Source organism: Petromyzon marinus, chromosome 59, assembly GCF_048934315.1.
Source record: "Petromyzon marinus isolate PM22_M1 ecotype Great Lakes invasive population chromosome 59, UKy_Petmar_22M1.pri1.0, whole genome shotgun sequence".
Taxonomy (NCBI): Eukaryota; Metazoa; Chordata; class Hyperoartia; order Petromyzontiformes; family Petromyzontidae; genus Petromyzon; species Petromyzon marinus.
Window position 1 is genome coordinate 9,459,682 of NC_133725.1, and position 144,179 is coordinate 9,603,860.

Sequence of the window (144,179 nt, forward strand, 5' to 3'; positions counted from 1 at the left end):
CCGTACCACCCGCAGACTGACGGGATGGTCGAGCGGCTGCATAGGACGCTGACGTCCATGCTTTGTCACCAAGTAAACACCGCTCAAGATGATTGGGATCTGCATGTTGCAGCGACGCTGGCCACGTATAGATTGGCCCCGCATGCCTCAACGGGGTACTCGACATTTTTTCTGATGTATGGACGGGAACTGGAAGCACCGGCTATTGTTAAATTGGGGATTCGAAAACGGGAGAAATCTACGACGGTGCCTGCTCCGATGCAGGTGGCTTTGGACCGTCTAAGGGAAGCCCGAGAGGCTGCATTGCAAAATACGGCACGACGACAAGCCGCTAACAAAAGATTGTTCGGCAGGCAGCGGCCACGAGAGCCGTGGAGTGTTGGAGATAAAGTCTGGTTACACTGCCCCATGGTGCCGGTGGGAACATCCCCGAAGTTTCACCGCCCCTGGCAGGGGCCCGTTGATATTTTGGAGGTTTTACGGGATCAGAGTGTGCGAATAAAATTCGGTCGTCGTACATGGTTTGTTCACCCGTCGCGCCTGAAGAAATTTGTGTTACCATATGACGCGTCATCCCCCATCCGAGAGCGGCCTGTATTGGATGTGTCCGACGAACCTGTGGGGAGGTCACAAGTGCGCGTGTTCCAGAGATCTGCCCCCCGTGTGCCTGCAGGATCGCCCTTTTTGGGCAGGGTTACCGACCGGACGCCGATTGAACGGCCACAGATCCAGACCAATGGCCGTCCCGACCGTGAACGACGGACAGCCCCGCCAGCTGAGTGTCGCTGGGACAGGGATGGGCGCAGGGTTCGTTGGCAAGATGAGCGAGACCCTCCCTTACCGCAGGGTATCCCGTGCAGGGGAGATGGACCGGCATCGGGAACCCGTTCCGGGAGGAATACAATACGTTGACTTTGGGGGTTGGGAATTCTGTATAAAGGTGTTGTGTGCGTGTCGTTGTGTGGTTGTACAAAATGGTTGTGTATTGCAAATGCGTTATGTATATATGTTGTCATCGTTCCGTCCGCTTCACTCCACTACTCCAATTCGAGTATATCGTAGCCGGGGACAGCTAGGTTCTTTCATCACGGGGGGGGGGGGGGGGGGTAATGTAGTGGAGTAAACGATACGCATAGGAATTGGCCACATACAGTACATACAGACATACAAGGAGAGTGGGTCACATGAGGTCGAACAGGTGGTCGAGTCACGGGTGGCGTAAACAACCCGAAGTAATTAAGGGAGTCGTGGCACGAGGGCTGTGATTGGTCGAGAGGCTGTTAGCGTTAAGTGGCGAGGTCTCGAAGTCTGACCGAGGGGACAGGTGCGAGCTGGCGGGAAAATGCCAGCGAGCCACGTGGCAATTAATTAAGGCTAATTGGAAAGGGGATAAAACGCTAGGTGATTTGAACGGAGAGGGAGTTGTTGCTGGGCAGTTGTTGGCGAGACGTGGAGAGATACGAAGAGGACAGCTGGCAGTGTTAGGGAAGAATAGATTGAGAGCCGAACCCAAAGGACAGTAAATAGCGATAGGGAGAGTTAGCGTTAGCGGAGAGGTAGTTACGGGGGAGATAGGTACAGGGAGAGTTACAGATAGAGTCACTGTGTGTGAATAGACAGGCAAGTCACTGTGTGTGCGGAGATAGAGGAAGTCACTGCATGTGAAGAGATAGCGGAGATACTGTGTGTGAGGAGATAGAGAAAGAACCACTGTGTGTGGAAGAAGATGCGCGGACGATGCTGAGGTGAATCGGAGTGTCCGAGTTGGCGGAGAGCGAAGAGGAGAATTACTGTGTGTACGGAACGATGGAACAAAAGTGACGGTGGAAGAAAGACGGTTGTCGTCCGAGTGAATTCACAGCACTACACATATAACAACAACCCTATGTGTCCTGACTTTTGGGCCACCCTGTATAACAATAACCCTATGTGTCCTGACTTTTGGGCCACCCTGTATAACAATAACCCTATGTGTCCTGACTTTTGGGCCATCCTGTATAACAATAACCCTATGTGTCCTGACTTTTGGGCCACCCCGTATAACAATAACCCTATGTGTCCTGACTTTTGGGCCACCCTGTATAACAATAAGCCTATGTGTCCCGACTTTTGGGCCACCCCGTATAACAATAACCCTATGTGTCCTGACTTTTGGGCCACCCTGTATAACAATAACCCTATGTGTTCTGAGTTTTGGGCCACCCTGTATAACAATAACCCTATGTGTCCTGACTTTTGGGCCACCCTATATAACAATAACCCTATGTGTCCTGACTTTTGGGCCACCCTGTATAACAATAACCCTATGTGTTCTGAGTTTTGGGCCACCCTGTATAACAATAACCCTATGTGTCCTGACTTTTGGGCCACCCTATATAACAATAACCCTATGTGTCCTGACTTTTGGGCCACCCTGTATAACAATAACCCTATGTGTCCTAACTTTTGGGCCACTCTATATAACAATAACCCTGTGTGTCCTGACTTTTGGGCCACCCCATATAACAATAACCCTATGTGTCCTAACTTTTGGGCCACCCTGTATAACAATAACCCTGTGTCCTAACTTTTGGGCCACCCTATATAACAATAACCCTATGTGTCCTGACTTTTGGGCCACCCCATATAACAATAACCCTATGTGTCCTGACTTTTGGGCCACCCTGTATAACAATAACCCTGTGTCCTAACTTTTGGGGCACCCTATAAAACAATAACCCTATGTGTCCTAACTTTTGGGCCCCCCTGTATAACAATAACCCTATGTGTCCTGACTTTTGGGCCACCCTGTATAACAATAACCCTGTGTCCTAACTTTTGGGCCACCGTATATAACAATAACCCTATGTGTCCTGACTTTTGGGCCACCCCATATAACAATAACCCTATGTGTCCTAACTTTTGGGCCACCCTGTATAACAATAACCCTGTGCCCTAACTTTTGGGCCACCCTATATAACAATAACCCTATATGTCCTGACTTTGGGCCACCCCATATAACAATAACCCTATGTGTCCTGACTTTTGGGCCACCCTATATAACAATAACCCTGTGTCCTAACTTTTGGGCCACCCTATACTGTATAACAATAACCCTATGTGTCCTGACTTTTGGGCCACCCTATATAACAATAACCCTGTGTCCTGACTTTTGGGCCACCCTATATAACAATAACCCTATGTGTCCTGACTTTTGGGCCACCCTATACTGTATAACAATAACCCTGTGTGTCCTAACTTTTGGGCCACCCCATATAACAATAACCCTGTGTCCTAACTTTTGGGCCACCCTATACTGTATAACAATAGCCCTATGTGTCCTAACTTTTGGGCCACCCTGTATAACAATAACCCTGTGTCCTAACTTTTGGGCCACCCTATATAACAATAACCCTATGTGTCCTGACTTTTGGGCCACCCTATATAACAATAACCCTATGTGTCCTGACTTTTGGGCCACCCTATATAACAATAACCCTATGTGTCCTGACTTTTGGGCCATCCTGTATAACAATAACCCTATGTGTCCTAACTTTTGGGCCACCCTGTATCTCACCCTACCCCCTATTTTAGAGCGCTTCCTCCCAGCCCCAACCCACCCTGATTCGGCTCTTTATACCTCTTCCTCAACTTTCGATTTCATCACGAACTGTTTCTTATTGGCTCATTCGAAGTCGCGCTTTGCCATTGGCCGGTTCAAAATGTAATGCGATCGTGATGAGCATTGTATTAGGTCGGTTACTCGCTCTGCCACGGTTGTTGAACAGAGATGTAGCCACTGCCCTTAGGGGGCTTGGGACGGTAATGGCGTTGATAATGAAGGGAGAGCAAAGCTTCGTGTGAGGTGAGTTGTAATTTGTAGCATCATTAGCATAATCACCAGCCGTGCTCGATCCGCTGTCTGTTCTGCGCTATGTTCGTGACCCGGTCAATGCATAGATGAGTTGTTTTTTGTGAAAGCAGAAAAGTCCCCCCCCCTCCCACTTTCTCTTTCACAGCCGTGTAGTTAACCGTGGGTTTGCATCCATTCAGCTCTGTCCGTGACATTTACTACATGAGTTGTCGCGTGGATTTTTCTCCATGTTTAGAGTATTTGCCTGCTGCTAGATATTTCCACGCGATGATGATGACGATCAGCGACTTGGCTGAACTAATTTGGGATATCCAGGTCGCTTCTGAACAAGAGTTACAGAGCTTAGCGGCATTACCTGGTGACACAAATCGTAGTTAAACATCTCGCACGGGGACACTGATGCCTGGGTTCAAAGCCACCTTATTCCAGATATTTTTTTTGTTTAATTTTCTTTGGATGTCATTGACGCCATGGAGAAAATGTCACGTACGGTAAAATAAAATTGGTGACCGATTTCACACCAAAGGAAATGGAAGTTTTCTTTTTAGTGCAGAGTTCACTTAACATCAAAGCGCAATACAGCAAAACATTTCTCTCAAGAAAGAGTAACGCAAATGGTAAACAATATACAGTACATCGTCACCCTGATGGGCAATGTTAGTGCCTTAGGGGGAGAGGCGGGAGAAGGGGGACCAGAGCGGAGGGCCGGGTCCGACGTTTCGGCGCTACTGACGCTATGATTCTTGTAAACCACTACAATAGATGGCAGATGATTAATTACACTATCTAACACGATTTGTGTCCCTGGGTAGTGTTATTTTTTAATTGCTTATGCCTAAAAAGTATAGAAAATGGCTATTATTCCCCACAAACTTTGCTTTCCTTACCAGGACTTTATGTGAACGAAAAGACACAAAAATTCACCAGCTTTCCCATTGAAAATAGGTAAATTTTAAAATATCACTGTCCTCGTCACAAAAGCAAAGTTTGTGGGGAATAATATCCACTTTCTGCACGTTTGAGGCATAAGCAATTAGGAAATAACACTTAGTACTCAGTAACAATTATTTTGTTACACTTATTGTTCGAGCGAAGTTGACATCGTCCCGCTGATGTTAAGGGCCAGGGGATTGTTTACTCCTCATTGTTGTTGCAACATGGAGAGATTTTATCGCCAAGGTTGTCACCAAGTGAACGTTTGGCGCCAGAAACCACCAAAGTGAAAGTTGAACTTCCCCAAACACCGCAGTGCAGGGTTTGGGGGAAGCGAGTGAGAGACTGGGTGAATGGGTGAGCGATTAATTTCATTATTCAGTTAGCGAGTCAGAGAATGAGCAAGGGAACGAGTGAATGAGTAAATTATTAAGAGAATGCATGATGACGAGACTTGGTAAATTGGTGAATGATTACGAGCATGAACGAGTGAATGCTTAAGAGACCGAGTGAATAATCGAAGTAATGAATGAGCAAATCGGAGAATGAATGAGACACTGAGTGCATGGGTGAATGATTAAGATAATGAATGAATGTGCGAGTCAGAATGATTGAGACTGAGTGAAAGATTAAGAGATTAGTGACTGAGTGAATGATCAAGACAATGAGTGAGCGAGTTGGATAATGAGTAAGCGACCGAGTGCATGGGTGAATGATTAAGAGAATGAGTGGACGATTCAGAGATTGAGTGAATGAGTGCGGGTCCTGGTGAGTGAGTGGCTAAATGACCGAGTTAAACGGAGTGAGAGACTCCAGCGTCGTTCAGTATTGGACGACGCAAGCCTCACCCACACACTCCCAGGAATTGTTCTTTAAGGGAAGTTTTTTTTTTACCACGGGATGTTGAGGTCAATTCTATTTTTATTATTACACGCTCTTTATTAACTCACTCTGCTGTTGTTGTTGTCGTTGTTGTATCCTCAAATCTTGTCACTCAATTTTAACCCACTTCCCAATGTGGTATCGACTGCAAACTTGGTATACTCATGTCACACTGATGTCAATACTATATTCTATCATAAAAAAATAAAAAAAACATTTTTAAACATTATTTTTTATATGTTATGTTTCGGCTTGGGTCTCATTGTCCACAGTAAACTCACATTGGCTGTAAGTGAACACGGTCCCTTACGTTATGGCAAGCTTCGGGGCCACTTCCTGGAGTCGTGGAGTTCTGCCATTACGAGTACATTTCATAAAAGCGTGTTTAAAAAATGTTTTTTTGAAATATTGCTTATTAGAGGGAGATGTTACGCAAGAAAGCACTATGTATATTTAACTTCTTTCGCACCGTATGTTGCCAACCGTGCTACTCGGAGGTGCGGGGGAAGGAGAACAAACGAAACGTAAAAATCAGTTCTAAAGAAATTAGTTTTCTGTTTAGAAATAAAAGTGCAGAGCTCCATTGGCTTCCTAATATCGGAAGGAAGAGCGTTCCAGACGGTCACAGAAGCGCATCTGAAAGCGAGCGATGCAGTGACTGTTTTTGTGTGTGGCTGAGTGGGGTGTGTAGCGGTTAGCGAGCTGCCCTACGAAACCGGCAACCGTAGTTAAATTCCCGCTCACGGTCAACAGCAGTGACGATTTTCACCGAGATTGACTCAGCCTCAAATGAGTACCTGGTGAATATCGCCACTAAGGAGACAAAGGCGGCCGGGCGTGGTGCTGGCCACCCACCCCCTCGTGTGCCGTGTCGGCCTTCCTTGCCCTAACAGTCTGTAACGGCTATACGGGGGATCTTTGTCTTTTATGGCTGAGTGGACGTGTAGGTGAGTGTATGGGTGAGCGAGGGGGTGAGCGAGAGAGGAGATGAGTGAGTGGGTTAGTGAGGCAGTGAGGGAGAGCGCATGTGGCTGAGTGGTTGAGTAGGTGAGTGAGTGGATGAGTGAGTGGATGCATGAGTAGGTGGATGAGTGAGTGGGCAAGTGAGTTGGTGAGTAAGAGTAGGTGAGTGGGTGGGTGAGTGGTTGAGTAAGTTGGTGAGTGAGCGAATTATTGAGCAATCGGGTTAGTGAGTGGGTGGGCAAGTGAGTTAGATTAACACGTAGGCTGTCGCAACCAATATCCATAATGGAGGTTTTGTTTTCGATTAGATCGCGTAAATATAAATGTCCTTAAACCCGCCACCATCCGATTACAGCTAATTAGTTAGGTTTGTCACGTAAACAAAACATGGCAATTTGTTACTAGTTCCGCACACCACTATTTTGGAGAGTAAACCCACAACGTTTACAATTCGAGTACGACATTTTGCCGGTAATTGCAACCAGCCTCATCAGGCGGCAGCCAGATTTGTGGAGAAATCCTCCTGTTTAGATCTTAGAGGGATGAATGTGATGTCACGTGAGCCAATCAGGTGCCAGGAACAGTGGGGGGAGGGGGTTAATGTTTTTATATAAATGAGCAGGAACCTGCGGAACTTCCGTGAGGATTTTGTGAAGAGGAGCGGGGCGCGACTTAAAAACTCCACTCACATCATGTCCCCACTATTCTCCATCATCACTGCCCATCACTGTTCTCTACCCATTCCCATCACCCTGTACCCCCTCCACATTCCAGTTGCTTTCCCCATCAAACCAAAGCCACCCTTCCCATCAGCATGACCCCCATCCTTCCAGCAATCACCCTCTCCACCCCCACTTACATCACCAATCTCCACCATTCCATCCTCATCACCTTACCAACCCGAGTCCCATCATCACCATCAAGCTGGCCCATCACTGTAATTACGACCAGCATGGTAAAATGATGGTGAATATGTCGTCGCATTTTTAACGTATAATATATTATAAATGTAAATATTTTAGTATGTTTATTTTATGTACATTGTAACTTTACAGGCCAAAACTTCACGGTAGACAATGTTGTGTTTCACCATTTTGACTTGGCGTTTTCTTTGGCTCTTGGAGTCGAGAATGTTGATTTGAACATCTGTAAGAGCCCTTGCTCGATAAAATGCCACGTAGAGTTGGCCATGGGAGAAGTCTGGCTGTGGTAAGTAAATGCCAACCATGTCAAATGTCTGGCCTTGTGCCTTGTGGATTGCACTATGTAACATAATTTTTGTTCCTGGATACTAAGTGTGATTTGTCATTGCTTATGCCTAAAAAGTATAGAAAATGACTATTATTCCCCACAAACTTTGCTTTTGTAATTTTGAAATTTATCTATTTTAAATGAGAAAACGGGAGAATTTGTGTATTTTCGTTCACATAGAGTCAGAAAAAAACAACATGAATTTAAATTAACAAGTATTTATACTAAAGTAATACAAAAATGACTACAAAAGATTTGGAAGTAGTTTTTCGAGATTTACGATTATACTGTAAATCAAATTCACGAATCAGCCCCCAAATATAGTCTCCCATAATGTTCTCATTATACTGCCCTAGGTAGCTCGCCTTGCTTCTCCAAGTACGTTCCCATGTTCTCCTTGAATTTATCAAGATGAGCATCAAGGATATGGACTTTGAGGGACATCCTACTGCCCATTGTGCTGTAGTTCTTCACCAGTCTCAACCAGCTCCACATAGTTTTCGACCTTTTGATTGCCCAGGAAGCCACGAACCACGACAACAAAGCTGTTCCAAGCCGCTTTCTCCTTACTAGTGAGCTTCTTGGGGAATTCATTGCACTCCAGGATCTTCTTTATCTGTGGTCCGACAAAGACGCCGGCTTTGACCTTTGCCTCAGACAGCTTAGGGAAGAAGTCTTGAAGGTACTTGAAGGCTGCCGACTCCTTATCTACAGCTCTGACAAATTGTTTCATAAGGCCCAATTTAAATTTTGATTTAAAGCTTTCGTGACTGCAGTAATTCATATTCTTAGTTTTTTCGGTAAAGTCACGTTGAAGAGAAACAACAAAATAACAAAATATATATAAAACAATAAAAAATTCTCACGACGTTTCGACCATAACTCAAACGGTCATCATCAGGTGTGTCGGTTTGCATAAAGATGTGATTCCGGACATACAATACCCTGGTGTCTACAAACTAAGTTGCCTCTGTGGTAGTAGTTACATTGGAGAAACCAAACGCCATGTCTCGGACCGCATTCGTGAACATAAAGCAGACCTTAAACACGGTAGGACCAACACCTCGGCCGTAGCAGATCATTGTTCTAATTCAGTAGGCTCACATGCCATTGACTTTTCCAAGACGGAGGTTCTTTGTAAGCCATCTGGCTTCCATGAGAGATTCGTTCATGAGGCTATCCACATATACAAGCACAGAGACAATTTCAACCGACAAGATGGATTCTATCTTAGCAATCATTGGAAAGATTTGATAAATCATTTCAGTTCTTGATTGATTGTTCACGCTTACAGTGGCTTTCAGACAGCATACATTATAAAAAATTTCGTCTCCCCCCTCCTCTTTCAAAAAATAGATGGACTAGTCCTGGGCAAACTGCCAATCGCTGCGCGTGACGCCAACGTTTTTTTTATAAATAAATAAATAAATGTGCCGTTTTAAAAATAAATTTATGCAAACCGACACACCTGATGATGACCGTTTGAGTTATGGTCGAAACGTCGTGAGAATTTTTTATTGTTTTATATATATTTTGTTATTTTGTTGTTTCTCTTCAACGTGACTTTACCGAAAAAACTAAGAATAATAAGGCCCAATTTGTATGTGCAGTGGTGGCATCAGCACCTTCCGGGGGTCCACCAGTGGCTCCCACTTGACGTTGTTCCTCCCCACAGAGAACTCGGTCTGCTGTGGCCAGTCCCACCTGTGGTAGTGTGCCTTGGTGTACCTGCTGTCCAAAAGGCCAAGATAGCAGGGAAACTTGGTAAAACCGTCTTGGAGACCCATCAGGAATACCACCATTTTGAAGTCTCTGATGACCTCCCAGCCGTACTCATCATACTTAAAGGCATCCAGTAAGGTCTTGATGCTGTTGCAATCCTCTTTGAGGTGAACCGAGTGAGCCAAGGGAAGAGACGGATACTTGTTACCATTATGGAGCAGCATGGCTTTCAGACTCCTGGATGAGCTGTCAATGAAGAGGCGCCACTCATTCTGGTTACAGGCAATTCCGATTGCCTCAAACAGACTGGTCACATTGTGGAAGAAGCAGAGCCCATCTTGATTGGTGCAGAAGCTGCAAAAAGGTTGGTGACGCTTCCTCTGATCTGCGACTTGCACACTTTTATCCATAAAGTTCCACTGCTTGAGCCTAGACGTCAAAAGCTCGGCATTGGACTTGGTGAAACCAAGATCTCTGATCAAGTCGTTAAGGTCTTTTTGGTCATCTGGATCTACAACGTCTCGCTCGCTCTCTGACTTACTGCTCTCTTCTAAAGATGGCTGCTCTCCGGAGGAGTGGGTACGGGAAGCTCATAGCAGTGTGGCACTGGGGCATGGATGAAGGAAGGTCCGGATACGTGATAGCAGGTGCATTCTTGCCAGTCCGACGTTTGGAAGGGTCCACCATGCAGAAGTAGCAGTTGCTTGAGTTGTCAGTGGGTTCCCGCCAAATTCTTGGGATAGTTAACTTCATAGCTCTCTTTCTCCCCTCTGTACCATCCTACAAAAATACACTTATTTCACCCTTGACATTTTTCATATATGGTATTTTTTTCAATAACATTGAAAATAGTAAAACATTTTAAAATGTAAAACTTGAATTGAAAAATTTCAACAAATTTTATAACATTAAATTCCGAGCAACAATTGTCCATCTTACTTTCCGCAGTTTTTTCCATTGCTCGCATGTGAAATGAGGTGCCCAGAGTTTGTCTTGATCCCCGACAGGCATGCCAAAATATGCCTTGTAGGCCTCACACATCTTAGCAGATGCTTCCACAGAGTATTTTTTCGCTCTTGTCTTGATAAATTTGCCACAGACAGCAGAATGCGTCTGCCGGATGCTTGCAGCCTCTTGATGCCATCTCAGAAAATGCAGATATGTATCCACTTAGGCAGCTGGAACTAAACTGAACTGTTGGGCTTAAGGCCCCTGTATTGATGCTACTATTTACATTACTGGAAAGTTCTAGAATGTTCTAGAAGTTACTCCAAGTTTACTCAGCACTGAATCGATCTGAAATGTTCTGGAAAATAGGTAAATTACATAACATCACTGTCCAGGTCACAAAAGCAAAGTTTGTGGGCAATAATAGCCATTTTCTGTACTTTTGAGGCATAAGCAATGAGGAATTAACACGTACTACCCAGGAACAAAAAAATTATAAAAATTTGTTACAGTGTTGTCATCGAGTAAGCAAAGCGCAGGGGCAATTTGATTCTCTGTAAAGTGAGTGGCAAGCCTGTGTCACTCGGGGCAAGCTTTACTCATACTAGGTATTCATTTTAGGCTGAGTCGACCTCGGGGAGGCCCAGGACCGGTTTAGATACTCGTCAGTGGGGTTTGGTGTGAGGGGGAATCGAACTCGGGTCGCCGGGTGCGCTAACCGCTACACTACCGCTCCTGATACACATGCATTCATAAAACACATACAACAACAAGGTCACGGGGCAGACCCAAGTGCCACGGGTCGACTGACTAAGATGACTGAGATGACTGGCTGATGCACCACCTGTGCCCCCTACTGTGCCAACCTGCTGTGCTTGAGCCACCCGGCGCTCCGCTTGTTGTTGTGAGCGTCGCTCTTCCGCCCTCCGTTGTTGTTGGAGGGCGACTACCTCCAACTGCCCAGTAGCGTCCTTCACGAGCCTCCTCCACAGAGGCCGATCTTGACACCGCTGGTACCAGTCATCGGCAAGTCCACTCAGCTCCACGTCCTCCTGTACCACATCACTCCATCTCTTCTCTAGCCCGTGCCGCGCCCATTTAGCCCCCTCAATCCGGCCGAACAAAAGCTGTTTCGGCATGTGGTGGCTGGGCATGCGGGCTACATGACCCAGCCAATGCAGCCTTGCCTGCCGGAGGAGCTCACCGATGGGACCTTGCCCAGATCTTTCAAAGATTTGTGAGCTCCTCACACAATCCAGCCTGGTTAAACCCAGGATGGATCGTAGGCAGGCCAGCCTAAATGTTTCTAACCGGCGAAGATGTTCCATTAAGGGGGTCCACATTTCGCAAGCGTAGAGAAGGGAGGGAATGACCGTGGCCGAGAAGACCTGAAGCTTAGTACCGAGCGACAGACCAGGTAGCTTCCACACAGCGTTATGCAACCGATGAAAAGATATTGCCGCTCGACTGATTCGGAGTGAGACCTCTGCTGTTAAACTGGAGCCGGTCATAAGCACACTGCCTAGGTATGGGAAACTCTCCACTCTCTCCACAACTGCCCCATCACCGATTGGGAGTTGTGGGGGTGGAGTGTCTGATGGTACAAAATACCCAGGCAGGTGCTTAGTTTTGGTCGGGCTGATGGTAAGGCCCCATCTCTTAGTGGCACGCTCCAGTCTCAGCAGCAGCGTCTCCAACTCCTCCTCTGAATGAGCAGCTATTACCAAATCATCGGCATACATAACGTGGTTGAGCAATAGGGAGCCATCCCTTGACCGCACCCGGGCATAGATCAGCCTCCCATTATATCTGTACCATATGGAGATTTCCCCGGTACAAAAAACATACACGCGCACGCGTACATACACTCTCAAGACACTCAGCAGTGATGTTAGGGCTCATTACAGCTGGCGGAGGATGGCTCCGCCAAACCAAAGAGTTCTCAAGTTGTATAGAAACAAATTTTTTCCCACGGAATTTGTTATGTACACGTCGTAAGTTGGGCTTTGGTCCACTGAGTGTGTCGACTTACAGTGAGTTGGACCAATGAACGGGGCTCAGGTACAGAACACAGTCGTAAGACGGGGACTGGCCGTAAAGTGTTTATGACGGTGAGTTGCAAATAATACTGAATTTTCAGCACAGAATTATAAATTATTGCATGGATAGGGTGTCTTACCTTTTGCTTTATTATCGGAAGTTTGTACTACGTTTGCAGGTCATTTACACGCGAAGTAATGCTCAACAAACAGCCACACAGCCTGTGTGCGATGCTGCTGCGTAAAATGATGTTCATGAGTCCCTTCGCACACGCTGATTTATTGTAGTGCGTGACGTCTGCGCGACCAACCAGCCAACCAGATGGCAGAGTGTAACAGGAAATTACAATGGATATGTATTATTGGTTGTGTTATGCACAGTTAATCAACGTATGTACCGTACATCACGCATGCACATTATACAAGCATATGCTGTATGTGAATTTTGTATGCATATTCTGCCGTTTTTGGGTGCAAAAATCGCATAACCTGATCTTGGCTGGTCACAGTTAAAGCACCGTCGAAGTATAGGCATGCAGTCAAAATATTTGGCTTGACAATACGCTTCCAAGCAACACTAAGTCTGTAGCTATCAGAACAGTTTCATGTATTGTTATTTCTTACGAGTGGGTGAGTACGTGAGTGAGGGAGTGACTGGGTGAGTAAGTGGGTGAGTAGGTGAGTGGGTAAGCAGTGGATGAGTAGGTGAGTGTGTGGGTGAGTGAGTGAGTAATTGAGCTCCACCAAAATTAAGCACCTGCCTGGGTATTTTGTACCATTGGACACTCCACCCCCACAACTCCCAATTGGTGATGGGGCAGTTGTGGAGAGAGTGGAGAGTTTCCCATACCTGGGCATTGTGCTCATGACCGGCTCCGGTTTGACAGCAGAGGTCTCACTCTGAATCAGTTCAGCGGCATTATCTTTTCATAGGTTGCGTAACGCCGTATGGAAGCTACCTGGTCTGTCGCTCCGCATGAAGCTTCAGGTCTTCTCGGCCACGGTCATTCCCTGCCTTCTCTACGCTTGTGAAATGTGGACCCCCCCTAATGGAAGATCTTCGCCGGTTAGAAACATTTAGGCTGACCTGCCTACGATCCATCTTGGGTTTAACCAAGCTGGATTGTGTGAGGAGCTCACAAATCCTTGAAAGATCTGGACAGAGTCCCATCGGTGAGCTCCTCTGGCAGACAAGGCTGCGTTGGCTGGGTCATGTAACCCGCATGCCCAATCACCACATGCCTAAACAGCTTTTGTTCGGCTGGATAGAGGGGGCTAAATTGGCGCGGCATGGGCTAGAGAAGAGATGGAGTGATGTGGTGCAGGAGGATGTGGAGCTGAGTGGGCTTGCCGATGACTGGTACCAGCGGTGTCAAGATCGGCCTCTGTGGAGGAGGCTCGTGAAGGACGCTACTGGGCAGTTGGAGGCAGTCGCCCTCCAACAACAACGGAGGGCGGAGGAGCGACGCTCACAACCCATGAGCGGAGCGTCGGTTGGCTAAAGCACAGCAAGTTGGCACAGTAGGGGGCACAGGTGGTGCATCAGCAAGTCATCTAAGTCAGTCGACCCGTGGCACCTGGGTCTGCCCCGTGACGTGGCCTCAACGTACACATAGCTTGGCACAAGCGTCGTGGTGACGTCACCGCCACTTAGTGGCGAATGGCGGTTGTTGTTGAGTGGGTTAGTGGGTGAGTAGGTGAGAGGCTGAGTTGGTGAGTGAGTGACTAAATCAACCTTTACCCCACACCTACAGTGAGGGAAAAAAGTATTTGATCCCCTGCTGATTTTGTACGTTTGCCCACTGACAAAGAAATGATCAGTCTATAATTTTAATGGTAGGTTTATTTGAACAGTGGGAGACAGAACAAAAAAATCCAGAAAAACGCATGTCAAAAATGTTATAAATTGATTTGCATGTTAATGAGGGAAATAAGTATTTGACCCCCTCTCAATCAGAGAGATTTCTGGCTCCCCGGTGTCTTTTATACAGGTAACGAGCTGAGATTAGGAGCACACTCTTAAAGGGAGTGCTCCTAATCTCAGCTTGTTACCTGTATAAAAGGCACCTGTCCACAGAAGCAATCAATCAGTTTCCAAACTCTCCACTATGGCCAAGACCAAAGAGCTATCCAAGGATGTCAGGGACAAGATTGTAGACCTACACAAGGCTGGAATTGGCTACAAGACCATTGCCAAGCAGCTTGGTGAGAAAGTGACAACAGTTGGTGCGATTATTCGCAAATGGAAGAAACACAAAACAACTGTCACTCTCCCTCGGCCTGGGGCTCCATGCAAAATCTCACCTCGTAGAGTTGCAATGATCATGAGAACGGTGAGGAATCAGCCCAGAACTACACGGGAGGATCTTGTCAATGATTTCAAGGCAGCTGGGACCATAGTCACCAATAAAACAATTGGTAACACACTACGCCGTGAAGGACTCGAATCCTGCAGTGCCCCCAAAGTCCCCCTGCTCAAGAACGCACATATACATGCCCGTCTGAAGTTTGTCAATGAACATCTGAATGATTCAGAGGACAACTGGGTGAAAGTGTTGTGGTCAGATGAGACCAACATGGAGCTCTTTGGCACCAACTCAACTCGCCGTGTTTGGAGGAAGAGGAATGCTGCCTATGACCCCAAGAACACCATCCCCACCGTCAAACATGGAGGTGGAAACATTATGCTTTGGGGGTATTTTGCTGCTAAGGGGACAGGACAACTTCACCGCATCAAAGGGACGATGGACGGGGCCATGTACCGTCAAATCTTGGGTGAGAACCTCCTTCCTTCAGCCAGGGCATTGAAAATGGGTCGTGGATGGGTATTCCAGCATGACAATGGCCCAAAACACACAGTCAAGGCAACAAAGGAGTGGCTCAAGAAGAAGCACATTAAGGTCCTGGAGTGGCCTAGCCAGTCTCCAGACCTTAATCCCATATAAATCTGTGGAGGGAGCTGAAGGTTCGAGTTGCCAAACGTCAGCCTCGAAACCTTAATGACTTGGAGAAGATCTGCAAAGATGAGTGGGACAAAATCCCTCCTGAGATGTGTGCAAAACTGGTGGCCAACTACAAGAAACGTCTGACCTCTGTGTTTGCCAACAAGGGTTTTGCTACCAAGTACTAAGTCATGTTTTGCAGAGGGGTCGAGTACTTATTTCCCTCATTAAAATGCAAATCAATTTATAACATTTTTGACATGCGTTTTTCTGGATTTTGTTGTTGTTATTCTGTATCTCACTGTTCAAATAAACCTACCATTAAAATTATAGACTGATCATTTCTTTGTCAGTGGGCAAGCGTACAAAATCAGCAGGGGATCAAATACTTTTTTTCCCTCACTGTACATCTGGCGGTGTACCCTGCAGTTTGTTGGGATCTACGGATGGAATGCATCACCTTACAAATGTACATAATTATTTCCGGTAGTGTTCCAGACAGGCCAATGTTGTTGTACACACGTGCTGTACACACAACGTGCTGTTAGCGAGCATCTATTAGGCGTTTGCGTAAAAATTCTGATACAGTATTTGACATTCTAAATTAACTTGTATATAACACTAAAATGAAGAATTTGTGTCAATCTCTGCAGAGGCATCATACCACGGAAAATGTCAAGAAAGCCGTACATCTGGCAGCAATCTTTGGTAAGTTAACTCCATTTGTGATATTATACAGGGTGGCTCAAATGTCAGGACACATGGGGTTATTATACATGGTGACCAAAAAGTAAGGAAAGAATAGGGTTCTTATTATATAGGGTGGCCCAAAAGTCAGGGCACAAGGGGTTATTACACAGGGTTTCCCAAAAGTACATACTGTAGTGTTGTTTCATTTATTTTAACACTGACATTGATACATCCTATTTGTTTATTCTTTAAGCTTGTATTTTGACGATGATTATCAGTATTACTATCGATTCTTCTTCTACCCCTATCACTAATCAGTTCCCCTATCACTATCGCTATGTCTATCACTGCCACTATCACTACACCTATCACTACCCCAACCTCTATCACAACCATAACTACACCACCACTTTTACCAACAATAACAACCCCACTACTCTTTATCTCAACCACTATCCTCTCATGTACATTTTTATTTTTTTCTATGAAGCCCCTTGCAATTAGACGCTGCTACATAAATCCACATTAGATGACATACGATTTATGTATACAGTTAATCATCGATTATCCGGCACAGCGCGATTATCCAGCTTCTAACATTATCCGGTGGTCCTGGGCCGATCCGGCGAAACTGGAAAAACTGCACCTAAGGCTGTAACCAGTCCTGCAATCAGCACCATGTGCGTGACAAAAAAAAAAGTAGCTATACTTGATTTCACTATTACATATTATACACTGTACATTATACACTACATACAACTTAAACAATGCAAATACTGCACGTGTATTCATCAGTAGAAATTGAAGTGCTAAGTACGGCACAGTAAATACAGTATTTTTTTATAGTAGGATATGTTTTGACTTGAAGCTTTCGTGACTGCAGGAATTCATATTCTTTGGGTTTTTCTGGAAAGTCACGTAGATAGGTTGAAATAAAAGAACAAAAAACAACTACGTTTCGATCACAACGCAAGCGGTCGTCATTAGGAGAAAAAATTTAATATACATAAAAAAACTTTTTTAATAACACGCTTTAATGAAATGTACCGTACGAGTAATAGAAGAACTCAACGACTCGAGGAAGTGCCCCCGAAGCGTGCCATAACGTAGGGGACCGTGGTGATTTACAGGCAACGTCAGTTGACGGTGGACAATTAGACCCAAGCTGAAACTTAACATATAAAAAAGAATGTTTAAATATATTTATTTATAATTTTTTATGACAGAATATAGTTTTGTCATCAGTATGCCATAAGTATACCAAGTTTGCAGTCGATACCACATTGGGAAGTGGGTAAAAATTGAGTTACAAGATTTGAGGATACAACAACAGACAGAGTGAGTTAATAAAAACCGTGTGAAAAGAGGAAAGCTGCTGAGGTAGACTGTTTTAAAGGTTTGAAATGGGTGAAGCCCAAGGGTCATAAACGAAGTGGGCAGGGCTATTGATGTTAATGTGAGAAATTAGCATGTTAATGTAAGACGGAAGGCGACCTCCATGACAAGGGTATGGAAGCGGCTGTGTTAATGTAAGAGATTAGCATGTTAATGTAAGATCGGAAGGCGACCTCCATGACGAGGGTATGGAAGTGGCTATGTTAATGTAAGAGATTAGCATGTTAATGTAAGATCGGAAGGCGACCTCCATGACGAGGGTATGGAAGTGGCTATGTTAATGTAAGAGATTAGCATGTTAATGTAAGATCGGAAGGCAACCTCCATGACGAGGGTATGGAAGTGGCTATGTTAATGTAAGAGATTAGCATGTTAATGTAAGATCGGAAGGCGACCTCCATGACGAGGGTATGGAAGTGGCTGTGTTAATGTAAGAGATTAGCATGTTAATGTAAGATCGGAAGGCGACCTCCATGACGAGGGTATGGAAGTGGCTGTGTTAATGTAAGAGATTAGCATGTTAATGTAAGATCGGAAGGCGACCTCCATGACGAGGGTATGGAAGTGGCTGTGTTAATGTAAGAGATTAGCATGTTAATGTAAGATCGGAAGACGACCTCCATGACGAGGGTATGGAAGCGGCTATGTTAATGTAAGAGATTAGCATGTTAATGTAAGATCGGAAGGCGACCTCCATGACGAGGGTATGGAAGTGGCTGTGTTAATGTAAGAGATTAGCATGTTAATGTAAGATCGGAAGGCGACCTCCATGACGAGGGTATGGAAGCGGCTGTGTTAATGTAAGAGATTAGCATGTTAATGTAAGATCGGAGTGCGGCGTCCAAGACGACGGCGCGGAAACTTTACAGCCAGTTATGATTTAAACTGGTTAATAACGTCCTTCCAATGATTGCTCAATTTGTACCCATCTCGGTTGAAATTGTGTCTGTGTCTATGAATATGGATGGCTTCATGAACAAATATTTGTTGATAGCCAGTTGGTTTGCAAAGTACCTTCGCTTTAATAATGATCAGCCATGGCTGTGCCGGGTGGTGGAGGGTCGTAGACTTGCTGAACTTTCTAATCTGATGCACTGTTATCAATTTCGTGTGTGCCCACTGAATTAAAACAATGATCAGCCATGGCCGAGGTATTGGTCCTACCGTGTTTCAGATCTGCCTTATGTTCACGAACACGGTCCGAAACATGTCGCTTGGTTTCCCCAATGTAACTACTGCCGCAGACACAGCTTAGTTTGTAGACGCCGGTGTATTGCATGTCAGGGATCACTTCCTTCACAGATGGGATCAGATTACGAATTTTATATACTGTGTTAAATCGAACATGGATCTTGTGTTTGCTCATGATTTTTGAGATTTTTTTGGTCACCCCTGCTATGTATGGCAAGGTGATGGTTTTGATTGGGTTCTCAGATGGTTCTTTCCCAACGGTTGGGGTGATAGCTTTACGGATTGTGTAGTCTGAATATCCATTCATCTTGAGAGCTTGGTGTACGTGTTCCAGTTCACTGGCTAGGTGATGGTCGGAAATACATCGAGCTCTACTGGCTGTGATGTTTCCGTGCCGTCGTCTTGGGCGCCGCACTCCGATCTTATATTAACATGCTAATCTCTCACATTAACACAGCCACTTCCGCACCCTCGTTGTGTAGGCCCCTCTCCGATCTTACATTAACATGCTAATCTCTCACATTAACACAGCCACTTCCGCGCCCTCGTCGTAACGTTGCTCTCCGATCTTACATTAACATGATAATTTCTCACATTAAATCAATAGCCCCGCCCACTTCATTTATGATCCTTGGGCTACACCCATTTCAAACCGTTAAAACAGTCTGCCTCAGCAGCTTTCCTCTTTTTTTCCTCATGATGACCGCTTGCGTTGTGATCGAAATGTGGTAGTTTTTTGTTATTTTCTTTCAACCTATCTACATGATTTTACCGAAAGACCCAAAGAATAGGATATGTTTGTCTATTTGTATGTTTATTTATGCCAATTTCACATAGTAAACAAATAAAAAAAAACGTAAATCTGTGTCATCCAAGAATGTGCAACAATAAGCTATTTTACGTAATGATTAGTGATTATCCAGCGTTTTTGAAAATCCGGTGCCCCCTCCTCCCCAAAGCTGCCGTTTAATAAATTATCTACTGTATTTATAAAACCGCTCAGACAGAGCCGACGATGGCCAAGACGCTGATCCGTCGTCACAAAACTACGCTGATGAGATGGATCAGCAGAGACCCGACCCATCTGCTGGATGAGCTGGACGGCAGAGGCCACATCCAGCGCGAGCTCTACAAGACAGCCAATGACATTGCCGACCGCATGAAGCAGGCACGGTCGCTGCTCGACCACTTTATTGACTGCAGCGAGGAGGGGTGCGAGAAGCTCCTGCGGACGCTCAGAGTCGTGTGCCATCAATACCCCTCGGAGCTACGCACGTGGTTGGACGAGAACGGTAAATGGCCGGGGGGAAGGGCTTAATCACTTTGCACGCAGACCGGGATGCTACGCGTGCAGAGCGGGATGCTATGCGTGGGGGGCAGAACACTACGGAGTGGGATGCTACAGAACGGGATGCTACGCGTGTGGAGTGGGACGCTACACATGGGCACCGGGACACTACGGAGCAGGGTGCTACGCGTGGGGAGTGGGACACTACAGAGTGGGACGCTTTTGTAACGGGATGCTACGTGTGCAGAGTGAGATGCTACGCATGGGGAGCAGGACGCCATGGAGCGGGACGCGATGCGTGCGGAGCGGTACACTACGGAGTGGGATGCTATGGAGCGGGATGTTATGTGCGGAGCCGGAAGCGATTGCCGTGAAGGCATCGTTTCATGCAGGAGGGAATTGAGGGGGCTGCCTGGTAAAACTAAACTATTTTTTTGTAAGTGTGTATGTATGTTGAACTTGTGTTGCACTATACGAAACCAATTGGGCTAATCAGAGGTGTGGGGGGGAAGGACAACAAACTAAACACCTTGCAAGGCCCACTATTGAGCTATGTAGCTCTTTTTAAGAAGCGACCACAGGCTATCACAAATTATAGCGCAATGAAGTGGCTTATCACGTGGAAATGTATTGCAGCCAAATACTCAAAACGCGTGATGTTGATTTTAAATGTGGAGGGGAAAACCAGGGGGACCCGGACCAAATTCATGTGACTATGGTGTGAGAGAGATAGATGCAGACTCCACATAGTTGCAGGCATTGTCACGGTCTGGGGATCGAACCCACGACCTCCTTTATACTCTATTTAGCTCTCTTTTATATTAAGAGAGAGTTTAGCCTGGAGCAGAAGAGAGAGCAGCTGGGTTGTGAGAGCTTCATACGAAGTTTTAGAATAACAGCAACAATGATAGAAATGTCACAGTGACTAGAGATAGTAAAGTTTAGAATTATATTCATTCGATTTTAAATAATTATAAAGTTGTTGCTCGGATGACAGTGAGGAGGAGAGGTGGGAGTGGTTGAGGAAGGGTTTGGGTTGTGACAGGGGTAGTGCTAAGGGTAGGGTAAGTGATATGGGTCGCGATAGGGTTGGTGATCGGGGTCGTGATATGGGTAGTGATAGAGGTCTTGATAGTCTTCTTGGTTCTTTCGGTAAAGTCACGTAGAAGGGAAATAATAAAATAATCAAAGATAATAAAAAATAAAATATAAGGTCTTGATAGGATTAGTGATAGAGGTAGTGATAGTGGTTGGGGTAGTGACAGGGGTAGTGATAGTGACAGGGCTTGTGATGGGTAGTGATAGTGATTGGGGTAGTGACAGGGGTAGTGATAGGAGTTGGGGTAGTGACAGGGGTAGTGATAGTGGTTGGGGTAATGATAGTGGTTGGGGTAGTGACAGGGGTAGTGATATGAGTTGGGGTAGTGACAGGGGTAGTGACAGGGGTAGTGATAGTGGTTGGGGTAGTGACAGGGGTAGTGACAGGGGTAGTGATAGTAGTTGGGGTAGTGATAGTGGTTGGGGTAGTGACAGGGGTAGTGATAGTGGTTGGGGTAGTGACAGGGGTAGTGATAGTGGTTGGGGTAATTATAGTGGTTTGGGTAGTGACAGGGGTAGTGATATGAGTTGGGGTAGTGACAGGGGTATTGATAGTGGTTGGGGTAGTGACAGGGGTAGTGACAGGGGTAGTGATCGTGGTTGGGGTAGTGACAGGGGTAGTGATAGTGGTTGGGGTAGTGATAGTGGTTGGGGTAGTGACAGGGGTAGTGATAGTGGTTGGGGTAGTGATAGTGGTTGGGGTAGTGACAGGGGTAGTGATAGTGGTTGGGGTAGTGACAGGGGTAGTGATAGTGACAGGGGTAGTGATTGTGGTTGCGGTTGGGGTAGGCCTGGTTTAGCTGGGGGTCAGGTTTAGGGAGCAGCAGCAGCAGCAGCAGGATGATGACGCTGGGCTAGGGGAGAAGAGATGAGGATTGTTCTAAGGCAGGAAAGGAGGAAGCTGAAGGTCATCATAGTGGCGCAGCTCTGGAGTATGTGGCAGCAGCGTAATGTGACACAGACGGGCCCGGTCGGCCACAAGGGGGCTCCGAATAAATAGATAAACAACTATTTTGTTTGACCAGATAAGGCCGACTGAGCAATATAACTCTTCTTCAAAAGCGACCTGGCCACTAATGATAGCTTAACAAAGTTGCTTACCATGTGGAAATGTACAGCAGCAAAATACTCTAATCACGTGATGATGTTGATTATAAATGTGGAGGGAAAAACCGGATGATCCGGGGACAACATGCAAATTCCAAATATACAGCATGCGTCAGGTTCAAGATCGAACCCACAACCTCCTGTATACAAAGAGAGGTAGTTAACATCTTACTCCTATCTCACCCCCTACCCCCAGTCACCCGTCACCACGAAGTGCACCACAGTTTTTGTACAGTAAATTACAGTGTACAATATATTTTTTTATTACCCATCGAGTTATTATTCTCCATATTTACGCAGGATGTCTTAGTTGTGTTGAAAAGTGTGAATTTAGTACGTTTTGAGTCATAAAATATTTCTTAGGGACGAAACTTAGGCTGTATAATGGACCTTATGGGAGAATACGTTTCGCTTTATGGTGTTTCACTTTACAATCAGGGTTTCAACGCTCAATTTTACGTTCTCAACCACCGGCTATCACATTGACATATTCTGTTCTGATGACCCCAATTTAATCAGCCTATTTCTTGGTAGCTGTTCCTTATCTTGTAACCCACACATTGTATCCACTTTCAGCCAACAGCATGGCAATGGAGAAGTTCACGGAGCCGGGATTTTCCAGTCGCTGCTTTTCCCATCAAACCTCGTATATGAGATGTACCGGATGGTGCATGCAGGAAGACACAACTGCTGCAAGGTTTGGACAAGACGTGCCTCCTTATCCGGCAGTGGACGCGACTACGCAAACTGATAGAGGACCTATGGAAATGTCTGCCATCGACGGTGATATGCTGACATCCAAAGGTATTACAGATGAGGATCCTTTTTTAAATTGGTTGAAATGAGACATAAGACCCCTGCATTATTGTTGCTGATGTTAATTTAATGAACCAGCGAAGGAAATTATTTTCAATCTCCCTCTATTAGGCACCAGTTGTTTTGCTTATTACTGTGACTGGGAAATGCAGGCAGACCTCGCTTAGTGCTGTTTTGTCCTGGAGAAATGTTCTACTAAAAACCAATAAAATAAAAAAAATACAAAGCCCTTTCAAGTGAGAACACGCAGCAGCAGCGGGAGCACTGGCCATCACTTGCTCAGCCAATGAGGACAACGCACGCTCTGAGCCAATCAGCACTAGACCGCCCGCAATTTCATCAAAGTTCGTGGTCACAATTGGATTTGTTTGGCCAGCCGAGAGCTCAACACAAGACGAGGATAGAGCCTCAGGCTTTACCTAAAAAAAAAACCTCTACGGAGATTTGAGACTGAGGGCATCGCAAAGACCCAGACTGGCAGCGCAGCAGCTCTAACCTCATCTCCCACCGCTGCCTTTCAGCAGCACAGTACGTAATACTTCCTGATATTAGAATACTTTGTTTTTTTTTACCAATGAAATAATGTTTACCATCTGTGTTATTATGAGTGCTTTTACTGATACCCCAATGAAGCCCTTGTATATTGCTCATGGGAAAGAAATAACACCGTCGGAAACGCATCCCCATATCTTCTTGCAAGCATTTCCCCCACTCATGTGGTGGTGTCCGCTGGCCTTGCCAACCTCAATGCTGATAAAGCTTTTGGGTTTAGATCTAAATTTAAAAAACCTTTATTATGAATATTGGCCACGAAAACCTACGTGTTCCCCATGCTGCCCTGCCCTGCGCCATCTCTCTTTCCGCTCCTTGGGCCACCATGTCTGATGGCACCATATCGTCCCCCCCCCCACCTCTTCTTCTGCCTTCTTCTTGATTTTTTCCTTCCACTTCGATCATGGACACCTTCTAACCCGCATAACTTCTCTGTTGTCGCTCCACATGACCGAGCCACACCAGCATTTTCTCTCTCATCTTCTCTATGATTTCTACCACCTTGAGTCTTCCTCTCACGTTTTCATCTTTCACCATGTCCTTCCCCATATATACAATGGTATAATGACCTCTTTTAGCGCCGATTTGTTTATTGCTCACTTCCCCAGGAACAACGCATCTTGAGCACTAAGTGCGGTCTGCTTCTGTGTCCTCCTACCTACCCATCTTCCCGCATACACTTTTGTTTCCACGAATGATACAAAATCCCTCCACAAATTGCTGACAATTAGTTTTGCAGGAGAAAACAACGTTGGTGGCATTACCTGAGTATCACCTTTTGGGTGACCTTGCTTCGACTATACATTTGTTTATTTTTGTATTCTAGATTTTAAGCTTTCTTGACTGCAAGGATCCATACTCTTTGGTTCTATTCGGTAAAGTATTAACATGACTTTACCTAATAGAACCAAAGAGTATTTTTTACTCTCTGCCAGAGGACAGTGCACTGCCCCTATCATCTCCTTCCATAGCCCCTTCCTTCTCCTCACTCGCGCACTTCGTCTGGCACTGGCTCAGGCCGGGCGTTGTTGTATATGTGGGTTATGAAAATTTGATGAAAATAAAGAAATTTAATGTAATTTACATAAGTTATCCGAAATTATGTTAATTTGTTCAATTATGCATTTAAATTATGCAAATTCGAGAGATAATCGTATTAATTTATGCGAGTGGGTGTGGTTATGATAATGCAGGTCGTTATGATAATCGGGCCCAGCCTCGGTGACGAAGGTTGGTTATCAATTGGAATAATGCAATTAATCATATGCAGTTATGCAGGTGTTGTGAGCGTGAATGAGAGAGTCAACTCGACTTCATTGTTTTACTCCGTATTATCAATAAGGATACGATTATTCTCGCTTTAACATTTATTGATTGTGTGTTAGTGTGCTTATGATAAGTCCACCAGGTTCAGATCTCAATCGCAGAATTCAGTTATTATGCAGAATCACGGAAAGAATCACACGCAACCCTTTTGCTTTAATCAATTTTATTTTCTAGCTGAACTTTAATTTTTGGATAATATGAGAACTCTCAATCTCGGAATTTCAACACAGCATTAACACGGTAACCATCACGATTGCGTTGTTTCACTTTGGCCTCAGCCATATAGTTAATCACCGCGTAACACGACCTCGGTTGTTGAGAGAGAGAGAGACGTAAAAAAAAATGCAATTGCTACTCTAAGCAAAACCTTAACTCTCTATTATGAATGATTATACTGGAATTTGCACACACCGTACCGCGTTCATTCATAGATCCATACACAAGATTATGCAATTAAAGACGACCGACTAAAATACTTCTTCCATAGAGTTGCATAGAGATCCATAGAGTTACATAGAGATCCATAGAGTTGCATAGAGACCCAAGTGACCGTATCCACGTAACTCGATGGCAACAATGTTTCTCGTTATCAGCTAATAGTTGACGCACTTATCATGAGTCTTCTTGTATGTGTTAATGTGTGACGGTTGTTGATCTTTTTGCGTTAAGTAAACGCCTAGGTTGGCATTCCTTCTGTCAAAAATGTGTTTGTTCCCTACAGAGCGGTGAGGGTGTGAGGGTGTGAGTGTATCATACGGACAGCGATTCGGGTTCGGCTGACGTAGTTGACGTATTGTTGTAGTTGCGGTATTTCGTTGGTAGATGGCGCTCACTGGCTGAGCGCTCTCCAGCGCTGAACGCTCTCACTGCTGGATGAGCTGCGCCGGAGCGCTCCCTCTCCTTGAAGATACGCAAACGCGCCCATGCTGGTTCGCTGACAGCAGTTTCTCTCCACTGCTGGATGACTCAAGTCGGCACACGCTTGGTCGCTGGTTTGCTGGCAACAGATTCTCTCCACTGCTGGATGACTCAAGTCGGCACACGCTTGGTCGCTGGTTTGCTGAAAGCAGGCACTCTCCACTGCTGTATGTTCTCGTTCGAGGCGTCGGCTTGGCTGCTCGTGCTGGCAGATACAGGCTCTTTCCGCTGCTGGATGACTCAAGTCGGCACACGCTTGGTCGCTGGTTTGCTGGCAGCAGATTCTCTCCAGTGCTGGATGACTCAAGTCGGCACACGCTTGGTCGCTGGTTTGCTGAAAGCAGGCTCTCTCCACTGCTGTATGTTCTCGTTCGAGGCGTCGGCTTGGCTGCCCGTGCTGGCAGATACAGGCTCTTTCCGCTGCTGGATGACTCAAGTCGGCACACGCTTGGTCGCTGGTTTTCTGGCAGCAGATTCTCTCCAGTGCTGGATGACTCAAGTCGGCACACGCTTGGTCGCTGGTTTGCTGAAAGCAGGCTCTCTCCACTGCTTTATGTTCTCGTTCGAGGCGTCGGCTTGGCTGCCCGTGCTGGCAGATACAGGCTCTTTTCGCTGCTGGATGACTCAAATCGGCACACGCTTGGCTGCTGGTTGCAGAAACTCTTGCTTGGTGCGTCGGTCACGCTACAGCTGGACTCGATGTAGAAAATAAAGGTCTTTAAACGAGACTTTGCGTGTCGGCTCTGAACCCACACTCGGTGGCGCCTCGCCACCCTATGAGCCTCGCCATCCCTTGTCGATCTTCTGCAGCTCGCCGACTGACAACTTGCTGAACTCCTGTGCCTTGTTGAACTGAACTTTTTAAAAGATGCTCAACCATTATATTCAAAGACATTCTCCGCTCTGCGCCGTGGAGGACGTGGTCGGTGTGTGTGTGTCCGTGCGTGTATGTCATCCACCAAGCCCACCCCGCGTCCCCCATTTACAGAGGGCCCCGCTATAATGACCTTCTTGCTCTGGTGTGAAATTCCTTTCTCTCTCGCGCTGCGGGAGAGACAAAGACGGTCGGGAGTCTCTGGGATATTGTTTAAACTCGTTTCTAAAGTTTGCCCGTTCGCCTCATCCCTTCTCGATAACTTTTGAGGTGACTGTATTTCCTGTCCCCAAGATTGGTGATTTAACAGTAAGAGTATTAAAGGTGAAAATCATTTGATATCGAATAAATAAAGTGGGTAATGATTCACCGATGTAGATTATGGCCTGGTTTAATTGGAGTGGGTGTGCGATGGTTGATAATGTTAGCTTATTTTTGTTGTGGAATTTGGACTTTAATCGTGGTTTAATAGCAAAATACGAGGCAAATTGTCTAACTTGTGGCACCATTCTGTCTGCGGCTGACAAAAGGGGGGCGAGGTTGGGGCTTGGAATCGGAACTCCCCCTTGGTGACCCCAACCCAGTGGCACCTCGAACAGCTTGTCCATCTGGAGATTTCCCAGATAACCACCACCCTTCCTTCGCCTCGGGGTTTTTTATTATTTGTTTATTTATAATTGTCCTCTTTACAATTTACACCTGCTTTTCTCAGAGAGTCTGGTTTGTGTTGCATTCATTATTCCAGTTAAAAAAAAAATTCTCAGTAAATATTATTAATTTAGAAAAAGGCTCAGACATACAACAGCGTTCTCTGCCTGCCGGTGGGCGAGGGTGGCCAGGGTCTGGTGGACGTCGCCGCCAGGGTCATGAGTTTCAGGCTCAGGCGGCTGCTGTACGACCGGGAGGAGCTACCCTGGAAGTCACCGGCCCTCGCCCTGCTGAGGAATGCAGGGGGGTACCTGGCGTACCGAAAGGAGCTCTTCCTGATGAACCTGAGCCTGGTCGACTTTACAAGGCTGCCAGGTTATCACCAGAAGCTCTTGGACGCGTGGCGGAGCTTCGAGTGGAGCAGAACGCACGCGCCCTATGACCTCGCGCAGTTCCTGAATGAACGCTTGTTCGGCAATGGCCTCTTCCAGGGGATCAGAGGAGAGAGGACCCTGGCTCTACGCCTCACATCAACAGGGCTGCGGACAGTCTTCGACCTCATGCAGGCCCACCAGCGCAAGTTGGAAGACCGCAGCTGAGATCTCCAGCACCGCAGGACTCCGCTCTATGCTCGCCGGGGAGAAGCTGCTGCGGGACGTGCTCTGTGCCATGAAGGAGCTGCGCCTGAAGCTGGAGGCGCCGGGGAACAGCCGCGGCCCTCCCTCCTCCTCCTTCCCGGAGTTGTGCTTCTCCTGCGCGCAGCCCCTTGGCCACAGCGACTCCGGCAAGCTACTGAAACTCTGAAGCTGCATGAACGTGCCGCTGAAGAGCGCCCTGAACAAAGCGCTCTACACGTGCTGTGTCAAGGCGCTGCATTCCCGGGTCCTGGCCGGCCTACCGGACATAAAATGGAAAGACCATTTCTCTCCCCTCATTGCGGCCGCCCCCCAGTGGAAACAAATGTACAGTAGCCAAACGGTGAGGTGACCTCCAGATGAAATTGGCACACTGCACATTGCCATTGGCCGTGTGGCTCAGCCGAATTTCGCGGTGTACAAGATAAGGAAAAATATGCTGGAAGATGACACTGTACTTCCAGTTTTCAGGGGCCTGCTCAAGGCGCGGCTCTGGCTGGAGCACACATACCACACACATGCTGGTGATGTGCGCATCTTTCTCGAACGTTGAGGGGCCAGAAAAGCCCTCTGTACCAGTGTGGACGGCACCCTCATGTTCACTATCTGAAGTGCTCGCTCGTCGCCGTGGCATGTGCGATAACCACCACCACGTGACTTTTCTTTTGAGTTGTGCGCGGTGCATTTAGCGCCACAGAACCTGGATTTATAGTATTTGTTATTTGTTTGCTGGTGACTGTATTTCATTTCGACTGTATTTCGTATCGGAATCGCCTCCAGTGTTGTTGCTGCTGGCGGCAATAAAAGTTGTTAAAAAAGTCAAAAGTCTCTCCTCTTCCTTTCCAATCTTCTCTGTCTCTACCCCTCCTCCCTGTGCCCAATCCCATTCCTTCTCCCTCCTTGCTCTCCTCCACTGGAATCAATTTCCCCTTTACATTGAGCAGCACTGCCCATAGACTCAACACTGCCACACATAGACTTAGCACTGCCCACAGACCCAGAAGTGCACCATAGACTCAATGCTGCCCATAGACTCAATGCTACCCATAGACTTGTAATGACTGTACTTGTCACTGTGTGGTGCCGGGACTTGTGAAGTCACGGCCAGTAATGTTGTCATTGCGGGCAGCCCAGGTTGCGGGCTGCAGTACAAATACTAGCGGTGGTTGGTTGAGCGCTGGTTAGTGCAAAGGCACCGCGAGCAGTGTGCGGTGCTGGCTCCCGGTGAGGGAGCGAGAGCAAGCACCAGCCAGCCAGGGTTACTCTGGGGCATGATACTCTGGCTGACCTGTTGTCACGTGACCGGATGATGCTGGAGGGGGGCCAGCGGTGGACGGGGGCCGAGGGGCGGTCACATGGTCCTGGAGAGCTCTCGGGAACATTAGAGAAGAGGCCCGAGGAGCCTGTAGGGTAGGCGGGGCTAAGGGCGGAGCCAGCCCCAGCCCGGGAACATATAACGAGAGCTCCGTGAGGAGCTCGGGGTTCTTCAAGTGTTGGTGTTCGAAGATCCACGTCGGGGAGAAGAAGCCTCTAGCCACGTGGTCCGAGGCCCAGCTTGTGATCCGGACCGGGATAGCGAACCGTGTCTAGTTCTGCCGTAGCGTGGTTAGATGGGCATTCGAGACCCGAGCGTAGGTTGTGTTATGTTCGTGCTGTTGTGTTGAATAAATAGTGTTGCTCCCAAGTTAACGTCTGTGACTCAGTTGGACTCACTACAGACTCGACGCTGCCCAAAGCTTCAACACTGTCCATAGACTCAACCCTCCCTATAGACTCAACACTACCCAAACACACCACTGCCCATATTCAACACTGCCCATACTCAACACTGCCCATAGACTCAACACTACTCATAATCAATCAATCTGTATTTTGTGTGCCAATATTTCCCTCAATAAAGTAGGCATCAATGGGCATTACAGTCACCCCATTGTACATTAAGCAGTCCCCCTCTTTAACCTCCTTCCATTCATCTCTAAAAGCCTCACTTCTTCTCCATCACCCTTCCTCTTCCCTTGCCCCTCCATTCCATCCTGCACCTCCCTTATAGCCCTTTCGTGATCCAAAAGTACCCCTCTATCGCGATCCAAAAGTACCCCTCTATTGCTGTCACTCATTCCTCAATTATTGCCAATTACATAATTCCATTCTTGTGTCATCGTTTTGTAAGATACATCAAGCGCCCTGAGTGAAGGCACTTTCTATTTAAATAGTCAACCCTCTATCCTCCAGGGTTACCCTGTTGAAAACGCTCGCAAATGCAAAATTCTTGGTTGCAGAAATCTTGTTCCTGATACGAGTGAACATAGGGGGGAAATGGCAAATGTTTAATTCCAATGACTACAATAAATAATGAATACGTTAAAAAGAACGTTTTTTTTATATTACCTTTAACAATGGTGATTTGACGATGATGGAGGAGGTGGTGAGGAATTCAGGATGACGTCATGGGAGATGCTGGTGTTTGATAACAACGCCGCATATTTGCTATCATTTTAGCACTCTGGGCAGTGCAAGCCGCAATACATTCCCCGATTTGCATTCACCTTTTTAATGGACCTCGTAGTCGACTTGTTTATTACCAAAATGTAAGAATGAGTCGACTGTAAGTATGTTTAAAGTAAAAAATGCACAAGTGCGAGTTCGGAGCGGGAATACTACAAGACTTAAAGACAAAAGGGGCAGCCCACGCAGCGTGCCTAATCTTCGCAGCAGACCATTTCAAATGTAGTAACATTCTGCACGCACCTCCCCGGTGTTGGTGGTGTGGCACTCTGTACACTCGCGAATACCAGAGTCCGGCGGGTGTCGCGAATAGGAAATCGGTGTGCACTTAGTAACTCACAAATAGGAGAATCCAGAACTCGCGCGGAGCGAGAGTTAGCTGTAATTAGATATTATTTACATTTATTTACATCAGCGCATGATGTTCATAACAAGAAGCGTAAACAAATCGTGAATAACATGGCATATTCAGTCCTGTAAGCTACCCATCTACTTTTACATTTGGTGATTTTAATACTAACGTTGCTGGTAAATTTAATGAAATGTAATAATTAAGTTATACACTTGCTGTAGCTTCAAAATAATGCAATGAATTGTTTTATATGTAAACACACGTGCAATTTCTCCTTTGCAATAAAGGGAAAAAATAATTTGTAGGTAATGTTTTGACCAATATCACAAATGTATTTGTTTCATATTTTTTTCAGTTGCAGAGGTGTTAACTGTATGGAAACAAGAACTGACAAAAACCTGGGAGAATTCTCTGTTTGCAAAAATGAAAACAGTTGAAGACAACATTAAAGAGACAAATGAAACAATCATCAGGGAAATTAAGGTGATTTCAGAGCAGCTGGAGGTCTTAAAGGAAGGTGTGCCTATATGTCAAAATTGTGCAAGTGTTAATGTAAGTGGCCAATATTCAGCAGAGTTACTTGTACCACCCAAAGATAGAATTGTATTGAGCAACCAACTGACTTCACCGCCAGAGTCGCATATTTTGAAGAAAACACCAACTTCGGACGTGTTCGCCGCCTTCAGCGAAAATGGACCAGACCAAACCGCGATGAACACCTCCGATGATTCAGCGCCAGTTGAGGAAGAATCGTCATTTCATTACCCCCCCGTGCCAAAGAGCAAGTTGTCAATGTGCCATTTGGAAAATGTGGAAACGTATGCAGCTTTGGCCAGTGGAGCGCCAGGCGCAGGAAAGGTCTCGCCCATTACTGAAGCTACCTCAGCAGAGGCTGCTGCTGGAGATGTGTTTGGAGCGTTCGAAAATCGACAGAGAACGAGGGAGCGCAAGCAAAAGAGCCCCACTAAAAAGAAGGGCACCGTATATTATCACACGCGCGACCACAAACTCCGCTCTACGGAATCTGCCTTATGCAAGAAAATGAAACCCATGCATATCCGAAAACGGCGGAGCTCAGCGAAGAAAGTAAAATCCATGGGTGGAGATGCTGTGATCAGTGAGTATCCTTCCGTAGTCAACAGGAAGACAATAAAAAGAAGCATGTGCCATGGAAGACTTTGACAACATTACCACTGAGAACCCAAGTGTCAAACAAGATTGCAAGAAAATGTTCCTAAAACCAAGGGCACGTGTCATGTACGTTTGTTGAACTCTTTCACACCATATGTGGCTAACCGTGCTAATTGGAGGTGCAGTATCAGGTCCATTCCATAAGCTGAGCACCGTGATAATCTCCGTAATCATCTTCTTCTCCATCCCGTCCCTCCTCTATAGCCCAATTCATAATTTCTCAGCACCCTCTGTTAGGTCACTCATTCCTCACTGTCACTCATTCCTCAGCGATTAAAAACGGAGGACTCAAGGGCGATGTGGTGGCTAGGAGATGTTAACTCCCTCGCCTGGTGTACAGGAGGTCGTGGCTTCGATCTCAACCTTGACGTCTGCTGTGTATTTGGAGTCTGCGTCTCTCTCCCCTCGTGATCATATGGATTTTTCTCCGAGTCCATCAGTTTTTCCCTCCACATTTACAATTAACGTCACCCGTTTAGATTTTTTGGCTGTTATAAAGTACCACGTGATAAGACACTAAGTTGGGCTATCATTTGTGGTTAGGTCACTTTTGAAAAAGAGCTACATAGCTCAGTGGGCCTTACCTGGTAGAATAAAAAGTACTTTTTTATAGTTTAGTTTCAATCCTTGCACTGCCCCTGCCAACTGCATAATTTCATTGTCATCGTTATGCAAGCTACGTCAAGAGCTCTGAGTGAAGGTGATCTATATGTATGTTGAGAACCTGCTAGTAGGTTCCAGAAGGGGGGCGTGGCCAGGGCGGAGCAAGGTCACGCTGGGAGCATAAGAGGGAGCCCTGAGCGAGAGCTCAGGGCTGTTGCTGAAAGTGGATCCCCTCGCTGTACTCCTGTTCGTCACCATCGTCGCCGCCATCTTCACCATGACTGGGAGCCGCTAGCTAGACAGCCTGCCAACTGTACTAGCTAGATAGTGCCGCCGACAGTAGACGGCTGTGTGTAATATATAAATAGTGTGCACCCACGTAGGGTGCGTGTAGTCCCCTTTGTGTGCTAGAATAACAAAGGTGCCTCAAATTATCCCTGTCTCCGAACTGCGTCACTACATACATTATATTCGGTAGAAATTTTGTGTTCTACCAACATTCCAACTTCAGCCGAATTTGTGCTTTGTATCAGGGTAATAATTATAATCGGAGTTAAAGGAGGCATGGGCACTGAAAATAAAACCAGATGCCTCCTTATCTAGATGTGTAATATAGGCATTCCATGAAACGTCTAAAAGTGTCATTCCAAGAAAATGTATGGTCTTACTGTGGATGAGAATATGTTTAAATATTTAGGAAGGAACTGTTGAATTGCCAGCCTAATGTGATATTTTAATTCACCGAGTTGAACGTGATTGGGTTTTTGTGACCCCCAATCAAGATTCATGTTCAACTCCGTCGTGACTGATAGTGAAGTATCTGTGTGTTGGTAGGAACCTCCTGGTTACACCAGCCCACAGGGGATTATTGTGTCCGTCCATCCGTCGTGCATCCAAAAATGGGAGGCGTGGGGCTGGGTGGAGAGGGGAGGGTGGGGAGGGGCTGGGTGGGGAGGGAGAGGCTGGGTGGGGAGGGTGGGGCTGGGTGGGGAGGGGAGGGTGGGGAGGGGCTGGGTGGGGAGGGTGGGGAGGGGCTGGGTGGGGAGGGTGGGGAGGGGCTGGGTGGGGAGGGGTTGGTTACCCCGTGGTGCCCTTATAAAACTCAACGTTTAACCTACTCACGCAGGCTTATGCCCGCCCTCACAGTCGGGCATATTTGCGGAATACATCACGCCGCCGTTGACCCTGGCCATTTACCGAGCAACCCAACGTTCCTACCAGCTCCCTCCGCAGGAATGTGTTCGGGGCAGCAGCACCTGTGTGAGAGAGCTCGAATCCCCAGGGTGTATCGGTTGAATAGCTGCTGCCAGCAGTTTTTTTTCTCTTGAGTGGAATGGTTTCGAGGTAGTTAGGGATTTAGTTTTTAGTTTTACGTGTTTATGGGAATTACAACCGCTTATTTCTACTCGCGCAATGAAGTTCCATTCGCTCGATCACGGTATATTCAATTTGTATCCGCGTTATGTTATATCTAATTGACGTTATGAAAACACCACACATTATAGGAAGGAGAACAGACTGTATATTTAGATAGACGAACGTTCAGTTTACGAAACTTCACGTTCACGCAAGTGACACATTATGGACACTGTTCAAACAATGAAATCGAATTTCCGCGTTAACAAACTTTCACTACCGCACGCGCCATGAGATCATCAAACGAGAAGCACCCGGGAGACTGCATCATCATCCATCCACGATAGCGTCGCATTGTCTCTGCAGTGCAACAGTAGCGCCTCCACATCGCCTGTCCAGCCATTCCAACATGCAGCAGATCTTCCGTGTCCTTGGGTTTTTTCCTCCACATTTAGAAACATGTGTTTAGAGTATTTGGCTGATGAGGTAAGAGTTGGTGGATCACCACACAACAGATATAATGTTGCTAGCCTCCCTTTTCGTAGGCATGGAGGTGCAATGCCCCTGGCTTGCCAAGCAGAATGCAGTCCATCAAGGTGTGTACTGAGATCATCGGTTTCTTCTGTACGTGATACACCATGGTATACACACAATAGCATACGCAATACCATACACACAATAATAACCACGTTAACATACACACAATACCAGAAACACCCTACTATACACATCATGGTATACACACAATACCATACACACCATGCTATACACACAATACCATACACAATACCATACACACCGTACTATACACACCATGCTATACACACAATAGCATACACAGTGCTGTGTGTTTGGTATTGTGTTGTTTGGTATTGTGTGTGTACCATGCTATGTATGGTATTGTGTGTATACCATAGTGTATGGTGTGTATAGTCGGCTGTTTACAGAATTGTATGTATGGTATTGTGTCTATGGTATTGTGTGTAAAGCATGGTGTGTATGGTATTGTGTGCGTGGTATTGTGTATATAGCATGGTGTGTATGGTATTGTGCGGTTTTAATGGGGTTTTATGAAAGGCCGGTACTGCACAGCTGCCATATTTTCTGTCTGTCTGCTACAGCAGAGGTGTAGGGAATTCCAACAAGACCTACGTCTCTGCTTTATTGACCTGGTCAAGGCCTATGATACCATCAGTAGGCCTGGGCTCTGGGTTGTTCTGCGCGCTTTCAGAGTTCCTGACCCTCTGCTCACGATCATTAAGGACCTTCATGATGGCGAGCGGGCTTGGGTAAAACTACGTGGCCGGGAGTCGGAGCCATTATCTGTACACCTTGGGGGTGCGACAGGGATGTCCTCTGGCTCCCACATTATTTAACATCTATTTTGACCACGTAGTTCATGAAGCCTTCAATAGCTGTACCGGAGGAATTTCCATCTGGTACAGATACAATGAGGCTGATCGATGCCTGGGTGCGGTCAAGGGATGGCTCCCTATTGCTCAACCATGTTATGTATGCTGATGATCTGGTAATTGCTGCTCACTCAGGAGTTGGAGGCGCTGCTGCTGAACCTGGAGCTTGCCACTAAGAGGTGGGACCTTACCATCAGCCCCACCAAAACTAAGCACCTGACTGGGTATTTGTACCATTGGACACTCCATGCCCACAACTCACAAATGGTGATGGGGTGGTTGTGGAGAGAGTGGAGAGTTTCCCATACCTGGGCAGTGTGCTCATGACCGGCTCCGGTTTTACAGCAGAGGTTTCACTCCGAATCAGTCGAGCGGCATTATCTTTTCATCGGTTGCGTAATGCTGTGTGGAAGCTACCTGGTCTGTCGCTCCGCATGAAGCTTCAGGTCTTCTCGGTCAGTCATTCTCTCCCTTCTCTACGCTTGTGAAACGTGGACCCCCCTAATGGAACATCTTCGCCAGTTAGAGGCATTTAGGCTGGCCTGCCTACGATCCATCCTGGGTTTAACCAGGCTGGATTGTGTGAGGAGCTCAAAAATCCTTGAAAGATGTGGACAAAGTCCCATCGGTGAGCCCTTCCGGCAGGCAAGGCTGTGTTGGCTGGGCTATGTAGCCTGCATGCCCAGCCACCACATGTGTAAACAGCTTTTGTTCGGCCGGATCGTGGGGGTTAAACGGGCGCGGCACGGGCTAGATGGAGTGATGTGGTACAGGAGGATGTGGAGCTGAGTGGCCTCTGTGAAGGAGGCTCGTGAAGGATGCTACTGGGCAGTTGGAGGCAATCGTCCTCCAACAACAACGGAGGGCGAACGAGCGACACTCACAACGAGCGGCGCGCCGGGTGGCTAAAGCACAGCAAGTTGGCACAGTAGGGGGCACAGGTGGTGCATCAGCCAGTCGTCTCAGTCAGTCGACCTGTGGCATCTGGGTCTGCCCCGTGACCTACTGCCAGCGGGCGTTCAACACTTCACGTGGCCTCAAGGTGCACATAGCCTGGCATGAGCGTCGTGGTGACGTCACCGCCACTTAGTGCCGAATGGCGGTTGTTTTATGGTATTGTGTGATATTTTTTACACTTTTCATTCTTTTTATATCTACGTGACTTTACCGAGACACAATGAATGTACATTAATAATGTTTGCGTGCAGACAACACGTTTTTCTATTCCTTGCTTCTTTCACTCAACTCATGTACATACAAACCTGGCATTTCATTCATCACCTTGCAAATTTTTATATAAAGCTTTTGTGACTGCAGTAATTCATATTTTTAGCTCTTTCGGTAAAGTCACGTTGAAGGAAAACAATAAAATAATAAAATATATAAAACAAAAAAATTTCTCACGACGTTTCGACCATAACACAAACGGTCATCATCAGGTGTGAAAACCAACGGCAAGAAATATTTTTAAGAAGTGGCGGTTTGCATTTATTTATTTTTAAACGGTGTTTGTATTTTTTTTTTAAAAACGTTAGCACCACGGGCAGCGATTTGGCAGTTTGTTTAGAAGGACGAGTCCATCTATGTTCTGAAAAGAGGAGGGGGGAGACGAAAAATTAATGTATGCTGTCTGAAAGCCACCGTAAGCGTGAACAATCACATATTTTCGTTTGTGCTCAGAACTAATAATTAATTAATAACTTGGTCTAAACTGATACATTTGTGTCAAATCACGTTGATAGAAACCTATTTTTAAAATAATCACCTTGCTAATATTACAGTTATAATGCTTGTGTGCGGACAACTAATATTTCTGTTCCTTGCTTCTTCCGCTAAACTCATGTACATAGAAAGTGTGTGTAAGTCGATGTGTGTGTTGTCTTTTTCGCCCGGGCAACACCGGGTACTTACACCTAGTACTCTATAAAAGTTTAACATACATGCAGAATTGTGGGTGGGGGTGACAAACTCTCCGAATTTCTAGTTCACTTTAGGGTGCCACAGAAGCTGGGAGATGTTAACTACCTCACCTAGTTTGTAGGAGGTCCGTGGGTTTGGTTCCGAACCTGACGCCTGTATATTTGGGGTTTGCATCACTCTCGCTCGCTCCCTCTCGCTCCCTTGGTCGTGGGAATTTTTCTCTCCACATTTCGAAACATGTGTTTAAGAGTATTTCTCTGCTATAAATGTCCACGTGATAAGTGACTTAATTGAGATATCATGTGGCCAGGTCGCTTCTGAAAAAGAGCTATATAGCTCAGTGGGCCTTAATTGGTAAAATAAAAAAAATTAAACGAGCTCGCCCCGGATAGTACAGATAAGGCAGAGTGCTGGCACAACTCGAACACACTCTTACACCGAACACACCGTGACACGACTGCGCTCAAATACACAATCACAAACTCACGCTCGGCCATTTCATACACAGATTGTCAGTCACTTGCCCATGCATCAACTGTATCAGATAGGCGTCGTGCCACGCTGGTACCACTTCCTACGGTCGAATGTTTATCCATGCAGTAGCCTGGTGTTAGCATAACCAACATTTGAACCTTATGGCGGAACCCCAGGGTCCCATAAGCCTCCGGCTCTCGCACATATTTTCATGTAAAAAAAAACTTTGCTCTTTTTAACCAATGGGTTTGAAGGATGGTGGCAAGTATTGTCTTGTTAAACTATGCCTTTAAAACTGAAAACTACTTACCTGCAGTACCTCGATTTCAATACACTATCGAAAAATAATTTACACCCCTCTGTCAATCATCGTGTTTGTAAGTGTGGATTTGTGAACACACTTTGTAAACAGTACATAAAATAGTACGCGTTTTCAATGCACTGTTCATATTGTAACAAGCGTTTATACCAATGTTACTCTACAGAGTAGTGGGGCGCCGCTCCTCTTATCCACATTGATATGAGCGGTATGTAGAGACTATGGCTTAACCGCAAAAAAAACCCTATATGTATAATATTCTTGGTTCTTTCGGGAAAGTCACGCAGAAGGGAAACGTGACTTTCCCGAAAGAACCAAGAATATGAATCACTGCAGTCACGAAAGCTTTAAATCAAAACCCTATATGATTAGATGCAATGTAGCATCGGAATTTCACATCGTATACTGTCCGTATATACACTTACCTGCAGTTTCGAGCACAGGCCCATAGGGGTGCCACCCTGAGCTGGGGAAGGTCGGAGCGAGCCAGACCGTTTAGGGGCCGGGTTCTCCCCCCCAGACCCCAGGTGAGGGGCTGGGGGGGTTCTTCCAGAGTCCCCTGGAAGGTTTCAGAGAGGGGGCGGTACTGGGGGCGGAGAGTCCCCGGGAAGTGTATAAAAGGGGCACCTCAAGCACAGCCCGGAGCAGTGTTCCAAAGACGAAGAAAGAAGAGCAGCCTAGCTAGGACCCCGGGACCCGACGTCCTTAGAAGGCCGGGGCCAAGCGCGGACCAGTGGTCAGGACCCGTACCTTGGCTGGGTCGGGTCAGAGGAGCTCCCTAGCTAGGACCCTGGGACCTTGAGCCCGACATCCTTGTAAGAGCCGGGCCTAGCTCGGACCAGTGCTCAGGACCCGTACCTTGGATGGGTCGGGTCAGTTAGCCTCCCCTAGGACACAGATAGCCGGAGGGCTGAGAGCCAGGTTAACCCAGTGTGAGGGCATGCCAGCCCAGAGGCTGTACCTCCCTAGATAGTGGGAGTTAAGGGGAGTCTTGTTAAAGTTTATAAATAAACCGTGTTGCCTCTAAGACGTCTCCAGTCTCCGTGGAACCCACTACACATACGAACAAGAGAATAATGATCAAACAGGAGGAATTAATGGTGCAAAGCATCTCATCTGTTAAATATCTGCAGGTGATAGGATTGTCATTGATTGATTCTGGCGGCAGACTTTGGTCAGTCACAAATAATAATGAAGATAAGAGAGCAGTGTCACTGTATTATGCAATCCGTTATGATAAATAATGGACTTAAGTCGTGTCGGCAGTTTGAGCAGCTTTGGATAATACTTATGATACTGCCCATACCCGAGCATGGAGTGCATTTGCTTGTTCAGCTCTTCTGCGCATTCGTCCTCGCCGCTACGCTTGCACATGACAACAGAATGATCCGCGCCAGGTGGGTCGCTGCGTTTATGTGCGCAGTGGGGCGGAGTAGCCAAAAATAAATTAAGATTTTGACTTCCGATTTAAAGCTTTCGTGACTGCAGTGATTCATATTCTTGGTTCTTTCGGTAAAGTCACGTTGAAGGGAAAACAATAGAATAATAAATATATAAAACAATAAAATTTTCACGACGTTTCGACTGCAACACAAGCAGCCGTTGGTTTTCACACCTGATGATGACTGCTTGTGTTGCAGTCGAAACGTCGCGAGAATTTTATTGTTTTATATATTTTATTATTTTATTGTTTTCCCTTCAACGTGACTTTACCGAAAGAACCAAGAATATATATTTTGACTTCCGTTTATTCAGGACCCTGGGGTGCCGCAAAAAGGTTCATTTAGGGCCGAATTGCATCGGTGTGAGATGAGGGAAGCCCCTGCACAATCAGCTGTGGCTTACTTCTGTGCACTAGCTAGAAGTCCCGCTTACACTAAGCTAAACTATTTTTTATTTTACCAGGTAAGGCCCACTGAGCTATATTGCTCTTGTTAGAAGCGACCTGGCTATCACAAATGATAGCTCAGTGAAGTGGCTTATCACGCGAAAATGTATAAGTCAAATAGCCTAAATGCACGTTGATTCTAAATGTGGAAGGAAAAAAACGGAGGACCCGGAGACAAATCCACACCTCCACGGGAAGAATGCAAACTCCAAATAAACAGCAGGCATCAGTCAGGATCGAACCCATGAACTCCTGCATACCAGTTTGTGGAGACGATTAGCTCTCTGCATGCGGAACCAATCTAACCCTATCAATTATCCCGGCACTATTGAAAAACTTGCGTGCAAATGTTTTTTCGAATTATTTGACAAAGAGCCACTCTGCTACAATTTCATTGCCGCACGAGGAGAGATTGTGTGCCACACCTGTGGGGCAGTGTTAAATAACTGCAGGACAGTTCGCTATTAAATACGTGAACATTATCATGAAAACACAAAACATGCTTCTAAAGCTTCTAGAAGTTCTCTCAAAATCCCTCATCTCTTTATTTCCTAATTTTATCTCCTTCACTGGACCTCGTTTTCATCGGGCCACTCCTGCGTAGGCGCCGTGCCCGTGTCGTATCTGCGCATGTACACGCTCAACAAATGTTGACGTATATGTGCCCGCCATGTGTGGGAGCGCATGCTAATGGCGTGCACTATTGGACTGCACTACGTTGGTGCTCAGCTGCTCGCCTTCCCTGGTTGTGCACGTGTGTCCGGACTGCACGGTCTGCCGAACCCACCGGACTACGGCTTTGGGCGCCACGCTGCTACCGCTGTCATCACTTCTTCATCAACCTCCACAGGTCAAAATGTTGGTCGGAGTTCACCCGAACCCAGGTCCTGCTTGCTTCTCTCACCTTGACCTCCTCGACCTTCATTACGCCGCGACTCTGCACTATCTACACGACACCAGCCTCATCTCCAAGCTCGCCGACCTCGGCCTCCTCTATGGTCGTCACCATCATCATCGTCGGTCCCGTGGCTGCAGGGGTGGCAGGAGCTGTGATTCCCGGAAAAACTCTCCACTTACTACAAAGAACCCTGGACCAAGGTTTCATCACACTCATTCACCTACCTTGTCCTTCATTTGCCTCGTCCTACTAAATTCCCGCTTAATCACAAATAAATCTGTACTTATCTACGATATCATCCATGATCACCAAATTGATCTGCTCATCATCGAGACCTGGTTCATACCAGACATCCCTCCCGCTCTTACAGCAGAAGTTTCTTCCCCCGGTTACAGCATCTTTCGTGTCCCTCACGCGATGGATCGCCAAGGCGGGGGCCTGGCTGTCATTTTCTAACAATATTTTCATCAAACCTCTCTAATAATTATCGATCATTTCATCCACCTACGAATTTCAGTCACTGTTCCTCATCACTATAACCTGTTTTTTCACTCAAACTCATCTACCGTCCCCCAGAAGGAAGCATCTCCATGTTCCTCAGTGAGCTCTCGAATCTCATCGATTACTTACCCAGATCACCGCACAGGTTCACATTCGCTGGTGATTTGAACTGCCCGGTCCTTCCATACATTCCATTGATAAATGCTTGGCTGACCTATGAGTCTGCCACAACCTGGCCGTTGTAAACTGGCCCACTCGAACCTCTCCCACTTATATTGAGAGCATACTGGACCTAATAATTTAATCTGACTCGGACCGTCACATCTCCATATCTAGCCAGTCTAAGGTCACCTTCTCGGATCACCATTCCGTCCTCACACATCTCCACTCACCCAAGCCACCTGCTGCAAACTCATCCTGCATTACTCATAACCTGAAGGGCATTGACCATCGCACCCTCAGGCTCTCACTTGCAAACATCCAATCCATTGCATCAACTTCTCTTGACCCAAACATCTGTGCCAACCAAGCAGAACAAGACCTCAGGGCCGCTCTGAACAAAGTCGCACCACTTAAAATTAAGGTCAGTCAGATCATCATCTCACTACTCGCTTTGGCTGTCTGCAGATGCCATCCTGACAAAGCATCACAGGAGATGATGTGAGCACACCCGAGTGTGCAGCAGTCTGGCATCTGATCCGAGTCGTTTATAAAGCTGCCTGTTAGACCAGCAAACATAATTTCCTTGCCACTTGTGCCACCTATGTGTAGTGACATATAATGGGTCACTACGGCACCTAGCGCCAGTTACTGATTGGTAGTGTAATAGCCCACTCTGCCAGCAGGGTGTGCTATGTAATGGAAAAGGGTCCCTAAGGGGCATGGTTCTGGTGGCTGGCAGAGAGAGGGCATCTGAGGACATAGCAGCCCAGTTGGCTGGCAAGGGCACGTGACAGGACAGGGTAATGATGTGGGCCAAAGGTGACAGAAGGGACACGTGGTGTATGGCCCAGAATCTTATGGCAAGTTCCAGAAGGGGGCGTGGCTGAGGGCAGAGCCAGGCCACGCTGGGGGGCATAAAAGGTAGGTCCCGGGGTCCCATTCGGGCTGTCTGCTGGAATGGAACCTGCCGTGCTACGTCTTCTCCTCGGGCTCCGGTCTTCGTGCTCGGCATCTTGGGTCAGACAGTGTGCCAACTGACCTGACCCGTTTATGTAGTTACCCCGTGGTAGTTTCTGGTTACGTAGTTATCTCGTTGTGGTTACGTTTATATAGTTACCCCATTGTGGTCTTAGAATAAACGCATTGCGTCCTGAGTTAAGTGTATCTGAACGGATTCACTTGGCTTCAAGACAGTGACATTTTGAAATTTACCTATTTTCAATGAGAAAACGGGTGAATTCGTGTTTTTTTGTTCACGTAAAGTCCTGGTCACAAAAGCCAAGTTTATGGGGAATAATAGCCATTTTCTATACTTTTTAGGCATAAGCAATTCAAAAAAGTAACATTTAGTGTAATGATGCATCCTTTTGGGACATGCTTTATGTAAAAAAAACACATGTATCGTTCCGGATGACCGCTGCAAGCATGATCATGAGTTTTGATTATAGTGTGCTGATCTTTAAAGGTGTATTGAAAAATGTTGATACTGCTACTGATACTCCTGCTGTTATGGAGTGACGCATGCAGCCAGCGATGGCTGCAAAGTTTGGTCATACATGTTACGTATATCGTTTCTTGTTGAATTTGAATCACAGTTCCTATGATCACTTTTACATTGTTTTTAAAGCTTTATTTTGGTGATTTTAAAAACGTTTCGGTTTAGCCATGTTTGTAGTAGTACAGAGTTAGCCTGATAACTTTAATCTAAATTGTCTCATGGTTGTTATTGTTTGACTTGCATCCCACTGGGAATTTTGCACACAGCATTGAAACAGGGGTGGAGCCAGGGGGGTGACAGGGTAGACAATTGTCACCCCCGAAAAAAAATAGAAAATCTGAAACATTCTGCGTATAAGTGTACGACACTCAGTCTGGCGGACTCTGTGCAACTGCATTGTCAGTGTGTCGCCAACCAATGGCGTAGGGTATAGCCGATTTCTCATTCAATCATTCTTGAAATTAAAATTTGTTGAATGTCACCCCAGGCTGAAAATCCTGGCTCCGCCCCTGCGTTGAAATACGGTGTTTTTTCTGGAAGACTTTGCTATTTTTTCCTGGATTTTTCTGTTGCGTGTAGTCACTTTAAGATGTTTCTTGTTCATTCTAGATTTTAAGTTTTCGTGACTGGAGGGATCCATACTTTTTGGTTCTTTCGGTAAAGTCACGTAGGTATAAAATAAAATAAATCACGTTTCGGGTGCAACACAAGCGTCCGTCATCAGGTGTGACAACCAAAGCAAGAAACAATTGCTGAAGTGGGCCAAAGGGGTGCTTGTATCAAGAGGCGATATAGGTAAGAGAGGGGGGGCGGAGCCAGTGAGGAGAGACAGAGAGGGTGGAGGTGTGGGGTAGGGGGAATGGGGTGCTGAAAGAACGAGAATGCCGGGGATGGGCAGTAACTGGGGCTGGGAGTAGGAGAAAACAAGCACGGCAAAATGCCGGGGCTGGGAAGCGGGGCTGGGAGTAGGAGACTGAAAAAACTGGAGATGCGGATATGAAGGCAAACTATGAAGCAGTTAAGGTTTTACCTGGTTAATAACAACCTTCCAATGATTGCTCAATTTGTATCCATCTTCTCGGGTGAAGTTATGTCTGTGTTTATATATTTGGATGGCTTCATGAACAAACCTTTGATAGTAGCCGGAAGGTTTGCAGAGCACCTTGGTCTCGGAAAAAACAATGTCATGAGAGCCCACAGCGTTATAGCAATGGTCAGGTACGGCGGAGGTATTAGTCCTGCCGTGTTTCAGATCTGCCTTGTGCTCGCGAACATGGTCCGACACATGCCGTTTTGTTTCCCCAATGTAACAATCACCACCGGAGCAACTTAGTTTGTAGACTCCCGGATATTGCATGTCACGAATGACATCCTTCACAGATGGGATTAGATCACGGATTTTGTGTACTGTACTGAATCGGACCTGGATCTTGTGTTTGTTTAAGATTTTGGCAATCTCTTTGGTAATGTCTGCTATGTATGGTAACGTGATGGTTTTGATCGGCGTCTCAGGGGGTTGTTTCTCCATGGTTAGAGAAACAGCTTTGCGGATAATCCGGTCCGAATATCCATTCATCTTAAGGGCCTGGTGAATGGATATTCAGACCGCATTATCCGATTATAGTGGGGCCCCTATTTCACGCGACGCTCCTAATGACCGTGTGCGGAATATAACCAAGACCTCTGCCGGTATATTTCAAATGTATAGGGTTTACTTAGAATTCAATCTCTACACAAATCTTACATTGTCAAAGGGCAACAGGCTTACTACTTCCCCGGAGGAGTGCACGCATCACAAGCCACTATACCAACCCAAATGACCCTCACAACAAAACAACAACCAACACCGTCATACAACAACCAGACGACCACGGCTTCACCGACTTTCTCCACCACGAATGCTGGGAGGGAAAAACCTGCTGAGCAAAACCCCAAAGGCACGCCCAAAGCATCGCCCGGCTCAGAAAGAGAACACTATCAGTGAATCAGTCCCCTTTAAACTCGAGCAGAATCAGTCCCAGCCATCGAGCAGGATCAGTCCCAGCCACCTCGAGCAGGATCAGTCCCAGCCACCTGAAGCAGGATCAGTCCCAGCCACCTGAAGCAGGATCAGTCCCGGCCATCGAGCAGGATCAGTCCCAGCCACCTCGAGCAGGATCAGTCCCAGCCACCTCGAGCAGGATCAGTCCCAGCCACTTTTGAGCAGGATCAGTCCGGCCATTGAGCAGGATCAGTCCCAGCCACCTCGAGCAGGATCAGTCCGGCCATCGAGCAGGATCAGCAGACCAATTTGAGCTGGATCAGTAGTGGAATAAAATCCCACCCGCCTCAGTCTCCATCTCCAGCACAGCAGCCGCCGCAAACAAGGCGAGGAGCGGAATGAAATCCCCTGCCCCCTTCCCTTGGTTCCCCGCGGCAGGGCCTTTTATTCAATCACACCCTTGGACCCTTCCTTCATTTGATTAGCACAGCATGCCCACGAGTCAATCTAATCCCACACACCTGCAACCACTTTCACACAAAGCCACCCCTGCACGTCCCTCGCTTCTCCCCAATCAAAGAAACACCCTGCCCCCCAAAGCTATCACTCTGACTGCCACACTAAGTACCCAGGAACAAAAATTATGTTAGAGTGTAATCATTACTGGTGCTGGCATGAGCAGAAATCGAACACCTGCCGCCCCAACTACTCTGCTTTGTCCAAGAAGTCCACCCATACCTCCACCTTCACAACATGCTGGGGGTCGTTTCTCGCTCCGTGATAGTTTGGATTCTCCTCCTCCCGCTTCACGCAACCTCCATCCACCCGAAGGTCTGGTCCTGGAGTTGAATATTGAGATTCTTCCTTCAGTCCTTCTAATTTCACCTTCACTCCTTCATCGTCCACCTTCACTCCTTCACATTCCACCTTGACTTCTGGCCACGTTTCAAAGTCTGCATTCTCATCTGGTTCCCGTTTCACTGGAAACTGACTCATTGTAGAACTCTTTGTGGAACTTTGACTCTCATTTAGCAATGTCACTTTGTGCTTCCCCTGGATATGCTCAGGTCCGTTTCCGACTTCTGACCGTGCATTCGTTTGACTAGGCACGGTGCACTTAAAGTGCTTCTCGTCAGCATGTGTTCTCTGATGCTTGTGAAGATATGCCGACCGTGTAAAAGCCTTCCCGCACATGTTACACATGAAGGGTTTATCCCCTGTGTGTATTTTCTGATGTGCATCAAGATTTGATTTCCGTGAAAATGACTTTCCACACATGGTGCACTTGAAGGGTTTAACTCCTGTGTGCATCTTCCCATGTGCATCCAGATGTGCCGACTGCACAAACGCCTTCCCACACACGGTGCATTTGAAGGGCTTCTCGCCTGTGTGTATTTTCTTATGCTTGTGAAGATATGATGACCGTGTAAATGCCTTTCCACACACGATGCACTTGAAGGGCTTATCGCCAGTGTGTGTCTTCATATGCAAGTCAAGATTTAATGGCCATCCAAATGCCTTCCCACACACAGTGCACCTGAAGAGCTTCTCAGCAATGTGAATTTTGTGATGTCTGTTAAGAAGATAATTCTCTGCAAATCCTTTCCCGCAAACGGTGCACTTGAAGGGCTTATTGCCAGTGTGTATTGTATGATGTATGTCTAGAACTGATAACCGCGAAAATGACTTTCCACACACAGTGCACTTGAATAGATTCTCTCCTGTGTGTATTTTCCGATGCACATCAAGATTTGATTTCCGTGAAAATGACTTTCCACACATGGTGCACTTGAAGGCTTTTTCTCCTGTGTGTGCTCGCTTACTCTTTGGTTCTTTCGGTGCTCGCTTGTTACAATTAGAAGTTCCTGACCATGCAAAGGCTTTGCCAGGCACAGTGCACTTGAAGTGCTTCATCCCTGTGTGTGTTCTCTGATGCTTGTGAAGATACGACGACCGTGTATACGCCTTCCCGCACATGGTGCACTTGAAAGGTTTTTCGCCCGTGTGCGTCTTCCCATGTGTGTCAAGATGTGATGATTGTACAAACGCCTTTCCACACACGGTGCACTTGAAGGGCTTCTCGCCTGTGTGTATTTTCTGATGTCTGCTAAGAGTAGCTGACCGCGTAAATGCTTTCCCACACACGGTGCACCTGAATGGCTTATCGCCAGTATGCGTCTTCATATGCAAGTCAAGATTTGATGGCCATCCAAATGCCTTCCCACAAATAGTGCACCTGAAGAGCTTCTCGGCAATGTGGATTTTCTGATGCCTGTTAAGATGTGATGTCTCTGCAAATCCTTTTCCACAAACGGTGCACTTCAAGGGCTTATTGCCAGTGTGTGTTGTATAATGTACGTTAAGAATTGACAAACGGCTAAACGCCTTCCCGCACACGGTGCACTTGAACGGCTTCTCTCCTACGTGTATTCTCTGATGCACAAAAAGGTTTGACGACTGTGTAAAGGACTTTCCACACACATTGCATTTGAAGGGCTTCTCTCCCGTGTGCGTTTTCTGGTGTCTGCTAAGATTTGACAACTCTGCAAACACCTTCCCACACACAGTGCACCTGAAAGGCTTCTCTCCTGTGTGTGTCTTCTCATGTCTGCCGAGATGCGATGACTGTGTGAACGCTATCCCACAAACGGTGCACTTGAAGGGCTGCTCGTCCTTGTGTGTTTCCTGGTGATTCTTCATCACACCGATGTCATCCGTGCTGTATGTACACTTGCCGCATTGGTAACTCTTCGCAACTGGCTTTGCCGAGTGTCTCTTCTCCATCAATGGGATTGATTCTGCAGATAGTCACAAATTTCCAACAATATACATCAATATGCATACACATCATGTGCGAGCACACTCCGTACGCTCACAGACAATATAGGAATACATCACACACGAATACAGCTCGCTATCACACCTTACGCCACAGTGGCTAGAAGATGCTAACTACCTCACCTGGCATACAGGAGATTGTGGGTTCGATCCTGGCGCCAACACCTGTTGTATATTTGGAATTTACATGTTCTACCCATGGTTGTGTGGATTTTCCTCTGGGTCCTCCAGTTTTTCCCTCCATATTTAGAATCAACGTCACACGTTGAGAGTATTTAGTTGCTATACATTTCCACATGATGAGCCACGTGATTGAGCTACATTTTGTGGTCAGGTCGCTTCTGAATAAGATTTACATAGCTCAGTGGGCCTTAGCTGGTAAAGTAAAAACAAAAACCATAGCCCAATGCGGCGGGTCCGGTTACGTTTCTGAATATTGCCGCAATCGGAAAATCTGCAACCCGTAAACTTGAAGGGAAATGGGAAATCTCTGCTTTGGTTCCTGGCTTGTCATACGTAAAACCTTCCTGCTTTGATTTTCCCTTACCCTGCACCGATCCAGACACGAAATGGGAAGTTTTTTAACGTAAAATATGATTAATATTTTATAGTGTGAAGTTGGCACATTAGGAGGTTGTTGTATATATAGGCCTTTTTCCAAGAATGAATATTAAAAATTAATTCTGCCAATTTTTTTATAATAATAATAAATAAAACACCGCCACCTCCCACAAGCACCAAGCAGCTGGAGGTCGTAAAAGGCCATTAAATAATAAACTCCGGGGCAAAGAGAGGTTAGCGACTATCTGCAAAATCTCCAGATTGCCAAAGGACCACATACCATGACCTGCTTGACACTTTTGACAGTTCACAAACATATCCAGAATCACAGGCACAGACACAGAGCACAGGGCAAACAGACATTATAACTGATTTTTTTGTTACGGAAAAAGTTGAGGCTTGGCTATAAGAATAAGTCGACATTATAGACTGCAGTATTCCTTATATTATTTCTTATTGTATCTTTCTATCTACATGACTTTACCAAGAGAACCAAAGTACATGAGTTCCTACAATCACAAAAACTTAAGTCCAAACTAAGCCTCGGGATATCTCTGACTTCGAGAATAAAAAGCACGGATCCCTGGATGCAGACAGGGAGCAAAAGTTAATACAACCCTTGAAATACTGGAGGTAACATCTAATGGTACATTAGAAATCTTTGTTAAACATAAACCAAATAATAATCACAAGAGATAAGACTTGGGGTAATTCATTAGAGGTACAAGAAAATAGGTCAACCACACAAGACCAGATAATATGTATTCCATGAAATCAGAGCCTTCCCGGCCACCTTTGTCTTCCAACAATTTGACACAAACACATGGGAGCCATAAAATACGCATGAAGGAAGAGTGCCTCCCCTCCCTAATAGGAGAAACCATGAAGAGAGGGGTTGGGAATGCAAACAAACAAAATGTGATGGTAAAACAGTCAGTCAAAGGTAAAAAGGGGGGGGGGGGCAGCCAGGCCGCTGCTGCTGTGGCATCTGTTTTTTTTCCTCTCTCGCAAGAGACGCGGAGAGAGGAGAGAATTTCACATTTAAGCTCGGCAAGAGACAGCGAGACAGCAGCTCGGAAGAGGACAGCAAGCCAGCTCCGAGGCATGGCCTCGAGACATTAGCAATGGGTGCTGTGTCCCGCAGAGAAGAGGGGCGAGGTGATGTTAGGTGCTGAGTTCGGCATGGACCGACAGAGTATCGCTGAAAGTTTATTCTACATTCATCCTGATGTTTTGAATCGCTTGCAGAATCGAGGATTGCGATAAGCTGTATCGTATTAAGCTATCAGAGTTGTGTAAGAGGTGTGCAAATACAATTTTCTAGTTTTGAGAGTGAGTGATCCAGCTCGACAATTCAGCTCGACAATTCATCTCGACAAGGGACAGCTTGGCGATCGACAGAAGAGGGCGGAAAGCGGCAGGCTCCGGGGTGGGCCCCGCAATCAACCGAGGATGGCAAGGCCTATAGAGTAGCGATGTGTCACTGAGTGTGAGTTCAGAGCTGAAAGACGAAGTATCGCTAAAATAGTTTTAATCTACATCGAGTGCCAGCTCCCAGCAGCAGCTGCAGCCCGAGAGAAAGAGTGACGAGCGACGAAAGCAATCGTCCACCGCGGGAGAGCACGCAGCAGTAGAGAGTGCGCAACCAGCGCAACAAGCACAACCAGCGCAACCAAGCAAGGGTGCCAGCTGCCAACGGGCAATCGTTGTGCCGACTCGGCTCATCCAGCAGGGGAAAGAGCCTGACCAGCCGCCCGTGAGCAAGAGTGTCAGCGGACCAGCAGCAAGCGTGATCGAGCATCTTCAAGGACCAGCAACGTGCCGACGCAGCTCCTCCAGCAGTGGAAAGAGCCTGTATCTGCCAGCGGACGAGCAGCTAAGCCGACGCCCCGAGCAAAAAAAAGCAACAAAGCCATTTGTATGACCTTCCCCCACACCCACACCCTCACGACGCATTGCCCGGCATCTGCTTTACGCAAAGAATTGAACAAGTGGCAAAGAAGACACAACACGCATATCGGGACAAATAAGATTGTTCCAAAAAGTATCTTTGTGTTTCAAGAAGGGTTGACATTCCAAGGTGGTGTATTAAATATCAACTGATCATGAAGAACATTGCTGCCCATTGAGTTATGTGGATACGGTCATTTAGAAGTATTTTAGTCGTTAGTTTTTTTTTAATTGCATAATCTTGCCGATGAATCTATTGACGTATACATTTGCCTTTGGGGTATAATATATTTTATTGCCTTTTGTTTAGAATATCGTTGCATGCCTGTGTTAAAGACTTTCCCTATCACCAACTAAGCTCGTGTTACACGGTGGAATTAATCATATGTGCGGTTGCCAAAGTGAAACAACGCACCCGTTGATGGTTAAATTTACTGCTCACTGAGGGAAATTCCCCGATGGTACCGGGGGTAATTCCAAGCATGAGAGTTTGCATATTAGGGTGTTAAGGTTTCGTTTAGAAATTAAAATTGCTTAACACAGAAGTGTTTTAGTGTTTCTTTCCTGAGTTCATGCATAATAATCTTAATTATAAGAACTGTATCCTGCATTGAGATTTGAATTTGGAGACCTGACATAAACACACTAATACATTTTTATTTAAAGCTTTCGTGACTGCAGTAATTCATATTATAAAATAATAAAATATATATAATAAAATATATTTTATTCTTTTATTGTTTCCCTTCAACGTGACTTTACCGAAAGAGCTAAATAATATACACTAATACATAATCAGTAAATGTTAAAGCGAGAATAATTGTATTATACCGATCGATAATACAAACCTAGACAGCGAAGCCGAGTTTAATCTGGCATACTTACAGCACACCTGCATAACTTCACACGATTAATTGTACGATCCCGATTGATAATAATACCCTCGACAACGAGGTCTAGCCTAATTATACTAACGGCTGGCATTAGCAGTACATTAACCACTGCACTAACGCTCCCGACACTACACACACGAGAATACTCACACAATGTGCATACTCATTACACACTAGAACACAAAGTACACCAACAGAAAATATCCTGTTCGTGCAAGTACTCATAGCCAGCATCTACTCATGCTGGCATGGCACACAGGGATGTAGCGTGGCCAGTACCACACCCGACTGTCAGTCTCTCCAAAAATGTTTACGAACTGCAAGAGGTAATTATTTAAGGCCAAGTCGACCCACGAGAGGTCCAGGACCGGCTCATATATTCACTGCCACCGATGTTGGCTGAGTGGAAATCAAACTCTGTCCACGGAGTTGGTCACAAAATGCGTTATACACTGAGCCACTGCTCCCCACATTCGCCTGTCGCATGCACGTGACAAAATGATACACAGTCTATAGACGATTTAAAGCTTTCGTGACTGCAGGGATTCATATTCTTGGTTCTTTCGGTAAACTCTACGTGACTTTACCGAAAGAACCAAGAATATATAGTCTATAGATGGCCAGAGACAACGGCGGTCGGGCGTGGTCTGGCCGCAGACCCCCTGATGCAGGGGTCACCACGATGTCAGTCCATCAGGCCAGCTGACGGTACTTGAATTTGGTTGATAGAACGTATGGAACACGAGACGTTGTGATACAATTTAAATATTATGTTTGGAATACTAGGAGATCTTCACACGTGCAGAGACCTCCTGACTGCTATGTGCCTTAAATTTACTATTTTAAATTTTAAATTATTGTATCTAGATTTTCTTGTTTATTGTAATGTTTGCTTATTTCGTGCCATCCCAAGTCCTTCCCCGGCTCGTGGTAGCTCCGCCTATGCTCTGACGTTACCATGGTTTCCATGGCAACACACACAAACACGCATCTTTCCCGCCCCCAGATTTTCCGGCTGTCAACACAGGTCCGACGCTCCAAAAATATTTACTTCTTTTTGCCTGTCATCCATTTTATAGGTATGTAACAAGGATTTCTTTGTTTGACAGTGATAGGTAAGTGAACTACAAGTGTGATTAGAGGTCATAAAGTAACAAACATAGAATAACAATGCCATAGAAGCCTTGTGTTATTACGAAAATATTATCCCCAGCTCAGAAAAATTCCCCGGTCAAGGTGTTAATCGAGCTGGTCTCTAGGCTATTTATTTAGGCCCGCCCTATTTATATATTTTGTAAACCTTATTATGTGATATATTCTATTACCAAAGGTACCTATAAACTTTATATGCACCTTTGGTGATCCGTAGCTTCACCAGTGACCCCTGAATCCTCTGCTTTTCTTGTGTTTCAATAGGAAACAATTCAATGTCTTTTTCATTTTCAGATCCCGTTTTCTTCACCCTTCATTATGGCTACTAAGAAAAGAAAAGTGGACGCCGAGTGTCGCGTTTTCAATGAAGAATGGGGAGTAAAGTACTTCTTTGTGGAAAGAAAGGACCAGAAAGCTAGTTGCGTAATATGCAGCGAAAGTGTTGCCATTTTGAAAGAGTACAATCTTCGGCGTCACTATGAAACAAAACATCTATCAACATATTCAAAGTTTTCTGGAAAGTTACGCTCTGAGAAATATGAGTCCATGAAACGTGGTTTAGAAACTCAAAGAAATCTCTTCACGAGAAAGTTTGCTGAAAATAAATCTTTCACTCGTACAAGTTACAAAATAGTGCATAAGATGGCAGAACGAGGAAAACCGTTTACTGATGGCAACTTCATCAAAGAGTCTATGGTGGAAGCAGCAAATGACTTGTCCTGAGAAAGCCGATTTGTTTGGAAGTATCAGCCTTTCGGCAAGTTCAGTTGTGCGGAGAACAGAATAACTTGGAGGGCACATAGTGCTACAGATACGCGAGAAAGCTAGGAACTTGTGGTATTCTCTGGCGCTGGATGAATCTACTGATCTCTCGAGTACGTCACAACTTCTCGTGTTCATTTGTGGTGTCAATTTGGACTTTCAGATAATGGAAGAGTTGGCATCCGTTTGCAGCATGCATGGAACAACAACTGGAAAAGACTTTTCATGGAAGTACAAAAAACTTTGCAAGACTATAACCTTCAGTGGAGTCAGCTTCGAGGTGTGACAGTTGATGGAGGAAAAAACATGGCTGGAGTGAGGAAGGGTCTGGTGGGGCAGATCAAGACTCAGTTGGGAGATTTGCAAATTCCAGGCGCTCTGTTCATACATTGCATCATACATCTGCAAGCACTCTGTGGGAAAGACTTAGATATTTCTTGTGTACTGAAATCAGTCTTTTCTGCTGTGAACTTCATTCGGGGACATACACTCAATCACCATCAGTTCCAGGCTTTTTTTGAAGAAATGGATTCTGATTTCTGTGACTTGCCTTATCACACAGCAGTGAGGTGGCTCAGCTGCGGTAAAGTCCTGTTTCGTTTTTACAAGCTCCGAAACGAAATAGATGTTTTTCTCACTGAAAAAAGATTCAGCTGATCCACAGCTGTCAGATCCTACCTGGCTGTCAAAGTTGCCATTTTTGGTTGACATCACATCCCACATGAATGAACTGAACTTGAAACTTCAGGGAAAGGATAACCTCGTCTGTGATCTCTACAGAATCATCTAAATTTTTTGGAGAAAGCTTTCATTGTTTGAAGCACAACTGGAAGGAGAAAGCTTCTCTCATTTTCACTGTTTCAAAGAGTTTTGCGCTACAATCGCTGAAGATGTCAACCTCGATTTTCTGAAAAAGATTCTTCGTGGATTGAAAAAGCATTTTTTGAAGAGATTTTCAGATCTTGACAGAATTGAGAGTGACATTCTTCTGTTCCAGAATCCGTTTGATTGTAACCTTGATGATGTGCCAGTTGAACTACAGTTGGAGCTCATTGATTTGCAAGCAAATTACTTGTTGAAAGAGAAGCACAGAGAAGGAAAACTTGTTGAATTTTACCGCTGCTTACCTGATGTTGAGTTTCCGAAACTGAAGAAATTTGCCGCTGGTATGGCATCAGTGTTTGGAACAACTTATGTCTGTGAGCAAAAATTTTCAAAAATGAAGTATGTGAAGTCAACACATCAAACGAGATTGACTGATGAACATTTGAAAGCAATTCTCTTGATTCGATGCAGCAATTCCAAACCAAACATTGATGATATCTTGAAAGCCAAACGTCAGTTTCACAAATCTCACTAACTTTATTTGCTGCTTAGTTTGTGAGATTCGGATATGTGCACACTAGATCTGATGTAACTATCTTTTTGCTAACGTCGCCTTCTTTAATAACTTTTTAGTAAATAAATGTTGGTTGTCTTTGTTTTTTATGCATAGCACGCCACTCACCCATGATTAACATGGAATGCTAAACTTAGTTTTTCGTCTTTTTCCCCGAGCTTTCGTTCTGGCTTGCAAGTATTGAACAGAATGATTATGCGGCCCGCGCTCGTCATTCTTTCAGTTATCACTGTGAAAAAAGTTTGGTGACCCCTGCCCTGATGTATCATGCAATAGGGGGTTGCTAGCAGCACTTGCCCCAACAGTCTGTTAAGGCTATAGGGTGCATCTTTGTCTTTATCTTATGTGTGATGGAGTGGCGTTTGTATGTTCTACCCCCGTCTTGTGTGGGATTCGTCCAGGTTGTTTTTGTATCTTCTAATAGCTAAACCCACAAACAACGTAGCTGGTTTTGCCCACAACATGCCCTGATGAAATAATAACCGGAACATTACTCAATTGGATTAAATTCGGTAAAATCTTCCCTTACTGCAGAAAACTTGGCAGGAGCCTCTTGATAAAGTCTTGAATCTTTACAAGACTCTGCTCAGTAACGTAAAGCAGTAAGCCAGGCCGAAATAAATTACAAGCAAAGCAAGACAACAGCGGACAAGCTGTTGTCTGGCTGGGACCCACATTGTCACGTTTGAAAATTACCACCTCGACATCGATTCACAGTTACTACTCAATTGATATTCACACAAAATAAAGAAGCTAGGCTTTTTAGAGTAAACATACGTAAAGAAAATGTTTGTCGGGCAATGCATATTTTTTCCCCAAGAGTACGTGTGGTTAACGCAGACTTGATGCCTTGAAAAAAGTATCTATTTTGTGTTTGAACATTTTAATACCTGTTTTATTGCCATATAGAGTAAAACCTATTCTTATCGTTTCATCATTTTGATATTGGCAAAAAGGTCCCAAAGATAAAATTGCTCAACCCGTGCTATAAATGCTCTGAAACATGTGGCATTGTCTTTGTACTGTTCGCCTTTTGTCGTTCTCTGGCCTAACACTGGTGAGACTAGGCCATAAAGAAGGCTGTCTCTGGTGTAGGCCAATTAGTTACAAAGACAATGCATATATTTTGATTTAAAGCTTTCGTGACTGCAGGGATTCATATTCTTGGTTCTTTCGGTAAAGTCACGTAGAAGGGAAACAATAAAATAATAAAAACACAAGAAAATGTTCTTGTGTTTTCACACCTGATGATGATTGCTTGTGTTGCAGTCGAAACGTCGTGAGAATTTAATTGTTTGATATTTTTTACTATTCTATTGTTTCCCCTCTACGTGACTTTACCGAAAGAACCAATAATATAATGCATATATTACCAAAACATGTTTTGCCACAATTTGTGTGGTTAATGTTGATTTGATGCCTTACAAAAGGCATCTATTGTTTAAACATTTTAACACCTATATTCTTAGTTCTTTCGGTAAAGTCACGTTGAAGGGAATAATATCTATTTGTGACTTTACCGAAAGAACTAAGAATATGAATTACTGCAGTCACGAAAGCTTTAAATCAAAATTTTAACACCTGTTTTATTATCAGAAAGGGTAAAACCTATTCAGGTTGTATGATCTCACCCTGGTCTACAGCGTGAGAGTAGAGTTCGTATGATTTCCCCATTCTACAGAGTGAGAGGGTGATTGAGTGGAGTTTGTATATTTTCCAGCTGTTCTACAGACTGAGAATGATTGGAGTTTGTATGTTTTTCTACATAGCGAGTTTGTATGATCTCCCCCATGTGCTGCAAAGTGAGTGAGTGGAGTTTATAAGTTCTCCCCGTTATAGAGTGGAGTTTGTATGATCTACCCATGTTCTGCATGGGGTTTATCCACGTTCTCTGCTTTCCTCCCAAAGTAAAAAAAACCCCATACACAATAAAGGGAACTCTGCTGCATTACGATTCGTAGTGGACGCTCCGTATAGCAGGGCGCATCACTGTTACCTCCTCTATGGCATGCCTGGGCAAAGGTCATTGGACGTGAGAAGACATTTCCACTGCAGGGCCATTCTCAATGGCAAGGCTACGGTCCCCGTAGATAGGCTCTTTATTTGTCTGAACTCTTGTTACCGATGCATGGATAGGCCTGCATCTCTAGGCCTCACGTTAACATGTTATAACCCATACTTGCTGCTACTGAATTGATATCCTTACGAGCCAGACAGAGGAGCTAAGGCTGTACCTGATGAAACAACCATCAAAGACAAAGATCCCCGGTATAGGCTTAAGAGACTGTAAGGGCCAAGTGATGTTAGCGAGCACAACAACCATCACCACCACAACAACCAACACCACAACGATGTGAAATTATCTACCTCGGGTGAGAGCGGCAGCAGCAGAGATCCACGGAGTCGACTCCCTTACGCCACCGATCTAAATAAACTCAAACTCTACAAGAACTCTCCTCGCCAATACCAACAATCGCTGTTCGGCACAAAGGGACCGGCGGCACCACCACGCACGGACCGCCTGTACCTCACTCCGCGTGACGTCACCACTCCGTGTGACGTAATCGGAGGTGTACCCCACTAGTGACGGCATGTCACCCCCTCACCCCCGCCCGTCCACCGCGCGGCACCGTCACGTCTCCTTGGTCACTGCCAATTTCCGTTCAAGTAACATCCTTATTTGGACAAAGCGACGCCCAATCACTCCATATATATGGACTAAAACAATAACATAAATTTAGCTCTTCTGTACCTGATGATGGCTGCTTGTGTTGCAACCGAAACGTCGTACGCTATTATGTTATTTTATTATTTCTTTATACGTGACTTTAGTGGGGGTCGTGTCCCCGCAAGTGGCGTCATGTCATCTCCCCCGCCGCGCGCTTCCGCGTGACGTCGCGAGATCCGAGTTGCTACCCGTTTTGCTGGCCACATGACGAGGTGGGAAGTCCACACCGTGGTGGTGCTGGTGGTGTTGTAGTGGTTGTGGTGTTGTAGTGGTTGTGGTGGTGTTGTAGTGGTTGTGGTGGTGTTGTAGTGGTTGTGGTGTTGTAGTGGTTGTGGTGTTGTAGTGGTTGTGGTGGTGGTGTAGTGGTTGTGGTGGTGTTGTAGTGGTTGTGGTGGTGGTGTTGTAGTGGTTGTGGTGTTGTAGTGGTTGTGGTGTTGTAGTGGTTGTGGTGGTGTTGTAGTGGTTGTGGTGGTGTTGTAGTGGTTGTGGTGGTGGTGTTGTAGTGGTTGTAGTGGTGTTGTAGTGGTTGTGGTGTTGTAGTGGTTGTGGTGTTATAGTGGTTGTGGTGTTGTAGTGGTTGTGGTGGTGGTGTTGTAGTGGTGGTGTTGTGGTTGTGGTGGTAATGTTGTAGTGGTTGTGGTGTTGTAGTGGTTGTGGTGGTGGTGTTGTAGTGGTGGTGTTGTAGTGGTTGTGGTGGTAATGTTGTAGTGGTTGTGGTGGTGTTGTAGTGGTTGTGGTGGTGGTTATTGATTTTTACCCAGGTACAGCCTGTCCAGGTTGGAACGTTACGTGGGGGCCGAGCCATGCAGGGCCTAGCCCCCCTTGCCCTCGCCTGATTGAAATAAGAGAATTAAGGCCAATACAATGTAATTTGTCTTCACCTCGCGTTCTGCCCAGTTGGTTTTGCGCGTATGATCCCAGTTAGGATATTTTCAAGGGCGAATTGGCCGGCACACATCAAAGCATTCCACAATGACACCCACTTGCTCATTCGCCCGCCCACTCACACATCGACTTTATCACCCACTCATCCACTTGTCCACCTGCTGAACCACTCGCCCACCCATTGACCCAGATTGATCCGTACATTTAACCCTCAATGATTACGTTTGTTAAACTGGGTAACAGAACAATTGGCTCCTTCCTCAGTAAGGTGAGCATATACGGCGATAGGGAGATAAAATACTTATCTCCCTCATTAAAATGCAAATCAATTCATAACATTTTTGACATGCGTTTTTCTGGATTTTGTTGTTGTTATTCTGTCTCTCACTGTTCAAATAAACCTACCATTAAAATTATAGACTGATCATTTCTTTGTCAGTGGGCAAACGTACAAAATCAGCAGGGGATCAAATACTTTTTTCCCTCACTGTAACGACTTGTTACAGCAGCCTGTTTCTCTCTCCCACCTGAAGACGATTGCTTGTGTGGCGATCGAAACGTCATGATCTATTATTTTTCTACCTACATGACTTTACCGAAAGAACCAAAGAGTATGAAATGTGTTGTTTATTATGGAATTTGACGTGCTGAATTCAAATATGACAATTAAAACAACTGATTGGCGACTGTTCCCAATATATTTAAGGCTTTGTTTTACATTTTACATCTATGTATATTGTGTAGATCATAGAGTTTTAGTCATGAATTGTAAATATAGGTCTTTTCATGTGTTTATGGTTGCTTTACATGATAACATATCACCTGTCCTGTTCATATAACACTTTAAAAATCAGCAAAAGGGATATATAAATAACATTTATTATGAAACAAAAGGCAAAAATAACTATTATGTATATATAAATACATAGTTAAGTCCTTATTCAGTGTCTACTCGGCGCTTCTTGGCTTGTCTCTTGTATTCATTAAATGGAGCATCTCTTGTCACTGTCCAGCAATAGTCTGCAAGCATTGATGGGCTCCATTTGCCCTGATAGCGTTTCTCTATTGTTGCAATGTCCTGGTGAAATCACTCGCCATGCTCGTCGTTCAGTGCTCCGCAGTTTGGTGGAAAAAAATCTAGATGAGAGTGCAAAAAATATATCTTTAGTGACATGTTGCAACCAAGTCTTTTGTATGTCTTGAGGGTTTCCACCAACTCCCTGTAGTTGTCTACCTTGTTGTTTCCAAGAAAATGTATTGCCACTAACTGGAAGGCTTTCCATGCCACGCAGTGCACTGTCAAGTGCATCATCTCGAAGAAGTTCACGAATCTGAGGACCAACAAAGACCACCTTTATTTAATTTAGCTTCACTTAACCTTGGGAAAATTCCACGGAGGTCATTGAAAGCTGCTTGTGTTTTGTCCATGGCTTTGACAAAGTTCTTCATCAGACCCAGCTTGATGTGTAAGGGTGGTAACAAAATATTCCTTGATTCAACAAGTGGTGGATGCTGAACACTTTTTCTCCCAGGCTCCAATGACTGTCGGAGTGGCCAATCTATCTTGATGTAGTGGGAATCTCTCATACTTTGTGTATCCAGTCTGCAGACTCAGCAAAAAAGAGCAACAACCTTAAAATCGCCACAAAGCTGCCACTGATGTTGGTCATAGTTTATGCACCTCAAAAGTTGTTTCATGTTGTCATAGGTTTCCTTCATATGGACTGCATGATCAACTGGAATTGATGGCAAAACATTGCCATTATGCAACTTTAAGACTCATCCTCGATTAATCAATGGACAGTCTCCACTCATCTGGATCATGAACGATGTTGAGGGCTGCCATCACACCATCGATGTTGTTGCAGGCTACAAGATTACCTTCCATGAAGAAGAATGGGACAATATCCTTTTGATGGCTAAGGAACATGGAAACTCTAACATCACCTGCCAGGAGATTCCACTGCTGCAGTCTGCAGCCCAACAGCTCTGCCTTACTCTTGGGTAGTTAACATTTTTGACAAGGTCTTTCAGTTCACTTCGTGTTATGAGGTGTGGTTCAGAGGAGGAGGATGGGAGAAAATCTGGATCATGTGACCTTGATGGTTCAGGACCAGAAGTTCCATCCTCTTCCTTGTCTGACTCAAGTGAGAATGATTCTGGTGCATCAGGAGCCAGCAGTCCTTCTCCGTGGCGTACTGGACGTATAGCTGATGGAATGTTTGGAAAATGCACAGTCCACTTTATTTTCTTTGACACCTTCCCCAACTGGAGGTGCCATGCAGAAGTAACAATTGCTGATATGACCTGTTGGCATATATTTATTTTTCCTGTTCAACAACTGGCGAAGATTTGTTGCACAAGTGTAGTGACGTATATTGGGTCACTACGGCGCTCATCGCCAGTTACTGATAAAGAGAACTGGAGTGTAGATAGCCCTCTGTGGCAGCAGAGTGTGCTATGGCACCAAAGAGGGTCCCTGAGGGGCATAGCTCTGGTGGCTGGCGGGAAGAGGGCATGTAAGGATGTAGCAGCCTGCTTGGCTGGCGTGGACATGTGACCGGACAGAGCAAGGATGTGGACCAAGGGTGAGGTAATGGGACATGTGGTATGGAGCCCGCGGTCTTCTGGTAAGTGCCAGAAGGGAGGCGTGGTCAAGGTGGAGCGAGGCCATGCTGGGGGGCATAAAAGCTGGGTCCCGGGGTCCGATCGGGGTTGTCTTCTGGAATGGAACCCGCTGTGCTATGTCTCTTCGGTCTTCGCGCTCCGCATCGTGAGTCAGGCAGTGTGTTAACTTACCTGACCCGGTTATATAGTTACCCCGTGGTGGTTACCACTATATCATATCCCGTTATGTGGTTATGTAGTTACCCCGTGGTGGTTGCCACCTATATAGTTATCCCGTGTACGTTTATATAGTTACCCCGTTGTGGTCAGGAAATAAATGTGTTGCCTCCGAAGTCAAGTGTGTCTCTCAAGTGAACCCACTACACAAGTGTTGCAGCATATGTGTGGGACCCACATCTTTTCCTGATCTCCAATTTAGCAGCCAAAATAAAGGTGATAGGCTTTCTTAACCATAGTGGTTATACTGTGCCTTTGTGATGCAAAAGTCACTTCACCACAACCATAGCAGAAGTTATCTGCTTTGTTCACACAATCACGAAGCATATCCGCTCACTTTGGCTAAACAGAAATGTTTCCCTTGGCAAAATCAAACATTGACAAATAATAGAACACGACACTGATTTCTAGAGCTGATATAGGGCAATTTGTTCAGCAGAGGGATGTCAGCCTAGTTATGATTACATCATCCATGACTTCTAGGAATAACATGATGCAATTCGTATAATGTATGACGCAATACCAGGTTCAGATTGCATCATTCATTGTTTTGCTCAAAAAGCGAGTACTGTCCAAACCCAGTCATAGATTTACTCATAGATCCGGTCAAAGATGTATTTTAGTAATTTCTGGCTTGAATTGAGATCCCTTTCCTTTATAAGTCACTTATCCTCTGCCATTCCCAAGTTAAGGGTCGTATATACTGACAGTAGCATATCTTGAAAACTAGAGCCAATCAACAATTTTAAGCGTAATTTTCATTCTCAGTGATTCAGAATGAGTAAAATTGAACTACATTTATTTCAGAAGCATTTTGGCTGTAGACCAGTGTAATAAATGATCTACTGTAATTCAATGTTGGCAATATGCCTTTTAATAACTTAAGAGTTATAATTTGATGAACACATATGATTTTGAACATATACAACAAAAGCTCCATTATCTGACATCCATGGGGTATGGATGTCTATTAATGAAATATGCCGGTTATCTGGTTCACCTAAATTTCCAAGTATATTAAACTTTTAAAGAAGGAAATAACACGTAAATTTGATCCATTATATAAGAAATAATACACTATGTTACAGAGGTACTCACCAATCAGTTGTACAGCATTCTACGTTGATTGTAGAGAAGTGTGGTGCCATGGCCTCGAAGCCACTCTGCAGGCGCCGCGACCCCCGCCCCCGACCCCCATACTGAATACACAGACATCGCACACGTAGTGTCCTGACGTTAGGTCGCCTAGCAGTCGGGTTATAATCCGAGGATTCCTCTGAGGAATGTCCAACGGTTTCCATATGCCAGATTGGCTCGACCCAGCAGGACAATGTAAACCCTCCCAGGTTAGCTGCGATGAATTAAGGGGCCGTCCATAAATGACATCACGCGATTTTGGACGATTTTTGACCCCCCCCCCCCTTCGTCACACGGCGTCACAAAAAGTCAGACCCCCCCTCAAATATGACGTCACAAAGCTCTGCCCCTCCCTCCCCCCAAATAAAACATGCTTCAAATCGCTTTAAACTATTGTCATTGTAGTGCGTATTTAATGTGGCGCTGCACTCTAATATTGTAGGAGAAACATTTATTAAAAAGTATATTTAATTAAGTAGAACGTGTCTATATTTATTTAAAGTTGCGCATTTTGATGTGATGTCACATTTCTCAAACCACCCCCTCGTCACACATCGTCACAATTGTCTGACCCCCCTAGGTGCATGCCGTCATTTATGAACGGCCCCTAACATTCGGCTGGGTAAAGAGGACGTGGCAAGGAGGCAGGGACTAGTGATGTCAGAGGGAGGGGCGACTTAAGCCCCTGGGGAGCGTGCAATTGGCCACGTGTGATCATGTGACCCGGGCTTCGGAGTAGAATATAGGGAGTGCCCTAGGGGCGGTAAAAGTTCAAGTTCTCCTCTAGCGCGCCGGGGAGAAGTCGCGAGCCCTCGTCTCTTTTCGACTAACAGTGTCCGTGAGATGCCAACAGTTGCAGTTACGAGGTACGTAAAGAGCGCTGGGTTGGTTGATTCGGTCGGCAGAGTTAGAGCATAGCCCTGCCGCTTTACACTGCCGAGTCACACAAGTGAGATTACTGTTGTTTTTATAGGCCTGTGTTTATCTTTAAATACAAGTTGCCACGGATTGTATGTGGCGTGGTGTTTGCGATTTCCGTGTGGAGCGACGGCGTGGTGTTTGCGATTACCATGTGGAGCGACCGCGTGTATGTGCTGAGTCCTTTGTGGCGGTGAGTGACCACGCAGTGAGTGTGAACGCGTGGTCGTGATTGCGAGGTAGCTACCACGTAAAGGTACTCATTCATTGCGTGGTTGGTTGAGCGCCGGGCAGACATGCATCGGTGGCCATTTAGCATCGGTATGAGTGACGCGCTTGGCTACCATTTTGAATCAGTTGCGGCGGGTGCGTGGATAGTCGTTGCGCAGGCGGCAGCGCGTTTTGCTGAATTATGCTAGCGGCAGCTGCTGTGTCCACGGGCATGTGTTTTAACTCCGCGTGGCCCCGGCCAGCAATACAGAATGTCCCTTAGGGACGACGCTAACAAAGGGGGCCCAGTTAATTCTAGATTTGAAGCTTTCGTGACTGCAAGGATCCATACTCTTTGGTTCTATTCGGTAAAGTCACGGTAAAGTCACCTACGTGACTTTAGCGAATAGAACCAAAGAGTATGGGGCCCAGTTACTCGGTCAGTGGGTGCCAGGAAAGAGCAGTCCAACGCGGTGGAGGTGGGAGAGGAACGGGCGGACGTTGCCTGTGATCGATTCTTGGGTTGAACATGATTGGATTGCACTGATAGAAACTCAGATCCTTGAAAAATCTGGACACAATCCCCGTCAAGGTTTCTGTGGTTGGATCACGTAGTCCGCATGCCCAACCACCACATTCCCAAGCAGCTTCTGTTTGATAGAGGGGGCTAAACGGGCATGGCACAGGTTCGAGAAGAGGTGGGCTGTTACGGAGGATGTGGAGCCGAGTGAACTTGTTGATGACTGGTACCAGAGGTGTAAAGATTGGTTTCTATGGAGGAGGCTCATAAAGGACACCCATTGGCAACAGTGGAGGGCGGAGAAGCAATGCTCACAACAGAGATCCGGGTGGATAAAACGCAGTGAGGTGGCATAGTTGGGGCACAGGTGGTGCATCTGCCAGTCACCTCAGTCAACCGATGGCACCTGGGTCTGTTCTGTGATCTGCCGGCGGGCCTTGGACAATTCATGCAGCCTTAAAGTGCACCTAGCATGGCACATAAACTGTGGAGAAATCCCATGTGTAGTTGGCCCACCTTGTTCCTCCTGTAAATCGTAACAAGGGGACAGGTCGGCTAACTAGACAACAAGAGGGTGGCAGACTTCCGCTTCCTGAGAGTCCACATTGGGGAGGGCCTGACCTGGAGCGCCAACACCTCTGAGTTACTGAAAAAGGCCCAGCAGAGACTTTACTTCCTGAGAATACTCAGGAAGAATAACATCACACAGAAACTGCTGGTGTCCTTCGACCAAGCTTCCATCGAGAGCATTCTTACATACTGCATCTGTGTATGGTACACCAGCTGCACAGTGGCTCAGAGGAAAGCGCTGCAGAGGGTCATCAACACGGCCCACAAAATCGCCAGGTGCTCTCTCCCCACATTGGAAGAACTACACAATTCCCGTTGCATCGAAAAAGCGAAGACCATTATAAAGGACTCTTCTCACCCTGGACACTCTGTTTGAGCTGTTGCCATCAGGCAGACGATTCAGATCGGTCAAAACAAGGACAAACAGATTCAAGCACAGCTTTTATCCTACAGCAATTACCACACTCAAGACTGCTAATTAATTATTAAGTAATACTGTATACAATTGACTGTAAAATAAGGATGTGCAATGATAAAATATACTTTTATGTGGGTATGTGGGTATACTTGGGTAGTTTTTATATATAAAATGTATTATCTTTAATTTTATTTTTATTGTTTTATTTATTTAAATTTATGAATGATGTACTGACTGGTGAGCACTTAAAATTTCGTTGTACTGTGACAATGACAATAAAGGATCTATCTATCTATAACAGAGCTTGGAAAAGATGAGTAGATACTCTGCATTGTGTTCTGTCCTCCGGAGAAGTGGGTGATTCCACAAAAGATGTGCGCCAGGGGTTTGTGAAATGGCAGCACTTTATTTCAAAGTGTTCTTCCGAGGAGCATTTGCGTATCTGAAATCATGACCAGACACCCCTATCACCCTCCGCGTCACACCTCAGCTCAGTCCCTCAGCATAGAATCCACACCAAATCTAAATAATATCAACCGCTTATATCTAAAAACATGGAAACATTATTTAACATCAAACATCTGCCCAAAAGATCTGTCGTGCCTCCTAAATGGTCTACAGTCCATAATTATACTGCTTTAACGAAACAATATGTAGTCGTATAATTAATAATACAGCATCCTTCGCCCCCCCCCAATTGTTAATATGTAAATTAGGGATATTTTACTGACAATAGACATAAAACCATTTTTATTTCTTATATTCGAATCAAGGGTGGCCTTTTTTAATTAACAGCACAATGCAATACAGTAACACTAAAGCTATTTATATTTTCATTAACAAAACATTCTAAGCATATTTCAACTTCGTTACATCTATTGATATAACGGAGTTGGAATATTGCGGGCACTGTACTGTTCCATCGAAGTGAAGCAGGAGCTGAGTTCTAAAACCAAGCTCTCAGTTTCCAGGTCGATCTACATTCCCACCCTCACCTATGGTCATGAGCTTTTGGTAATGACTGAAAGGATGAGATCGCGGGTACAAAGGCCTAAAATGAAGTTTCTCCGCAGGGTTGCCTGGCTCACTCTCCGTGATCGGGTGAGGAGCTCGGTAATCCGAGCCAGAGTCGAGCCGCTGCTCCTTCAGATGGTGGTTTGGGCACCTGGTATGGTACTCTACTAGGCACGTCCCACTGAGTGAAGACCCCGGGGCCGGCTCAAGACACGCTGGTGGGATGACGTGACTCATCTGGCCTGGGAATGCCTGAGAATTCCCCAGGAAGAGTTAGTTTATCGCCAGGGAAAAGGACGCCTGGAGCGCCCTACTCAACATGCTGCCGCTGCCACCCTCACTAGAAGCAGATTGAGAAACAAACGATCATCTTATAAAATTTCCCATGTCAAGCTAACACAATATAACTAAAAATAACTGAACATCTCATACCTACATTCATGACCAGACACACTATTGCCCTCCACGTCACACATGTCAGCTGAGTCCCTGTGTTGATAGGATTGAGCACTGGAGTTATTTTTCTTAGAAGCAATGCAAATAACTTTTTTATATTTTGAAATCAACCTTAAATATCCCCAACAAGTCAATTACCATTCAAGCAAGATTAATTGAACAGTTATTTGATATTTTATTGGAGTTGTATCTCACCAGCATGGAGTCCACCCAAAATATGAATTGGGGGTGTGTCCTGTACTCTGAATAATCGACACACTGCGGGGCGTGGCAGGCTGTGCTCGTGGGGCCTGGGGTCCTATCTCTGATTATTTCCTGTACTTATAATAAAAAAGCGCACCTGGCTCTCTGTTGCACTTACAGCAACATGTAGCAGTGCACAATTATAATTTCGATTCATAACAGTTAAGCTCACACTCGGCTACAGCAAGTGCTTTGCGCACAATACACTTCACTGCATGTGTCATGCAGCATCAAGATGCAGAACCCAACTCATTGGGCGCCTCGGGACTGCAACTCGCCACCAAGTGCCCACAATGTAGAGTGCGTGCTCTTCATCTCGGGATAAGCCCACAGCGGCTTCTTACACTCTGCACTATACATATACACATTTCACCACACATCACTATCTACCATACTATTGTAGTGTCTTCAAAAATTAATCACACCGACACGTAACACTTTAGTCACCTATTCTTGCACCAGTTGTAGGCACTCCTATATCTATACGGTCACTTATGTTTAACTTCTCCCCACTCTTATCTACCTTGCACCTCACTTATCCTGCACTCTGCAGCTCTGCTCTCAACGACTCCGCACACAGCGGCTCCGCACGCAGCGAATCTACATCTCCACCGCTGCCCCAACCTATGCTCCCTCAGACCCACTCACCTGTCTGCCAACACCCGCCCAGTGACGGCGTGAGGGTTGAGGTACCGTTTACAGCTGGAGTGGCAGCGGCGAGATGTCTTCACGCTTGGCCCACGCCCTGATATCCCCCTGCTAATTTCCCCAGTTCTCTTGTGCGTCTCTTTGAGCTGGCGCCTGTTGGCCCATCAATTAACCCTTGTCTCCCTGGTAACACCTCTGCTCTCAATATGCACAACCGGTCGACCACGTTAACACCTGCTTCGCCCCTTACTACTGGCGGTTTTGTCCGTGCAAACCTCACGCGCACCTGTTTGCCCTCGGTTAACTGTGCGCACCGCGTATTTCACTGCTCTCCACTATTATTTACTATGTGCTGCACGCTTTACACTGCACTATTACCATAACTAGACTGTGCATGGTGTGTGTGCATTGCCAGCAGGTGGTGTACAATAGGTTTCCACAGACCCCTACTGTTACCATCGTAAAAAATGTAAATTTATGTCAGGCTAAGACCATTAAAATGAAACTCAAATTGATTCAAATTAAAACAAGTGCAGCAGGTAGCCCTGAAATTAAATGTTTTTATATTATGAATGTACATTTTTGTAAGTGTAAAAAGCCTGATTTTAATATTATGAAATTGCTTAACTTTTTTTTATTAAAGTGCATTTAAAAAGCAATTACAAAAACAGATTGGAAGCATACAAAAATCACGGCCATACCTGGCAGTAATTTTAATAGCAATGTCCAACAGTTAAATGTATACTTAATAATTTCATACATATCAAAATATGCACCTAAATTATGTTTTTAATAGGCAGTATGCATTCCATATCGACTAATTCACTTCTGCAATGAATTACTTCATAAGTACAGAAAGCACATCTCCGATTGGATAACACCTACACCTGTATGCCTTCTAGAAATTTCAGAAGCCTATGAATAAAGCGAATGCTATGGAACATCATTCTCAAACTCTAGGTTACACATCTTCCCAGGATGCAATTTCACACATGCTGGCTGTGGCAGTTAGTGATAGCTTTGGGGGCAGGGTGTCTCGATTGAGGAGCGAGGGACGCGCGGGGGGGGCTTTGTGCGAAAGCGGTTGCAGGTGTGTGGGGTATTAGATCAGCTCGGGAGCACAAGGGTTTGGACTCATGAGCTCGCCGTGCTAATCAATTTGGAAAAAAAAAACCAAGGGTGCAACTCAATAAAGGGTACGCTGCGGAGACTGTAGAGGCGGATATTCCATTCCGTTCTTTTTCCTGCTCAATGCGGCTGCCGTGCTGGAGACGTGAGACTATGTCGACCACAGGGGAAACTCCTCCTCCCCAGCCGTGCTGGTAGGTCAGCACCGCAACCATCGCCTTGGAGTCCAGCCTGGGTGTGATAACCACTTGCTGGCTGGTGGGCGCGATCGACTGGGGTTCTGCAGTGGACGGTTGGTCCATTCACCAGTGGGTCGTCTCCGCTACAATTGTTTTTGGAGCCAGGGGTGGGGAATCACGGGGAACCACCCGCTGCTGCCGTGAAGGGAACGCTTGGTGAGGACTGCGGGGTGTTGACAGCTGGGACATATGTCGGGAGGAAGGGAGGTGATCCTCTGAGGTGGTACTTGGAACGTTTTGTTTAGTCCGTTCCAGAGCCCGGTGATACTTGGTGCGTGCCTTTTGGGGATTGCTCGTGGTGGAGGAAATCCGTGAAGCCGTGGGCGTCGGGTTGTTGTGCTGTTGTGAAGGCCATTTGGGTTGGTATAATTGCTCGTGATGTGTGCAGTCCCCCATAGAATTAGCAGGCCTGTTACCATTTGACAATTTAAAGCTTATATCAAATTTAAATTCTAAGTAAACACTATCAATCTGGAATATACCGGCAGTGGTCTTTGTTATATTCCCCACACGGTCATTTGGGGAGTCGCGTGAAACAGGGGCCCCACTAATCTAAACCACGGCGATGCTAGCTAGGGTTTTGGGTATAGACCGAAACTCTCTAAAGCATGTCCCAAAAGGATGCACCGTTGTACTGGCCCCTCCTCAGCTATGTCCAAAAAGTTTACGCACACCTCCACAAACTCCTGGGGATCATAATTCTCCTGCTTCACGCTGCCTCCATCCACTTGTAGGTCGGTTCCTGGAGTCGAATCTTGATCTTCAAATTTCACCGTCACTCCTGGCCATGTTGCCAAGATGTAATTTCTACTGGTTCTTGTTTCATAAGAGATGGGCTCATTGCAGCACTTCACCTTCTCCACTGTGTATACTCTGTGTGTGTGTTGCGCAGCACGCTAACCGCTCCAGGACCGCTCCCCCAAAAACTCTACCCACACCTCCACATCCACAAACTCCTGGGAGTCGCCTCGCTCTCCCTCAAAATAATCCTGCTTCTCCTGCTTCACGCTGTCTTTATCCATCTGGAGGCCGGGTTCTGGAGTAAAATATTCATCTTTACATTCCACCTTCACTGCTGATGATGTTGCCAAGCTGGGGTTGTCTTCTCGTTCTTGTTCCATGCGAGATGGGATCAGTACAGCACTTTGACTTTTACTTCTCGATTCCACCTCCGTCTCCTTGTGGGTCTTCTCATGCTTCTTTCGGGCTTCTAATCGCGCAAACCCCTTACCACATACAGTGCACTTGAAGGGCTTCTCACCTGTGTGTCTTCTCTGATGAAAAGGAAGATTTCTTGAATTAGCATATGCCTTCTTGCACACAGTGCACTTGAAGGGCTTCTCACCCGTGTGTGTTCTCTGATGGATATGAAGAGCATGTGAACGAGAAAATGCCTTCTCACACACAGTGCACTTGAAGGGCTTCTCACCCGTGTGTGTTCTATAATGTTTCTTAAGAGTTCCTGACTCTGCAAACGTCTTCCCACACAGAGTGCACTTGAAGGGCTTCTCGCCCGTGTGTGTTCTCTGGTGCTGCTGCAAATGTCCACGGCGATCCGTGCTGTATTGACACTTGTCGCATTGGTGCCTTTTAGCACTGGGCTGTGTCGAGCGTCTTTTCTCCATGCGATCGATTCTGCAGATACACATACACGTGACACATAATATACACACACACATTACAGAGACAAAGATCCCCTCCTCCCCTGTATAGCCATAAAAGACTGTTGGAGCAATTGCTATTAGCGAGGACCTATGAAGGCTTGCACGGGGCACGAGAGAGTGGGTGGTCAGCATCACGCCCGGGTGCCTTTGTCATCCAAGTGGCTGTGTTTACACAGAACACCAAGTACTTATTTTACGCTGAATCGACCGAGGAAAGGCCCAGGAATGGTTCAGATGTTGGCCGTGATCTGGAATTGAACTTGGGTATCTGGGTTTGTAGTGAAGCACACTAACCACTGCACTACTGCTCCCAACATTACACACATAGTACACTCACACACAATATACGTACTCATTACACGCTCGAACAAAGTACATGGACATAAAATATCCTTCAAATCAAGATAAAATATCCTCTTCTTGGTTCTTTCGGTAAAGTCACGTAGAAGGGAAATAATGAAATAATAAACTAAAATTCTCACGACGTTTCTGCCACAACACAAGCAGCCGTCCTCTGGTGAAGAAACAGAGCTGTAGGAAAGACAGCGCTCCAATGAACACTGCTGAGCTTGGCAGCGTATTTTAAGCTGGGTGGGAGGAGCAGAGCGCCTTGACAAAGGAGTTTACATATCAACAGAATAATTTCATTGAAGTAGCTATGTTAATGTGAGAGATTAGCAGGGTGTTAAAGTCAGAAATTAGCATGTAACTGGGAGATTAGCATGATGTTAATGTGAGGAATTAGCATGTAACTGGTCACGGAAGTAGCTATGTTAAATTCAGAGTTTACATATCAACAGAGGCATTTAGTATATTGACGCTAAAGAACTGCAACTACCCAACTATCATTAAATAAACCGATGTGAAAGAACTAAATATAAACTACATCAATATAATCAATGTACCTCAATATATGCTCCACTAAGCTGAGCTAACATTAAGTCATACATTACACTTCTATGTCGCAAAAAATATTATAATATGCCTCCAACTAATCTTTTTATTATAAACTGCCATAGACAGACCCCAACATTGATTTATACACTGCGTTACTATACACTACCCTATACCTTAGATTATAATATTAGACTTGTAATATTACACTGCATTATTTGACCAACCCTACTGTATACCACACTGCTGTATATTCACTATACAATTACGATACTATATATTACCTTATAAATTATATTAAACATTACACTGTTATACTATTTATTATTATACAATATGCTATAAACCATACCATTGACCATCACGTGAAACGTACTAAGAGGCAATGCCAGCGAATAGACTGCAGTCTGAAAGTCACCATAAAATACAATCAATCAAGAACCGAAATGGTTTATCACGTCCTTCCAATGATTACTGAGCCAGAATCCATCTTCTCGGTTGAAATTGTCTCTTTGTATATGTGGATGGCCTCATGAACGAATCTCTCATGGTAGCCGGATGGCTTGCAGAGAACCTCCGTCTTGGAGAAGTCCATGTCATGTGAGCCCACTGAATTATAACGGGAACACATTGCCAGTGAACTCAAGCACTTACACCAAGCTCTCAAGGCTTATGGTTACTCCGACACAATCCGCAAAGCCATCACTCCAACCATGAAGAAGGATCCTCTTAAGGAGCCATTCAAAACCATCACCTTACCCTACATTGCGGGGGTCACAAAAAATATCTCCAAAATCCTGAATAAACACAAGATCCAGGTCCGATTCAATACAGTACATAAAATCCGTGATCTGGTCCCGTCTGTAAAAGATGTGGTTCCAGACATACAGTACCCGGGCATATACAAACTAAGTTGCCTCTGTGGTAGCAGTTATATTGGAAAAACCAAACGATATGTCTCGGACCGCATCCGTGAACATAAAGCAGACCTGAAACACGGTAGGACGAACGCCTCAGCCGTGGCAGATCACTGTTATAATTCAGTGGGCCCACATGCGACGGTCAATGGTATGGTTTATAGCATATTGTATAATAATAAATAGTATAACAGTGTAATGTTTAATATAATTTATAAGGTAATATATAGTATCGTAATTGTATAGTGAATATACAGCAGTGTGGTATACAATACGGTTGGTAGAATAATACATAGTGTAACATTTACAAGTCTAATATTTTGATTTAAAGCTTTCGTGACTGCAGTAATTCATATTCTTAGTTTTTTCGGTAAAGTCACGTTGAAGAGAAACAACAAAATAATAAAATATATATAAAACAATAAAAAATTCTCACGACGTTTCGACCATAACTCAAACGGTCGTCTTCAGGTGTGTTGGTTCGCATAAATTTATTTTTAAACGGCGCATTTATTTATTTATAAAAAAACGTTAGCGCCACGCGCAGCAATTTGGCAGTTTACCCAGGACTAGTCCATCTATATTCTGAAAAGAGGTGGGGGGAGACGAAATTTTTTATAATGTATGCTGTCTGAAAGCCACTGTAAGCGTGAACAATCAATTAAGAACTGAAATGGTTTATCAAATCTTTCCAATGATTGCTAAGATAGAATCCATCTTCTCAGTTGAAATTGTCTCTGTGCTTGTATATGTGGATAGCCTCATGAACGAATCTCTCATGGAAGCCAGATGGCTTACAAAGAACCTCTGTCTTGGAAAAGTCAATGGCATGTGAGCCTACTGAATTAGAACAATGATCTGCTACGGCCGAGGTGTTGGTCCTACCGTGTTTAAGGTCTGCTTTGTGTTCACGAATGCGGTCCGAGACATGGCGTTTGGTTTCTCCAATGTAACTACTACCACAGAGGCAACTTAGTTTGTAGACACCAGGGTATTGTATGTCCGGAATCACATCTTTTACAGACGGAACCAGATCACGGATTTTATGTAATGTGTTGAAACGGACCTGGATCTTGTGTTTATTCAAAATTTTGGAGATCTTTTTTGTGATCCCAGCAATGTAGGGTAAAGTGATGGTTTTGAAAGGCTCCTTAAGAGGGTTCTTCTTCATGGTTTGAGTGATAGCTTTGCGGATTGTATAGTCGGAGTAACCATTAGCCCTAAGAGCTTGGTGTACGTGCTTGAGTTCACTGCTTATGTGTTCCTGGTCGGATATGCATTGGGCTCTATGATACAGAGTCTGGATGAGAGAATTCTTCTGTGATGGATGGTGGTGGGAATCCGGTTTCAGATAAGCACCCGTATGGGTAGCTTTCCTGTAGACAGAGTGGCTCATTGAACCATCAGGTCTCTTTTTTAATTAGGACATCCAAAAAAGGTATCTTGCCATCTATTTCGACTTCCATGGTAAATCTGATGGCTGGGTGTATGGAATTGATGTGGTCGAAGAATTGGTCTAGAGCAGGCCGGCCATGTGGCCAGATGACAAAAGTGTCATCCACGTACCTCTTCCATAAGGTTGGGCGCAGAGTGGCAGTCTGGATGGCGTCAGTCTCAAATTTCTCCATATTAGAATAAGTCTAATATTATTATAGTCTAAAGTATAGGGCAGTGTATAGTCACGCAGTGTATAGTTCAATATTGGGGTCTGTCTATGGCAGTTTATAATACGGGGTATAGTCGTGAGATGTAAGAAAAAAGATTAGTTGGAGGCATATTGTAATAATTTTTGTGATATAGAAGTGTAATGTATAATGACTTATTGTTCGTAGCTCAGCTTATTGGAGAGTATATTGATCACGATATAGTTTTCTCCGATACCAAGGTACTTTGTAAACCCACAGGTTTTCATCAGAGATTTATCCACGAGGCAATTCAGATTTACAAACACAGACACAATTTCAACCGAGAAGATGGTTTCAAATTAAGCAACCATTGGAAAGATGTTCTAAATCATACCAAACATTAAACTAATTTTCAATGGTATTTATCCAAGTAGTGATATACCAAAGTTTCATAGAAGCTTATTTCACTTCACACCTACATTTGTAACCCCCCCCCCCCCGTGCCGGTCCTCTACGTTCCACTTCACACCCCCTCCCCCCCTCCGTGCCGGTCCTCTTGTGCTTTAGGGTCATTTTATGCTAATTCCTTTGTCAAAGCGTTTTGTTTCCTCCCACACAGCTTAAAAGGACGCGACCTGGGCTGGACTGTCTTCACTCCAACGCTGTCCTCGTGACAGTACGGTCCCCTTCACCTGATGAAGGCCACTTGTGTTGTGGCCGAAACATCGTTATTTTTGTTGTTTTATTTTTTACCTACGTGACTTTACCGAATAGAACCAAAGAGTATGGATCCTTGCAGTCACGAAAGCTTCAAATCTAGAAAAGAAGCTTAGCAGTGTTCATTAGAGCGCTGTCTTTCCAACAGTTCTGTTTCTTCACCTGAGGACGGCTGCTTGTGTTGTGGCCGAAACGTCGTGAGAATTTTATTATGTTTTATTTTTATTATTTTATTATTTCCCTTCTACGTGACTTTACCGAAAGAACAAAGATGAATCCCTGCAGTCACGAAAGCTGTAAATCGAAATAAAACATCCTGTTCGTGCAAGTGCTCATAGCCAGCACCTACTCATGCTGGCATGGAAAGGGATGTAGCATGGCCAGTATCACACCTGGCTGTCATCGTCTCTCCAACGATGATGTATACTAACTGCAAGAGGTAATCATTTATGGCTCAATCTACCTACGTGAGGTGCAAGACCGATTTATATATTCACTGCCACCGATGTTGGCTATGAGTGGGAATCAAACTCTGTCCACAGAGTTGGTCGCAAAATGCGTTAAACACTGAGCCACTGCTCCCCACATTACTCTCTCACATGCTCGTGACAAAATGATACACAGTCGAGACGGTGAGAGACAACGGCGGTCGGGCGTGGGCATGGCCAAACACCTCCTGGTGTATCATGCCAACCTTCATAGGTGGTCGCTACCAGCACTTGCCCCAACAGTCTGTTAAGGCTATAGGGTGCATCTTTGTCTCTATCCTGTGAGACAGTGGAGTTTATATGTTCTTTCCCTGTGTTGCGTGGGATTCGTCCAGGTTTTCTGCTGTCTTCTTGTAGCTAAACCTACAAACGTAGCTGGTTTTTGCTCAAAAGTTCCCACTGCTGAAATAATAACCGGGACATTACTCAATTGGGATTACATTCGGTAAAACATCCCCCTACTGGGACAAACTTGGCAGGAACCTCTTGAAAAAAAGTCTTGAGATTCAGCGAGACTCTGCTCAGTGAGGTAAAGCAGTAAGCCAGGGCGAGACAAATTACAAGCAAAGCCAATCAGCGGGCAAGCTTAGGGGCCATCCATTTGGTAGGTACGCAAAAATCTGTCAAAACTTGACCCCTCCGCCCCTCCCTGTACGACTTTTTACACCCCCCCCCCCCAACTGCGTCAGTACAATAATATTAACGTGTTCTTGTTTACTAGCTTGCAACCTAGCTTTACACGCAGCTTTGTAGTTATACTTGACAGTGTTATGCATCCTGACTAGTTATTCAAAAACATGTGCGTCGACTGAACATCTGTAACAGTAGACCGATGTACAGACCAGTGTTAGTACTGAAGTCCGGGCAGTAGCAGCACGAACAGAGAGCACCACAGCAGCTACAATCTTGAGCCAGCGGCAGTCTGCAGTGAGGCTAGATTAGAGGATGTGTGATCATCCATGGGGCAGGCCGCCAGACTGTCAGACTCACTGCTGAGCTGCGTGATAGCTGCGAGTCAGGGGCACGGTGGCACACGAGTGGCACCTCTCCCACAGTCCTACATCTCCAGCTGAAGGAACTGAACTGTCGCTCATTTGAAGGCCAATGTCGACAAATTATTGAGGCTTCACCCTCCCCCCCCGTTTCCTATGCGAACGTTGTCAGACCCCCCCCCCCCCATACGCAAGCGAACGCATTTGGGTTCACCCTCCCACCTCCCCCCTCCATGCATACGTACTGAATGATTGGCCCTTAGCAGGCTAGCCCTGCATGGGGTCGGCCCCGCATTGTGATGTTTGAATACTACAACCTGTGCATCGATTCACAGTGACTGCATTGCTATTCAGACACGAAATAATAAGCGAGGCTTTCCTGGGTAAATAAACGTGACAATGCAAACTTTTACCTCGGAGCAAAATGAGCGGCGAACAGAGCCACGAGTCGACTCCCTGCTCTACTTCCTGGTTCCGGGACCTCGTGACGTCACGCGGAGGCGCGTGGGGGGGGGGAGCTCCCGGGTGACGTCATCGTAGTGGAAGCCCCCTCCCCTCGCCCGTCCCCCCCCTCGCCCGTCCCCACCCCCTCGCCCCCCCTTCGCCCGCCCCCCCCGACACAAGCACTGCTTCCCCAAAATGTGCCGCTTGGAATTGATAAAAGCTACCATACTGCCTCTACTTGACTACTGTGACATCGTGTATGAATCAGCCCCAAGTACTGTACTGAAGAAGCTTGATTCCATCTATCACTCGGCCTTAAGATTTGCATTGAACTGCCCATATAGGACTCACCACTGTGATCTCTACATTGGGTCAAACTTAACATTTCTTAATGTTCGACGGCTTGTGCACCAGATCTTATTTATTCACGATGGACTTACAAAAAAATCCACAGACTACCTACTGGATCTCCTCTCTGTTTCAAAGAACAAATTTGACCTCAGGTCTTCGCTCATTTACCAGCTTCACATTCCCTATTGCCGTACAAAAACCGGAGGAAGGGCCTTTGCTATTGATGCCCCCAGGGTCTGGAATGCTATTGCCAATAAACTGCAACTTGAATCACTACCTATGAGATCTTCACTCAAAACTGCTCTAGAGGAGTCGTACAACCCTAGCTGCCACTGCTATTCAGTGGCCTAAAATATGGCCCTAGATTTTGGTGTTATAATTTATTTATGTAGTTTATTGTTAAAAATTCGGTCACAGTCCCTATGATCACTGTTACATTGCATTTATGGCTTTTATTTTGGTGATTTCGAAAACGTTTTTTGTTTTTGGCCATGTTTTTGTTTATTGTAGTACGGAGTTAGACTGATGGCCTTAATCTTAGTTGTCTTGTGGTTGTTGTTATTTGACTTGCATCCCACTGGAATTTTTGCACACAGCGTTGGTGTACGGTGCTATTTCAGGAATATTTTGATAGTTTTTTTCCTGGATTTTCTGTTTGCACAGTCACATAATCACTTTAAGATGTTTTCTTGTTCATGTTTTTTGTTTGTTGAGGTTGCACCCGATTCAAGAGCCGAATGGCTCACAGGGCTATACCAAATAAATAAACTATGAGCTATGAAACACCCCCTCACCCCCCTCACCCCCCCTCACCCTCCACTGAGCGCGTCTCGCGCCGATTACGTCACGCAACCCGAGAACCAGGAAGTCAAATTTAGAAGTCGGCTTCATGGATCTCAACTGGTGCTGTGTGACCCGAGTTGATAATTGTCACATCGCGGTGGTGGAGGTTGTTGTCTGCCGAGATACAGCCTCGCTTCTAAGCTCTTTTTCTCTCTCGCAGGCATATCAATTGAGTAGCAGCAAGTATGAAATCGATGTTCAGGTTGGAACATTTCAACGTGAGGCCTAGCTATGCGGGGCTTGCCTCCTGCTCTCGCCTGATGACACTGGTCTACAATGTTTTATACGTCTGCCTCAGAGATGAAATGTGTTGTTTATTATGGAGTTTGTTGTGCTGAATTCAAATATGACAATTAAAACAACTGATTGGCTACTGTTCACAATATATTAAAGTTGTTAATTTTACGTCTTTGTATATTGTGTAGATAGAGTTTTACTCATAAATTGTAAACCTAGGTCTTTTCATGTGTTTATGGCTGCTTTACAGTTTACATTATAACATGTCACCTGTGCTGTTCATGTAACACTTAAACAAAACAGCAAATGGTTATATAAATATTTATTATGAAACAAGGCAAAAAACTTGTTTATACAGTGAGGGAAAAAAGTTTTGATCCCCTGCTAATTTTGTACGTTTGCCCACTGACAAAGAAATGATCAGTCTATAATTTTAATTGTAAGTTTATTTGAACAGTGAGAGACAATAACAACAAAATCCAGAAAAACGCATGTCAAAAATGTTATAAATTGATTTGCATTTTAATGAGGGAAATAAGTATTTGACCCCCTCTCAATCAGAAAGATTTCTAGCTCCCAGGTTTCTTTTATACAGGTAACAAGCTGATATTAGGAGCACACTCTTACAGGGAGTGCTCCTAATCTCAGCTTGTTACCTGTATAAAAGGCACCTGTCCACAGAAGCAATAAATCAGATTCCAAACTCTCCACCATGGCCTTGACCAAAGAGCTCTCCAAGGATGTCAGGGACAAGATTGTAGACCTACACAAGGCTGGAATGGGCTACAAGACCATTGCCAAGCAGCTTGGTGAGAAGGTGACAACAGTTGGTGCGATTATTCGCAAATGGAAGAAACACAAAAGAACTGTAAATCTCCCTCGGCCTGGGGCTCCATGCAAGATCTCACCTCGTGGAGTTGCAATGATCATGAGAACGGTGAGGAATCAGCCCAGAACTACACGGGAGGATCTTGTCAATGATCTCAAGGCAGCTGGGACCATAGTCACCAAGAAAACAATTGGTAACACTACGCCGTGAAGGACTGAAATCCTGCAGCACCCGCAAGGTCCCCCTGCTCAACAAGTCACGTAGGTATAAAATAAAAATAAATCACGACGTTTCGATTGCAACACAAGCAATCATCATTGAGGTCCCTTCCCTCAATCATGATTGCTTGTGTTGCAATAGAAACGTGATTTATTTTATTTTATACCTACGTGACTTTACCGATAGAACCAGAGTGGATTCCTGCAGTCACGAAAGCTTCAAATATTTAGTGACATTGCAACCAAGGCTTTCGGTATTGCGTCATACATGATATGTATGACGCAATACCAGGTTCAGATTGCATCATTCATCGTTTTGCTCAAAAAGCCAGTTCTGTCCAAACCCAGTCATATATTTACTCATAGATCCAGTCAAAGATATATTTTAGTCATTTCTGATTTAAATTGAGGTCCCTTCCCTTAACTCACTTATACTCCGCCATTCCCAAGTCAAGGGTCGTATATAGAGACCCAGTAGCATATCTTTAAAACGAGAGCCATTAAATAATTTTCAGCATCATTTTCATTCTCACTGACCCAGAATTAGTAAAGTTGGACTGTATTTATTTTGGAAGCGTTTTGGCTCTAGACCAGTGTTATATTTGATTTAATTATCTGTTTAAGTTTAATTTTTCTTCACCTAGCTGACTATTTTACTTCACTGAGTTTCAAACTGCCAAGTTGGTTTTGCAGTCGTGGGCGATGTTTCTGCGCGTATTCCCAATTGAATAATTTGCAGGCAGTTTTTCAGAATTGGGAAATTTGGTCCAGAAGTATATTTCAGTCCGACGTCAAAGTATTGCACAATTATACCTGCTCACACCCACCCACGAACTCAACCATTCACCTATCCACCCAAGTGCACTCACCGACTCACTCCCACATACTCATGCACTCATCCACCTACTGAATCACTCACCCGCCCACTCACACACTCAAATACAATGATCCCCCGTATAGCCTTTAATTGACTGTTGGGGCAAGTGCTGTTAGTAAGCACCTATGAAGGCCGGAATGGTACACGACTGTCTTTATCTCCCTTTTGGCAGTTTACTCACGGCACTAGGTATTCATTTGAGGTGGAGTCGACCTCGGGGAGCCCTAGGACCGGTTCAGATATTCATCACTGGTGTTGGCCGTGAGCGGGAATTGAACCCGGGTCGCCAGGTTCATTGTGCAGCACGCTAACCACTACACTAACGCATCCCACTCACACACTCGCCCACTCATCACCCACTTTACAACTCACTCGCCCACGCATTTGAGAATCAGTCAGAAGTTTATTTGCCGAGTAAAGCCAATTGAGCTAAGAAGCTATTTTTCAAGGGCGAATCAGGCGACACACATCAAAGCATTCTACACAATTTGCAGTTTTTAGCAACAAACCTAATACTAATAACAGCAATTGTTCGTAAAATTACATTAACACTTAAACTGTAGTGATTTGAATCATAGTGTAAATGCGGACAGAGATGGTAGAATGGAGACTCCAAGAGACTGACCTTGTGCGGTGATTCCAATACTTTGGGGCAGCTACATTAAATGCATTTGATCCGAAGTTGTTTGCAAATTGCGAGGAATCATTAATAAACAGACTCACACAGAGACCCATGGACTCACACAGACCAGACCCTTGGACTCTCCACACAGAGACTTCATAGACAATCATATGCTAGTTGCAGATTTTTAGGATTGTGCAACGGTAATAACAAGAGCTCAGACAAAGAGCAGATCTACGTGGACAGTCACTTTGTCAATGAGAATGGCCCTTTAGTGAAAATGTCTTCTCACGTACAAGGACCTTTGCCCTGCCATGGCATAGAGGTCACAGTGATGTGTTTTGCGATACAAGAGCATGCACTGTGAATCACAATGCAGCAGAGTTACATGTGGATGGGGTTTTTTTACTTATGGGAGAAAAGCAGATAATGTGGAGGAAACCCATGGAGAACAGGGAGAATAAACAAATTCCACTCACTCTCACTGCAGAACACAGATTATACAAACACCACTCACTATAGAACAAGGGAAGATCATACAAACTCCACTCACACTGTAGAATAGGAGGGAGGTCATACAACGTCCACTCTGTAGAACAGGCGGAGATCATACAACCTTCATGCAGAGCGGTACCCGATTCAGGAATGGAAACCGTAATTGAGCTGATGTGGTGAGATATCGCGGACCCTGGCAATGCCCTTTGTATATTTTGAGTGTGTATCTTCACCTTGGCTCTGAAGATTGTGAGTGAGTGTGCTAGTCTGTGAGTTTATTAGTCAGTGTGCAATGTTGCGGACAGATGGGATTAGATCACGGATTTTGTGTACTGTACTGAATCGGACCTGGATCTTGTGTTTGTTTAAGATTTTGGAAATCTCTTTGGTAATGCCTGCTATGTATGGTAATATGATAATATATGCATTGTCCTTGAAACTGATTGGTCCACACCAGAGACAGCTTTCTTTTGAGCCTATCAGTGTTTTTTTTGCATTTTGACCACAAGTATTGTGGTTAATGCACACATTATTTCTTGTAAAAAAAGGTTTCAGTTTTGTTGCCAGAAAAAAGGGAAAACCCTATTACTATATTTTGGCAATGGCAAAGGAGGTTTAATGATGTAGATGCTTACCCCGAGCCCTCATTACTTTGAGAGTGCATTGTCTTTAAGCTGTATGCCTTTTGGCGTCCTCTGGTCTACTACCAATTGAGATGAGGCTCAAAAGAAAGCCGTCTGGTGTGGACCAATTAGTTTCAAGGACATTGCATATATTGTCAGTGTTTTTTTGTTTGCATTTTGACCACAAGTATTGTGGTTAATGCACACATGATTAATTGTAAAAAGGTTTCAGTTTTCTTGCCAGAAAAAAGAGGAAAAACCCTATTATATTTTGGTACTGGCAAAGGAGGTCTGATGATGAGACGTATACCTCTAGGAATTAGTCTCCTTATCACAGCTTAAGAGCTGCTTGCTCTACGAGTATGGAGAACATCGATGATGATTAGTCCCCGGTGTCTCCTCAGTTGAATGTAGTGCCTTATACACGCCAATTAACTTGGTCACTCTTTTGCCTGAGCCTCCTGACGCTTTTTGGTTCACCAAAACAAGCTACCCCTCTGAACAGGCGATACGGGAAGAACAAATGAAAATAAAAATGTGGATGTGAAATTAAAAAAGTCGTGAAATTCTCAACAAATCTAATAATGGCTGCCCATATTTAGCATCGATTGAGAATTCCTACCCCACAAACCCATGTTACCCAGAATGGGTCTACGTAGCATAGCCTCAATAAGTCACCATGCTTCTGAAATAAATGTAGTCCAACTTGACTAATTCTGGGTCACTGAGAATGAAAATTATGCTTAAAATTGTTGATTGGCTCTAGTTTTCAATATATGCTACACGGTCAATATATACGACCCTTGCCTTGGAATGGCGGATGATAAGTTATAAAGGGAAGGGATCTCAATTTAAACCAGAAATGGCTAAAATACATATTTGACTGGATCTACGAATAAATCTATGACTGGGTTTGGACAGTACTCGCTTTTTGAGCATAACAATGATGCAATCTGAACCTGGTATTGCATCATACATGATATGAATTGCATCATGTTATTACTAGAAGTCATGGATGATGCAATCATAACTAGGCTTACATCCCTCTGCTGAACAAATTGCCCTATTTAACACATAGGCTTTCGCGACCAATATTAATCATAATAAAGGTTTTTCGGTTAGATCGCGTTATTTATAAATGTGTCGTAACCCTCCACCACCCGACACGGCCAATCAGCAAAAAAGTGTCACGTTGACAAAAGACAAATAGTTCACTATTTTAGCCCACCGGTGTGTTGAAGAGTGAATCCACAACATTTACATTTTGAGTATGACGTTTCGCTGGTAATTACGATTTTTAAAAATGTATTCAGTTTCACAGCGAAGAAAACAAAACAAAAATCGAGGGGCCGTCCCCTCCCATGCGCCGCAAAGGCCCCACTCGCCCACCGACCCATCCGCGAGACCGGAATCACCCCGGACACAGCACTGGGCTCATCTGTGCATGGAGGGGCTACCTCCCCTCCAGCCACGCACGACCTCGCCCCCCCGGGCGCCAGCAAAGCCCCCCCCCCCCCATCCCAGGCCGTGGCCACTTCCACTTTTCCCTTGCGGCTTCATGTCCCAGCCTCACCCGATCCACCTCCACCACCCTCTCCAACAACCTCCTTGCCATGTGGCACGTTTCCAAAGGGGACATCTGGGACCCCTCCAATTCCTTCTTGCGTGCCTTCCATAAGGCCTTCTTTGTTGCACCTATTATGGGCCACGCCCGGTCCCTGTCCTCCCCACTCCCCACAACTCCCCCCACATAACGTCCCATGTCGTCACCTTCGACGGGGCGAACCCGGGCCAACAACGGGTTGCTCCGCCTCCACACCTCCTGGGCAAAGGGGCATGCCACCATCACATGTACTGCACTTTCGTCCCCATTGCAGCCCCTCGGGCACTGGGGGGTGCGTGCCATTTGGCGGGTGTACAAGAAGCCCCTCGTCTCCAGTTTGTCCCAGACTGCCAGCCAGGATAAGTCCCTCTGTTCCTTTGTGAGTGCCGCCGCCGACATGTTCCTCCAGATTTGCCGATGTACCGCCTTCCTCGCACCCGGCACCTCATCACACGCCTCCCCTTTCTCCGCCTCGGCCCGCACCTCTCTGGGGCTCCACCGCCCCCCCCACCGGTTCAGGCCATGCTGCCCCACGTAGTCCTCCACCACGTCACTGATCCAGCCCCCCGGCCAGTCCAAGGGTGTGCTGCTCTCAGCCTGGGTCATCCCGAGGCCCCGCAGGCGCCACGTCAGGCGATACCTCATATAGCACGCCGCCTTGCCTCGCGGCTCTGCGGAGAAGAAGTCTCAGTGCATTACACACAACCTCCCTCCTACCAGGTGGGAATACTTGCGCCAGGTAGTTTAGTGTTGGCAGTATCTCCACCTTCACCACCATGATCCTCCCAGCCATAGTGAGCCGCCTCCCTGCCCACTTACCCAAACGTCCCTTCGCCTTCCTTATCCTTTTCTCCCAGTTATGTTCCGCCGATCTATCCCTACAGAAGGTCACCCCCTGCACCGTGATTTCTTCCGTCTGCAGTTGCAACTCCGGCGGCCGACCCTCGAACAGCCTCGAGTCCCCAAAGGCCATCAGCTCACTCTTCCTCGTGGTGATCCTTTAGCCGGAGGCCGCACAGAACTGCCCTACCTCCTCCATAGTTCTCCACACTGACGCAGCGTCCCTGCACAGCACAGCCACGTCGTCCATGTACAAAGTCACTTTCCCTTGTTCCTTGTTGCCCGGAATTGTCACCCCCCTAATCCTTTTGGTTACCCCTTATTGTCTGCGCAAGAGGTTCCATGCTCATGACGAACAAGACCGGGGACATCGGGCACCCCTTCCGCACCCCAGACTCCACTCGAATCACCCCCGAGCGTTCCCCGTTTATCAAAATCCTAGCTCTGAGCCCACCATAGAGCCATGCCACCCACTCCACCAGGGGCCCACTCATTCCCATTCTCTCCATCACTGCCAGCATATACTCATGCGAAAGACGGTCGAAGGCCTTGTCCAGGTCCAAACTCAGTATCCCCAGCGGGCACCCCCTCTATCCCCTTCTATGGCCTCCCTCATCACCACCAGGGAGTCCGCGATCCTCCTCCCCGGGACCGCGCATGTCTGATTCGGCTCTACCACCTCCCCCACCACCTTCCCTAATCGCGCCGCAACTATCCTTGCCAAAATCTTGTTATCCGTGTTTAGGAGAGTTATTGGGCGCCAGCTTCCCAAGTCCTTGCGATCCCCCTTCCCTTTTTAAATCAGTGTAACTAAACCCTCCCGCATATCGTCCGGCACCCGGCCCTCCTCTAAAGTTTCCCTACATATTTGCAGCAAGTCCTTCAGGAGCTCCCAGAACTTGACATAGAATTCCGCTGGCATACCATCCGGTCCCGGGGTTCTATTCCTATTCAACCCTTTTACCGCCCCTTCCACTTCTCCCTGCCGGATCTTCTCCCCCAGCGGCTCCAAGTTCCCTATCCTCCTCCCCAGTGCCCCCAAGAGCTTCCGCTTCTCCCCATCTGTCCATTTCCTCCCATACAGCTCCCTATAAAAGTCCTCCGCTATGCTCATCATCCCTGCCATCGTCGTTTGCCTGCCCCTGGCCAGGCTTACCAATTCCCTAATTGCGTTATCCCCCTCCCTACCTGCTTTGAAGAAAACCCTCGTGCACTTCTCCCCTTCCTCCGTTGCCCTAACCCTCGCTCTGGGCACTAGTTGCCTAGCTCTCCTTTCCAACACTGAGGCTACCCTCCCTTTCAATTCCTCTATTCTTTCCCCCATTGGGAAGCCTAGCTCAAGCAACCTGTACATCCTCTCCAGCCTGGCATTCCACTGCCTCAACTCCCTGTTCACTCCCCTCCTCCTACTATGGTACTGGAAAAACGCTTTCACCCTGTTCTTCACCTGGCCCCACCATTCCACCCTCGTAAGGAAACAGTCCTGCAAGGTCCTCCAGTCTTTATATTTTTTGCTCAAAGTCCCCCACCACTTTCTTGTCTTCGAATAGACCCACATTCATTTTCCACATCCCTTTTCCTTTCCTCGCCCCCCCTGGGATTGCGAGCCCTGCCACGACCATTTTGTGGTCCGAGAGGGGGAAGGGCTCCACCCCCGCACTTTCCACTTCTACTTTGGCAGAGGTGAAGATAAAGTCTATCACCGACTGTGCTCCCCCGCTTTTGTCCGACCACGTGTACCCGGGCCGTACACCATGCACCCTCCTGAAAGCATCTGTCATGCCGAGGTCCGCCATCAGCTCCCTCAGTTTTCTGGAGTAAGAGTCCAGTTTCCTCCTCCCCTTTGCCGACACCAGGTCCGTTAAGTATAGCGGGCAATTGAAGTCCCCCCCCCTATGATGACTTGTCGCCTAGTAGCCAGTAGGGTCGCTAAGCTCTCCCACAACTCTATCCTTTCCATGCATCGCACAGGGGCGTACACATTCACCAGCCGCATCTCCACGCCTTGGTAGGACACGTCCACACCAAGGAGTCGTCCCGGGATCATCTCTTGGGTTCCCTGCACCCTCATTTCCCTCCTGCCTAGGAGGGTGACTACCCCAGTGCACCGATTCCGGTTGCTGCCTGACCATATGTAGTGGCCGTCCCAGTCGTCAAGCAGCTCTTCCGAGCCCATGGTGTATGGTAGGTGGCACTCTTGAAGGAAGGTCACGTCCCTTCTGGTGGCTTTTAACAGTTGCATAATTGCTCCCTTCCTACCCTTCCCCTTCATTCCTCTCACGTTAATGGACGCCGCCGAGAGGTCCATGCCGGAGTGTACTTTATTCCGACTCCGTTGCACGCATCATCGGGCAAAATAACACAGCGTTTACAGAAAGCAAACGCACATCGATGCCTACCTGAATGCAGATTCGCATCATCATCCAGCTCAGAAATCCTCTCTTATCAAGACGCTCATACATCGGGCTAAAACAGTGTCAGATGGTGAAAGTCTAGTGAGAGAGATCAAACACGTTAAAGAAGCACTACGACAGAATGGCTATAATAATGCTCAAATTAACAGAACACTGAATGCCAAATCACGATCGCAAAGCAATACTGCTGAAAGCGATCAGATTGTTCAAACAATTAAAATTCCATATATTTCAGGAGTAACTGACAAATTAGCCCGTGTTTTGCAAAAGCAAAACATTACAGTAAGATTTGGTACAGTACACAAAATTCAAAAACTAGTATCTTGCACTAAAGACGCATTACCTAAATTATCAACAGAAGGTGTATATCGGATTCATTGTTTATGTGGCAAATGCTATATTGGACAGACGGAACGTAACATCAGCATAAGACTAAAAGAACACCAAAGAAATATTAAATTATCTCAAACACAACTGTCGACAGTGGCAGAACATGCTTGTCAACAAGGACACTCAATTGATTTTGATAACGTTGAAGTGTTGTGTAAAACTAATTATTACTGGCAAAGATTAATTAGAGAATCCATTGAAATTGAGAGAAATAGAGATAACTTTAATCGCTCGGACAGCTACAGGCTTAGTGCGGCTTGGAAGCGTATTATTAAATAATACATATTACAATTCCTTATAGGGGAAACACATGCTAATTAATGGATTACTAACGTAGCATATAATCACAATAACACATTACAACTAATTACTATACTCTTGGGTTCTATTCGGTAAAGTCACGTAGGTAAAAAATAAAACAACAAAAATCACGACGTTTCGGCCACAATACAAGCGGCCTTCATCAGGTGAAGGGACCAGACTGTCGACAGCGCTGGAGTGAAACACAGCCACGCTCAGACCGCGACCTTTAAGCTGTGTGCGATGAAACAAGGTCCGCGGTCTGAGCGTGGCTGTGTTTCACTCCAGCGCTGTCCTCTGTGTGTTGTGGCCGAAACGTCGTGATTTTTGTTGTTTTATTTTTTTTACCTACGTGACTTTACCGAATAGAACCAAAGAGTATGGATCCTTGCAGTCACGAAAGCTTCAAATCTAGAACGTATTACTAATCTGCAACTCATTACAAATCACAACCATTGTCTGACTACCAATCGATTATATACTTACAATACCCCCCCCCCTCCGCCTCAAATCAAAGCCCCTGAATGAGTTAAATGATGATGTCACCCTTCTGCTCTATTTAAGACCGGGAGCAAGTGAGGGCTTTACCATTCTGGCGAATTGCCCGATGATGCCGGATGTAATTACCAGCGAAACGTCGTACTCAAACTGTAAATGTTATGGATTCACTTTTCAACACACCGGTGGGCTAAAGTAGTGAACTCTTTGTCTTTTGTCAACGTGACACTTTTTGCTGATTGGCCGTGTCGGGTGGTGGAGGGTTACGACATAACGCGATCTAACCCAAAAACCTTTATTATGAAATTGCCCTATATCAGCTCTATAACTCATACAGTGCCGTGCTACCTTATTTGTCAGTGTTTGATTTTGCAAAGGGACACATTTCTGTTTAGCCAAAGTGAGCAGAGATGCCTCGTACTTGTGTGCACAAAGCAGATAAATTCTGCAATGTTTGTGGTGAAGTGACTTTTGCATCACAAAAGCACATTATAACCACTATGGTTAAGAGAGCCTATCACTTTTATTTTGGCTGCAAAATTGGAGATCAGGACAAGATGTGGGCCCCACACATAGGCTGCAACACTCGTGCAATAAATCTTCGCCAGTTGTTGAACAGGAAAAATAAATCCATGCTTTTTGCAATGCCAATGATTTGGAGAGAGCCAACATATGATATCAGCAATTGTAATCTTCTGCATGGCGCCTCCATTTGGGAAAGGTGTGTCAAAGAAGAAAAAGTGGACTGTGCATTATCCAAACATTCCATCAGCTATACGCCCAGTACCCCATGGAGAAGGACTGCCGGTTCCTGATGCACCAGAATCATTCTCACGTGAGTCAGATGAGGAAGAGGATAGAACTTCTGGTCCTGAACCATCAAGGTCACATGATCCAGATTTTCTCCCATCCTCCTCCTCTGAACCACACCTCATAGCACAAGGTGAACTGAAAGACCTTGTCAAAATGTTAACTACCCAAGAGTAAGGCAGAGCTGTTGGGCTGCAGACAGCAGCAGTGGAATCTCCTGGCAGGTGATGTTAGAGTTTCCATGTTCCGCGGCTATCAAAAGGATATTGTCCCATTCTTCTTCATGGATGGTAATCTTGTAGCTTGCAACTACATCGATGGTGTGATGGCAGCCCTCAACATCGTTCATGATCCAGATGAGTGGAGTCTGTCCATTGATTAATCGAGGATGAGTCTTAAAGTTGCATAATGGCAATGTTTTGCCATCAATTCCAGTTGATCATGCAGTCCATATGAAGGAAACCTATGACAACATGAAACAACTTTTGAGGTTCATAAACTATGACCAACATCAGTGGCAGCTTTGTGGCGATTTGAAGGTTGTGGCTCTTTTTTGCTGGGTCTGCAGACTGGATACACAAAGTATGAGAGATTCCCACTACGTCAAGATAGATTGGCCACTCCGACAGTCATTGGAGCATGGGAGAAAAAGTGTTCAGCATCCACCACTTGTTGAATCAAGGAATATTTTGTTACCACCCTTACACATCAAGCTGGGTCTGATGAAGAACTTTGTCAAAGTCATGGACAAAACACAAGCAGCTTTCAATTACCTCCGTAGAAATTTCCCAAGGTTAAGTGAAGCTAAAATAAAGGAAGGTGGTCTTTGTTGGTCCTCAGATTCGTGAACTTCTTCGAGATTATGCACTTGACAGTGCACTGCATGGTATGGAAAGCCTTCCAGTTAGTGGCAATACATTTTCTTGGAAACAACAAGGCAGACAACTACAGGGAGTTGGTGGAAACCCTCAAGACATACAAAAGACTTGGTTGCAACATGTCACTAAAGATACATTTTTTGCACTCTCATCTAGATATTTTCCCACCGAACTGCGGAGCACTGAGCGACGAGCATGGCGAGTGATTTCACCAGGACATTGCAACAATGGAGAAACGCTATCAGGGCAAATGGAGCCCATCAATGCTTGCAGACTATTGCTGGACAGTGACAAGAGATGCTCCATTTAATGAATACAAGAGACAAGCCAAGAAGTGCCAAGTAGACACTGAATTAGGACTAAACCATGTACTTATATATACATAATAGTTATTTTTGCCTTTTGTTTCATAATAAATGTAATTTATATAACCCTTTTGCTGATTTTAAAGTGTTACATGAACAGGACAGGTGATATGTTATCATGTAAAGCAACCATAAACACATGGAAAGACCTAGGTTTCCAATTTATGAGTAAAACTCTACTACCTACACAATATACATAGATGTAAAATATTTTAACTTGGATATCTTGGGAACATTCGCCAATCAGTTGTTTTAATTGTCATATTTGAATTCAGCACGTCAAAATCTATAATAAGCAACACATTTCATCTCTGAAGCAGACGACGTCTAAATTGTAGACCAGTGTTATTGGCCGCACTTCCCTTCCAGCCCTTGTTCTATATGAACCCTCTGGTGCATTTTAATTTCCATCAGTCCCCAAAACATGTGTCGCTCGAGCTACATTCCCGCTAGCACTAAAGTCCCTGTCAGAGGTGGGCGATGAAACATTTGTCATCTAATTTTGCCGATAATTATTCAGAGCAACTCGAGTTCCCGACACTTCAGTTACTTGGGCACTCACATCTCTTGGATCAAAAGTACCTTTGTTGTGCTTCAATACAGACATACACACTACGTGAGTTGAGGCGAGTCTTTTATTAACACTTCCCTTACGGGACGGGTTCTATAATTGGTGTAATGTAACTACCCCTATGTAACACTGTGTAACACTATGTAACCCCCTTACACACGAGGCTACTGAAGATCCCAACCCGACGACGTGACCCGACCCACCGAGTGTTACCCACAATGACGACCCCTTTACTGGAGCATGTTGCCCTTTTATCCCCCTAGCGGGGCCTTCCCCCTGCCCTCTGGCTACGCCCCCCTTCTGTCCCTTGATTACCTGCAGGACAGGAGTTACCGGTGGTACACGGCAGGATTTACTGGCATTACACCTCGAAACCAAACACCAATTACTGTTTCCCTTCTACGTGACTTTACCGAAAGAACCAAGAATAAGAATGACCGGTTTCATCCCGAGAATCCTGAGTAGTCCCATGTCCAGTATCCTGCAGCACACGAGTTAAACTGACTCATGATATTGTGCACTCCAAAGGCTCTTCATTCTTTAGTGAGGCAATTGAGCCCTCCGCTTGTTTCAGTGTCGATTTGCAACGCTCTGATTCAGAGCCACTTTCTGCATCACGGGATTCTGATCTATTTACAGAATCGAGCTCTTCAGTCATTTCTTCACGAGACACAAAGTCTACCACAGAAAAGAAATTCACTCCAAGCAAAAGATTTTGGTGCACGACCTTTGTATTTCTCTCTGGGTCCACAACCTTGTATATGTGGGTCTGTGGGTTCCTATCTGCTACTATGTAGAGAACCGGCTCCCACCTATCAACACGTTTTCTGTTGCCTCGCTCGCCTTTATTGGCAAGAAGCACCCGGTCACCCTCTCTCAAGGATGTACCCTTGGCCCTCTTGTTGTAGTCCATAGCTTTTGACGTTCCTTCAAAACGTGGCTTTGAGCAATGGCTGCGGCCTAATTCAGGTCTGACATCAGGGATAGTATGCCGTTGTGTGTGAATTTTCCACCCCTGCTATTAGCTCTGTGATGAGGTCACTCCAAATTTGTGCCTTTGTCTGAATCCATTCTTTCCAGGAATTCGTAATTACAAAACACATGATCTCGCAATTTCCGATCCACCTGCTTTGCTATCTGGTTAATGCAGAGGAAAGCATGGGCCATTTTTGCAAAATGGTTTGTCACCCCCCCACGTCAACTGAGTGCTGTTGCTGCTTTTCCGCAAGAGAAATACATGCAGACTAATTCCCTTGGAGCCGTCGTCTTGATCCTCTCCAGTGGTGCCCGTGCTGCTGGTTCTGGGTTCTTTGCCACAACGCACCGCCTACAACAATGGACATACTCCCGGATGTCTGCCTCCATTCCTGGTCAAAAGAACCGCTGCCATGCCAGACACAAAATCCCCTCTCGCTCCCAGTGATCCGTCATGTATTCCAGCTAGTGCCTTCTCTCGTAGAGAAACTGGCAATACAAACTGTATTCTCTCTCGTCCAGATAGTTTATCTTTCACAACTCTTTACACTATCCCATCTCGCAATTCAAGTTTTCCCCATTGTCAAAGGAGTTGATAAAGGCCAGCACTCTTGCTGTGTCTCTCTTGCCTAGATGGTAAGTGCTTCTGATTAAAATATGGCAACACCATCGAGGCCACCGGGTCGTTCTGCTGACTGTTCCTCAGCTCCCCAAAACACAATATTTGCAGCGCATGCTGTCCAGGTGGTATCATTGATTGCACGTTTTGTGCTAGAGTCAGTGCTCTTGACTTGGCTGCCTCTTCGCAACCCGACTGGGATTAAAAAACTGCCTTGTCTGAGACTGGGTCACAAACATGCTGATCCATACTTTCCTTCAGTTCCGGGGCATGACTGTTGCAACCATCGTCACCTGGTTGATGTTGACTCATCCACCAGAGCGGATCCTGCACATACACATCCCCAACCTCTGCTGCCTCCATGGCCAGATTGCTGTAGGGCTCATAAAGCAACCACAAATGGAGACGTGGTGCCACGACCGCGGAGCCACTCCACAAGCGCCGCGACTCCCAACCCCCGCCCTGAACGCACATACACCGCGCACCCACCCACGTACTGTTCCGGCGGGGGATCGCCTGGCACCATGGGTTTTCATCCGAAGGGCCACTAGGTGGGAAGTCCCCACGGTTTCCCGGTGCGAGGAGATTGACCGACTACCCCGGGACAAATTACATTGCGGCCCCCCTAAATTGGCTTAAAATTGTATGGGTACACAGAAGCTCACCGGGCTAACCACAATGAGACGCTCACAGCACCAGGGAGGGGCTAGGGTGAAATATTATGCGAGCAGCACTGACGAGGAGGTTGGAGGGAAATCCCTGTGCACACTGCGGGTGTGTATTCGGCCGGGCAGCTGATCAGAGTAACCCGGCTGAGTCAGGGGTAAGGAATGCAGGCGCAGAGACAATGGGCTGGGGAATAGCGTAACATAATTCCCTAGGTAACGGCCACGAAACATTTGAAAATCAAAAGGTAGGCGCACGATTGGCTGCGCAGGATGATGTCACGTAACCCTGGATTTTTGAAATCACAGGGCATAAAAAGGGGAGCCAAAAACGGTTTGTTTAGTTCTGATCTCTAGCCTCTTCGAGCTGCCTGTGTCCGTGAGATGCCAGCAAGTGCCGCCGCAAGACAGCGATAGGAAAAGTTTTCTCACATATCCGTCCCTCTCTCCACGTCCATACGACACTGTGAGAATGGCTACGAGGTACGTAAGAGGGTGCGTAGGTGTTTGGGGGAATTGGGTAGTGATAGGATATGCTCTGCTAGCTGAATATATCCTCTGGGCAGTGCAAGGTTTTGTGCCGTGAATAAACGTTAGCATAGAGTATCGGCTCGTTAAATTAATTGCCTGCATGTGCGCGTGTTTGCACCGCTGTTGTAGTGTTAACTTTGGGGCGTGCACGTGTTAGAATACAAACGTCAGCAGGGGCGCGCGCATTCGCGCCGCCTCTATAGCATTAGTCATAATGCGTGCACGGGTTAGGAGATAAACCGCCCGCAGAAGCGCGCACAATCGCGCCGCCGCTATAGCGCTTATCGTGGGACATGCGCGTATTAAAGTACAATCGTTAGCAGGGACGCGCGCGTTGGTGCTGCCGCTGTAGCATTATTCATAGTGCGTGCGCGGGATAGGAGATAAACCACCCGCAGAAGCCCGCGCGTTTGCGCCGCCACTATAGCGCTGGTCGTGGTACATGCGCATTTTAAAATGTAAGCACCAGCAGGGGCGCGCGCGTGCACGCAGCCGCATTCGCATTAGTGGTGTACGTGGGCGTGCGCGGAGTAACCCCATACGGCGGTGAGCTAGCCACTGTTGCCATGTCCCTCAGAGAGAGCGCTAGCATGGGGGGGCCGATCACCCGGTCAGCGGTGGCCCGGCGGGAGCCGATCGACGTGGTGGAGGTGGGAGTGGAGGGGGCAGACGTCGCGCTCCACCTGCCCAGCGAGGGCGGTGGGGTGGACGTCGGCCCCCACACAGCACCTGGTAAGCGCATTAACGTGCTGCTGCATTTGTGACTTGTGAGGCTGCAGGTATTGGTGTCTTTATTGAGTGGGGGGGGCAGGATTCGAAGTGTAGAAAGTCAGGGTAGGCCGGAAACAGAGCCAGCTCTTACCGAGGATCGAGTTTTTCCTATCCTTGGGTTCAATTAGTTTTGTGACATTTCGATTAATTAATTGCTTCTTAGTCCAGTGGCCCTACTGTGTTTTCCATGTAAAGCAGTCCTCGAACTACGAACGCCCGACTTACGAACACCCGTACTTACGAACCGGCTTCCATGAAATATAAAAAAATACCATTTCAAACTGATGTAATGAGTCGGCCTCGTGCTGAGAGTGAGTTTTTTTTGTGAAAGCGGGAGTTGGTGGGGAGCGGTAGTGTCGCGATTAGCGTGCTCCTCAACGAAAGCGGCTACCCAAGTTCGAATCTTGCTCACGGCCAATACCAGTACCTCGTGTGGCTAGTAAACATCACCAATGGGGAGACAAAGGCGGCCGGCCGTCGTGTTTGCCACCCACCCCCATGTATGCCGTACCGGCCTACAGAAGTGCTACTCGCTAACAGCACTTGCTCCTACAGTCTGTTCTGGCTACACGGGGGATTGTTGTCGTTGGGGTGTGTGTGTATCTTTGTTTTGTGTGTGTCTGTGTGTGCGGGCGTGCTCCCGTGTGTGTGCAATTGTGGTGACTCATGACCCCCTTGGGACTACAACCTAGTATCATGACTCAAGGTAAGTGAAAATATTTTTTCCTATTTATGTTAACTTTATTTTATATTTTATTTACTGTAAAGTATTTTTGACAGTGTTACATGCAAATGTACAATATTTGTTTTTAATCATGAGTTTAACAATGCTTTACTTTTTGTTAAACCCTAACACATTTCATAGAAATTTGTATACAGAGCATTATTGTGTTCCGATTTACAAACCGTTCTACTTAGTCTAAATTGAATCTGCCCCCGAACCGCAGGGAATGTGTAGTGTAATAGCGCCGTCTGTTGCCCAGCAACGGCAACTGCGGTGGACGAGCAGTACACACGCCGATGAGCACTTACGCGGGTGTGTCGGCAGGTCGGAGGAACTGGCGCAAGGGTCACAGAGACCCCGTCTGGAAGCCCTTGGAACCCGCTAGTGGGTTCAAGAAGGGAGGCGCGGCCAGGGCAGAGCCAGGCCTCGCCGGGTAGGATAATAGCAGCGGAGAGTGAGAGCGAGATGGCTTTGATTGAGCAGAGAGAGAGAGTGTGTGAATGATTTCAAATATATTGCTGTAAGGAGGTGGTTATCATAGACTATACAGTGGATCTTGCACTGTGGTTCTTCATGTGCGGTGTTACATTTGATATTTTATTATTTTATTTAAGAAAATATATAGTAACTTGTATTTCTCATCTTATAAAAGTTGCTCAAGAGTGGAACATTTTGGGGCTGAAACGTAGCTCAGCTTTTAACATGAGGGTGAGTCGATGGGAAAACGACGATCACTTCACGAGTTCTAGATTTGAAGCTTTCGTTATTGCAAGGATTCATACTCTTTGGTTTTATTCGGTAAAGTCACGTAGGTAAAATAAAATAAAACAAAGTAAAAGAAAACAATTAAATCACGACGTTTTGGAGGCAACACAAGTCTCCTTCAGGTGGAACAGACACAGCGGAACATCAGTGTCAAGTGAACAGCTCAGAGACCGGGTCTACCTACAAGCTGGCCCGTTTTCTGTCAGATACTCTGCTTCCCTTCACTGGCAAGAATACCACAGCAGTACTTAACTCAACCCAATTGGTCTCTATGGTTAAGGACCTTGTACTGTCCCCTGACGATATCCTCATCAGCTTTGATGTGGTCTCTCTATTCACCAAGGTCCCAGTACCTGATACCATTACAATAATCGAAGATCTGGTCCAACATTGACTTGACCCCGATGTACCTGCGTTGGTTAAGCACTGCCTCACCAACACCTACTTTACTTGGAATGGCACCTTCTACAAACAAAATGAGGGTACCCCCATGGGTTCCCCCTTATCACCAGTGATAGCCAATGTTTTCATGGAGAAATTTGAATCAGACACCATCCAGACATCCACCCTCAGTCCTTCCCTGTGGAAGAGATATGTAGTTGATACTTTTGTCATTTGGCCACATGGCCTCCCAGCTTTGAACCTTTTCCTAGACCACATCAATTCCAGACACCCTTCCATCAAATTCACCATGGAAGTGGAGAAAGATGGCAAGCTGCCATTCTTGGATGTTCTGTTTGAGAGAAAGTCTGATGGCTCTTTGGGACATTCTGTTTACAGGAAGCCCACCCACACAGACTCCTACTTGAAACCTGATTCCCACCACCACCCGACTCAGAAGAATTATCTCATCAAAACGTTATACCATAGGGCTCATTGCATTTATGACCAACACCACCTGGCCAGTAAATTAAAACATATACATCTGGCCCTCAAGATGAACGATTACTCTGACCGTACCATCCGCCAAGCTGTTTCTCCCACCATACAGAAACAACCACTTGACACTCCGATCAAAATCATCACGTTACCATACATAGCAGGCGTTACTAAAAAGATTTCTAAAATTCTAAACAAACACAAGATCCAGGTCCGGTTCAACACAGTACACAAAATCCGTGATCTGATCCCATCCGTAAAGGATGTTATCTCTGACTTACAGTACCCCGGTGTTTACAAATTGAGTTGTGCCTGCGGTGACTGCTATATCGGGGAGACGAAGCGACATATCTCTGACCGAATTCGTGAGCACAAATCAGATTTGAAACACGGCAGAACGAATCCTTCTGCCGTGGCTGATCACTGTTACAACGCTGTGGGTGATCATGATATTGTTTTCTCCGATACCAAGGTACTCTGCAAACCTACCGGTTATTATCAGAGATTTGTCCACGAGGCCATCCAGAATTACAAACAAAGACACAACTTCAACCGAGAGGATGGTTTCAAATTGAACAACCACTGGAAAGATGTTATAAATCAAGTCAAACGTTAGCTGCCTTTTAATTGTACAGCCATTTCCATCTTTCAGTGGTTGTATGTCAAACTTTAGCTACCTTATAAATATACAGCCATTTCTAATGCTTTCTAAAAAATGAAGCTGCACTTGCACCCTTGCAGCGCGCCATCCCTTTCCTCCAATCCCCGGCAGCATAACAAAGGGGTTTTACCCGTTTTCGCACATGAGGCACCTCCGCTCCTCCGAGCCCCCTGCGTCGTGACAAGGGGCGGCTTGGCTCAGCCCCCCCCCCCACCCACATCCCGGTCTGACTCCTCCCCCCCCCCCCGACCTGTATATAGACCCGGTCTCTGAGCTGTCCACTTGACACTGATGTTCTGCTGTGTCTGTTCCACCTGAAGAAGGAGACTTGTGTTGCCTCCGAAACGTCGTGATTTAATTGTTTTCTTTCATTTTGTTTTATTTTATTTTACCTACGTGACTTTACCGAATAAAACCAAAGAGTACGCTTCACGAGTGTTCGCTAACCGAGCAATATTCGTGGAACGTATCTCGCTCGTTAAGCGAGACACGCGTGTACGAGTCATCAGCAAGTCCGCTCAGTTCCACCATCATTCCACCTCTTCTCAAGCTCGTGCCACGCCTGTTTAGTCCCTGATATCCGGCCAAACATAAGCTGCTTGGGAATGCGGTAGCTGGGAATGCGGGCTACATGACCCACGTACACATATACTGTACATAAAACTAGCTTGTTTGCTCTTCCAAGGACGGGTGTATATTGCAGTAAATCTGAAATATTCAATAGAGAAATTGTTCAGCTCATGATTATTAATGAGGGGGGTTTGCCCCATGTGGAGTGACGTCACCCGCTAATGGTTATTGGGGAGGGGTGCAGCATGTGGAGTGACGTCTCATGGTTATTGGGGAGGGGTGCGTCATGTGGAGTGACATCACCCGCTCATGATTATTAACGAGGGGGGGCCTCATGTAGAGTGACGTCACGTGCGGGACACATTCTTGGCTTATTATATTAGTAACAATGAGCCGGCACGACTGACAGTCACGCATCAACGTTTTCCTTCCTGATAACCTTGTGCCCTTTAGACTGGTCTCGCAAATACCAATGTACTCAATGACTTCGTAATTATGATCATAAGTCATGGTCTGCCAACTTGATTAAAGACCCCACCAGCATCATTACATTATAAGGCATGGTTTATCCACTGCTAGATGAAATACTATTCCCATGATCATTAAAAGTCGTGGTCTATAAACGCACGGCTGACATGATGAACCAACTGAAAGACACTGACTGTGGCACGGAAATTATGAAGCCACTGAGACAGAGATGCACAGACGCCCAGACCCAGGGCTCAAACCCACGGTCTCAGTGACCTGTGACACGGCCATTATGAACCCACCAGAATCGTAGTATGTGGCCCATAGTTACATGCATCGTCACCCTTGGCCTGTCTGATGATGCTGGACAGAAGTTGCCTCTGCCTAACGGGTTCTTTATGTCTGTGCTCAACGAGTCACGCCCAATCTGCGCATGCACACACTCAGAGTGCATTTGTCTCCCTCTCTGTGTGGGCATAGGATATCTAATGGCCCGTGACAAAAATTCCGACATTTTCTTTTAATAATTGACAGCTTAAACTACCTTCCTGTGTAGTTTAAGCAGTTACCAATACATCCAAAAGTACAGCCTACACAGCACCTATGAAGGCCGGCACAACACACAAGAGTTTGGTGGGTGGCAAACACTGTGCCCGGCCGCCTTTGTCTCTCCAGTATCGATGTTTACACCCTGTACCAGGTACTCATTTGAGGCCGAGTCGACATAGCGGTGGCCCACTATCGATTCAGATCATCGTCACTGATGTTGGCCGTGAGCGGGAATCGATTTCGGGTCACTGGGTTCGTAGCGTAGCACAGCGTTCACCGCCACACCACCGCTCCCCAGAGAGCCTCCTCACACACATTCTGCAGAATAGGGGGAGAACAAAAAGGGCCGAGAGAAACGCCACCCGCGTCGGTAGTCAAACTTAGGGGCTTCTTGTTGTGAGACGCGCGTGGCCGCACCGCTCTGGAAACCGTGCCGCCCCAACTGGATGGTGTGACTTAGGTCTTGGGCGACACATTCACGAATTAACGAGACGCGAATTATCCTCTGATTGGCTAGACTCTAGAGGAAGTCCTCTGCGTCAGAAAACTGTGATTGAACCCTGGGTGGCTCTTCGGCAACAACAGAGAAGCAGGAAGCTTTCAAATTCGCAACCGTTAAAGCCTCATTTTGAGGAAGTGCCGACACGAAACTGGTTTGAGTTCCGTGTTGCCACTGCGTGTTTTTCACGTCGTTGTTTATTCGGCACCTCGATGTGGAGACTGCTCTCTTAAATTTCGATTTAAAGCTTTCGTGACTGCAAGGATTCATCTTCTTTGGTTCTTTCGGTAAAGTCACGTAGAATGAGAATAAAATAATAAATTGATAAGCGCTGTCCTACCAGACAGTCTCGTCCCTTCACCTGATGAAGGCCGCTTGTGTTGTGGCCGAAACGTCGTGAGAATATTATTGTGTTATTTTATTTTGTCAATTTATTATTTTATTCTCATTCTACGTGACTTTACCGAAAGAACCAAAGAAGACTGCTCTCTTAGTTGCGCACAATTCTGCCTTTGGGTTAACCTTGACCCGGTCTCCACGTGACGGTGGGGGGGGGGGCTCGCGTGGGTGAGAAATCGACACCGGGACGTGCTGGGCTGCTGCTTCTGCTGCTGCTGGCGGCGGCGCGTCGGCAGCTGAGGAGCCTTCAGGTGAGGGATGGTTTGACATCACCGACGTTTAGCAAAAATAAATAACCACTAACACGCTTTTCTATTGCGTCCCCCCCCCATCGGTAAGAGATCAATAAGAAGATCCATTCAATCACTCTTTTGTTTGTGTTCAAAAGACCGACTTGGTCAGATCAATTGTGAGTGGCTCAGGCCCCCTGCAGCATAGTGCTGCTCAGCATGTTTCTGTCCTACGGCGCACCTCCTGCTGTTGTACTCGCTCGGCCTTCACAGCCACACTGAGCCACAACATCACTGTGGGCTTTGGCTATGGTCAGGGTTAAGTTAGGTTTAGGTTAGGGTCAGGGTTACGGTCAGGATTGGGTCGCTGGAAATGCGTTGTGGCTGAGCGATAATTCATAATCCCTTGATTGTACGACGCTGACGAGAACAAATAAATCAAGTGGCAATGCCACAATCCGTGACAAAACTGTGCAGAACTGCATGAGTGCGTTTGTGTCTGTGTGTGTGACTCCATGCGTGTCTCTGTGTCTTCATGTCTTGGTGTCTCTCTGTGTCTATGTGAGTGGATTTGTGTCTGTGTCTGTATGTCGCTTGTCTGTCCCCGTGTATATGTGATAATTGTATCCGCGTGTGTCTGCGTTTTTGTCTTGTCTCTGTCTCCGTGTCTGCATTCGTATTTGTGTCTGTTTGTGTATCGTAAGGAGCGATAGTGTAGCGGTTAGCGCGCTGCGCTACGAACCGCTCACGGCCAACACCAGTGACAATTATCTGAACCGGTCATGGGCCTCCCCTAGGTCGACGCAGCCTCAAATGAGAACCTGGTGCGGTGTGTAAACATCGCCCGGCCGACAAAAACGGCCGGGCGTAATGTTGGCCACCCACCCCCCTCGTGTGCCGTGCTGGCCTTCATAGGTGCTCGCTAACATCACTTGCCCCAACAGTCTGTTCAGGCTATAGGGGGGATCTTGGTCTTTGTATTTGCCTTTGCGTCTCCATGTATATTTTCTCTGTGTGTCTGTGTAGGTGTATTTGTGTCTGTGTCACTGTGTGTCTGTATCTGTGTGAATGTATTCGTGTGTGTCACTGTGTGTCTCCGTACCTTTCTCTGTCTGTCTCCCTATCTGTGTGAATGTATTTGTGTGTGTGGGTGTCTCCGTGTCTGTGTGTCTCTCTGTCTGTATCTGTGTCAGTGTATTTGTATTTGTGTGTGTGTGTTACTGTGTGCATTTCCGTGTCTGTGGGGGCTGACGGGTGTCTGTTACCGCACCTCGTCGCAACCAATGTAGAGGGGAGTTTAGGAGGTGGGGGCTTTGTGATTTGAAGGTTTATTTTACTTGATGCTACTAGCAGCAGGTGCTTGATTTGAGTCTACTGGCATTCGGTATATGGGTTGATTCTACTTGCAGCAGCCATTTTATTTGAGTCTACTGACATGAGGTATATGTGTACTAGCAGAAGGTACATGAGTTGAGTCTTTTCACCTACCCTGGTACAGTAATAGCCCAACATACGTCTCCCTTATTTACGTCGTTTCGCAAATGCGTCATCACTCGATAAATACCACCACCTGGTTTGCGTCGCCTCAACCCACACTCATGTGTCGCTGACAGCATCATTCGTTCTTTCTCTTATCTGTCGCCTCTCAGCCTTCGCTTCCACTTACTCTGTACACCAGCTACTTTGCAACGCGCGTAAAGCAAACTGTACCGTAGAGTACAATTTATATATTATTTACCTACGGTATTTTGGTGATTTTGAAAAAAAATCATCGATTGAAGTCGTTTCTATATTCGTTGTCACACCTTTTAGGAACGCATCTCCGACGTAAAACGCGGTTTTACTGTGCCTTACTCCGTACCAGTGTGGGTGTGAACGTTATCGATCAGAGGTCACTTGCTTCTTGAGGCGGAGGGGGGTTGGTTGGTGGGGGGCATTCTTTACGATGGGGGATTGTGTTGCTCTGCGAGAGCTCCGGTGGCTAGGGGATGTTATCTCCCTCACCTGGTGTACAGGAGGTGCTGAGCTCTATCCCGACCCTGACGATACGATGCCTATTGTATATATGGAGTCTGCATCTCCCTCTCTCTCTTCCCGTGGTCACGTGGATCTTTCGCCAGGTCCTCCGGGTTTTTCCTTCACATTTAGAATCAACGTCACGCGTTTACAGTATTTGGTTGCTATACATTTCCACGTGATGACAAGCCACTTCGCTGAGCTATCATTTGTGTCCGGGTCGCTTCTGCAAAAGAGCTACATCGCTCAGTGGGCCTTACCTGGTAAGATGAAACTAGTTTGGTTAGTTTAGTTTTAGATACTTCATCACATGCCATGACACCGATACTCCACTAGGAGTGAAATTGGGGAACATTAAATTCCCATTCTTGTCTTCTCTTCTCAGGCTTCGCATTGTCATGAGTTCAATGGGCCCAGCCACGCAACTCATCACAGAGAACCGCGTGGATCTCCAGGACATTCTCACCACGAGGGTGAACAATGTTCTTGACCATTCACATCAACAACAAGTCCTGAACCACAGTGACTGTCTCACCATTCGCAGTACACCATGTCCAGTCACACAGGTGCGGCATCTGATTGACTTGATTATTGGGCTGGGGGAGGTGACCTGCACCAAGTTCCTGCTGAAGGTGTTGGTGCCGCTGAGATCTGACTTGCCGCGTCTGAATGAGTGGATGAGTGTAAAGGCAGCAGAGTTGGCCCGGTTGGATGCCACAGTGAATCGAGTTGGAGCCTTGGACCCCATCGGAGTTTCACCCGGTAAGTGTGGGAAGGTTATAGTTAAGAATTGGCATCACACCTACACGATCGAACTCAAAATAATGTCAGTATGCATGATATTGGTTGTTAAAGCCTACGTACACAATATCTGTGCAATGTTTGAGTGGTCCGTGTGCGTGTGCATGTGTGAAAGAGTGTGACGATCCGAGTTCGAATCCTGCTCACGAGCAATAACATTGACGAATATCTGTCCTGGGCCTCCCCTAGGTCGACTCGGTCTTAAACGAGTATGTTGTGCTGTGTGTAAACATTGGCACTGAGGAGACAAAGGCAACCGGGCATGGTGCTGGCCACACCACGCCTTTATGTGCAGTATTGACCTCAACAGATGCTTGCAAACAGCGCTTGCTCCAACAGTCTGTGAAAGGATCTTTGTCTTTTTGATAGTGAGTGAGTGTTTCTATGTATGTGTCTCCTCTGGGTTTTCCAGTTTACTCCCACAGCTAAAACACCAAAAAAAACTTCCAATATTATTGGTTTTGAACAATAAAACACCGAATGCTGAAAATTTACACTGGAAATCATGAAATTGGGATAACATAAAGACACATCAACAGGAGCCTTCTACCCTGGCTCGCTAGGAGAGGGCAGTACAGCAAAATTGTGGACTCCACTTGTTCCATCTGTAAGGGATAGAGTGTTTCACCTTGTGCACCTGGGGTTTCCCCAGGTGCTCCGGTTTCCTCCCACATGGTATAAACACTCCTTAATTGGTCAACAGCATCTTAATATGTCGAGGATCGCCGACCTTGGATAATCTTTGTTGCTGGCTCATCATTTGGCTGTTGCCTTCCTGCTTGTCTGTGATTATTCACCCCTCCAATTAATTAACTCTCTATGACAGTATGTGAATACCGTGCGGCACGTTATTGTTTAAATATATACATTGCAGAAATCAAATACACAACTGCAATTTCTCAAACCGTCATTTTTGTTCCTCTTAGGGAAGCAACCAGCGCATGGATCCAGTGCTGGGAATGGACCTCGTCCATTGACTCACAGCATCTCCACCGAGGAGCTCTTTCAGAAAATCCGCAGAGAGATGCCAACGTTAGTGGAGGCATTGCAAGGAAACCTGATGCCTCTACTGAATGAGTTTTTAGCATCAAATATTTTAACGATCGCAGAGATTGGGGTGAGTGTTTTCCACATGTTTCTAATCTAATTGAACTCAGGGCGCTCGACATAATGGAATGATGTAGTTGGCAGGGGCGTGCTCTGAGGATTGAGGAAGGAGTGACAGTTATAGAGGGTTCTTAGGGATGATGAACGGGTAGGGGAGGAACTGTAAGGAGTGGAGGGGCAAGGGCAGGAAAGGGGAAGATAATAGGCAAAAGAGAAGAGGTGATGATATAAGAGATGAATGGAAAGATGTTTAGGAAGGAGGCTGATTAATGTACAGAGGCAGCGTTGAGTCTAGGGGTAGTGTTGAGTCTATGGACAGTGCAGAGTCTATGGACAGTGTGAGTCAGATTGAAAATAACTCGTGCAAAAACCATTTTGGATTTATTGTACGGGAGTGAGGGCAGAGGCAGGGAGACCAAGAAGAATAAGAAGAGAATTCCGGTATTCCAGACAAATAAAGATCAGGAGTTTGGCGACAAAATTTGAAATAATATTGTGACGTGCCATATGCTTGACAGTGTACATTAAAGCTCACATGATGTAGCTTGAAATGAGTAGGCCATTGTGTTCCGGTGTCATGGTCCACATTTCCCAAATTTTTAATATGACTCCGCAAATGATCCATTTGGGATTCCACACAGCAGCAACGTTGGACCATAGCTGTTGCAGACTGAAACATAGCGCCTTCGTAATAGCCTCGCATGATACAAACAGCACGTATACCAGATACGCTCATGAATTCAATGATATTATGATGACACAAGACGCCAAACTGTCTGTACACAGGTGACACACGGCGCCACGTTTCATTTGCAAGATTTACCTTGCATCACCAAAATGACAAACAAACCCATAGGGACACCTATAAATGATGATCGGCCAAAGAATACACATTGGGACCCATATCGAGGCAGAGATGCAAGGAGATGCATACTTACACATTGAGATACATAGATATACAGACAGATCCAAGGAGACACATAGAGACCCAAAGAAATACTTAGAGGTAGAGAGATACACACTGACACCTAGAGATATACAGAGATACATAGACATATAGATGGATGCAAAGAGACACGTTGTTGCTCGTCCATCATAATCGATGAGAACCATTACATCAGATCAGGGTTAGTGGTTTGTTGCGGTGAATCCGGAGATGGATGATGAGTCCAGTCTGGGTGCAAAAGGACCAGCTGCACGCCAGACACACGTGATCTGAGGACATGGGGGGGAGGAGTCGACAATTCTTGATTGGCGGAATTCTCTTCTCAGACTCGATGGCTCTCCTCTGCTCACACGTGGCAGCTCCTTTATGTGTGAGACTGCGTCGGCTGGAGCGGCAGTCTTGTGCAAGGCTCTTCCATGTCATCGAGGTCTATTTCGAAACAATTGAGGGAGGCTTTGAGGGTGTCCTTGAAGTGTTTAATTTGGCAACTATGGTGGAAATTTTCATCCCTCAGATCACCGTCGAGAAGCTTCTCGGGAGGTGATTATCATGCATCCTGGCTAAATGTCCATCCTAGCTGAGCTGTGTCTTCCTCAGCAGTGTGAAGGCTTGGCAAGTTTGCCAGGGAAAGCACCTCTGTGTCTGAAACTCTGTCCTGCCATCTGATCTTGAGTAGCCTCCACAAGCAAAATCATGTAAAGATGATTCAGCCTCTTGGCATGGTGGTTTGTAGATTGTCCAAGTCTCAAACGCACACAGTATGGTGGGTAGGACGACCGCCCCATAGACTTTGAGCTTGGTTCTAAGACTAATCCCTCTTCACTCACACACTGTTGGCCACAGTCTGCCAAAGGCTACAGTGGCCTTGGTAATTCTGGCATTGTCCCCGTCATAAATATAAACGGGTCTCGAGAGGGTGCTGCCCAAGTAAGTAAACCAATCAACAGGAATGAGCTTCTGTCCCTTGACAGTTATGGTTGACTCTGCGTACTGCTTCCTTGGGGCAAGCTGGTACGTTACCTCAGTCTGTATGATGTTGATGGAGAGGCCAAAGTTATTGCATGTGGTGGAGAAACGATCCGTAATGTGCCGCATTTCTAATTCAGAACCTTTGGTTGTGGCGTAAAGTCTTAAGAGTCTCCTCGAGTTAAAGAATGTGCCAATCAGTACAGATCCTCATGCTAATCCCAGCGTTATTTTCATAGAACTCGTCATAAATCATGGCGAAGAACATCATGCTGTTTAGGGTCGGCACCAGCACAAAGCCTTGCTTGACCTCCACTGTCGACAGGGAAGGGGTCTAAAGATTCCCCATAATTTAACAACTCGGGCAAACACACCGTCATAGCATTGTCGTACTATGTTGATTAATTTAAAATTGACAGCTAAATGTGGTTATACATTTTCCACAGGCCGTCGTAATACATTCTGTGAAACGGCCTTGGTCAAGCCCACACAACTTGAGTATAGATCCCGGTTATTACCTGCCATTTTTCCTGGAGTTGATGAATAGTGAATATGGTATTGACATTTCCCTGGCCTGCTCTGAGCAACAATGGCTCTCTGGTAGGAGCCCCTGGTCATGATGCACTAGCAGGCGATTGAGCAGGACTCAGGGAAGGCTTATCTTCCTTGGCTGGTAGGCAGGAGGTCGGAGGTTCGATCCTGTGGTCACGTGGATTTTTTTCTCCGGATCCTCCGGTTTCCCCTTTACAGTTTGAATCAAAATGCATTAATATTATTTCGATTATTTTTCTGCTATAAATGACCAAATGATTGGCCACTTTGTTGAGCTATCATTATCGGCCAGGTCGTTTCTGAAAAACAAGTTAATACCTCAGTGGGATTTGCCTGGTATGATGGGGATTGTTTAGTTTTATTTGTATGTGTTTGGGTGATTTGTTTAACTTTTTTGTACTTTGCACTACTATCATGTTTTTGTATTGTTTATCGTTGTCACCGTATTACCCACCCGTACTGGACATATGCGAAAAAGTGCTTTATAGCTCATCAGATTCCTCCCGTATAAATAAATATTCTGATTGACGATTGACTTTCGTTTTGTGAAAGTGGACAATTGAAGCATCCTTACGTTCCTGGCAATAATTCCCTGGCTTGTTTGATAACGTTATTGTCAGCTTCTCATCCAAGCCCAGCCCACCTACTTCATACATTTATGTGGAATTGCATAATGACCATTGTGCATTCTCACTTTCCTAAAGGCTGATGACCTTCATGGTTTTCAGCTAAGGTGCAGCGATCAGCAAGTGTCATGTTGACATGAGCCTGGGGCATGCAAGCGAATTCTTCTTTGTTGATTAAGGAAAGGCGATTTTAGATGTGTGTTCTATGGAGACCATGTTTATCATACAGCATGGCGTGTATCTGCTCGTTATTTTCATTAAAGTAATGCTGATGCTTGCGAGTGGTTGATCCAAGATATTCGAGGGCAGTGGAGTAGTTAACATCCCTAAACGCTGTCCAGTTCTCATTGTGGTCAAAGTTGATGGCATCTATCTGGCTATCTCACTTTTAACAGAGGTTCTGCTTAACCGGCTGCCTTGTAAGCTTGGAGATGTTAAGCCCCTTCTGACTCTTTTTTTACCTGAGGCTAATTTTGCTAAAGACCGTCAGGCATGGTGTGGGCATGTTGCGGTCTTATGCTCCACAGGGAGCAAAGAGGAGTGAGTAAGTTAGACCCGATACATATTATGTCGCGGATTCATTATGTCCTATTACAGCGCACGTCTGTGTGATTCCATGCATGCAGGAAATGACAGCCAAGTCGTCCAGTCAAGGAGGCTATGTAGCCGCCAGCCACCTGATCTTACGGCTCCTGCAGAAGGACCACAGGATCTCCGTGCCAGTATGGGAGGCGCTCTGGAAAACCCGCAGCACCTATCAGAGGCTGCACAACCTCCTGCAAGACGTCTTCCCTGACAGAGCCTAACTACCAAGGGCCTGGCTGAACACACCTCTCACTAGCAGTGTAGACCAGGGCTGGGGAACCTTTTTTTTCTTACTGAGGGATCAACAGGACTTTCAAATACCTTTGGTGGGCAACCACAGCTTGACATACGGCCCAGCGGTATACCGCTGGAAAAAAGAATTCTGTACATTTACAGTAACTTTTCTGGCAAAAAGTTGCCAGTAACATTTTCTGTAATTTTACCGATTTTTTTTTAGAATTGTGTTATCTTACTGTAAATTTCTATATTTTTAAAGACACTCCATATTAAAAAATGTCCATTATAAACAACAAATAAAACCCAAATTAGATTTAGTTTAAATGGAAATATGTTTCACCCTATACACGGGCAGTTTGTCTGCTGCTCCTCACCATTACCTCTTCCTGGCAAGAAACTAAACAAAGAAAAAACTGCTTTTGTGGTGTGAAAGACTTTATTGTCTTTTCTTTTTAATATGTAAATCTACATACATTGGCTTATGAAAAGTCAGTACATGCATTCGAACATGTTTTAAAATATGGAATTGTGAAAGTATTATACCCTATTTTATAAAACGATCCTAAAATTTTTAAAAGCTTCTGCATTAGCCTTTAACAGATAAACTTTGGCAGCGCCACCAGCGCCACCAAGGAAGGGTGCCAGCTGCCAGCGGACAAGCGTTGTGCCGACTCGGCTCATCCAGCAGGGGAAAGAGCCTGACCAGCCGCCCGTGAGCAAGAGTGTCAGCGCCAGCGAGCGCGCCGTGGGTTCAACCCACACGCACACCGACCAGCACCAGCTGGGAACCAAGACAAGAGTGAGGAACTGCAGTCAGCGGACGAGCTGCGGGCGCTATCTGACGACGAGCTCATCGGGCACCGACGGCGAGCATCGTGCCCGACTCTTCCACCCAGCTGTGGACAGAACTGTGGCCGCCCATGTGAAAGAGGGAGTGTCAAGCTCTCCGTATGATACACACACCCTCACACCCTCACTGCTCCGCAGGGCACAAACACATTTTTCCATGAAGGGATGCCCAACCCCGGCGTCTGCATAACGCAAACAATTAACGCAAGAAGACCAACAACACTCACACATTAACACATACAAGAAGACTCATGATAACTGCGATAAATATCAACTGATCGTGAAGAACATTGCTGCCCATTGAGCTATGTGGATACGTCATTTAGAAGTATTTTAGTCGTTCGTTTTTTTTCTTTTTAATTGCGTAATCTTACCAATGAATTAATTGATAACTACTCTTGCCTTCGGGACATGTTTCTTTATTGCCCTTCGTATGAATATCGTTGCATGAATTTGAAGGACTTTTCCTCTCGCCGTGTATGCTCACGTACTCTGAGGAATAATCGATTGTACTGTTACCCAGTTAACAAACGTGACCATTGAGGGTTAAACGTATAGATCTATGAGGGGAACATCTCCAGGAGTACTGTGTTGACAATTCCAAGCATAGGAGTTCGCATATTAGAGTGTTAAGGTTGTGTTTAGAAATAAAAATTGCTTACCACAAGAAGTGTCTGCATGGTGTCTTCCTAAGTTCATGCGTAATAATCTTAATAATAAGAACTGTATCCTGCGGTGAGATTTGAATTTGGAGACCTGATATAAACACACTAAGACATAATCAGTAAATGTTAAAGCGAGAATAATTGTAATATACCGATTGATTATACAACTCTAGACAACGAAGCCGAGCTTAATCTAGCATACTTACATCACACCTGCATAACTTCATACAATTAATTGTCTTATCCCGATTGATAATACTACCCTCGACAACGAGGTTGAGCCTAATTATCATAACTCCCCTCATTGGCATAATCGCATACATGCGCATAAATTGAAACGACTATCTCTCAAATTAGCATAATTTATGTGCATAATTACACCAATTAACATAATTTCGGATGATTACGCATTTTTAAAAATATCATTTAAATGTGATTATTTTCATCAAATTTTCAATACCCGGCATATACAACACTGTTACCCCTTCAAGTATTGTATACGTTGCCCTGTGCCAAGTGTTGAGTTACAATAAACAGTGTTGCCTCCACTTCGCCGTCTCTGTCGAGTAAGAACCCACTACAACTGTATATATTAATGCATTAATGGTAGCCATAATATATATTCAGTAATGCAAACACCATGGGCAGTCAAAGCAATAAATATTGCACGCTGCACAGTGTTTATCAAATATACTTTAATAGTTATAATTACAACTTGTAACGTGCCGCCGCGCGAGGAGAATCTAAAGATGAGTGGGAAAGCAGCCAGCAAGGCACTAAATCCCCCCTCTCCAGCTCTGCGGTCCTCTATATATGAAGATGTTATCGGCCAATTCACGAGTGCTTATATATTAGAGAAGATCAGATAATATAGAGAAAACTGATGCGTGCGAGGTGGCAATGCTGAAGTCAAGTTGTCTTTTTTTTTGCTACCCAAAGTGCCATCACAGTAATAACCATATATGTAAAAACAGACAATTATATCCTACAGTGAGAGAGAAAATGGGACAAATGATATGAATCCATTTACTCTACTGCATTCACCTGGCAAGCCAGGGTTATGGATGCTCCTCGACACCCATAGGAAGGGAGTTTTACATCATCTGTGTGTGATCCAACAACCCTCACTGCTGTCTCAGCGCTGGACTACAGGCAGCTACGTGCCTAACCATCACTGCCCAGCTGAAAAAACTAAAATCTACTCTTGAATGGTTATGTTAATTGGTAAAGCAACAGTTAACCCCGTCAATGTCATGTTTATGTCAAACATGGAGTCAAATTTTATTTGATGTTATCGGCAAAATTGGCGGCTCTAGCCCCTGTCTTTGTCTCTGTGTGTCTTTGCCACCAGTGTAATGGCTATTTTCGCGTCTAAGTGACGGTAGCGCCCTCACCTTGTAATTGTGTCGTTCTTGGGCCCTCTGCCGTGTGCTGAGCTCCATGTACAAATTCTCTTATCGAGTCTCTGAGGGCCCACAGCTAACGAACAGCTCTCTAGTGTAAGTGGTAATGACAATGAACGTGATTTGAAGCTTTCGTGACTGCAAGGATTCATCTTCTTTGGTTCTTTCGGTAAAGTCACGTAGAATGAGAATAAAATAATAAAATAACACAATAAAATTCTCACGACAGAGCTTCTGTCGTCCCGACAGAGCTTCTGTCGCCCAACAGTTCAGTACCTTTCACCTGAAGACGGCCGCTTGTGTTGTGGCCAAAACGTCGTTAGAATTTTATTGTGTTATTTTATTATTTTATTCTCATTCTACGTGACTTTACCGAAAGAACCAAAGAAGACAATGAACATGGCCACAGGATCCTGGCGATTACCACTTTTAACGCCCCAGCTGCAAAAAAAACGGTAACCGAATCCTGTTTGGGGGCTTCATTTCAGAATAAAGTAAAATTTTAGTTACATTTTTGGTTTCAGCAAAATAAATAAGCGATAAATTTTGAATTTCCGTTGTGGTTTGGGTTCGTTTCAACTCTCTGGGTTTTATTGTTATAAAGCAGTTTAAATCACCAGGTATTGGCATTCTTTTCTATTCTAGGAAAGTCCCATATCTATAGCCAGGGAGGCTGCGGGGGCCACCGTCCCCCGTTTCCACCGAATTGTCGGGGCCGCTGTCCCCCGACTCCTCCGTTACGATCGCGCTACTACCCCCCGACTGCTCTATCGGGTTCGGGCTACCGACCCCCAATTCCTCGCCCCCCTGTACCCCCGACTTTGTTGCTGCCCGCGTAGGCATGATTCAATTGGTGGGGCCGACTGCTTTACGCTTATGACGCACTACGCGGGCTCAGTGGCAGACGCGCTGCTGTGAGCACGCCCGTGAAGTGAAACCCCATCTCGTGCGTAAACAAAAGGGTACAGCATGCCGACGTGTGACTCCACGGCCGGCGCTTAGCCTCCCAGGATCCGTTCACACACACGCCCTACGTGCCCAGGCACTAACAAACCCGACTCCGCTACCTGCCCGGCTCCATACACCAATCACACGCGAGGGACTTGGGATCAGGGGTTAGAGGCCCGGGGTGTCCACCGTGCGCACGCCGCTGATTGGAGGGAGTCACACCACCCCGATTTAAAGGCCGTTTAAACAGCCGCGCATGTACGCGAACACCAGGCGCTTCACCCTCCTCTTCACACTCACAAAGACCACACGACACAGTTTATCCTCTACTGGCGATTTTATTCCCCCCGCGAATAACCCGCTAACTACGTGTGTTTGTGTGGGTCAGCAGACACTAGCCTATCCCTTGGGGATCCGGGACTCAATTTTTCCTGCCCTATCGCTCCACTTTCTACCCTCTGGTTAAATAGCCCAAACTCACCTCTCCCTTGCTTATGCGTACTCCCAATCTGATGCACCGGGAGCTGTGGGAGGGCGATGCTGTACGTCGTCCCCGTGGAGAATTGGGCCCGGCTGCGTTGAACCTCGTCACACGGACGACTCGAACGGCTGGCTCCAACACCCCACTTACCTCGATGCCTTGAAGGACTCTGCCCTTACTGCCTGAATTCCCCTCCTTTTATCCTACCTACAACAAAGGAGTTCTGCTGTTTCGCCCCCTTGGCCTCCCGTCCAATCAGGGGCCCGGATTTTCCTGCTCTTTTGATAGTCGGATCCCAGCTCTGGTGACGTCACCGCAGTGGTTCCCTCGACGTCTGCTTTCTGCTCCTCCCGCTACCGGGATTTTCCCACTCTTTTGATATTCGGATCCTAGCTCTGGTGACATCACCGCAGTGGTCCCCTCGACATCCGCTTTCTGTACTTCCCGCTATCAGCCCACTGACTAGTGTTGTGTGTCCACGCTTCCATCCGCGGTGGCTCAACAGTCCCTGCCGTGACCATGCCATTACAATTCAAGGTCACGGCGCCACGGTGCCCGTCAGCCTCGGGGGTAGGTCGCCCAATTCCCCGGCCGTGGGAAACCATGAAGCTTGATCCCAGTAGGGGCTTCTGGACGAAAACCCGTTGGCCAGATGACCTTCCCCCCCGGCTCTACGTGGGGTATGCGTGCATTCATGTGGGGAGCGGCGAGGGGCGCGCAGTGTCGGCGTCGTCACCCCCCGGTGGCGGCGTCACGGCGGTGGGCATGGCCCCGACAGTGGCTCCGCTGTGGCGGCACCACAAGGCCTGTCGTCCGAATCATTCGACCTCTAAAAGCAAACATGTGAATTCCACGGCTGTGAAGCTATGGGTGCCTACACGTGTATATTATGCTCTACCAGCTAACAAAGCAGGCTCTTGCACATAACATATAGCATTCACTTGCATAAGAGAATGATAAGCTGTTACTTGCTCCACACGTCGCCAACAGAGCCATCGCGATAATGGCCCTCGGCAGCTCTGGGTGAGCCATGTGCCCCACAGTCCTTGGGCACACAGTCCACTTAACACCAACTGTGTGGTCGTGCACTTCATACGAAGCTCTATAAAGGGAAAGTCCAGTTTTCATAACGCGGATATTGCACATTTTACGGTTGCCCTTAACATTACCCACACATAGTTCGCAAGCATTCCTACCAGCACTGACCATTTACAATGTGAAAAAAATGCCTGAAGGGAGGGGGAGCACAGTAGTTATCTCACTGCGCTAGGAATCGACGGCTAATGGGGAAGTATAGTCAAACAGCCCCAATGACCAACACTGCGTAGGGAGGTTTCATCCAGCAGTGGATTAACAGAGGGGTGAAAGTTATCATTATAGACACAACACATTTACGTGGTAAATGTGGTCTGTATTTACTTCACACAAGAGAAAGAAGCAATATTTCTATATCTGTAATGACGACTTGACACACTTCTCTTGAGATGGCACTTTATTGAAGACACGTTCACTTGACATCAGGCGGAGATCTCACTGCAACAGCCCCGAGTCTCCTGCACATCTCCCGCACATATCAACACGAGGCCACGCTGCCCCCCCCCCCCCTCGATCATTCTCGCTGACTCTGGATGCTCCCTCGACTGGCAGATTCCACCGTCCTCTTCCGTCTCCTGACCACGCTCCCCTCTCAAACACTCCCGCAACCGCCAGTCCCCAAACACTCACAGCCGACACCCCTGTCACCACCTTCCGTTGCCACTAGTTTTCCACACTGCATGCAGGCCCGATTGTCATTACATACCCAATAGTTCACACAAGTACACCAGGCCTAGCCTTGAGCAATCATCTATGTGCAACATTAACATGTGTCAATTTTCAAGTACCGGGATGGAGGAGAGGATGCCATGATCGAGTGGGTGTAGAACTTGAGGTTTGCTAAGTGGAAGCCTCATTTGAATCCTGTCTCAGATAAACATTACCACTTGGGTTTTTTTGTTTGTTTCTATTGACGGGAGATATTTGCATATTCGGCCAGCGATTGAATATACAAGTGTAAACACGACTTGATACACTTTTTTTTAGATGGTTTCTTTATTGAAGACACGTTCACTTGAACAGACTGAGACCCCACTGCAACAACCCCGAGTCTCCCGCGCACCTCCCTCATATACGGACTGAGGCCACGCCCCCCTTCCCAAACCTTCTCGCTGACTCTGCACGCTCGCTCCACCTGACCATGCTCTATTCTCGATTATTCCCGTAGTCACCAGTCCCTTCGTACTCACAGCTGACACCCCTGTCATTACCTCCCATGGCCACTATTACATTCACACTGTAGGCTGACTCCCCTGTAATTACCTCCCATGGCCACTAGTCCACATCGCAGGTAAAGTCTACTACATTAGATCAGCCCCCCACCCCCTACTTAAAAATGTAGCCATCCTAGCTAATACCAAGACTTAAAAAAAGACGAAAATTCAACAATAATGGCAGAATAACAAACACATCCGCATCGAAAGAAGCTGTCGCTCGACTATAGAAAACCAACAATAACAATACAATATGACAAGTGAGTGGTGCAAGCCACCTCACACAAACAGCACAACCGCACCGGGGTACACACAAAACAAATATTTAGCCTTGGGAATCGAACGTCCACTCCGTGGTTTGGAGAGCCACTATCGCAGCCGTAATGTTATTGAACGGGTCCTTGATGTTGGTCCATGGCACATGGCGGAGTCTTGTGGGCCTCTGAGAATCAGAGGGTCGCACGATGCATTTCCCAGGTTGTACAATTACTTTGGACAACTGCCCTGGCACATCGGACACACCAGACTCCGGCCGCACAGAATATGGAGATGAGATGGCTGGGCGAGGATGGACATATGATTTGAGGCGCAATGGGTGGACAAACTAACGGTGATGTGGGGGCTGACGCCCACCTCTCTCCTTCCCACGGGAGCTTCTCGCCGGGCCACCGCCGATCGGGTGACCGGCCCCCACCGCGGCACCACCCTCTTGGAGAAACATGTCTCACGGCTGGTTCACCACTGCCCTGGGATTATTACGCGTGCGCCCCTATGGGTACTCTTCACTCCACAACACGCACGTCAGCACTCGCGGCATTCCACCTGCCCGCGCTGATTGCGCAATACACGTGTGTGTCCGTGCTCTCCCTGCGGGTTGGAGGCTAAGCCGTTGTGTCAACAGGCGAACGGCCACGGGTGATTACTGATTAACCCGCTGGCAGCCACGGCTTGGCTCCGATGCTGTTCGGATATTAATCAATTAATCTGTGCTCACGCGATACCCACCCACTGATTTTCTCTGCGCGATACACGCGCGTGTCTCGCCGTTAATACTGCGGTTCTCGCACGTACACGCGCTGGCGTGGGCGACCGTTTATGTTTTAATATGCGCGCGCGTCATACACACACTGATCTATATCACCCACGCCCACCGATTTGTATCACCCACACACCGCAGTGCGCCAATCGCTGTTCCACCACTCTTCACACACACACGCACAACGCGTCAACCATCAATATGTACTAAGGTTTTATTCCCGGCGCGAATAGTGAACCCCTGTTTATTGCCTCCAGTGAACACCCTACGGGTAGCGCCTAGCCTCTTATTTCCCACCCTTCGCGATGTGCGACTATCTCAGGCTAGGTCTAACGAGCCAACTGGGCTGAATCGACCAACTGAACGATCACTCACCTCGCAAACACACTCACGGCGTCGCACGGACACGGTGGGAGTTAGGGAGGACGCTGGACAGCGAAGACTCTGCCTGGCCGACGGTTTGCAGCTATACCCGGCAGGCGTCACGCGAATGCTGAGAGCGACTGGGATTCTCGACGGAACGCAGGAGAACTCTGATCTAAATATGCTCTCTCCCTCCCCCCTTATCCTCTCAGAGCCCGTTAATCCCTGGGTAACATGATGTCATCCTGTGCGGCCAATCGAGGGCTTTACCTGCCGAGTTTTGAATGCTCTGGCTGTTAGGGGGGGGGAGGGGGCATCACGTCATCCTCCTCCCCCTCTTCCACCCCTTTCCATTGTCCCCGTATCTGCGTTTCTCATCTCTGATTTACCGGTAATTTCCTGTGTCTCTCTTTTAAATCACTCCTCCTTGGGCACCCAGGGTTATTCCTCCCATCCCACTGTTTGCACTGCCCGTAGAGTGTTTGCTTTCGAGGCCCTACCTGCCGTGTTGTGTATGCTTAATTGCAACCAGCTTGTAAAGCTCTATGCACCCCTACGACTTTTTAAGTTGATTTTAGGGGGGCCGCCATGTAATCCGGCCTGGGGGGGGGGGGGGGGTCGGCCAATCTCCTGGCAACGGGAAACCGGGGGACATCCCTGCTAGGGGCCCTTTGGATGAAAACCCGTGGTGCCAGGCACCCCCCCCCCCCATCGAGACCTTACGTGGGTGCGTGTGTTTAGTGGGGGTGTGCGTGTGTTCGTGTGGAGGGGTACGAGGGGATGGCGGTGCCGGCGGAGTTGCTCCTTTGCTGTGGCACCACAGTGATGCCCCGCCTGTACTCGTACACACTGCGGCCGATTAATTTCCCCAATCTCGACCGGTCCCCTCCATGGGTGGTGCAACTTAGGTGATGTACGTAGCGGCACCTGCGGGCAATGCAGCCATGCTCTGTCTCCGACAGTCCAAGGAAGCACGTGCTCGCGCCACCCTGCGCTCTTCTCATTAGCGGCTCTTGCCCAGGCAATATTCTCCCTCGCCGCAGCACGTGCCTCCGACACCCGGCCAAGCATAACCTGCAGTGGCATGGGTACGTCCTGTATTTGTTTCTTTGAAGCCGTACCCACTTGAGCCTTTATGGAGGGCTCGTGCTCTCGCCCATACATTAGAAAAAAAGGGGAAAACCCCGTAGAGGCATGTGGAGCGATCCCGTATGCTGCCAGAACCCCTGGGACATGCAAGTCTCAGTCCGTCTGTGCCTCATTCACTGGCTGACAAAGCATGGATGTGATCGTCCTATTCAAGCGTTCTACCATTCCATCCGTTTGAGGGTGGTTTAGGGACGTTCTATTCTTTTTAGTACCCAATGCGTCATACACCTGGCGCAGCAGCTTTGATGAAAAATTTCGACCCCTGGTCAGTCAGAAGCTCCTCTGGGACACTCTTGTCCAACACATAGCCATGCAGGAACGCGCCAGCAATGGATGCAGCTGTTTGGTCCGGTGACGTCCAAGCCATTGGCAACCTGGTAAAACATTCCACCCCCACAAGGAGAAATTTGTTACCCTTTTGTGAACACGGAAAGGGGCCCAGGATATCTAGCGCGACCAATCCGTTGATACGGGACACCATGATGCACTGCAACAGGGGCTGAGATTTTTGCAACGGGGGTTTCCAACACGCACTCTCCGTGCAACCCGCGACCAGTTGATGGACATCGGTCAACATTCCAGGCCAGTAAAAATCTCGCTGCAAAGTCAAAAGCGTCTTATAACGTCCAAGGTGCAGCAGCTTTGTCATGCACCGCACGCATCAGCTTACCCTGTCGGGAAGTAGGGACCACCAGGCACCAATGTTGAGTGACCCCATCCCAGCGCATCAAAAGTCCCTCATGGATAACGAACCACAGGACTCCTGCCGAGGCAGGGGTATACCGCTTTGTTTCCGCGCGATGCCTCAAAACCAACAACGAACCATTCTCTATCTGCAGCCATCCCCATTCCGCATGCATCAGCCCCAGTGTGCTGTCTCGATGCACATTCACCACGGTGGGTTCTGCCTCCCCCAGCGAAGCCACGACTGCTGGCGACACAGATGCAGGTGGTTTACACCGCGCCACGCCCGACGCACATGCACACAATTCCCAACGAGGCAGCCGAGATAACACGTCCCTGTTACTGTGTCTCGCTCCCTTCCTATAAACCACCTGGAAGGAGTACTCTTGCACTATTCCCAACCAGCGTGAGAGCTGGCCAGAAGGTTGATTTACTCACAGGGAGTTCTGCAGGGCCGTATGGTTAGTGTGGACCACGAAGTCCCTGGCATAGAGGTAGGGCCTGTATTGTTGGAAAAACAGACCATTGCCAGCAGCTCCCTCGAGGTAACACAATACCGCTACCATAGGTAACTCACGTCCATGTCTAAGATGAAGAGCAGAGAGAAATCGGGATAAGCCAAAGGGGGTACGTTGGAAAGGCAGTCGCATAGTCCAACAGATGCAACCTCTTCCTCCTCTCCCCATTTGAACTTTTGGTTCTTGGCAGTCAATTGCATGCAAGGGCTTTGCAATGGTCGATAATAGGACACGATCCCGATAAAACTGCACACCTCACGCACAGACCTTGGGGTCGGCAAATCCCGCACACATGCCGTTTTATCGGGGTCTGTAGCTATTTCAGAAGCACACACAATGTGTCCCAAGTACCGTACAGAGGATTGCAATAAATTACATTTAGTTGGCTTCAATATCAAATTAGCAGAGCATACTCTGGATAACACCGTACGCAACCGTTGCAAATGCTCCTCGAATGCATGACCGAACACGATCACATCATCCAAATAAATGAAGCATATGTCCCATTGCATTCCTGCCCGAACCAACTCCATGTGCCTCTGGAATGTGGCAGGTGCTGAATGCAACTCCATCAGGAGAAAATTATACAACAGTCCGTGAGGCATACGAAATGCAGTTTTCTGTTTGCAACAACGAAAGCACTTGCTATGCGCGACTTTGTCAAATGATTTCTCTCAACTCGGCATCCCACGCTTAGCCTTACTGCACTAAAACCACAGCGGCCTAAGGGTGGGAGCTCCCTGGCGAATCATCAGTGACAAGTAGACGGGTTGAGGGGATTGGTGCAAAATAAAGGATGGCAAGAGGGAGACAGAGAGGAAGTGGGGAAATCAGTTGCGCTTGAGAGATTCGTCGTAAAGTGAGAACTCGTTGCTGGCATGTGCTTGTAAAATAATGTTTTGTATGTCTGCCTTCAAAAAGTGGACAATTTCCGTATAAAGTATTACGCTTGTTCACTTAGGAATGCCTCACTGAGTCTCATGATTATTTTCCAAGAGAGTCCTGCAAAGTTTGTCGCAGTAAGTGGCGATGTTGCTATGTTTAATCCCAATTGGGTAATTTGCAAGTACATTTTCGGCTTTGAGATATTTGGCTTGCAATACCAGTTTCATTATACGTTTGTGCTATGGGAGAAGACTGGTCTAAGTGGAGACAACCAGTGCTTGTGAGGGGATAATTAAAATCTCTGCAAAGAAGGTTGTAAGCAACACATCCGTAAGACTATTTTCTCGATTCTTCACAGCTCAGCAGCTTTTGATTTACCACAAATCTACGTTATCCACCAACCCTCGCATACAGAGTGCTGTGTAAGTCACTGCCAATTATAATTATTGGGTTTTCAAAGCGGTATATAGTTATTTCCGTTTAAACGATCTTCAAACAATTGTAAGTGATTTGTTAGAGCTCATTAGTGCAACTTATGAACTCTCATCATGTCAGGTAGGCTTCACCGTCAACACCCCTTCTCAATTAATCCCCCTACTTCACCGGAGCACCTATTGCTTCAAACACGGCCTTGGCTATTCTTCGATCTCAATCACAATTTGATGCAAAACTATTGATTTATTTGACAAATACACTAATCTTTTAAAATATACGATAGTTACATTCGATTTGTTTAACATATTATGATTCTGTAACTTAATTTTTAAGTTGTACAATGATCTATATAAAACTAGTTTTTAATACCTCGTTTGTTATATGTGCAATTTTCCTTAAGGACCCTGCAACATTGACGGTGTTGTGTTTATTTTGTTTGTGCGGTGCTCACACACCGCGGATTTCCACAGTAAAATAGCCAGGGAATTAGCTAAACGGGATCATCCGTGCAACAAATGAAATTAACAAAAAAAATGGAAGTGTTAGTTTGGCCAAGCAACTGGCTGAGAAGGAGGGAGCTGAAGATAGAAAGATTGAGGGGCACTGTCAAACGGTGTTGCTCACAGGTGGGGTATCGGTGCTTGTGGGTCTGCCAAACAGGCGTCCCGCTTGGTGGTGCTGGGGCTGGCCACCATGAAACACATCCGGTTCCCTCTAAAGCTGCACCGCTGCTGGGGAAGATGCACCCTGAGAAACTGTTCCTGCGAGGTGCATTGTTACGCAGCAAACTTACATTATAATGGATGCAGCTTACAGATATTTCCATGGCGCCATCTTCAAAGTAGCTTACGTGACCATACTACGTGGCTGTCATCCTGCCTACACTCCCTGTCTCGACGGCCCAAACGTGGCCGATGATCTGATCAAATATCTGAAAGCGGCTCGCCGAGTCAGATTGGTAGAAATGACTGAGAAATTGGACTTGACCAAATCCTGCCGGAAGTGTTGGAGTCTACTATGTCATCTTGCAGTGGCATCAAACTAAGTAACTAGTCATCTATTCCATGTGACAAGAGGGCAATTGGAAAAGGAAGTTAAAAGGCACCTATAAAGAAATGTAAAGCCTTTCGCCAGACACATCAAACCAGAACCTGCCCAGATCTTTTTATAGTGACTGAACTGAATAATGTTTTGAACAGTATTACATCTGGCACCACTGCAGGTTTATGACAAGTTCTCTGCTGAGTTCTAAAAGCACCTTGGCCCACGCCAAATTGGTCAAATTCTTCACAAGGGTCACGAGACAGGGAAAGACCTGGCACAGATCTCCAGAAGCTTTCCGTTTAATTGTGGGTAATGACGCTATACCGGACACGAGATTCAGCCTCCTTTACATACATGCATATTGTTGGTTCTTGCAAATTCTATTGATGGAAAGTTTAAAATATGTGACGTATGTAATGAAGCAAGAAACGACAAAACATTGATTTGTAAATATTTTATGAACAAGAATATAATGCAATCAATAACACGTACAACAGCATAATCATATTCATAATAAAGGTTTTTGGGTTAGATTGCGTTATTTATAAATGTGTCGTAACCCTCCACCACCCGACACGGCCAATCAGCAAAAAAAGTGTCACGTTGACAAAAGACAATTAGTTCACTACTTTAGCCCACCGGTGTGTTGAAGAGTGAATCCACAACATTTACAGTTTGGTGGAGGGTTACGACACATTTATAAATAACGCGATCTAACCCAAAAACCTTTATTATGAATAATATTGGTCGCGAAAGCCTACGTGTTAAACTGAGCATAATCATAATAATTTAGATTTGTTTTAGTAGAGCTGCCCGCCTTTACACTGAAGCGTCTTAAAACAATGAGCGACTAAGATTACATCTCATTTCAACATATTTTAATGAGCACCCCTAGTGGCAGGAAAAAGGTGACTCAGCACCTGGGCTATAAACGGGTATGTGTGCCGGTCGGGGGCTATACTTGCGATATGCACCAGTCTCGTCGACCCCCAATGGCAGCTGCCCCTATGGGGCATAAGGTGGCACCGCACCTGGCCTGCAATCGGGATAAAATTTTCCACTAGAGGTCGGTGTTTGCTGCTCTGTGAGTGTAATCCCAACTGGAGGCATTTTTGGGTAATTTTTAGAATTTGGAAAATGTGGTCCATAACGCCAGCAAACAATGGTCTACTCGTTTTCACTGAGGTCAGGGATCTTTAACGTCCATTTGAAGTGGATTACGCATATTGTAATATTAATAAATGTACAATAATAACCATGGTGGCCACCGGTTTCAAACTGCGAACCTTTTCAAAAAGCGGCGAATGCGGTACTGCTGGGAAATGTCACCACCCCACTGTTCTCGAGAACTTTAGCAATATTTAGATTTGTTTTCCATATTTTGCTCTGTTTTCACATGTTATTGTTGGGCCTATACATGTCAGTAAAGAGACACCATCTGTATATATTGTAAATACCGTACAATGTCGCAAATCCCACCTTCACACATATACCCTGACCAATTAAACACCCACGCACAATGCATAATTCGTGCAATGTGTTGGTAACTTTCTTTATATTTGAACAAATCCGACCTTTTCCCATCCAGCAATGTATTCATCTCAAGTACATTGGCTTGCTTGTAAACTCAGGTAAAGCATTCCCCATGCCTCAAGCAGTTAGCTATTTACCTTTGTCTAGTAACGCATTTGGACGCAGTGCCACTGTCATATATATATACGTTAACGTATGCGACAATTTCACATATTCATCTAACTTTAGTTTCAGCAAGTTGGAAATTAGGCATTGTAATATCATGGAAAAAAATCTGAGTCAAATTCACAGTGAATATACGGAATTATGCAAACCAATAATCCGTGCATGTTATTTGATTAGATTATACTTATATTTGATTAGGCTCATAATTACACTTCATCCTATCATGTCAAATTTATACATACCTAGTAAATCATTATAGGGAGCTTGTTATTAAATTCATTACTGGCAGCCAGAGGGCCCAGCAGCAGAACCTTGAAGCTCTTGCTGCAGCGACTGTGTTAGCTGTCTTAGCTCATGGAGAGCTTCCGCGAGTGATGTTGCCCTTTCCTCTACTTTGACACTCACCTGTGATAACTGGCTTTCCACCCATTTCCAGGTTTATTTTTTTGTCATCAGACTGATGGTCGTTGCCCTGCATATCATTCGATATATTCGCTTTCCTCAACCATTTCCAGCTGTTCAGCTGTATTTTCATATTCCGTTAATGGTGAAAATGAGTGTTGGTTCTCTTCCGGCTTCTCATAATTTCCTGAAGATAACAAAAGATACACACCAGAATGATCAGCATTATTGCATTTCTATGATGACAAATAATTTGAAAATAATTTTAAGTGCTCGTAAGGAATGTGTGACTTGCTCTACCTGTGGCAATTATTATTTTGCTGATTGTCAAACAGAAAATGGCACGGTATCGAAGTAACCTTAATGGGCTCCTTCATGACTGAAAATTTGGTTTATCAGACTAGTCGCTTGGGTTAGGGTGCCTCGGCAGTTGGACGTGGAGTGGAATCTGCACAAGATACAGTAGAGGTAGTTCAAAGAACATGCCGATGTATGTGGTATGAAAATCATCTTCGGTGAAAGAGATTCAAACAGGTGCCTTCCAGAAACAACAGGATGCATATGAGTGACGCTCATAAAAAAAAACCAAGCCGAGCATCTGTTGATTAAAAATCGCTGAAGATTATTTCGCTATCATGAGCGAACTACTTGCGGGGTCTCTGGCGACCTCGTAATGTTCCCACATCTTTGAGCTATTTCTCTTGATTTGTACGTTATCATCATGATGATATTTGTAACATGCTATCTTCATGTTTGCATTCGTAATATTCTACCTCAGAGTTATCTTGCAGAATAGGCCTTCCTCAATTAATTACGGCGTACAATTAAGAATTGACTGACTTGTTGTAAGTTAGTCGTTGCAAATCTGCATGCCGTGAAAGCGTAATAAGGCTGGCATATACATTGAAAAGATGATGCCATCATGTAGCACTAAATTGTTGCTATTGCTGTTGGGTATTTGTGTGACTGGGTGCGTGTTTCCATCTTAATGATATGCCATTCAATATGCAACTGCGACAAGAAGAACATACGAAGAATGATTTTGATTTAAAGCTTTCGTAACTGCATAAATTCATATTCTTAGCTCTTTCGGTAAGAATATACGAAGAATGGTTATACCTGTAGATGTAGTTATTGTGATTGCTGCATCAACACCAATCATCCACTTCCACTTCTGTGGATATAAGCTTTTCAACAACTTATTCTCGGCTCTGGTGGGGGAGATGCATAAAATTGCCAACCAGGATTCGACCTCCTTAACTTCTCGAGGTCCACTTTATTCAAGGCACCCCGCATTAGGTCATGCCACCGCTTTTGGCAGCTTGCAATATTGCGTTGGTCGAACCCCTTAGCCTTGAAAACCTGAGCGATTTGGTTCCAGGTAAACATTTTGATATGATTACTGATTTCTTCGCACCAGATTTCAACAAATTTTGACGCCTCTTTAAAAACTCAACGACCAGTATCTCAAGTTCGTTTTCACTAAAGGCTTTGGCTCGAAGGGTGGCAGAAGATGGTTGATGTGGAACATGTTGGCGTTGTGGCTCATTTTTGGTAAAATCTGGCTCCGCGTGTGATGGGGGTCTAACGTGTGAGTGTGAACTCTCCTGCTGCTGTGAGGTCACTACTCATGGTGGTGCATTGGCAGCGTCGTGGCCAATCATTAGATGGGAAACCGAGATGGGTTTCTGTACAAGTCCAAGTGGAATGACGGACCGACCATCTGTCTCGATGAGTAGACCTGGTGCGAGATGATGTGATTGCATGGTCACTCTCTGTGTATGGGCATTCTGCCAAAGCCGCTCTATTGTAGTGACAGCCACTGCAAATGAAAAATGCACACGGTGAGAAAAAACCTGTATAAACGAGACAAAACCATTCAGTAACAATACAAATGAGACAGCATTCTCAGACCGAATCACAACCCTCAATCGTGGATTTGCATCATTGCATGCTAAAACCCAGGGAGGTTGTCCGTCAGTTAGTATCCTTCATTTAACGATTTGAATTTCCGAATGTCACTCCTAGAGGTCAAGAACTTTCAGTTGATATAAATAGTATATATGTTAATCATTTGTCGGTGAAGAACATCGGGATTTGTGTGATCGCTGACAAAAGTAGCAAAACTGATGCATGGGGTAGGATTAATATTTGTAGGCCGTTTTTAACACTCTTGTTCACTCAAAACAAATGTGTCGTTTCCATGGTTCAAGCTGCACACAATGAAGTGCACAACAAAGCCATGACTCAGTGACGTCACGACTCTGGGACCTCAGATTTTAACATAAAGTAACAACTCATGGATTTTCCCTTAGGCCCAAATTAAACATGTAAAAGCATTTAGACATTGTTATTCCTGGGAATATTTATTACAAGTCACGTGCTTAAACTGAACAAATATGTGCTCCGGTTAATACTGGTAGGAACCTCCTGGTTACACCAGCCCACAGGGGATTATTGTGTCCGTTCGTCGTGTATCCAAAAATGGGAGGGGTGGGGCTGGGTGGAGAGGGGAGGGTGGGGAGGGGCTGGGTGGGGAGGGGAGGGTGGGGAGGAGCTGGGTGGGGAGGGTGGGGAGGGGCTGGGTGTGGAGGGTGGGGAGGGGCTGGGTGGGGAGGGTGGGGAGGGGCTGGGTGGGAAGGGTGGGGAGGGGTTGGGTGGGGAGGGTTGGGAGGGGCTGGGTGAGGAGGGTAGGGCTGGGTGGGGGGTGGGAGGGGTGGGGCTGGGTGGGGAGGGGCTGGTCACCCCGTGGTGCCCTTATAAAACGAAACGTTTAACCTACTCACGCCAGCTTGTGCCCGCCCTCACAGTCGGGCATATTTGCGGATACACCACGCCGCCATTGACCCTGGCCATTGACCGAGCAACGCAACGTTCCTACCAGCTCCCTCCGCAGGAATGTGTTCCAAACCCCACGTTATTGCCTCAACAGTATAGTAGTTGCATAGCTCTACAACAGTGGGCGGAGTTTAATGTTGATTGGCGTGGCTATGCTGCTATCCACTTAGTGGGCGGATTCATCTGCGCGGGAGCAAGAAGGTGTTATCACTGAGCATGCGCATCGATTGGTCGATCATTAGTTTTTGGCATAGAGACCCGCATAAACATTTAAAGAATTGGATTATCTGTGATTTTTTATTCCACTGGTCTACAATTTTTTAGACGTCGTCTGCTTCAGAGATGAAATGTGCTGTTTATTATGGATTTTGATGTGCTGAATTCAAATATGACAATTAAAACAACTGATTGGCTACTTTTCGATTTAAAGCTTTCGTGACGGCAAGGATTCATCTTCTTTGGTTCTTTCGGTAAAGTCACGTAGAAAGAGAAATAAACAATAAAATAACACAATAAAATTCTCACGACGTTTTGGCCACAACGCAAGCGGCCATCTTCAGGTGAAAGGAACAGACCTGTCGGGACGACAGAGCTTCAATGAACGATGTTAAGATTCGTAGCGACTTTTAAGCTGGTTGGGAGAAGTGAGGCACCTTGACAAAGGGGTTTACATATCAAATAGCTGAGGGATTAGCTTGTGACTGGTCACAGAAATAGCTATGTTAAAGTCAAAACCTACACATCCACAGAGGCAACAAGTAATTTAGCATTGAAATAGCTAAGGGATTAGCTTGTGCAAATAGCTGAGGGATTAGCTTGTGAGTGGTCACAGACATGGCTATGTTAAAGTCAAAACCTACACATCCACAGAGGCAACTAGTAATTTAGCATTGAAATAGCTAAGGGATTAGCTTGTGACTGGTCACAGAAATAGATGTTAAAGTAAAGGCCTACACATCCACAGAGCTTCAATGAACGCTGTTAAGATTCGTAGCGACTTTAAGCTGGTTGGGAGAAGTGAGGCACCTTGACAAAGGGGGTTTACATATCAAATAGCTGAGGGATTAGCTTGTGACGGGTCATGGAAATAGCTATGTTAAAGTAAAAACCTACACATCCACAGAGGCAACTAGTAATTTAACATTGAAATAGCTAAGGGATTAGCTTGTGACTGGTCACAGAAATAGATGTTAAAGTCAAAGCCTACACATCCACAGAGGCACCTCGTACATGGACGCCAAAGGGGGCTGCAACAACTCAACTGTCATACACTAAACTGATGTGAAAAACCTAATTCTAAATTACATCAATATAATAAATGTACTCAATATATTCTTCAATAAGCTGAGCTATTAACATTAACTGGGTATACACTACACTATATAATGAATACCATATAGTAAACCAATAAAAACTAAAATTTAAACTACCTCAATGTTATATCACAATGTTATATGGTGAAAAAGCGGGTGGATTCTTACCTTACACTTCAGCACCACGGACAGCTACGAGCCCCGTTCAGACGGACGATTCCATCCATGGTCGGAGCGGAGGAGGAAGGAGGGGAGAAACAGCTGCGAGGCGCTGTTATACTCCATGTTATAAACCATACCATTAACCGTGGTGTGAGAGGTGTTAAGAGTCAGTGCCTGCGAAAGAGCTGCGGTCTGAAGGTCCTCGTAAAATACAATAAATTAAGAACCGAAATGGTTTAAAACATATTTCCAATGGTTACTAAGCCAGAATCCATCTTCTCGGTTGAAATTGTCTCTGTGTTTGTATATGTGGATGGCCTCATGAACGAATCTCTCATGGTAGCCGGTTGGTTTGCAAAGAACCTCTGTCTTGGAGATGTCAATGTCATATGAGCCCACTGAATTATAACAGTGATCTGCCACGGCAGAGGAGTTCGTTCTGCCGTGTTTCAAGTCTGCTTTATGTTCGCGGATGCGGTCCGAGATGTGTCGTTTGGTTTCTCCAATGTAGCTACTACCACAGAGGCACTTTAGTTTATAAACGCCCGGGTACTGTATGTCTGGAACAGCATATTTTAAAGATGGAACCAGATCACGGATTTTATGTACTGTGTTGAATTGGACCTGGATCTTGTGTTTATTCAGGATTTTGGAGATCTTTATTGTGACCCCTGCAATGTAGGGTAAGGTGATGGTTTTGAGTGGCTCCACAAGAGGATCCTTCTTCTTGACTGGAGTGATGGCTTTGTGGATTGTGTAGTCGGAGTAACCATTAGCCCTGAGAGCCTCGTGTACGTGCTTGAGTTCACAGGTAATGTGTTCCTGGTCGGAAATGCATTGGGCTCTATGGTATAGAGTCTTGATGAGGGAGTTCTTCTGGGATGGATGGTGGTGGGAATCCGGTTTCAAGTAAGCATCTGTATGGGTAGCTTTCCTGTAGACAGAGTGGCTCATTGAACCATCAGGTCTCCTTTTAATTAAGACATCCAAAAAGGGTAGTTTGCCATCTTTTTCGACCTCCATGGTAAATCTGATGGCTGGGTGTATGGAATTGATGTGGTCGCGGAATTGGCGTCCATGTACGAGGTGCCTCTGTGGATGTGTAGGCTTTGACTTTAACATCTATTTTTGTGACCAGTCACAAGCTAATCCCTTAGCTATTTCAATGCTAAATTACTAATTGCCTCTGTGGATGTGTAGGTTTTGACTTTAACATAGCCATTTCCGTGACCAGTCACAAGCTAATCCCTCAGCTATTTGATATGTTAACCCCCTATGTCAAGGTGCCTCACTTCTCCCAACCAGCTAAAAGTCGCTACGAATCTTAACAGCGTCCATTGAAGCTCTGTGGATGTGTAGGCCTTTACTTTAACATCTATTTCTGTGACCAGTCACAAGCTAATCCCTTAGCTATTTCAATGCTAAATTACTAGTTGCCTCTGTGGATGTGTAGGTTTTGACTTTAACATAGCCATTCCTGTGACCAGTCACAAGCTAATCCCTTAGCTATTTCAATGCTAAATTACTAGTTGCCTCTGTGGATGTGTAGGTTTTGACTTTAACATAGCCATTTCTGTGACCAGTCACAAGCTAATCCCTCAGCTATTTGATATGTAAACCCCTTTGTCAAGGTGCCTCACTTCTCCCAACCAGCTTAAAAGTCATTACGAATCTTAACATCGTTCATTGCAGCTCTGTCGTCCCGACTGGTCTGTTCCTTTCACCTGAAGATGGCCGCTTGCGTTGTGGCCGAAACGTCGTGAGAATTTTATTGTGTTATTTTATTGTTTTCTTCTCATTCTACGTTACTTTACCGAAAGAACCAAAGAAGATGATTGGCTACTGTTCCCAAGATATTCAAGTTTTATACGTCTATGTATATTGTGTAGATAGTAGAGTTCTACTGATAAATTGTAAATATAGGTCTTTTCATGTGTTTATGGTTGCTTTACATGATAACATATCACCTATCCTGTTCATTTAACACTTTAAAAATCAGCAAAAGGGTTATATAAATAACATTTATTATGAAACAAAAGGCAAAAATAACTATTATGTGTATATATAAATACATAGTTAAGTCCTTATTCAGTGTCTACTCGGCGTTTCTTGGCTTGTCTCTTGTATTCATTAAATGGAGCGTCTTTTGTCACTGTCCAGCAATAATCTGCAGGAATTGATGGGCTCCATTTGCCCTGATAGCGTTTATCCATTGTTGCAATGTCCTGGTGAAGTCGCTCGCCATACTCGTCGCTCACTGCTCCACAGTTAAGTGGGAAAAAATCTAGATGAGTGCAAACAAATGATATTTTGTGACATGTTGCAACCAAGGCTTTTGTATGTCTTGAGGAGAGTTTCCACCAGTTGCGGGCCGTGTATTTTACACCTAGACCTTCAGTGCTATCCTCCCGCAATAAAAAAAAACCGCCTTCGAATAACCTCACCATGACACTAGGGCTATAGGATATTGTCATTCGACGTAAACACCCCATATTCACAGTGACAGTAACCTTTATCGAGTGGAATAAACTGATTTAACTTGAAGCTCAACACCTATGAGAGTTAAAATACACTAATTGCAGAGGCATGAATACATGGTGACTGAAACCATCAAGGACGTACCACTATTACACAGTATGGCAAAATGCTGCATCCCAAATAGACATCGCATAGCTCAAATCATGTCATAACAAAGAAACAAGAACAAACTCACAACAACCAGTCACATTTACTCATACGACCACCAAGCAAGCAGAAATGCCGTAAAACACAAATAACACAATCAGGATTCAACAGGCTTCCCCACAGATTCCAGCCAAGCTGCTGGGCCTAAACGCACATGCCACCACGCACACTCAAAGGCACAGTCAGGCCACTCCAACTGAATATCATTCACACCAGCAGCAAAGACCTAAAGCAAGCAATAATTAGAAATAGCTAGTAACAGGCCCGACTTTTCTTGAAATGTCCTTCTCGAAAAAGGCTTTACCAGTAAATCCGCCACCAGCCATTGTGCGTTAAAAAACAACATGACTAAGTAAAAATCTAAACAAAAAATCTAAAGTAGTACATATAAAAATCTAAACGTCACGAAATTAAGTTTAAATAAATCTTAGATGATGCAACGTTACGTGCTAGCTAGTTTAACTTCAGTTAGCTAACTGGCCCTCCGATCACGTCACACGAAAAGTGCTAACGTAGGCGGCTAGGCAAGCTAGATTGCTTCGGCGTGTCAAAGAATACGCCCAACATGGCAAACTCGAAATCTGATTGGTTAAAGAATATGACAATCAACAACATTCATAATAAAGGTTTTTGGGTTAGATCGCGTTTATTTATAAATGTGTCGTAACCCTCCACCACCCGACACGGCCAATCAGCAAAAAAAGTGTCACGTTGACAAAAGACAAATAATTCACTACTTCAGCCCACCGGTGTGTTGAAGAGTTAATCCACATTTACAGTTTGAGTACGACGTTTCGCTGGTAAATACATCCAGCCTCATCAAGCAATTCGCCAGAATGGTAAAGCCCTCGCTTGCTCCCGGTTTTTATATGCTGCTCTATATAAAAACCGGGAGCAAGCGAGGGCTTTACCATTCTGGCGAATTGCTTGATGATGCTGGATGTATTTACCAGCGAAACGTCGTACTCAAACTGTAAATGTGGATTAACTCTTCAACACACCGGTGGGCTGAAGTAGTGAATTATTTGTCTTTTGTCAACGTGACACTTTTTTTGCTGATTGGCCGTGTCGGGTGGTGGAGGGTTACGACACATTTATAAATAAACGCGATCTAACCCAAAAACCTTTATTATGAATAATATTGGTCGCGAAAGCCTACGTGTTAAATCAACAACATCATCCCCATTTGCTTCAACAGCAGAGGGGATTCACTCGAAATTCTGAAGGCCTCAGGGTGGAAAATCTGATTGGATAAAAGCTCTAATTTATATGAGCTGCACTGGAAGCAGTGCAACTGAGGGAGAGAGTAGCAATGGAATGACGTTAATAGACTGATGGGAACGAACTTTGAAAAACACATATAGCATTAATGATTTTTTTCAAAAAATTATAATTTTCTGATTCTGACAATCTCTAGGACAGCAGAGAAGGCCTTGCTGGCCCTGACGGCCCGCCTCTGGTTTTCACCAACTTCCTGTAGTTGTCTGCCTTGTTGTTTCCGAGAAAATCTATTGCCACTAACTGGAAGGCTTTCCATGCCATCTTCTCCTTGCCGCGCAGTGCATTGTCAACTGCATAATCTCGAAGACGTTCACGAATTTGAGGACCAACAAAGACACCTTCCTTTAGCTTCACTTAACCTTGGAAATTTTTCAAGGAGGTACTTGAAAGCTGCTTGTGTTTTGTCCATGGCTTTGACAAAGTTCTTTATCAAACCCTGCTTGATGTGAAAGGGTGGTGACAAAATCTTCATTGATTCAATAAGTGGTGGATGCTGAACACTTTTCCTCCCAGGCTCCAATGACTGTCGGAGTGGCCAATCTATCTTGATGTAGTGGGAATCTCTCGCACGACTATCAAATTCGCAGATAAAACAGCAGTACTTTGTGTATCCAGTCTGCAGACCAAGCAAGAGAGCAACAACCTTAAAATCGCCACAAAGCTGCCACTGATGTTGGTCATAGTTTGTGCACCTCAAAAATAGTTTCATGTTACCATAGGTTTCCTTCATATGGGCTGCATGACCAACTGGAATTGATGGCAAAACATTGCCATTATGCAGCAAAACAGCTTTAAGACTCATCTTCGATGAATCAATGAAGTCTCCATTCATCTGGATCATGAACGATGTTGAGGGTTGCCATTACACCAATCGCTGTTGCAGGCGACAAGATCACCTTCCATGAAGAAGAATGGGACAAGATACTTTTAACGGTCATGGAACATGGAAATCCTAACATCACCTGCCAGAAGATTCCACTGCTGCAGTCTGGAGCCAAACAGCTCTGCCTTACTCTTGGGTAGTTCCAAATCCCTGACAAGGTCTTTCAGTTCACCTTTTGTTATGAGGTGTGGTTCAGAGGAGGAGGATGGGAGAAAATCTGGGTCATGTGACCTTGATGATTCAGGACCAGAAGTTTCATCCTCTTCCTCGTCTGACTCAAGGTGATAATGATTCTGGTGCATCAGGAATCGGCAGTCCTTCTCCGTGGGGTACTGGGCATATAGTGGATGGAATGTTTGGATACTGCACAGTCCACTTTTTTTTCTTTGACACACCTTTCCCAACTGGAGGTGCCATGCAGAAGTAACAAATGCTGATATGATCTGTTGGCTCTCTCCAAATCATTTGCACTGCAAAAGGCATTTATTTCCTGTTCCTGTTCAACCACTGGCGAAAATTTGTTGCACAAGTGTTGCAGAATATGGGTGGGGCCCACATCTTGTCCTGATCTCCAATTTTTCAGCCAAAATAAAGGTGATAGGCTTTCTTAACCATAGTGGTTATATTGGGCTTTTGTGATGCAAAAGTTACTTCACCACAAACATATCAGTAGTTATCTGTTTTGTTCACACAAGTACGAGGCATGTCTGCTCGCTTTGGCTAAACAGAAATGTGTTTCTTTGCAAAATCAAACACTGAAAAATAAGAGAGCACGACACTGTCATTTCTAGAGCTAATATAGGGCAATTTTTTCAGCAGAGGGATGTAAGTCTAGTTATGATTGCATCATCCATGACTTCCAGGAATAAGATGATGCAATTCATATCACGTATGACGCAATACCAGGTTCAGATTGCATCATTCATTGTTTCGCTCAGAAAGCAAGCACTCTCCAAACCCAGCAATAGATGTATTCATAGATCCAGTCAAATATGTATTTTAGTCATTTCTGGTTTAAATTGAGATCCCTTCCCTTTATAACTCACTTATCCTCCGACATTCCCAAGTCAAGGTTGTATATACTGACCCAGTAGCATATCTTGAAAACTAGAGCCAATCAACTATTTTAAGCATCGTTTTCATTATCAGTGACCCAAAATTAGTAAGGTTGGACTACATTTATTTCGGAAAGCATTTTATCTGCAGACCAGTGTTATCTGCGGTCGTCCTTCCCGTCATTAGCTTGGATAATCGAGTCGACTGTAATCAGCATCTTTTGGCTCATCTTGCTTCCATTATATTTAAACTTTTTTCGCATATGTTTAGTTCACGACCGTTAAATACCTAGTTTGTTAGTTGTGCAATATTCCTTCAGGACCCTGTACTTGTCTGCAATGTTGATGTTTTTGTCTGTGTTGTTGCTATGCTCACGCACCACCAAATCTTCCTTGTAAAACAGTCAGGAACCTGGTTAAACGGGAACATCCATGTAAACAAATAAAATAAACTCAAACGCACACATCACAAAGTCGCCCACGTATAGTTTTCTGACCACATCCCATCATCACAATCAACTGTGATCTAACCATGGGCGGGTTAAGTCCTTCCCAAGTCGGTCACCAACTTTTAAGGTCCTCGCACTGCAACACTCCGCCAAGCTCATGCACTTGAGATGGTCTGACTGTGAAAAAAAAATGTAAACTTGTCTTGGCCAAAACATTCCAATGCTGAAAATTACCTTAAAATTACTCAAGTGGGATTACACACAGAGCAACATCACTGCCTACTGTGAAAACGAGGCAGAAACCTCCTCGAATAAAGTCTTGAGACTCAGTGAGGTTTCCCTGGGTAAACACGCCAAATAATAATTAACAATAGCTACACACCCTTGGAGTACCGGCCAAAAGAGGGAAGACTTGAGAAATTGACCAACAGAGCCTTTATAAATATATGCATATTAAATAAATAAATAAAAAATCTGTATTTGTACAAGGGCTTTTAAAAAACAAACCTTGAGACTCAGTTCCGAAATGCGTTTACTCACGATGGATGCTCTCTCCAGGTGTCTCGCTGTGGTCTCCTGCAAGGGGCTTTATAAGTAAGGCAGGTGAGTGACGTATTTAATCAAATTTATCTTCTTTGGTTCTTTCGGTAAAGTCACGTAGAATGAGAATAAAATAATAAATTGATAAAATAAAATAACACAATAATAATATGTGAGAATATTATTGTGTTATTTTATTTTATCAATTTATTATTTTATTATCATTCTACGTGACTTTACCGAAATAACCAAAGAAGATGAATCATTGCAGTCACGAAAGCTTTAAATCGAAATTTAATCAAATTTGGTCCAGGCAGGTGCGCATAATGCATTTCCCAAAAGGGTTCTGACGCACTATGTTTGTGAAATGACGGGAAGAGTCCCAAATATGACTGCATTTTTCAGAACAAGAAACATCAGTTAAAATAACGCAGGTGCATTCTGACAGCTCTCGTATTACACAACTATTTATATCTTCTGTGACAGGAGAAACATTATTTAAGTCAGTTTGTAGCTTTAGTCGTATATTTAAATCGTGTTTTCGGTACTAATTAACATGTTACATACATTGATGTGGTGTTAGTAATGAATATGGCAACCGAGTGAGTTTATCCTGAGAATTTAGTAGTTTGGAATAAGTTACCTGTTTTTGCTGGTTAAATATTTTATGCTGCCACTAAACCCTACGATTTTTCATACGACAGTGAAATTCCTCTTACCGTGTGTATTTTGCCATTTGGTGACTTCAATAACATTGTCGTTGTCCCATCTATACCACCTAGGGTTTTTTTACCATCCTAAAGTATTTTGGCTTCACTTAGCATATTAAAATGCCCATTGACAATGGTGAACAGACTTCAAGCCTCGTGTGTTGTCTTTGACTGTCAATAACTGAACTAAATGTCATGGACCCAGAAATCTCCGATCATTCACTGGTTCGTTATGATGTCCCTATGCCCCCTCCTGGTCTGTCCACGAAACACAGCAATTTATTCCGCAAAATTACATCTATGACCCCGACATCTCTTATATAGGCCCTCTCCCGTTCTCCCCTCTTTCAGGAGTGTCATCTCTCTGTTGAGGAAACTGTTTAATTAAAAAAAATACGTGATCATCTGGTTCCCCTCCAAAATCAGCGGATCTCTTCAAGTCACTACTGATTTGAGGGCACACAAATCAACTATTATTAGTGCTGAATGTGCTTAGAGAAAGTATTATCTTACCATTCATTACCAGCTTTTTAAACAACAGCTTCATGTAATTCCAACAACATCTCATTAGTAAATTACCCTATATTGCTGGTCGGATGGCGAATATCAATGATAAATCCGTATCTTATATTCTACCTGCAGTCATCCTATGAATAAGGAAAAATATTCAATTATTCCTCTTCTAGTGATCACTGCGCCACCATTCAGCAGTTCCTTGAGGTTACAATTTTAACTATATTTTCTCAATTTACATCTTTCCCCTGGATTCCTCTTGCATTTTATCTCTCCCACCCTCCTCCCGGTTCGAGGGCATTCTGTTGGCTCCGTTCCTCGCTATTACAACTGCGGAACTCACCTCTTTTATCCCTGATTCTCTACCTACCTGTTGCCCATTGGATCCCTATTTCTGCATTTTCGCCTTTTGTCCTTGGCCTCTTCAATAAGTCCCTTGACACCAGTATGGTTTCCACCACTTTTTAAGATGGCTGCAGTCACCCCACTTCTGATAAAGCCAGGTCTTGACCCTAAGCTTCCCAACAACTCACGTCCAATTTCCAAATTTCCTTACTTATCTAATATCTTAGAATGTGCTGTGGCTTCTCGTTTATACAAGCATCTGGCCTCATAACATATCTTACCCCTTTCAATTAGGATTCAGGGCTGTGTATAGCACCGAGACAGCAGATAAGGGCCAGGCCGGTGTCCTCGTCCTGGTTGACCTCAGTGCCGAGTTTGACACCATTGACCATGGGGCCCTTCTTGAGCGATTAGAATACTCAATAGGGATTGCTGGTGCTACTTCACAATGTGTTCGCTCTTATTTACAGAAACGTACACCCTTCAAGAATCACATCACACCTGTGCTCCTGTCCCTTCACTGGCTCCCTGTCTGTACTCGTATTGATTTGAAGATTATCTTGCTGGTATTCAAGGCCTTAAATTGACTTGCTCCTCTCTATATTCTTGATCTCCTTCAGCTATATTTTCCATCAAGATGATTAACATCTTCAGATTGTGCATTGCTCATAGTCCCGTGGTCTAGGCTTCACACTTGGGTGATCGTTGCCTTTGCAATTGCGGCACCTAAACTCTGGAACTCGTTGTCCTGAGGTCAGGACTTATGAGACACTACAAATCTCGACAAAAACGTATTTGTTTAAACTGGATTTCTTTCTTTAGTTATTTTCAACCGGTTTTCCCACTTCTTCTTTGTCCAATTCATATTTGAAAGTCATTGAAAATACAGATAGGGGCCATCCATTTAGAACGTACGCATGGAGGGGGGAGGGGGGGATCAACCCAAATGCGTATGCTTGTGTATGGGGGATCTACTGACAATGTACGTAGGCATAGGAAACGGGGGGGGGGGGGGGGGGGGTCAAACCCCGATAATAACTTGGCAACATTGTCCTTCAAATGAGTTAGATAGTTCGGAAGTGGACTATCTGTTTGCCTAAACACGTTAATATTATTCATCCTTTATTGTTTCTGCGTGGATTAAATATCGGCCGTTCTATAGGATTCTGGGGGTTGGGGGGGTGCGTCAAGCATATGTTCGCAGGGGGGGGGGGGGGTGTAAAAAGTCCGCGTGCATACAGGGAGGGGGGGAAGGGTCAAGTTTTGACAGATTTTTGCGTACGTAATAAATGGATGGCCCCATAACAGTCTCCACATTGTGGGTCACCGAGTTGTCATTTCGTGAAAGCCGCCAATCCCATAGTCCAAGTCTTCTACCTTACATTGGGTGGTGACATGGCCCAGCAGTAGATTTTTCGTCACTTGCTGCAGAGGTTCGTCACTGAAATCTGTTAGGCGGCCCTGGCAAATACTGCAGGTGTTTTAACCACAAAATACACTTCTGTTGCACAGTGTACGTTAACTTCACATTACGTCATTTGAAAATAGTAGGCCATTGTGTGCCGGTATAATAGTCAAAGTTAGATGTTATTTATACATTACTCAATTGGGATTGCACACAACATCTACTCCGACTGTTAAATGTCTGCAGACTATGTTTGTGAAACATAACGCCTTCGTGATAACCTTGCACTGCAAAAATGTCGCAAATCCTAAATTTGATCAATTATTAATATTCCATCCATATATCGTGAGCTTGAAGCGGCCTCCAGTATCGGTCTGAAGGTCATTGAGCTTCATTATGACACCTGCCATGGAGCTTGTAAGACCAACTACTCAGGAAATAGTCGTCTTTACTGTTGTTGATAGTTCTGCACCTCATCTTACTAAATCAGCTCGCACATATACATGGAAGGCAATCTAACAAGCGCACGCCTGGACGGTACAGCATGAAATTGGAGTCCTCGATGGTACCACTCTTGTTTACCCAAGATTCCTTACCGAGTCTCAAGAATCCTTTTCAGGATTACTATACAAGGTTTTAACAGTAGGGGGCTATACTATTGAGTAATGCAAATTGAGTAATTTGCAGGTTATTTTTCATAATGTGTATGTTTAGAAGGATACTGTCGTGGCATGGATGCTGTAACCTTGCAGGAAGATTATTCACATTCCTGTGACTCACACATGGATATGCTGCATCATCCATGCTTTTCTTCACCACACCAGTGTTAATTTTATTTGAATGAATGAGTCACAAAAATAATAAATTAATTATTACATTTATACAACAAATTACGTTGAGTAGACACAAATAATTAAACATGGCTATGATGGCTCGGGCGGCAGGTGGCGCAGTGGTATCACGTGCACCTCAGCAATGAGGACCCGGGGAATGAGTGCACACAATTGCATACGCCTATCAGGCATAGATTTGCGTAGGCTCCAAAAACGCGTCTTGCACAACCAGGTGTATATACAGGGTGGATTGCGCCTTCACTGCTGCTATATTAGTTAATTAGCTGATAGGAAAACGAACCTGATGCAACATGGCTGCTGTTGTTGCATCAAGTCCCTGTGTAACGTGGCCACTTCTATGTCATTGAGTCGGGCTGATGTAAATAGCATGTTTTGCAATGTGTGATTTTGCGTGCATTTGTTTATGCGTGTGAGAATGCATTATGTTTCTGTTGGAAGAGTGTTACTTTGAGTGGGAATGTCTTTATGTGCGTATCTGAGAGAGTTTGTTGTGTTGTGTGTAACTGTGCTGGCCTTGCTAGCAGTCTGTAAAAGGCTATATGGGGGATTTGTTTCTACTCTTTGAAGAGGCATACAGAAGATACCCAGCTCACTGTAGGTAGCGTCTTCAGGTAACTCCTTTGACGCCAACCACACGTAGGCAGACACGACAAAAAGGCCCCGCTTTTCAGTTGGTTTGAAACATTCAGGCTGGTCTGCCTACAATCTATCCTGGCTTTAAGCAGGCTGGATTATGAGTAGATCACAGATCGTTGAACAATCTCGACACAATTCCATCACTGAGCTACTCCGACAGGCGAAGCTGTGTTGACTGATTCATGTAGCCTGCATGCCCAGCCACCACATGCCGAAGGAGCTGCTGTTTGGCCGCATAAATGCGGTACAGGAGAATGTGATGTTGATTGGATGCTCCGATGACTGGTACCAGCGATGTCAAAATCGGTCTCTGTGGAGACGGCTCATGAAGGACTCTGCTGGGCAGTTTGATGCAGTTGCCCTCTAATAACGCCACAGGGCAGAGGATCAACACTCACAACAACGAGCAGAGTCCCGGGTAGCTTAAACGAAACAATTGGCACAACGGGGAGCGCAGGTGATGCATCTGTTAGTCATCTCAGGCAGTTACCCCACCTGGGTCTGGCCCGTCACCTCCTGCCAGCAGTCCTTTGACAATTTACGTGGCCATTAGGTGCACGTAGCCTGGCACAAGTGCTGTAATGTTGCCACGAATAATTATTGGCGAATTGCGGCTGTTATTGTGGTGGTGTGGGATGAGGTGAGTTGTGGTCTGGGATGGTGTGAGTGGGTTCTGGAGGTGAGTAGTTGTGTGTCGGTGTGGGAGAGTGGTGGTATATGAGGGAAGTGGCGTGTGGATGTGAGTGGTGGTATGAGTAGGAATACATTAAGGCTGCATGATAGTAGTAGAGTGGTTGTGGTGTTGGGAGGGGTCATTTAGGTGTGGAGTGGTGATGTGGGTTAGAGTGGGAGGTAGGGGGGATACGTGTTTTGTTGGGGCTGTAGGTGGAGTTGGGGGAGCGTCTGTTGGCTGGGGACATGCACATTTGGTGCAAAGTATGATTTTATCAGTGCATCAGAGACTTAAAGGTGTATTGCATTGTCTGCTGTCCCCAAAAGTGACACGAAGACTGTGAGTCTGAGCGCCTACGAGTTCGAGGGTCTAGAAAACAAGGGAAATGTTAGGACTGACTAGACAAATTTTCCCCGCAAGTAAGATGGGCTGCCTCTGGTATTTATATGAAAATTATTACCAAGTCCCCTGCTCGCCCCTCACACAAACATTTCATGAGTGGATTAAATGTTTGACTGGTTTAGTTGACAAGACGAAGAGAACGTCTAAATGAAATCCGAATACTCAGAATCGACAAAAATGCCATGGATTTTCATCCACTTAAAAAAAATGGAGATTAAATTAACACTGTCTCCCCTATCTACCCCACTAACCATTCCTCCGCTGCCCTGGCCCTTTCCGAACCCAGCGCCTCGAACACGAGTCCTGGTCAAACAGGTTTGGCGTGATTTTGCTAAATATAGACGGGCAGCGCGCGATCGCTGTTTGGCTTTGTTTTCTGACCAAAATGCACACGGGCCGCTAATATTGTGCAATACACATCTTGCTACGTCCGTATGAGGCTTCATGTTAAATGTGCTTTGGTTTTTCACCAGACAACACTCGCCTGACCCTCACCAGACCCTCACCAGATATTCACAAGTCACCTGCCACGACTCAAAACCCACACGCACCACTGGCTTCATATTTTACCAGACACTCACCTTCCATCGCTTACCTGATGCCACTCAAAAGACATTCCCCATTAAACACTCATTGACCCACCTGTCACTACTCACACTCACCAATCGAAACTCACCACAATTGTCACACTAAACAACCACAACTCACACTCATCATTCATTAACCACCTCTCTCACCATAAGACACTTCTTACCATGCACCACACACTCATCGCTCACTACTCAACTAACACGCACAAGACACAACACTGATCAGACAAAACACTGACCAGATACACTACACGTACCCTACAGCACTTATATTATACTTTTCAACACTAAACTGGCACCACTCCCCAGACACGCACTAACTCACCATGCATCATCACACTCGGTCACGCGGAACACACCAGGGGGCCATCCAAACCGCACTCTATATTTCCCACGTCACATAAGCATCTGAGAAATCCACAGTTTCTATTTGGCAGTTTAGGTAAGCAATTCCTCAATCAAATAGTCGATTCATCGACGCCAAAGTGAACATGCGGACTGTCAGAGGAACTTTAAAATCGACGCCATTGCCTTGGCTTCCTGTACCATCGGATATTCGCCACGATGTTGCGACACTCCACGAACTGCACTGACCAGCAGTCGACACAAACGTTTCTCAACAATTATCTCAACAAGATCCTGCATCCAAGGCTGAGATTAGAAACTTTTGGATACACGCGGCACAAACTTTACGTGCCCAACAAACACCTGATCCGCGAGTCCACCGGCAGGCGCCGAAGGAGTGGTGCCGCCTTACACGGCACAAACGGTTGAACACAACTGAGTCATTGACTGCAGCAAGATGGATGAGAGGGAAAGCGCCGTTCTCTTCGCGGATCTCGCGCGTGTCACACGTGGAAAGGCGTCTGTAATTTAAGTCCTGTGTCCGACTTAAATATCGCAAATAAACACGCTGGCCGTTTAAAGTTTACCATTTTAAGAAAGAAAAAAACACAATTAAGTACTATGCATGTACGGTATTAGATTTTACTCATCGTATATAAACTATTGCTCTATTTAATAACGTGGGCCGGGTGTATGTTGTCATTAATCACCCGCAGCGCAAACTCAGGGCGGATTTGTCGTAGCAGCCGTTGTTCGTTGCGTCGCTTGGGCCGCGCAGAAACGAAAAGCATCACGCAAGTCCCAGTTGAGGAATGGGACTGGAGCCAGCGAAACATTGCATTTTGTGTTCAACCATTCGCTTGTGATTACGGTAGTCTCAGTTCTTTTCTGTGACCGTTATATTGAATTATTTGTATTGAAAAATCACGCATATGCACGGATTATATAACAGTTTTAAACGCGCGTTTCCCCCCCACCTACGGTATATTTGTGTGATCGCTACGGTATCGCGCTCGCACCAGGCGCCAAACCGCAGTTGGAAATTGTAAAATAAACCTGATTACAGTATAAATATTATTGCAAGCCACAATTGGGATACGGTTGATATTTGGCCTTTATGTAAGTAACTGGTTTTATTTATGCAACAATTAAAACAGAGACTCCCACACCTGAAATATAAAGGTAATGTGTAACGGTGGAGCGATTACGCAGTGGATAGAGCACTACGCTATGAACCCAGACTCGGGAGAAATGCACGAACCTGCCCTGGGTTGCCGTTACATTTATCGATTTAATACATTCAAGGTGTATATTTGGGAGTATTTCTTCAATCGAATACTTGATATAACAAATGTCTATTCCTGCCCGCAGAAATGTTCGCCTTTGTTCATGCTAAATGTACATTGTCATTGTATTGCGTGACAGCGAGCAGTGACAACAACACGTCCATATTCCCCCGAGTGCTTGATGTTGACACTGAGGGTGCGTAACCAATGGCATCGGCACAATGTCCCCGGGCCCAATGTCAGCATCCGCAGCCGGCACCTGAACGCGAGTCGACCGATTCGCGCAGCGCACGTCCACACTGTTTACTGTCGTCGGGGTAACTCGGGACGACCGGCCACGTGACAGACGAGGGTCACAATCGGGCAAGGGAGGTATTCGGAGAGGCGAGAGAGCGAACGGTTCGAGGGGAGGAGGCATCACGAAGAGCGGAGGGAGAGACTTGGGAGGAGAGGCGTCAGAATGGCTCCGCGCGCGTCGCTCTGGCTTGGTCTCCTGGGCCTCGTCCTTCTCGTGGGTGCCGTCGCCTGCCTCGGCGCGGGGATTTTCCTGCTCACGGCACCCGGCCACTCCGCCGATGACAGCAGCTCCGGGCCTCCGGGAGATGGCCAACCCGCGCTTGGAGACGACGGGAATGCGTGCAGCGAAGAGGACCACGGCGAACACAGCGGACCCCGCGGGGGCTGCGGCGATCACCAGGGGCACAGATCGCTCCAGAGTGGAGGAGACGCGGCAGCGAACGAGCCTCAAGGCGCCGGAAGAAGTCTTTCCGCGACCGAGCAGCCCCGCCGCAGCGTGGCCGGTGGGGTGGCGTTGCTGATCCTGGCCGCGCTTCTTCTCGCTGCCTCCATCGCCCTCCTCGTCGTTGCCAGGAAGCGCGCGCTCTTGCGGCCCTGCGCCGCGGTCCCCTCAGCGAAGCTCCCGGCCAAGCGGGAGCCGGGAGTGGCGGTGATCGAGCCCCGTGAAGAGGGTATCGCGGCGCAAGAGAAGTCGGGGCTCCCGCCGGATTATGCGGCGCAGCTCGGCCCGTGGGCTCATCCACCGCCGCAAAGCAACCCCTACTACGTGCCTCTGCCGTATGGGGTCCCGCCGCCTACCTACAGCGAGGCCTGCAAGGGGCCCGCCTGATGCGCCCTGCCCCGTGCGCGCTCGTGCCTGGCAGTCGAAGGCGACTCTTGCTGCACCCTAGGCTGTCTATCGCACGGCGGCGCTGATTGAGTTCTTACGCTAAAATTACTCGCGAATTACGGCTTCTGGGTGTATTTTAGATGTCTAGTTACGCTGTGGGGTGAGTGTGCGTGGTAGTGTACGAGAGAGGCGCTGCCGTGCAAATTAGTTTTTTCGCTTTCAGTAGCGAGGTCGCTGATAAATGGTTTAGTCGACTATAAATGATTGTCGTTGAGTAAATTGTGTAAGACGAATAGAGAATGCATTGTGCGAAGCTTGCATTGCTTGTTGACTTAGCAAACTTCGCCCAATGCCTCCTCTTAACTGACCGACATTTATTCGCGGTAAAGTTTGATGCTGTCTTTTTGCCTTTACATCATCGCGTGTTCTACCCCCAGTACGTTACTGAATATACCACATGTCCATCACTATCCAATCCTAACACATGCCACTTGCTTGCAACATAAACAATAACAAACATTTAATCAACGTGCGCTCAAGTTTAACGTAGCAGTGTGAACTCTTATAGTCACGCGCCAGCCTCGCCTCTAAAAATCCGATGTCATTCGATGAGCTCACAATGTTTAGAGATGCAGTTCGCTGCTTAGCATTAAATGCATTCAGCTAATTAAATGCTGTCGACACCTAAATAACATTTTAACGATTAGCCCTCCGATGTGTTTTAAGTGTGTACCTCGTGTTGTTCTGAATAATGTTCAACGTTTCGCTGCACGTGTTGGGGAGCGGGGGGGGGGGAACGTCGGTATTATGGGCAGGAAGGGGAGCCGACCATGCCAAACAACTTGCGGTACAACCCAACAACACATTGGAGAACGACAGCACAACGGCGAAAAGCTACGTAGACGTATTTCACAATGATACCAACATTTGGATGTAGGTGTTTGTGTTCTTAATCGCTAAACTATCAATTCGATATATTTTTACTGGACATTTATGTAAATTGGTATGATGTTCCACCGCATTAACTTGATTTGATAATTGTAGAGATAGTAATGCATTCAAATGCGTATACTGTAATCCACAACGGAATCTCAAGACTTGTTGCAGGCATACCCTATAGTGAGTCGTTTGGCTTCATATGTGGAGGAATGCAGGGAACCCTAATTAAACCCATTCCGCATACGAGGAGGTGACACTCAACGTTTAAACTTTTTTTTATCACCCCATGCCTACAACACATGGAAAGCATTGGTTGGTCATCCATGCAATTGCTAACCAGACTCAGCCATGTATCGCTGGGGCGCTCTGATGAGATGGGCACATTCAAGGTGCAGTGATCAAAGGCAAACAAGAATAAACCAATGCGCATCACGTGCTTATTCAAATCCCGTGACTTTTATCAAGTACAAACATGTGGATGGAAATCTAAACATCGTGTGACTTTGGCTGATAGGACCAGCCATGACGCAAACGAGGTGTCTCAATTTCGAAATATACGTGGGCTGTCTGGTTCACTCAGGGGCAAGCAGGTATTGCTTCCGACTAAGCTATGGCAGCAGGATTCGCAACACTAGGACAGTACAAATATTGCAGCAGTACGCTATATTTTTGTATGACCTGAATAGTACTCGCATAAGTCAAGGGGCTGCTAATAGTAAACGCCGCGAAGATTAAGGCGATTATCTATATACTTATTTGCCTCAATTATAATTCGCTGTTAAAGAGGTCTGTTGAAGCAAACTCCGTCGTGCATATTTAGATAACTTTTTTTCACTGCGTAGTGTATACTAATGGACATAATGCTCATGTTTATCATTGAGGTTAGGAATAGTCGTAAGGCTATAACTAAGGCATTATAAATGATAACATAGAATCATCATTCGCCATTGCCTATACACTGCTTGGGTGAAGGCTTCCCGGTCCCAGTGC

At 45.8% G+C, this 144,179-nt stretch overlaps 4 protein-coding genes across 8 annotated transcripts; 2 read left to right on the forward strand and 2 right to left on the reverse strand.

The window, feature by feature from the left end:
- The first annotated feature begins 2,707 nt into the window (after positions 1-2,707).
- Positions 2,708-33,641, forward strand: LOC116955323 (uncharacterized). Of its 2 annotated transcripts, none has more exons than XM_076053100.1 (5): positions 2,708-3,844; positions 16,187-16,241; positions 19,813-20,101; positions 22,879-23,106; positions 25,819-30,748. In XM_076053100.1, exons 2-5 carry the CDS (start codon positions 16,206-16,208, stop codon positions 25,851-25,853), a joined length of 588 nt encoding a protein of 195 aa, XP_075909215.1. In that variant the 5' UTR covers positions 2,708-3,844; positions 16,187-16,205; the 3' UTR covers positions 25,854-30,748. The 2 variants fall into 2 exon arrangements, with proteins under 2 accessions (XP_075909215.1, XP_032832234.2); XM_032976343.2 differs by lacking the exon at positions 25,819-30,748 and adding an exon at positions 31,284-33,641 and having other exon boundaries at positions 2,719-3,844.
- A 580-nt stretch (positions 33,642-34,221) lies between these two features.
- LOC116955423 (uncharacterized) lies at positions 34,222-57,221 on the reverse strand. Its single transcript, XM_032976498.2, has 2 exons — positions 57,054-57,221; positions 34,222-47,929 (listed from the first exon to the last, which is right to left on the reverse strand). Exon 2 carries the CDS (start codon positions 47,913-47,915, stop codon positions 45,837-45,839), a length of 2,079 nt encoding a protein of 692 aa, XP_032832389.2. The 5' UTR covers positions 47,916-47,929; positions 57,054-57,221; the 3' UTR covers positions 34,222-45,836.
- A 104-nt stretch (positions 57,222-57,325) lies between these two features.
- LOC116955424 (uncharacterized) lies at positions 57,326-109,376 on the forward strand. 3 transcript variants are annotated; one of them, XM_076053101.1, is made up of 5 exons: positions 57,326-57,626; positions 60,168-63,146; positions 101,856-102,232; positions 103,198-103,388; positions 107,095-109,372. In XM_076053101.1, exons 2-5 carry the CDS (start codon positions 63,124-63,126, stop codon positions 107,272-107,274), a joined length of 771 nt encoding a protein of 256 aa, XP_075909216.1. In that variant the 5' UTR covers positions 57,326-57,626; positions 60,168-63,123; the 3' UTR covers positions 107,275-109,372. The 3 variants fall into 3 exon arrangements, 2 of the variants coding, with proteins under 2 accessions (XP_075909216.1, XP_032832390.1); XR_012929835.1 differs by lacking the exon at positions 57,326-57,626 and adding an exon at positions 99,296-99,475 and having other exon boundaries at positions 57,638-63,146; positions 107,095-109,376; XM_032976499.2 differs by lacking the exon at positions 57,326-57,626 and having other exon boundaries at positions 57,638-63,146.
- Positions 67,967-76,459, reverse strand: LOC116955425 (uncharacterized). 2 transcript variants are annotated; one of them, XM_032976501.2, is made up of 2 exons: positions 76,355-76,459; positions 67,967-70,279 (listed from the first exon to the last, which is right to left on the reverse strand). In XM_032976501.2, the coding sequence occupies exon 2, from the start codon at positions 70,267-70,269 to the stop codon at positions 69,541-69,543; it is 729 nt and encodes a 242-aa protein (XP_032832392.1). In that variant the 5' UTR covers positions 70,270-70,279; positions 76,355-76,459; the 3' UTR covers positions 67,967-69,540. The 2 variants fall into 2 exon arrangements, with proteins under 2 accessions (XP_032832392.1, XP_032832393.1); XM_032976502.2 differs by lacking the exon at positions 76,355-76,459 and adding an exon at positions 75,792-76,079.
- Positions 109,377-144,179: the final 34,803 nt, after the last annotated feature.

Bases quoted from the DNA above. Each gene is read 5' to 3' on its own strand.
- LOC116955424 (XM_076053101.1), top strand. From the start codon at position 63,124: ATGCCAACAGTTGCAGTTACGAG. The intron at 63,147-101,855 runs GTACGTAAAGAG...TTCTCTTCTCAG, and splicing joins CCAACAGTTGCAGTTACGAG to GCTTCGCATTGTCATGAGTT. The intron at 103,389-107,094 runs GTGAGTGTTTTC...CCATGCATGCAG, and splicing joins TAACGATCGCAGAGATTGGG to GAAATGACAGCCAAGTCGTC.
- LOC116955323 (XM_032976343.2), top strand. From the start codon at position 16,206: ATGTCAAGAAAGCCGTACATCTGGCAGCAATCTTTG. The intron at 20,102-22,878 runs GTAAATGGCCGG...ATCCACTTTCAG, and splicing joins CACGTGGTTGGACGAGAACG to CCAACAGCATGGCAATGGAG. The intron at 23,107-31,283 runs GTATTACAGATG...TATTTTTTTCAG, and splicing joins TGATATGCTGACATCCAAAG to TTGCAGAGGTGTTAACTGTA.
- LOC116955423 (XM_032976498.2), bottom strand. From the start codon at position 47,915: ATGGAGAAGAGACACTCGGCAAAGCCAGTTGCGAAGAGTTACCAATGC.
- LOC116955425 (XM_032976501.2), bottom strand. From the start codon at position 70,269: ATGGAGAAAAGACGCTCGACACAGCCCAGTGCTAAAAGGCACCAATGC.